Source organism: Asterias rubens, chromosome 1 (genome assembly GCF_902459465.1).
Source record: "Asterias rubens chromosome 1, eAstRub1.3, whole genome shotgun sequence".
In the NCBI taxonomy this organism is placed as follows: Eukaryota; Metazoa; Echinodermata; class Asteroidea; order Forcipulatida; family Asteriidae; genus Asterias; species Asterias rubens.
In genome coordinates, this window is record NC_047062.1 from 18,356,340 (window position 1) to 18,485,592 (window position 129,253).

General features: G+C 37.8%; 5 protein-coding genes and 1 long non-coding RNA gene across 8 annotated transcripts in view; 1 reads left to right on the forward strand and 5 right to left on the reverse strand.

Moving 5' to 3' along the window:
- LOC117292626 (calmodulin) overlaps positions 1 to 6,428 on the reverse strand; it is a 7,049-nt gene extending 621 nt beyond the window's left edge. Inside the window, exons 1-5 of the mRNA XM_033774753.1 lie at positions 6,295 to 6,428; positions 4,620 to 4,650; positions 4,078 to 4,221; positions 1,726 to 1,852; positions 1,156 to 1,271 (exon numbers count right to left, since the gene is read on the reverse strand). Of these exons, the coding sequence (XP_033630644.1) occupies positions 1,156 to 1,271; positions 1,726 to 1,852; positions 4,078 to 4,221; positions 4,620 to 4,650; positions 6,295 to 6,297 (421 nt within the window). The 5' untranslated portion in view covers positions 6,298 to 6,428. The remainder of the gene's footprint in view (positions 1 to 1,155; positions 1,272 to 1,725; positions 1,853 to 4,077; positions 4,222 to 4,619; positions 4,651 to 6,294) is intronic.
- A 3,273-nt stretch (positions 6,429 to 9,701) lies between these two features.
- Positions 9,702 to 22,430, forward strand: LOC117292617. Its single transcript, XM_033774741.1, has 9 exons — positions 9,702 to 9,813; positions 11,119 to 11,221; positions 12,675 to 12,870; positions 14,295 to 14,398; positions 15,677 to 15,844; positions 16,999 to 17,121; positions 17,833 to 17,970; positions 19,441 to 19,570; positions 21,396 to 22,430. Exons 1-8 carry the CDS (start codon positions 9,728 to 9,730, stop codon positions 19,567 to 19,569), a joined length of 1,047 nt encoding a protein of 348 aa, XP_033630632.1. The 5' UTR covers positions 9,702 to 9,727; the 3' UTR covers position 19,570; positions 21,396 to 22,430.
- A 16,613-nt stretch (positions 22,431 to 39,043) lies between these two features.
- LOC117298912 lies at positions 39,044 to 42,281 on the reverse strand. Its single transcript, XR_004520015.1, has 3 exons — positions 42,242 to 42,281; positions 40,591 to 40,686; positions 39,044 to 39,079 (listed from the first exon to the last, which is right to left on the reverse strand). It is a non-coding gene; the product is annotated as an uncharacterized LOC117298912 (long non-coding RNA).
- Positions 42,282 to 44,298: 2,017 nt separating this feature from the next.
- On the reverse strand, positions 44,299 to 60,429 carry LOC117295637 (probable tubulin polyglutamylase ttll-15). 2 transcript variants are annotated; one of them, XM_033778355.1, is made up of 14 exons: positions 60,241 to 60,429; positions 58,178 to 58,244; positions 57,429 to 57,683; positions 55,497 to 55,652; positions 54,527 to 54,646; positions 53,993 to 54,068; positions 53,185 to 53,423; positions 51,794 to 51,872; positions 51,171 to 51,279; positions 50,557 to 50,623; positions 49,566 to 49,693; positions 48,955 to 49,051; positions 47,791 to 47,904; positions 44,299 to 47,119 (listed from the first exon to the last, which is right to left on the reverse strand). In XM_033778355.1, exons 3-14 carry the CDS (start codon positions 57,681 to 57,683, stop codon positions 47,000 to 47,002), a joined length of 1,560 nt encoding a protein of 519 aa, XP_033634246.1. In that variant the 5' UTR covers positions 58,178 to 58,244; positions 60,241 to 60,429; the 3' UTR covers positions 44,299 to 46,999. The 2 variants fall into 2 exon arrangements, with proteins under 2 accessions (XP_033634246.1, XP_033634238.1); XM_033778347.1 differs by lacking the exon at positions 58,178 to 58,244.
- Positions 60,430 to 65,724: 5,295 nt separating this feature from the next.
- Positions 65,725 to 68,994, reverse strand: LOC117301391 (heparan sulfate glucosamine 3-O-sulfotransferase 6-like). Its single transcript, XM_033785347.1, has 2 exons — positions 68,558 to 68,994; positions 65,725 to 67,942 (listed from the first exon to the last, which is right to left on the reverse strand). The coding sequence occupies exon 2, from the start codon at positions 67,754 to 67,756 to the stop codon at positions 66,641 to 66,643; it is 1,116 nt and encodes a 371-aa protein (XP_033641238.1). The 5' UTR covers positions 67,757 to 67,942; positions 68,558 to 68,994; the 3' UTR covers positions 65,725 to 66,640.
- A 5,616-nt stretch (positions 68,995 to 74,610) lies between these two features.
- LOC117287625 (inositol-trisphosphate 3-kinase B-like) lies at positions 74,611 to 107,316 on the reverse strand. Of its 2 annotated transcripts, none has more exons than XM_033768213.1 (8): positions 107,224 to 107,316; positions 94,586 to 94,685; positions 89,954 to 90,094; positions 89,112 to 89,184; positions 83,584 to 83,638; positions 80,062 to 80,211; positions 78,951 to 79,124; positions 74,611 to 78,432 (listed from the first exon to the last, which is right to left on the reverse strand). In XM_033768213.1, the coding sequence occupies exons 2-8, from the start codon at positions 94,656 to 94,658 to the stop codon at positions 77,983 to 77,985; spliced, it is 1,116 nt and encodes a 371-aa protein (XP_033624104.1). In that variant the 5' UTR covers positions 94,659 to 94,685; positions 107,224 to 107,316; the 3' UTR covers positions 74,611 to 77,982. The 2 variants fall into 2 exon arrangements, with proteins under 2 accessions (XP_033624104.1, XP_033624102.1); XM_033768211.1 differs by lacking the exon at positions 107,224 to 107,316 and adding an exon at positions 100,133 to 101,837.
- Between the last annotated feature and the right edge of the window lie 21,937 nt (positions 107,317 to 129,253).

A 129,253-nucleotide genomic window follows, 5' to 3' on the forward strand; every position in this document is an offset into this window, starting at 1 on the left:
AGGAAGTAACGAAAAATAACAAAAGTGAACTAATTATTGTTTACAGTCATCTTTCAGCACAGTTTTCAACAATAGGGCAGGGGCTATTAGATTACTTGGTTAATTACTGCAGTTTACAACTGCTAAATGTTAGTGGTAAACTGACGCTGAGTTTCATATCCCAATCTCGTTTACTATATAAGTCTTAATCAACATGCATTGCCTTTCTTGAATATTTGACAGTTTACAAGCAGTAAACGTTTGGATCTTTTTGGTGGTAGCTGACACTCAGTTTCAATCACATCGTCGTTTATACCGGTGAAGTTTTCTACCCAACGCATTACTAGTCCGGTTGGGTATTTTTTTTATCAGCTTACAAGCGGAAAACTTGATGACATTTTCGGTGGTAAACCGATCGGTGCTCAGTTAGTGACACGTGTTTCGGTCGTAGACTGGATGTGGACCAAGAACCACAAGGGATGACAGGTAGAGAGAGCAGCACTTGACCGCCCTGGTGCATATCTTAACTTGTGAACCAGCCGTCGATTTCACAAAACTCTTCCTAACTTAAGACTTATCTAAGGAAGAGTCCCTACCCTGCACTGTAGCATACAAGCCTTGAGATTAATCCTAAGTTAGGACGAGGTACTCGTCCTAACTAACTCCTTGTGAAATCGACCCCCCCCCCTTAAGTTAGGAAGAGTTTTTGTGAAATCGACGGCTGGGTCTTAATGACAGAAACTGAGGCAAATAAACTGCCAATGTGCCAAACTGACATGAGGTTGACCATTGTTTGGATGTGAACCAGGGTAAACAGTGCAACGGAAGTATACCACTACATCACCTTGTCTTCACATTAGGCTCACCTAAGATGGGGTGTGAACCGGGGTTCACTTGGGCGATAAGCTCAAAAGCTACCACTAATGCTTCGACCTGATCAACATATCAGTTCTGGTCTCAGACGGGATGTGAACCCAAAGTCCATAAATGTTAAAAGAAAGTATACTGTGTTAAAACCATGGTATAAACCGGGACCACATCTCATACCAACTTGATCACACACTCTTATTTTAATATAAATACATAAAATGAACCAACAAGCAAATAGATCCCTTCCCCAACCTGTTGAAGAAGGGCCTCACACTCGGCACTCCTCAGACTTATTATTTAATCTACCTTCATAGTTGACCTGGCCGTCTCCATCGATGTCTGCTTCTCGGATCATCTCATCAACCTCTTCATCTGTCAGCTTCTCACCAAGATTGGTCATCACGTGACGGAGCTCAGCAGCACTGACAAATGCAAGACGCGACCAGAGAGGACATTATTCCTTATCAAATCTACTTTCTTATCGTGCTATTTCTGGAACATATTGATCAAATCAAATGTCTTAAATGAAATTTACATCCTTTGATAATTTTCTTCGATTTTTTTCTTGTCATCTCGTCAGTTTCAACAAAATATGTTGGTAAGGGACAAAACATGAAGAAAACAGATTTAACAAATACAAAAGGGATTGTTGTTATTATAATTATTAAACCTTTAGTTTGTCTTTTACACAAAGTATATGGGCCTCAAATCGTAGATTGTTTCAAGGAGATTTGTCTAATTTTCACCCATCAGTAATGTTATGCCTGGTGATTCATTACTATTGCACAAGAGACATGAAGCCCCTACAAGAGAAACACCCCAGTTAAAACCAGAAACAACAATCGCGATTAAAATATATAATTATTTATGTTTTACCTAATATAACCGTTTCCATCCTTGTCAAAGACTCTGAAGGCTTCCCTGATCTCCTCCTCACTGTCTGTGTCTTTCATCTTACGCGCCATCATCGTCAAGAACTCAGGGAAGTCTATTGTTCCATTTCCTGTAGACAAAACAAACGCACAAAGGTCAAATTACAAAGAAACTAACCGATACATACATCCCTGTGTTTTCATTTAATGTTGCGTGGTTTAAATATAGATATCAGTATTATTCTTCACTTTTCAAATGTAAAGATTCGTGTATCAAACAGTTTGCAATGTCTTCAAAACTTGTTTTGTAAAGAAACAATGTTGATGCACTGTAAATATGGGCTATTAAGAAGTACTCGCTGTTAATCATATTAAGGACTAGAGTTGATACATTTTTATCGGCGTGTGTGTTGTCTTTTTGATATTAAACTTTCTTTATCGCTGGCTTTGTTCAGATAGTCCCTCAAGGCTCACCTAATGAAGACGGCATAAACAGCTCCCTCCATTGATGTAACACTGCGCCACTGCGCCTCCAAGATGGATACGCGACACATTATAAATACCAATCTTTATTTTGGTTTAGTAAAACGTAAAAAACTCAAAGGCAAGTGTAAATTTCTGAAGGTTTTCTCATGATGACTGCATTCCACCAGGGCCCAATATCATAGAGCTGCTAATCACTAAAATTTGCTTAGCATGAAATTTCTTCAAAACAGGATTACTAACCAAATTTCCATTTCTTGCATATCGCGTATAACTGGTGTTCAGCCATTGTTTGCTTATCCTGAAAACCATATGGAAATTTATTTGGTAGTCCTGTTTTTATCAGGGCAACAATTTCATGCTCAGCAAATTTCTGTGCTTAGCAGCTCTATGAAATTGGGCCCTGTATACATGCTTACACCAAGCAAGCCTCGAAATCAAGATTCTCCGGTTTCCAACTATCTTGTACCGTGTCCAAGTGTTACCGGAAATAAACAAGTTCTAATAATAGCATCCAAATCCTCCATATTGACATAAATTTAATCAATTTTTTGGCGGGAATAATAATTATATTGCGCCCTCTTAAAGGGAGAGTCCATCGGTATGAAGAGAGAGAGTAAGATAATTTCATCTAAACCGGTAGTTACATCTTCGTGAGATCTACAGGAATTTGTATGTTGTTTTCTCAGGGATTATGTGCATATTAATTATCGGGCTTTATTTCAAAGTAAAGTGGGTCTTCAATGCATATACCCTCCCCAATTTCAACAGCAAAAAGGGATATTTAAACCAGTATACGCAGTACCGTTATGAATGTCCTAATCAGTGAGCTTTCACAAAATACACATCTCTCATTTGTTTCCCCTCTCCAAACAATTACCAATTCTGTAATTTAATATCCGGATTACTCATTTCATTTTTTATTGCCTCATAATCCAAATTGCAGATGCCACCAGAAATGAGCAACCGGAGAAGCAATGTGCTTCGCCTGATTGAACACATTATCATTCTGACTGCGATTGAGCACACAATGTTATTACCGAAGCACGCTGGATGCCAGTTACTATGTTCTCCCTTATGATAATGCGCTCCAAATTCCAATTAAGATTGACCAAAATGGCGTGAATTGTGAGAAGGGACTATTTTGCGCATTTTGTTATAATTATTAAAGGCATGATGGTTGTTTTTTCAAGTAGCAAACCGGGAGGGGCTAATTATCTTAATGAATGATTTTTAAAGGATAAACTATTATGCTTTTTGTTTTTGTAACAATTAGAATATGACTTATGTTAAATCAAGTGAAGGGTGAACACAAGTAAAGGGCTGAATAATATGATAGTAATGAGATTTGACTAAAATTAAATCATCTTTGAATTAAAAAAATCTTCGAAATTAATATAACATGGTTGATGACTTGACTTGAATCCATATGTAATTATTGTCACTGCATAGTTGCTTGATCACAAAATGTTCTGATTCAATTTTACATAGATAACTTTCAGAGAGTTGTGTTTTTTCAAGCTGTCTAAATTGAGATTTTGTGATTTGTTTTTAAATTTAGTTAAAGCCATCAGGTCATTGTATTCCATTCAAAAGCCCATTGGTTTGATTGCAAGTTTTTTTTTTAAAGATTATAGTTTCTGGCTTGAATGACGTTAGTTAACCGTACCATCAGCATCCGGCCTCATTGGTTTCTTCTGATAAATTTCCTATAAGTAGAATTTCCTGCTGAGCATTTTTACGAAGCTGGACACTCATGCAAAAACATGAGTCTGCTTTTTTTGCAAATTCAATCATAAATCTTGCTTAGAATGTTTGTTTCACTAGCATCATCAAGGACCATTATTAGCAAAGACCATTATTTTAATCGTACCATCAGCATCGACCTCATTGATCATGTCCTGCAGCTCAGCCTCGGTGGGATTCTGACCCAGTGATCTCATGACTGTTCCAAGCTCCTTGGTGGTGATGGTGCCGTCGCCATCCTTGTCGAATAGCGAGAACGCTTCCTTGAACTCTGCAAGCAAACCCAAACCCAAACGTGATTGTTGAGCTAACCTTTAAAACTGCTTGGCCCGATTTTTGCCGGAATTATTTTGTTCTGTTATAATTAACTACCACTTTATCATTGGAGGATTTCCTCGTGCAATACCTTATAAATGAAAGCTCATTCAATTTGTAAATCTATAAAGTACAGCTAAGTAAAATTTTTATCAAATTTCTGGGGTCATATCGGCCCAAATTTGGCCTAGCATCTTTAAAGGAAAGTGAGTCCCTTTTTGCGCATGGAAAATTGTCTGGGATAGCAAAGAACTGTGACGGAGCCTTTCCTTATTTTTTTTTAGTCAAGCCAACCATAATAATTATAGCACAAATGTTTAGTTTGCATTAATTTTCATTCCACGTATGACTTACCAGCTATTTGCTCTTCTGTTAACTGATCTGCCTGTATGGAAAGAAAACAAGTCCATATTATTTATAAACTCATCACACCAGGGCTCGGTTTTATACAGATACTTAAGCACACAAATTATTTATTAAAATAACATGAATGTAATTTGATATGATTTTATATCATGCACAATAACCATTTTGCATGATTGGTGTCTTGCTCAAAAATTGTATAGAGTATATTCATTAAAGAATATAACTTTGTTAAGAGAAACAAGAGATACTGTCGAAATTGCTCAATGAAATTGCTGCCTCCCCCCACCCCCCCCCCCCCCCCCCCAAGATTTGGTATACAAATTATGATGACCCCTCCCCACAGATGTAACGGATTTGAGGAAAGTGAGCACTACGAATGGGGCTGGTGGCATGTAAAATGTTGGTTAGAAGCTTTACATCTTTTACAATTTAACACCCTGGAAGTTCAGTGGGTTTTGCTGGGCCCAAGTGGCGCAAAAAATTCCACTTTATTCAATTGTTTGTGTGGATGACACCATTGATAAATTACGGTCGAGATATAATAACGTCGCCAATAAAATGCGTCGCCAAAGTCTGCCTAAAAATACGCTAAAGGCGCTTTAAAAGAGAAATTTCAAAACCAAAATGCCAAAAGCATTTTTTTTTAGAACGTATAAATTCAAAGACCTGCGTAACCGTTTATACGGAAAGAGGGTTCAAATTGGATTGATAATATTGAATTAAAATTCAATCCAATCAATTAAAAGAGCATCGCACCACCAGGCAATTAACACCATTGTGTAGCATACAGAGTAAACAAATTATTGTTTAATGGTGACACCCCCCCCCCCCCCACACCTGATTGATTATACACACGTACATGGCGTGCCCTATTCATTAGTAAGTCCTAAATTGGGTTATATTATTTTCACATTAATACATACAGTAGGCCTATCACAAAATTATGCAAATTATTTACATGCAAAGATTAATGCAGTATATCTGAGTCACATTACAAAACAGTACAGATAAAGGCAAGACCGGGGTCGCTTTGGGGTGATCTGAGGGTAGTTTTCGACAATTGTACGGTTTTTTTTCTTCTTCTTCATGTTTTAATGGTTTTAGGGCGTGGTTGCACAATCATGACGAGTTGCTAAATTTGAAGTTTCACGTTTCAACGAAATAAAAGCCATATTAACGGGGATTAATGATTATTTGAATAAAACAAAGGCCTACTGAAAGGGAAAAAACCTTCTATATTTTTTCCTAGTAAGGTTACACTCTAACTTCATCCGAGTTAAAACGTGAAACATCACACCCCATTCCTTACAAAAAAAATTATATAAATCAGTAGTATGCGTTCATAAAACATTGAACATGAATTCTGCAACGAATGTGTCTCGGATTCTGTGAACACGGAGAAACTAAATCCCTCACACACACCCACTCTCCCAACACGTGATTTTAATGTTCTGAACTTGAACACGGAACACATACGGCCACCTGATGTAAAAACTGTACGCCATTTAAAGCCTGCATCTCAACCTTCGCTTTGAAGCTGATTATAAAGGCCTACACGCCGCGCTCCGGTTGTCTCCCGAATGGAAAACTACCCTTTCACAAACTAGAACTGGGCAACATTTTAAAGATATTTTGGTCGAAAGAATTGGAGCAGTGAACTTACCATTTCGGAGTGGGGGTCAGAAGACTCGTGTTAACGCAATGTTGGTGTGGATGTGGTAGTGCGCAATGGAATATGGAGGCGAGTCCGCTGTAATGGGATACACTGTACTAACACGCGCCGCTAGGCGAATCGAATCGACCCGCGGTCCTTACATTCCGACAACCCTGCGTCATACCCTCGTTTGTCATAAATCGATTTGTTGTTTTTTATGATAAAAAATATATCAAAATATAAAACCGGGGTTATCCATTTTCGATAATGAATGGGTGGTAAACCTATTTGTTTTTGATCACCCCTTGGTTGTGTTTGATTACCCAGTAGTGACAACAAACATCGTCATGAATTCCAATAGTTCATCCTGACTTGGCGCTAAAAAAGTTGGCCCCGTTGGTTAGCGTATGGATTCCATGGTTCAAGTTCAATGGGTCATGCGGTGTGTCTATATTACACCCTGGTGTCGCAATGCAGTCTAGACCAGGCTAGTAAGCAGCGCAGTGGTATCCCGGCGTACCTTGCGATCCGCATTCTTACCCTGCTGTTGGGAAGTGTGACCTGATCGAGGATGTCAAACAAAATGGACAAAATGTCTGGAAAAAAATTTCCTGAGGTCGTCTGCTAACAGGAAACAAGCACAATGGTTTTGTGAAGTGAACAACAGCAAAAACTTACTTTTGTGATATTCCGTCAATTGACCGTCCAAAGTGTGACGTAATCCACAGCATCGACTGAGTCCGAAGGCTATAGAGTGATCCTCAAGATGTCACCGTCGCCCCAAGTAAAAAAAAAAAAACTGCAGCAGCAGCCTCAAGATAACACATCAACAACACTGTATTAGCAACAGCAACAACTACACCTTAACATTACCCCCCGAAAACGAAGAAACAAACAAACCAACAACCCAACCAACAAACAGACATCCCAACAAACGCTCCTAAACAAACTGACAGATAAACCAGCAAACGCAAGTTAAAGCGCAACATGAAAGGATAGGCCCCCTATGAAACGTAATTATCAAACTTGACGTTTGAAAAATGGCATGGTGAACAAAACTTACGAATGGTCTCACCAATCTTTAGTTTACCTTTACCAAAAAGTTGACGGTCATTACCGGGACGGCATCAATTACATTTCTGAGAAGAAAAGCCACATAGGCCTACCGTTTGAAATAAACTACTAGTATCCAAAGACTTTGTAAGGCAAAGGATACCTTTGATTTTGGAACTCAATTCTTTTGAAATAAATGTAGATATATACAAAAAACCCAGCATGTGAACATTTCATTTAATTTCTCTTTAATTACGCCAAAAACCGGAGCGAATAATCTCCTCAGACAGGAAGAATAATTGAAATACACAACCTGAGAAGCGTTACTGGGAGTAACGCTCCTCAAAAAACTATTATCTTTTTACAACTTCGAAGTGCAATGTTTCTCAAACTTAATTCATTCATTCATTCAGTCGATGCGGAGAGCATCGGATGATGGCCCTCCAAACACGTTGGTCCTCCATTGCTGAACGTAGCTCTTCCCGACGCAGTCCAGAGTCCCGGCACAAGGTGTCCACATAGGTGGTTTGCGGTCTACCTCGGGAACAGTGACCTTGAGTAGGGGCCCAAAGCACAAGCTTGCTCGCTGCCAGCTCATCATGTCTGAGATAGTGACCTGCTAGTCTCAGCCTTCTTGCCCTAATCTTGCCCAAACTTAAAGGCACCTGGAAATAGATTTTTCTTTCTTTCAAACATTAGAGTATATGTTCCTGAACAATAAAATTATTTTTTGAGTAATTGTTTTTGACGATTTATATGTTTAACAAATTAAATAAAGTTGTGTGGGGGTGACTCCGCCTACCCCTTTTGTGACGTCAATCGAGGAAGACTTTGCCTCGATCGAACATCGAACAAAGTACATTCAAGTCCTGGACGTGAGTTTGTACGTTTGAAAAAGTTTTTTTTCTTACATTTTTCCGGCAATGTCAACCAGGTGTATTGCTGCTGGATGCAGCAAAACAACTAAAGATGGTGTCAGTTTGCCAAGTTGTCCGGTCCGACGTCTTTTCCAGCGCTGTGCGGCAAACACTTCGAGCCGTCGTGCTTCGAGAATCCGGAATACACTACACATTTTGACATGAAGAGAAAAGTTTTTTTCTAAAACATGACGCCATCCCAATAATTTGTCCAGCTCGTGGGGAAGTCGAAGAAGGTACCTGAAAGACGTAACGAACTTAAAGGAGCATTTGCCCTTTGTGGGCATGTTTTTAGCTTGCGCCAAGCGTCACTATGCTGTGTTGGCACTGCATGCGATTCATCGCGCCTCGATTGACGTCACGAACAGCGCCCTCTCGGGTCGGGCTTTTTTCCAATTTGTAAATAACATGGAAACTAATTTATGTAAACCTTAGTTAGTTGTTTATTCATATTCCACTCATCAAAACACATATTTTAGTGACAAAAGCTTTATTTTGACAAAATACCACTTCCAGGTGACTTTAATGTTGTACAGTATCGAAAGCTTCTGCTGCATGCTTATAACCAAAAGTTAAAGACACTGGACACTATTGGTAGTTGTCAAAGACCAGTCTTCTTACTTGGTGTATCTCAAAATATGCATAAAATAACAAACTTGTGAACATTTGAGCTCATTCGATCATCGAAGTTGCGAGATAATAACAAAAGAAAAAAACACCCTTGTTACACGAAGTTGTGTGCTTTCAGGCGCTTGATTTCGAGACCTCAAATTCTAAATCTGAGGTCTCAAAATCAGATTCGTGGAAAATACATTACTTCAGAGGGAGCCGTTTTTCACAATGTTTTATATACTATCAACCTCTCCCCATTACTCATTACCAAGAAAGGTTTTGGCTAATAATTATTTTGAGATTACCAATAGTGTCCACTGCCTTTAAGGACACAAGTGTCCGAAGACATGGACCCGAACCAGCACTTTGATGGTTTGCAAAAAATCCGGGCGGCCTTCTCAGCAAAAAGTAGGCCTACAATTTACAAATTGTATCCAATAAAGCCAAAATCACACCCCCCCCCCCCCACTCAATACAAAGTTTAAAGTAGCCTACATGATATTCTAGAGGCACTTGGCAGGTGTATCAATCCAGTGTTGTTCTATACTCATGGCTGCCTATATAGATAGAAAGTTGTGATCAAAGTTTGCATCCAAAAGAAAATATTAAAGTTGAGTTGCAGATGGCAAAATGGTGCAGTTTTATAATAGGAAGTTTACTTATTGCACCACACTAGCACTGCATGTGACGACCCACACCGCACCGCATAGGTCTACCATTACCAGTGCATTGCATTACCTCCCCCCCCCCCGACTTTTCAGGTTATAGCGCCCTCCATTGTCATGTCTTGTTCAGCATGACCCTTGACCTTCGTTATCAAGAATATCTGTCATGTGTGTTTACCTGTAGTCAAAAAAACAATGCCTCATAAAACCTCATTACAAACACTTTGGAAGACCAAATTAAGACATCCATTCAATCATATCGTCGTGGGGAAACTATTTAGGTGAGTTGCAAGAGAATTTTTATGTAATACAACAAGAGCAATATGATTATATGAGTGACTGTAGTAGTGTAAAGTTAGCCACATTATTTGTGACATTAAACTAGGACGGAGTACATTAAATCGGTCCAATCCACAACACAAGGATAAGGAGTGGATTGGGCCGATTTATGGAGCTACTGTTTCTGTAAAGTCAGACTGTAATTTACATGTTCGTTTCTGTTTGCCATCTGCAACTTCAAACTTGCACTGTTGCAGTGCAAGTGCTGCAACAACCAGTCATGCCAGTTGGCAGTTGTAAAGTCACTGAAGAAGTGCATGTACAACTTGCACTGGAAAAGTTTCCGTATGGCGCCACCACTTTTTCATTCGATATGAAATAATATAGTATCTAATTTACCTCAATGAGATATCCCTTTTTGTAAAAAATGGTGAAAAAGTGGTGGCGGTGGCGCCATACGGAAAGTTATCCCTTACACTTTTTGACATCTCAGTCACTACTGCAAGTTAAAACAGGGCAAATGTTGATGTTTTTTCTACTGTTACGTTATTTTTTCCTCTCTCTTTTCTCTTGATATGCGATAACCCATCTTCGACTTCGTTGGGTAAGAAAAAATGTAGTGTAATTTTAGGAAAAACTTTACGACCTCGCCACCAATTTTACGTTATTTTTCTCTTTTTTATTCTGAATGTATATATGCAGTAACCCTTCTTCTCAGGTAAGAAATTCAGTGGTTTTGGAGTTAATTAAGGGCGGATAAATTGGTGGCGACGTGTGGAAAATTATCCTAATTTTAATATTTAGCTAATTTTTAGGGCGGTTAAATTGGTGGTGAGGTGCGAAAAACTATCCCATCTGTACGTACATTGGTGGCTGAGGTGAGGAGACTAAGGAGAGAGATTGGCTGCTGCTATGAATGATTGATAGATTGGCATTTTAAACCCCTTTTGGGAGCTGTAGCCTTTAGGCCTATTATTACTTTTTAGTAAACATATTTCCTTTTTTGTTTGTGGTTGGGAAAATCTACTTTAAAAAAACACACAAAAACACATCAGGATGAGAGAGTGGGTTCCGAATGGACCTTTTCCATGGTGTGGCTATCTTGATGATTCCCTTCACACAAATCAAAGTAACCTAAAAGCTGTAAGGGCATACAGTCTAGTTCCTTTTTGTTTGATGAATATGAGTATTCGTTACTGCTGTTGGGTACAGGGAACAGGACTATGATGGTGACAGTGTGATAAAAAACATTGGATGACTCAAATGTGTTCATCTTAATTTAAACTGATTTTTTTTTTCCTTTTCAGATTACCCAATGATTACATCGTTGTTGGATGCGAGGATGGCATCATCAGAATGTATGACATTCCATCATCACAGGGACTGAATACAGAGTTGGATGAACCAGAGGTAAGAAGTAAGAAGACTTGAACAGCTCTCTTTGAATTTTGGTAATTCGCTCCAGTCTTCAACCAAGCATAGAGAGTGGCTTTCTCCTGCGAGGAACAATAACCTTAGGAATTCCGACTCTTTTTCTAGCCCCATTCCCTACCTCACCAGTATTTTGAACATGTAACACATTTGAAGCAGGCCTCAAATTTTGACAACCGTTTTTTGTTCCAGGTTTATTCATGTAGAATAAACAAGTAATAATAATAATTTCTTATCTACATTGTAGGGCCAGTCTGCTACAAATGTAATACCCACTGTTCCTTTTGGGTTCATGCAATACAGAAGGGGAAACGGATACACTTTCTCTCGTTTTTGGGAATCTAAAGAGAGGCTTGTATTGACACTTTTTTATATTAATCACAACTTACAAACAAGAAAAATTAATTGGGAGGCACATCTCAGTTGACCAGGCTTTCCAGGGTCCCAGCGGAGTCTGCACTGAGGACCCTGCTAGTACCCAAGGCAGGAAGCGAGCACCTTGTCCCATTCAGCTCTAAAAACCAGAATATAAGTGTTTGTTTGAGGTGTTAGTTTGAGGTGTTAGTTTGAGGTGTTTGTTTGTCTGGTTGGGTGTTTTGTTTTTTGCGTTTCGTTTATCCGTCTCGTTTTGATGTTATTGTTATTACTATACGCTTTGTTTTATAATTTAAATGATCTTATTACCTTCCTTTGTTTTGTAAAAGGCATCCCAGCTTACAAGCTTTGCTTTAATGGGCCATGCCTCCATACAGTTTTCAGTCTTGTAACATCCTATTGTTTGTATTTGTATATTGTGTTTGTATGGAAAAAAATGTTGATTGATTGATTGATTGATTGATTGATTGAACACTCAGCAGGCATTCACTAGCTGTAGTCAAGATGTATATTGATGACTGACTGCAACTGTGGACAGGACATATCAACACCGAGAATAATAGATGTTGAAGACACTGGACAGTATTGATAATTGTCAAAAACCTGTCTTCTCACTTGGTGTATCTCAACATGTGCATAAAATAACAAACCTGTAAAAATTTGAGCTCAATTGGTTGTCGAAGGTGCGAGATATAATAAAAAAGAAAAAGCATCCTTGTCACACGAAGTTATGTGCTTTTAGATGGTTGATTTCGAGACAAATTCTAAATCTGAGGTCTCGAAATCAAATTCGTGGAAAATCATTTCTGTCTCGAAAACTACGTTACTTCAAGAGGGAGCCGTTTCTCGCTATACTACCAACCTCTCCCTATTACTGTCACCAAGTAAGGTTTTATGCTAATCATTATTTTGAGTAATTACCAATAGTGTCCACTGCCTTTCAACCGAGAATATTAACTAATTTAATTACACATCCCTGTAAAATTAAGAAATTAAGATAGAGCTAACTGTCTTAGAGTGTAATGTTTGATTACCTTGTTGATTCCTTTTCGAACAGCCAAGGCAATGTCTGGAGACCAAAGGAGGTCCAGTCCAGTCTTTAGTTCTTGCAGACATCACTCATTTCAGTACAGCTGACCTAATAGCTGGAGACTCCCGAGGGACTATGACTATCTTCTGTAATGGTCAGATTCTTAGCAGACAGAGTATCTCCGAGCTCAGCCTCAACTTTCTACAGGTGGACACAGATGCAGGTGAGTTTCAAAATGGAAAGATAACCACTTCCTGACAGTAACAAATCTTTGCTGGTATCTGGGTGATATTGGGTTTTTTTCCCAGAACTTTTTGGAACTACCAAAAGCTTTTTTGGGGAAAAAAACATTCCCCAAAAACATTACCGGGTTGTCCTTGATTTTGTTTTAGTAACAAGGAAGCGGGACAAGTTAGCTAGCTGTTTGCTCTAGTCCACATTACATATTCAATTGGATCGTTTTCAGCACTGAACTAGCCAGCTGGATCATTTAAAAAGAATTTTAACAGGCCCTCACGTTATTGACCAATGTTTATAGTGAACAGGCTGAGGCCCAGCAGTTGTATTAGAGCACTAGACTCAAGCTATGTTGTTCTTTGTGGTGGCACTTGTGTCCTGGGGCAAGATTTTTTAGGATAATTGCCTTTTATTTCATGTGAAACAAAAAGGTGCAGGTCCCATGCACTAGGATTGGGGTTGTATGTTAAAGAACCCAGAACATATGATGAAGTTTTACTTCCTGCTTTACAAACCTGCTTACATGTATGTAGAGTTGCACCCATAGATCAATCCATTTAGCTTCGCCCTTAGTGTGTCCATCAATTGGCAAATGCAAATGTGCACCAACAAATCTGACAGTAAAATTTCATTTTGGGGGAAAAAGGAAAATAGAGTTGAATTGGAATTAAACCTGTGACTCCTCGAATACCATGCCGGTTCTCTATCAACTGAGTCTACGTCCACGCTTTACTTTCATGTAAAATGCAATAAGGATGTTGTTTCAAAAAAAAGAGTACAAACAATAGTAGAACAAAAAAGAGGGCTTGTGTGTTTGTATCATGTGAAGGGTGAAGGGCAGGGTGGAAAAAACGATGTAACTGCAGTTTTGTTCAAGAGTGAAGCAGGGCTCGCTTTCACGAAGGGTTAAGATTGATCTTAAAGGAACACGTTGCATTGGATCGGACGAGTTGGTCTATAAAAAGTGTTTGAAACTGTTTGTTATGAAATGCATACATGGTTAGAAAGATGTTAATAAAGTAGAATCTAATAGCATCACTCAAAATTGCACAGTTTTCCTTTTACGTCGCGAGCTAACACGGTCGGCCATTTATGGGAGTACAAAATTTGACTCCTATAAATGGCCGACCGTGTTAGTCGACGAGGTAAAAGAAAAACCACAAATTTCGAGGCATATTTGTGTGGATCATTCTATTCTACTTTTAAATCATCTTTCTAACCATGAATTTTATAACAAACGGTTACAAACACTTCTTTTCAAAGACCAACTCGACCCGTCCAAGGCAATGTGTTCCTTAACACTTTGTGAAATCGAACCCAGGAGCAAGCCTTCAGATTGTCTGTTAAGTTTATAAAGTTCTTTGTGTGAAATCTTTTGTGACTTGTTTGTTCTCGGTTTATTTTTGCCAGCTGGTAATCCGAGCCTACTAGCTGGAGATACTGGTGGTGTCATAAATGCCTTACTACCATACAGTCATCTGTGGAAACTTCAACTCAACCCAGTCTCACAATCTGTAAGTACATAGATGGATGTTGTGTCTCAAGTCAAAGTCAAGAGGGTTAGTGGGTGCATTACATTGTGTCGTGGCTAAATGCTAGAGTATGAAATCCAAGTTCTGGGTTCAAATCCTGGAGCCAATTTCTTAGCGCTGCTTATTAACAGTAAGCAAATTTTTGTGGCAACTATAGCAGATAAATTTTGATATAACATAAGCATATTTCACAGGGTAGTAAGAAAAATTTGTTGTCCAGTTTTCGCACTCACAATTAATCTGCATTGTTACGTATGCACCGGAAGGTTAGTGCTCATGCCTTTTCATGTGCTTACAGTTAGCAGATCTTTAAAATGGAAACTCACGCAGTAAGCACAAATATTTAGGCAGCTCTTTGACAGCTGGCCCAGAATGTGACAGTAGTGTCCTTGTGAGCAAGACACTTTACTATAATTGCTTTTAATCACCCAGGAGGTAATGGGTATCTGCTGGGTTATAGAATCTTTGTGTCAAATGGTTTAGCAACTTCTGTGCCCATTTTGCTGCCAGTGCTGCCTAATCCCAAGGAGTTGAGATGGTTTTGAGAATGTGTAAGAGCCAATGAACTTGGGTGTAGTAAAATAGTGTAAGGCACTTGGAAACAATGTTTTAAAGCCAATGGACACTTTCAGTAAACAGTATTTTCCAAATGCCCACACTTCGTTTATCACAACTTATATATAAAATAACAAACCTGTGAAAATTTAGGCTCAATTGGTCATCGGAGTCGGGAGAAAATAACGGGAAAACCCACTGATAATTGTTTAAATGTTTTCTCAAAAAGTAAAGCATTTCATGGAATAATATTTCAAGAGAAGTCTTTACCTTCTGTAAACCCTGTAAGTTATTTGTAAATCTGTGAACCTTTTTTTTTCCTGTTCCGAAAGTGTACAATGGCTTTCAAGTGCCTCATAAATGCATGTTATTATTATTATTATTATTATTATTTTGTTATTATTAGACTCCAGTTAAGTTGCCAGGCTATGTAGTTAAAATGAGGCCTAAAGTCTTATAATCTTTAAGTGAGAATTCACCTCATTCTCAAAAAGTATGTTATTTCAGAGGGAGCCATTTTTCACACTGTTTAATACTATCAACAGCTCTCCGTTGCTCATATTACCAAGTTAGTTGTTATGCTAACAATGATTTTGAGTAACTACCAATAGTGTCCAGTGCCTTTGAACGAACATCCACAGTCAGATGTTTCACCATCCTTTTACGTCTGTGGTGTCTGACCCTTGTCTGAATTGTTCCAAACAGGTAGACAGCGGTCCCTCAGGGGTCAAGTCTCTACTAGCAACCCTCCTGGTTGGTTCTTCAGGGCAGATGAGTAATTACATCTTAGCATCAGACGACAGATGTAACCTCCACTTCATACAGCAAGGTCTTATCGTACTCACGCTGAAAACACCAGCAGTCGTAACAGCCGTGAGTTGGTTTTGATTCTTCATTGTGATTGTTAGGCTGTGTATGAGTCTGCAACTATGCCCGTTGGCTGCAACAATGAGCGAGTTCGAGTGCTCTCCAAGGTTAACTAAAAGTGGACTTTTTTTCACTCAAACCTAGAATGGTCCACCCTTGGTTGACTACTGTGGTCGATCATTTGGAACCATGGAATCATTTGGAACCATGGTTTCATCCGTGGTCCCGATAGCCTGTTTCATGCTAACAAGTGTAAAGCGCAGAAGGGAATTTTATCGAAAAGACAAAATGGAAGTGTTGATTACCGTACTGATGGTTGACCAAACTTCCAAAGGAGTCACAAATACGTTGTCAGTGGTTAGTCACGAGCCAACTGATGTCTGCACTTGAAACTTGCTCTTTGTCATGCAGAATAGGATTTTTGGATGATTATAGCCGTAGCCATTGCAAATGGTGTTTGAAGCTTTGCATGGTGTTGAGAATAAGAGTAAATATAAGTATGAATAGTAAACTTACAACCATGAGTAAAATCTCTTTTGAAGGAGTGGTGACTCTGAAAAGAGCCGGTCTGGTCTCAGTTTGGTCTCAGCTGGTTTGGTCTCTGAGACCAAACCATCTCTTTTCAGAGCCACCACTCCTTCAAGAAATTTTACTAATGGTTGTACCCGCAAGTTTATGATTCATATTTATATTCATAGTTACTCTCATAGCCATAGCCTTGGCCATACCCCAGCCTTTTATCTTCTGCCATAACACTACCCTAGAGACATTTGTCAGATGACTTCACTGTGTTTTGCACAACATGCTGGAGTACAATACGCCTACACCGCTGACCACGCACAAATGCTACTCTTACTGCGCAACACTACAATAAGGAATAGTACAAGTGCGTAGCTCTCCAGCTTGGCAGATATCCGGCAGTGCTATATAGAAATGTGACATCAGTGAGAAGGGTCTATGCAGGGCTCAAACCACCCCCTAGAAATGCAAGGCTTACCCCCTTATGATCTTTTCAAGTTAAATGGTATACTGTCACCTTAAATCTTATGCCTAACTCTAAATGCAAGGCATTTGATTGTGTATAAATTTAAGGCTGTTGTGTTATGCTAAACAAAAGTTATTCTAAATGCAAGGCATACACCCATTTTTTTTTTAAACAGATGTGTTGTGGCAATTTCCTCTCCAAAGATGAGCTACAGACCACTGAGGTATTTCAAGGGTCGACCAGCCAGGTAGCCCTAGGTGGTAAAGATGGCTCCATCTTCATCATGAATAACTTTCAGGTCAGTTCTAAACTGTGTCCTCAGATTTTGAAACTGTTCAGGGACGGTTCAAACCATGTGGTGTTCTGTTGGTGAGTAATCTGGTGCACTGGACTTGAGTTGCGATGTCCTGATCTATAGAGTGTGGATTGAAGTCCAAATCTTAACAACAGTGTCCTTAAGCAAGACACTTAAACTTTTGATGTTTGGTCCTTCAAATCAGACGTAAAGCAATCGGTCCCTTACTCCCTTGTGTTTTGTAAGTACGCTGAGTCAGTAAGAAAAGGGAGTTGCCCTGGTGTTTGATGGCATATTTGACCACAGAGTGTGCCAAAGCAAATTTTAAAAAGATTCTCACAGCAGGGGGAGGGAGGAGGCTTTATTTTTGTATGTTGTCACTGACGCCTAAGCCAATTTGTTGCTGCCAAGCTTAAGGACAATGTGATAACATGCTGAAATTTGTGTTTCTACTTTCTCTCAACTCTAAGCCTGGTTTGTTATTCCATGTATGTGTATGATCACACATATTAATAACACTGTCTGCGACTATTTTGTCAGCTCTACCAATGTACTTTAGACAAGAACAACTATATCTTCAAAGCCTGGTGATTTAATCTTTGCCAATGTTCTGTACAGTTATTTTGCCCAAACTACATGTATAACCACAATTTCAATTATGCTTAGATTTCCGTTTGAGTGATAACAATGTTTCTCCATATGTCATTATCGCAGATACACAAGGCTGAATTCGCAAATATGCAGCTTCCCATCATGCACCTTGCCTCCATAGCAACAGGACATAGTGATGAGTTAGATTCACTGCTTAGTACTGGGCATAGTAACTACGTCACGCTGTATCACAACAGGAAGGTAGGTTTACATTCCCCAAAGTAAAAAGACATTCTAAGGGTGTGTTCGATTAGCTTCCCTGGGTTGACCCTGCGGTGCTCACTCAGGTGAGCCCCTGACAAGAGCTAATCGAACGATCACACTCGCCCTCTTGCGGTAATGGCATGCACCTCGGGTCACCCCCAAGTGACCCTCCCCACAAGCAGTGCACTGGGGGCTGACCCAGGTGAGCCCCTGGAATGATGTCAAAGCTATTGGAACGCACCGGGGGCAGACCGTGGTTGACCCAGGGAAGCTAAACAAACACACCCTTAATAACTAAAGTCTTTTTTCGTTCTAACCAGCCTCTTACGTGTACTTATCATAAATCAATTGCAAGGTAACAAACACTTTGGGTTTTTTTCTGTGAGATTTGCCGAAATATTGGGCCCCAATCTCCCATTGAAGCCAGCAGCTTCCCTATTCGAGGGTACCCAGGCAGATCCTGTAGTGAAGTTGTGATGACTTGGGCAATGAAGATGTCTCAGTGGTCTCTCTCCATGCTTTTCACCTCTGTGGATCCCACCTCGAACATGTGGATTGGGTTTTTCAGTCCCTACCTGACTGCTTGGGTTTTATCTCCCTCGTCACAACTGAAACTTCTACATTGTTTTCTCTACAAAAAGTTGGTGTGATGTTTACGTTAGGATACCCTGCCGACAATTTAATTCAGACTCAGAGTTTGACTGAATCATCGAGCGTGTGGGTCAGATTTTCGGCCGTGACACAAGGCACTGAACCATAATTACTTCTCCTCACCCAGGTGTATAAAATGGGAACCTTAGAGGGATTAGGCAACCTTAAAGGCAGTGGACACTATTGGTAATTACTCAAAATAATTATTAGCATAAAACCTTTCTTAGTGACGAGTAATGGGGAGAGGTTGATGGTATAAAACATTGTGAGAAACAGCTCCCTCTGGAGTGCCATAGTTTTCGAGAAAGAAGTAATTTTCCACGAATTTGATTTTGAGACCTCAAGTTTAGAACTTGAGGTCTCGAAATCAACCATCTAAACGCACACAACTTCGTGTGACAAGGGTGTTTTTTTCTTTCATTATTATCTCGCAAGTTCGGTGACCAATTGAGCTCAAATTTTCACAGGTTTGTTATTTTATGCATATGTTGAGATACACCAACTGTGAAGGCTAGTCTATGACAATTACCAATAGTGTCCACTGCCTTTAAGAAGCTTGAGTTTGTATGCCCCCAAGGAGTTGAGAAATAGATAATAATGTAAAATACTAAGGTATGTGTGCTATAGACATGATAGACTCTGTAAGTCTCGGGCGTATTTGAACATAGGGACCAATTTGTACGTAACTTTGTTTCATGGAAGAAATGTAGGTATGAAAATTGGTCCCCAAAATGTTCCAGTAAGCGCAACAGTCATATAAGTCCTTGAAATGTTGAGCTGTTTGTTTATTTATTTCGATGTCCTTTGTTTCTACAGCTTGTCAATCGATACCAAGCATCAGATTGGATCAACTCCCTGGCAGTGGCGGATCTGGACAAGAACGGAGAGCAGGAGATTTTAATCGGCTGTCGAGATGGATGGCTGCATGCCCTCAGACCTTTATGAGGTGGGGACACAATTTATCTGGACTCTTTTAAGGACTGTTACGAACAGTTATAACCATTCATTGGTTTTATGTGATGCTGTGTAGACCTGGAATTTCACCTTCGAGAGGGCAAGGCCACTTTTCCAGTTTGAAAAGAGGACACTTTCACTGGAATGTCTACAGGGAAGCTCTTGGAGGGGCACCTAGGCCACGACCAGGGGCCACAGAGGTCATGGCCTCCATGTAACTCCAGGCCTGACATTGACCTCTTGTTGAGCAGGGGCCACAGAGGTCATGGCCTCCATGTAACTCCAGGCCTGACATTGACCTCTTGTTGACCAGGGGCCACAGAGGTCATGGCCTCCATGTAACTCCAGGCCTGACATTGACCTCTTGTTGAGCAGGTTTAACTGTATGGTGTGGTGTGGATCCAGAGAGTGGTTTGCCGTGGGGGAATAAGAGTGATTGGACTGGGAGGCTGGAGGCCACTAACCCAGTCGGCATTTCTGTAACGAGGTAATTGGTTCATGTTGATGGGAATAATGACCCCTTTCTCGACAAATAGTGGTCCATGGTGGGTCTCTACTTGTTCAACATTACAGAGGTAAATGACAACAAAGGGTATCTTCAATAAATTGCTTCTTGCAACATGTGTGGTAAATTCCAACTTGGTTAGCATCTCCAAAAGGACAATGTGGGCTATTCATTGTTATGTATTTATATGAATCAAGTTTTGCTCTTACATGCACAACCTTGTATTTTTATCAACGTACACAATACATTATACACTTTTTCAAGCAAAAATTGCCAAGTACAATGTACACAAGGCTATGTAGCCTTGTGACTTTTTCAGGCAAAAATTGCTAAGTAGCCTTGTGACTTTTTCAAGCAAAATTGCTAAGTACATACATGTAAGGCTACAAGCCTTGTTACTTTTTTCAAGCAAAAATTGCTAAGTACAGAAGGCTATTTATTTTCAAGCAAAAATTTTCAAGCAAAAAGTACACAAGGCTATGGCCTTGTGACTCTTTCAAGCAAAAATTGCTAAGTGTACAAGGCCTTGTGACTTTTTCAACCAAAAATTGCTAAGTACACAAGGCTATAGCACGCCATTTGAATGTGACATGAATATGATCTAAACATTAAATTACTCGTAACCAAAAACAAACTGGTATCCTTCTAGAGAGATTTAGTTTGACGCGGTGCTTGGTTACCAGTTACTCGTCCCTTCTGTATGTTCTTTGCGTATTTTATTTGGAATTGAGGGACACAGTTTTTGAAATGGTGTCTATGTAGTTGTACTACCTTATTTAGACACATTTGTTATGCTACTCTCACACTTGGGCGAATATTCTTGCGAATATGGATATTTGAAATTTGCGGTGAATTCGCCCAAAATTTGCAAATTGATAGTGAATATTTTCACGTTCGCCCTCGGTCACCCCTTGACCTGTCCGTACCAATATGTTACAAATTTTTACGAATGCTTAACAATGCTAGCCAATGATTGCCAATGCCGTACAATAGCTTACGAAAGTTGCCAATGCTTACGCACGCTTTACCAACGTTACTAAGGGCTACCAATGCTTACGAAAATCTACGGCGAATGACTGTCTTGGCAACATTCGCTGAAATTAAAAAGCGCTTCCCAATGCTGTTTCACACTGTTGCGAATAATACTAGAGTGAATGTGCTTACGAATGAAAATATTTGACAATCGCTCATACTTTGCAACATTCGCCGTGTCTTCGTAAGCGTTCGTAAAAAATTCAGAGCGGTTAACCGTCACGCCCCATCTCCTTACGAAGATCGGTCAATTTACAAACCGTTTTTTTTTTTATTTCAGCGAATGTTGCGAAGACGGTCATTCGCCTCATCATTCGTGGGCATTGGTAAGCCATTGTTAACGTCTGTAAAGCATGCGTAAGCGTTGGCAACATTCGTAAAGGCACCTGTAAGGCGTTTGAACCTTGGCGGGTCCCCTTTCTTACAAATGTGGTGTTGGTGTTTGTCAAACGAACAAGTGGCCAGAGCGAGATTCGCCCCGGTATTTATAGCAATCGCGTCCGCGTAATCCATTGTTCGGAAATTAGTCAGAAAATGGCAAGACATTGGCCACGATGGTAAGACATTCGTAACATTCCTAAGTGCATTATTAACGTTTGTAAGCCCTTTCGTAAGCATTCGCAAAGCATTCGTAACATTCGTTAGCAATCGCTTCATTTGTTTGAAATTGTAGGTAAGCTCAGTCGCGACATGCGCAACGTTCGTTGCCTATTTGTAAGGCATTGGCTAGCATTGTCAAGCGTTGGTAAGCATTCATCATATATTGTTAAGGAGAGGTCGAGGGGTGACCAAGATGAAAATATTCACCATCCAAAAGTAATTAATTGTTTGGCAAGTTCACTGCAAATGTAAACATTTTTATTCGCAAGAATTTATTCATAATCGCAAGGACATTCACCACATTTTGATTGAGTGATCTTCGAAAAGAGGTGGAGAATGACTAGTGAACGTTCCGAAATTGTTACCAACGCTTACGAAACACGGCGAATGTTGAGAAGTTTGAGCGATTGTCAAATAATTCCATTCGTAAGCCCATTCTCTAGCATATTTTCCCTAGTGTGAGAGTAGCATTAAGACGCAGTTTTCTTTTAAAGTATGACAGAAATAGCTAAAAGCTTGTGATTTTTAGTTTAATTTGCCACCTTTTCTTATATTTAGGTATCTGTCTTTATATTATATGTAAATCAACTAATTAAGAATAACAATTAGTATTCACTAGATATTATTTCTTAAATTAGCCCAAAACACCTAATATTATTGCTTTGAACATCCAACTGTGCTTTTATGTATTCTATGTGTAATGTTTAAAATTATGAACAATTAAAACAAAATTATAAACATGTACATCGTATGTTTGCTTTGAAAGTTATATTTTTATTGATGTTCGTATCTTTGTTTGGCAGCTGACAAGTTGGAAGACAATTTGTTACTTCAAATAATTACACAGAAACCAAAATAATGTTCTTGTGATTTTTTTTGAGCGAAAAGTTCACAAGGCTATTATTGCCTTGTGATTTTTTTTGAAGAAAAAGTTCACTCAACGGAAAGTTCACATAGCCTTATGATTTCTTTTCAAGCGGAAATTTTACAAGGCTAGTGAAATTTCGCTCAGAAAAAAAAGTCTATGGCCTTGTAAACTTTTCACTCTAAAATATTCATAAGGCTATATAAAGCCTTATGAACTTTTCGCTCGAAAAACGTCACGCCTTGTGATGTTTTTCGAACGAGAACCTTTCGCTCGATAAAAAAATACACCCGCTCGAAAAAATAGCCCTGTAAACTTTTCGGTCGAAAAAAATCATAAGGCTATATTTGGTAAAAATGCTGGACTTTACCCCTTATAGTTTTTGAAGTTTTACCCCAACTTTCAGGTAAAAATAAAAAATAACACTAACTCCCTAATTATTGCTTCAAATATTATTATTGGCTTCTGTAAAAAGGCTTCAGAAAAGCCTACTGCATCATGAAGAGCAGAACATCGCACCTTAAAAACAAAATTAGGAAAAGTTGAGTTAAGTGCTGGCCTCACCCCCTATGATTGTTCAAATTTCGGCCAATAAAAGGATGTTCGTACTACGTCACGCGCATGCATATCGAGCAAGGCATGCTGGGGAAAAATGGCGCGGCAAGATCGATCACCCCTGGGAACGAGGTTTATGCACCCCTTTACTCCGATCCCCGCGGCCATTTTCTTTCTGAGCGCAGACATCGTGTGTTCAGCTCCACGTGTGTGGTGAAAAAGCAGATTTTCTGCAACATTTTACATCGAAAACCGACATCAAAATTCAACAACATCCACGATGATAACTGCACGGATGTTCATAGAATCTTCTTAATCAGGTAAGTGATTCATGTGTTGATGCAAAAGAGGAAATTTGAGGGGGTTTCTAAAGATTGTCTTGGCAATACAGTCAAATTGCTGTCAGCTAATGATATAACCTCAACACAAATCGAAGAAACATAGATTGTGTTAAAATTGATTAAACCACTGAATTCTCGCTCAATACAAGTGAGGAAAATATTGTTAGGGACGGATATTTTTGTTGAAACATTGACCCACATCGATTTTGATGATGAATTCTAACACTTTGCACTACACGTTTTTTGTTTCTCCAATTCCTTCAATGCAAGTGTTTAGAGTAAATTCACAGGGCGCACATATTTTTCTATGAATTGTTTTCTTGTGTGTTGGGAATTAGATTTGACGACATGAAGTACTGTACATGTCATGTATATGTCATATGTGGAGACAATTTAAAGGCCTGTCCTGATGAAGTAAAATTTCCCAATGCCTTATACTTTCTCATTATGTATGAACACTAATTTACATCCATACTTATTTATATAATATAATTTTGTTCTTTTTCAGTGTTCTTGGAATCTGAATGTTTCCCTTTCATCAGAAGTGTATGCTGCCTCTCCCTGCATCTCAGCAGTCTTTCCAGTCACAACAGCAGTCACTGAGGTACAAGCCTCAACCGTTCTGTAAGGCAACCAAAATGTATATTTCTATTACTAGCTGTAGGGCCATAATAATTTATACCAACACATTTGCCCAAATTTCCCTCATACTTTTTTTCTTCTCCTAAGACCCACATTATTTATGACTTCTTCTTTTTTGTGGGGCCTCCGAAGAATCCGTTAAATTTCTATTAAAAACTTTCATTTAGGTGAGCCCTTCTTCTCGATGATATGTTCATACTTTCCCTCAAGAGCCAAACATCATGCCTGTATTACAGGCTAAGCATCGTCAATTCGATACTAAGCAACCCTTGAGGTCATTACCTAATATTGTGAATGAGCATTTTTGGAGTTTTGCAACTGATTCTAGTTCACCAAAAGGAACGATTACACTGTATTTCTGTACTTGCAAACATGGAATTACTGTTCACGAATAGTATGTAACTCTACCCCCCGCCCCAAGGATGTTGAAAAAAAAATTAGCTTTATAATTTTGAATACATCCTATTAAATAGGTGTACTTGGTAGTTACTCCAAAAAGTAATTACCATGAAAACGATAGAGCACTGGTCATGTTGATGTAAAAACAATGTTGTTGGAAAAACATCCTTTAAAGTAAAATGTAGTTTTAGGGAAAGTGGTAATTTTTTGTTCACCCCTCAAAAAATTAAATCTGAAAAAGGCTTCAGGCAATGCATCTGAAAGCACACAATTTTGTGCATGGAAGGTAGATTTCCTTTCATATTTTGTTTTCAACTTTGATGACCATTTGAACCACAACTTTCACTGGTTTGTTATTTATGCATTTATTGAGGCACACCAAGTGACTGGTGTTTGATAATTACCAAAAGTATCCCCAATCTTTATTATTTTCTAAAAGTTACTTTTAATTACTTCATCAACACCTAGAAGGGGAATAGGGGATCATCAAAGCCGTTCATAGACCCAATAATTGTCCAAATATTAGGATTCATCAGAAAATAATAAGCAAACCAGACTAGATTGTTTATTTGAATTTTCAAGACTTTATTTGAACAAACTCATGTTTTCCAAAGAAAGAAAACAATAACATCAGTTAGTGCATCCACACTGTTAGACATTAACCCCCACCCACCCCTACCTCAAGAACTTGATAATGACTAAGTTATATGTTATGTTTCTGGAATGTTTTAATTAAAACAATTTTTGTTTTTGGGGTGCTTTGGCACTCCTATTGCTTCCTTACTATTCATTTTGATAGTTGCTTAAATTGATGGTTAGAAATGTGCCAGTTGATGTGAAATTACTTAAACCTCATTGAAATTATTTCAAAATGTTTTTTTTTTTTTTTTATGCACTTGTCAAGTGCCACAATTCAAAAATTGTATTTGTAAAATCAAATACAGCTTTCAATTCATACTTGTATTTATTAAAAGTATTGAAAATGTGTATAGTTTCAAAATTCAACTTAAACCCCCAAACCAGTTAAGAATTTATCCGAGAAGAAACATCAGCTGGCAAATGACAACCATAGCTAAGAAATATAAATGATCAACCAAGGAAGAACTGTAACCTGTTTTTTCCAAAAGGAGTCCACATGGCTAACAAAAAAACTAGTCTCATGAAAACATAAATTAACTATTTGGTCTCCACAAACTTGTAAAATAATTGTTTGTGCTTTTTCAGAATATTTACAGAATCAAAGCGTTTTTTGGTTTCTTTTCAAAGAAATCTAATTAAATTTGACTCCTTTATGGTCTACAGGTTGCATTTCTTACTTATAAAGAAGGTACAACATTGGTATTCATATACACACATGTACTGCATATAGAGTGCACAAATTTGGACACAAAAAATATCATCTAAACTTTGCAGCGTTTCAAAACAAATTTTCCATCAAGTGGACATTTGTATGAATGTTTACTTGCATGCTTACCAAAATTTAAGCTAATGCATGTTCGCTAAATTCCCGCATTAAACTTATAAGTTAAATTCACAATAGCGTAACTACCAATGTTGTATCTTCTGTAAAGGCCGCATCTTATAGCTTGTTCTGTGACTTTATAATCTCAATCTTTGAAAGTTTTTGAAGTCAAAAATGGCTAAGTCCACAAAGGGACACAGAGAGTCAAAAATTAACTAAGTCCAAAAAAAGACAAACATTGACTATGAGTTTCTGCTCAAAAAATTACTAAGTACAAACAATGGCTAGTGTTTTTGGTCAAAAAATGACTAAGTCCACAAAAGGACACAGAAAGTCAATAATTACAAAGTGTTTTTGTCAAAAAATGACTAAGTCCAAAAATAGACTAAGTACAAACATTGACTATGAGTTTCTGCTCAAAAAATTACTAAGTACAAACAATGGCTAGTGTTTTTGGTCAAAAAAATGACTAAGTCCACAAAAGGACACAGAAAGTCCAAAAAAAGACTAAGTACAAACATTGACTATGAGTTTCTGCTCAAAAAATTACTAAGTACAAACAATGGCTAGTGTTTTTGGTCAAAAAATGACTAAGTCCACAATGGGACTCCATTTTATTGTTATTTAAAGTCACAACAAGCTATAAGACGATACCTTTAATAAGGGGCTGCATTCCATTTTGATGTACCTAGCAATATAATCTTATTTGAATTTGACGCCTTGTATAAGTGTCATATGCAAATTTCTCGTTGATTACATTGTTGGTGTACATTACTATGGGATACAGTCTCTTCTGCACCCCTATAGGGGGTGTACTTGGTTGATCATGATTTTAATAATAGGGGGGGTAGGGCCAAACTTTTTACGCAGTTAATTTCGAACCGTACAACGGCACGAGAAATATTTTTGGCTGACTTAGTCTATATAAAAAAGGCAATTTTTAAGGGATTTTTTTGATTTTTTTAAGCACCACTGAACTGTAGAAGCAGCAGAGTTGCGCAAACATGTGTGCCAGTTGGTGTGGCCAACTACTATCTAGAAAGTGAAGCGACTTAATGATCTAAGTATTAATGGAAGGAAAGCATTTTATTAAGTTAAATCATGTTAATGTTTCATTGATAGTCTGTTTTACCAAAGTCCTGCCTTACATGATTGACAAACTAAAAAGATTGTTTTTTTTTTTAAAGTCCGAAGCCAAAAACAAACTAAAGATTTTTTTTCAAAGTCCAAAACATAAGTCGAAAGGATTCTGTTGCCCGTTAAAATGTTTGATGAATCTGTATCAAGTGTACCATCGGACGTCTCCCCCTGTTCGGGCAAACCCGTCGCTAAGTTCTTGGAGTCAAGTTTCAAGTTTGAATTTTGGTTGAAGTGTAAAAGGACGTTTCCACTCCGTCACCGATTGAGTCCTGTACCATCAGAATAACGAAGACTTCAACCCAGATGATGATGCGCTGATCAGAGAAACAAGATTCCAACATGGCGGCTGAACTTGAACAATTTTGTTAATTTTTGTGACGAGCACAAACAAAACCAGAACTAAAATACGCATGTTCTTTTCAATATTAACAGCATACTCAGGAATGTATTGGTTTCACTTGCATTAGAAGTACATGTACTACACTTATTAATTTTGTTTCAAATCAATCATAAATTTTGGATTTGTTAAAACATCGCAACATTTTAAGTAAAATTTCAAAGTCAAAAGTGAGGTTGTACAAAAACATCAGACTTGCATCTTCATTGCATTGAGTATCATAACAGGAGATATTGTAGATGACATTGGGTTTATGGAGGATAACTAGACTGAGAAAAAAAAAACTCTTAAAAAAAACCTAACCTATCTCTAAACAAATTCTAAACTCTTAAGTACAACAAAGTTTCAAATCCTACGGAACTACAAATTGAAAATCTAGGATCAACAACTACTCCTACTGATTAACTTCATGTAAATCTGCAAACCAACCACTGCATGCTAATGATTTCGTACCAATTATAAATTACAATTTTTTGCATAAAAATGAGTCTGACGTCGATGTCGGAAAATTAAGGTTTTATCAGTGACGATAAAATCACTTATAATTTGGTGTATTTTCCATCTAGAAAGACACCTGTGATTCTGCAAACGGTGCATGACTAAAGTAACAAAGCGACGTCTTATTTAGAATACCTATTCCTGCCGTTTCCTTTTTGCATAATATTCATAACAAAATCAATCTAACAAGCAAATTGAGAAATAACTAATAGTTTTGAAGTTATATATTTAATAATTCTACACTAATAATGGACTAGTGTGTATGCTCCCTTTTCCTTAAACTATTTAGCCATGTGACAAATTACTATGTTTGTTCTGAGGTTATTTAACTGAATAAGTCTACACTAATACTGCTAATACGCTAATAAACACCTAGTTTGATTTATTGTACACTTTGCTGTTGTACATGTTGAAACAATCTCATGTTTACCATAAAATAATTAAAATAGTTGATGGACATCGCACAAAATTTGTTTTGTTTCAAAGAGATCTTAACAAACACAAAATAAATTTGTTATACTGACAAAAACTAGTAGCTTGCATTTGTTCCCAACAATTCTACGGGTTTAATATCATAAACTTGCCAACTCTTTTTAGAGTGTCTTTGTCACTTTAACAGCCTGAATAACTAAGACATCAGATGATGATGTGCTGATCAGAAAACAAGATTCCAACATTGCGCCTGAACTTTACAAATTTTGGAGTTTTTGTAAAAAAACGCCTGAGTGTCATGTTCAGCTGGAAAAGGGTTAACTAGTTGTAAAAACTATTCTCAATTATCAATAATTAATACCCTAAATGATTGAAAACACCTACTGCAGCTAAATTACTACGTTTATGAAAAATGTATTAAAAAAGCAATGTCTATTGGTCAACATAATTTGTAAATCATTTCCTCAACTGATTGCCGTTAACATATCTACTGTAGAATCTGTCATAGAGCTGACCACTCAAAACCTACAATGAACAACCTAGTTAATTGGTCACTGAAATAGACCAATAGTTAACGTCAAAGACTGAATAACTAACATCAACCAGTTCAACAAGGGTTTTAACCAACTCGGAAATCTTAACACTATTCTAACTTACAAAGGAGTGTAAGTAAAACCTACTGTGGCTGAGAACTAAACCGGTCACAATAACATAATGCACAACAGCATCTTTCTAAGCGACAATATTTCTTCTACAATAAAGCACCCTGTTTACTTCCTACACAATCCCAATGTCATCTTTGATATCTCCTTTTGATACAGTCAAAACTTCTTAACGCAAGTGAAACCAATGTAAAAGCCTGAGTACCTGATTGAAATGTGCATAGCCATGTTCAGAATCTTGTTTCTCCGACCCTCGCACCAACATCTGGGTAGAAGTCTCCGTCATCCATCAAGTTCAGAGGCTCCCTCAGATCAGAAGAGGATGTCCCGTGTAGAAAAGTTGCTCAAAAAGTAGACCCGTTTACACAGGAACAGTATAGAGAGACGGGTACCAACTTAGGATAACAAAATGATCAGGTAAAAAAAGTGAAAAAAAGTGCAATGGTCCTCAGTCCTTGACACTTTTTGTACAGGCCCCCAAAGACTTCAACAGGCAACCAAATTCTTTTTTTTCTTAGGTTTCGTGTTTTTGTCGGAGATCGAGAAGTTGAAATAGTTTGTCAATCATGTAAGGCAGGACACCGGTAAGACAGACTACCAGCGCCACATTAACAAGATTTTACTTTATAAAATGCTTACCCAACCATTAAGTCTTGGATCATTAGGTCGCCACACAATCCAGATAGTAGTAGGCCACACCAACCAGCACACACGTTTGCACAACTCTGCTGCTTCTACAGTTCAGTGGTGCTTTCTATAGCATTTAATGAATGGTAACCAAATAATTTAAGACACAATTTTTAAAATTATAAAAACAGCCAAGTACAACATTTACTATCCTTGAGTGAGTTGAAATGAAAGTTGTCTCTTTGTCTCTAAAATAAGATGGTTTTTTTTTCATCGGCTGATGCCAAAAAAAAACTCAGTGAAATTTAGAACGGTTAATTATTACTGTCACAGCAATGCAAAGAAGAAAAAACAACATTTTCATATTAAGTTTGTGACAGTTTCGTAAAAGATATTGTACTTTTAATCAATTTCATTTTGAGTTTGGACAGGTGTGCATCACACTTATCCAAACATGTCAAGCCTAAGATGAATAAGTTTGGTTAAATTGATGATGTACTTGTATGTCATGAGGATTGGTCCCAACAATACAACTTTAGATGTGTTTCGCTTGCATTAATTGTCTTGGGTGCAAGTTGTACTTGGCTTCACAATCATCAAAGTATCAATATAGAACCAAAGGCACTCCCACAATTTGAGTCACAAGCAAATGTTTAAGAAATTTTTGTTTTCCTAAACCGATTTAAGATATTCCAACTCTGGGAAAATTTTAGAAAAGAAGAGTTTTTAAAGCAAGCAAAGTTTTAAAAGTAGTATGGAAAAAAACTTTTGCCAAGAGAGTTTTGAAAAAAAGTTTTACAAATTCATTCAAACATACATCTATATGAAAAATGTATGCATTTTGTACCAAGTAATGTGAACTCGTTTCGTGGGAATGTCTCGTTAAAATGTATTAAAGACACTAGACACTATGGTAATTGTCAAAGACTACACAGTTGGTGTATCTCAACATGTGCATAAAATAACAAACCTGTGAAAATTTGAGCTCAATCAATCATCAAAGTTGCGAGATATAAATAAAAGGAAAAAACACCCCTGTCGCACCATGGTCACAGAGTGTTGTGTGCTTTTAGAAGCTTGATTTTGAGACCTCAAATCCTAAATCTGAGGTATCAAAATCAAATACCTGGAAAATTACTTCATTCTCGAAAACTACGTCACTTCAGAGGGAGCTGTTTCTCAAAATGTTTTATACTATCAACCTCTCCCAATAACTCGTTACCAAGAAAGGTTTTATGATAATAATTATTTTGAGTAATTACCAATAGTGTCCACTGCCTTTATTTAAGAAAATTAATTAAAATACACAAATATCATGCAGTTGTGACCCAAACTACCAAAAAGGACAAACCTTTTCACAATGTCCCATTTCCTGTCCCAAAAATAACGTTTAAAGCCAAAATTAAGAATAGCTTTGACAACAATTTATTTGCTTGTGTGGCCAACACAAAGAATGATGAGCGAAATGTTTTCATGTAATGATTTGTCTTCTTCTTTTTGTCAAGTTGGATCACAGATGCAGTTAAAATGCACAATCATGAAGTCTATGAACAATTCACAACGCATGATTCAAGATTTATCATTGTGTTTTTCAACAAATACCCAAGGTGGGAAGGGGGGCAGATGTAAAATGACAGGTTCCCATTTCTGACATACAGCCGCAAAGGTTTACAGTAACCTTACCTCACAGAGGAAGGGTCAGAGGTCACATGGCAGGTGGATTAATTTAGGGTGCGTTCGTTAAGCTTCCCTGGGTCGATCCCGGTCTGCCCCGGTACGTTCGAATAGCTTTGACGGGGCTCACCCTGGTCAGTCCCCAGTGCCCTGCTTATGGAATGGGTCACTTGGGGGCGACCCGAGGTGCATGCCGTCACCACGAGAGGACGTGTGTGTTGGTTTGATTAGCTCTTGTTAGGGGCTCACCCGAGTGAACACTGCGGGGTCGACCCAGGGAAGCTAATCGAATGCACCCAATATACCAGTCATTTTCCCAGGTAGGAAGGGGCAAAGGTCATTTGTGTACATATGAACCTCAACATTGTAGTTTGCTGTGACCCACTCCTTAGCAGAAAGGGATAAAAGTCACGTATGATGGTAGTGGTATAACAGTAAGCCACTAAACTAAAACTTTACTAAGTTTGTTGTGACCCAATCCCTAGCAGAAAGGGATAAAAGTCACGTATGATGGTAGTGGTATGACAGTAAGCCACTAAACTAAAACTTTACTAAGTTTGTTGTGACCCAATCCCTAGCAGAAAGGGATAAAACGCCATATGATGGTAGTGGTATAACAGTAAGCCACTAAACTAAAACTTTACTAAGTTTGCTGTGACCCAATCCCTAGCAGAAAGGGATGGAAGGCATGCACCATGGTAGTACACTGCTAGCGAAAACATTGATAGGCTCCTAGGGCAAGGGCACCAAGGCATTTTCTTCTTGGTAAAGGGCACCCTAGGAGGAAATTGCAAATTTGTACTGGAGCATTTCAAGGCAATGACCTGAGGACACGGAGGCAATCAGTCCTGGGTTCCTAGTTTGCTATGACACAAACCCCTAGCAGAAAGGGGCAGCTCGGTCACTTAAACAGGGCAAGTGCACCAAGGCGTTTTCTCCTTGGTAAAGGGCACCTCTATGGAATATATGCAAGAACATTTCAAGGGGCACCCAGGCAATGACAAGGGGCAACGTTGCCTCTGTAATGCATCAGGCGTGTCGTAACAACAGTATCGAGGATGACATTTGTGCAATGACCAACTCTCAGGAAAAAGAGAATTTAAGTCTTGTCATGACCCATAAGTTACAAAGTATGCCATGATCCTAACTTGAAACTAGCTATACAGCATGAGTTAACACAAACTAATGTAAGCAACACTGACAGTTTAAAAACACCTTTATCACAGTCCGGCCATTTTGTCTGGTTCCCGTGTATTGATCAAAACCCGCTCGAAACTCTCAAAGTTTGAAAAAAGGAACCAGACTAAATTTTTATGTCAAGCCTCATTTTGTTTCTTGAGACAATCCTGATGGCACTGTGAGTAATAAAGAATCCTGATCTTATTTAAGTACCCATACTGGGATGGATGCTCGGCCTCCTCATCAGTAAGACGTCTCTCTGGCATCAGGTGGTCGTCGTCGTTGTCGTCGACGTCGGTGGTGATTTCATCTCCTTGTTCCAGTGAGCTCTTGCCTTGAGTTCCTTTAAGTGTCAACCGATCCGAAGATGTTGATTCTCTTCAGGAGTACTCAATCTCTTGATGCCTGTCAATAAAAACAAACAATCAAAACAAAAAATTAAAAATAACTTTTACATACAAAAAATGAACCTGTGACCCTAACCATCCTGGGGCCGATTTCACAAAGAGTTAGAAAGATGAAATAAAACAGTGAAAGTTTCAGCAAAATACATGTAGGCATACTGGTTCTACTTGCTGAGAAAACAGAAAGAAGCAAACCCTGTCACAGTAGCGATGAATCCATGCAAGTAAAGATTTCGATAAAACAAATTACAATTTTTTTTTTCCCAAACATTTGATTTAAAAAAAAATTGCCAGGGGTTTCCTTACGGGTGGCGAACCCATTGTCACTGATTTTTGCTCCTCTGTTTTCACAGTAAAATATAAAACCTCTGAAATAAAACAAACCGATTTGTATATCAAAATATTTGGAGGGGGTTAACGTTATTTTTCAAAATTTACCAAATGTCAACTTTTAATTTGAAGTGGCGCAATTTTCAATCAAACAGTTACAAAATTGGCCAGGGGTGGGGAACCCTTTGTCGCTGAATTTTTGCTCTTCTGTTTTCAGAGTTAAAAATATAAAACCAAATATTTGGGGGTTTGTTTTTCAAAACTTACCAAATGATAAATCACCTAGTATGAAGTGGCGCATTTTTTAATTTATAAAGACAGTTAAAAAATCGGCCTCCTCATCAGTAAGACATCTCTCTGGCATCAGGTGGTCGTCGTCGTTGTCGTCAACGTCGGTGGTGATTTCATCTCCTTGTTCCAGTGAGCTCTTGCCTTGAGTTCCTTTAAGTGTAGACCGATCCGAAGATGTTGATTTTCTTCAGGAGTACTCAATCTCTTGATGCCTGTAAATAAATAAATAAATAAAATAAAATAAAAGAACCTTTGAACCTAACCATCCTGGGGTCGATTTTACAAAAGTTAGGACTGGTCCTAACTTAGGACCAGTCCCAGGAGACTTAAAAACTTAAGGCTAGTCCTAAGTTAGACGAGTAACTTGTCCTAACTTGAGATAAGACTAGTCTTAACTCTTTGTAAAAACCACCGCAGATCCTTCAAGATCCAATTGCATGTTTTGTTTGTTTCTGTTTTGCCGATTGCTGCACTTGTAACCATATTGTGCTTTACACACATGTAATGTAAACAGTGAACTTCTGCTTGTACTAATCCGCCTATAGCAATGAAATCCGTCATTCAGTGACGCTCGTGGCTCTTCAACAATTTTACCCCTGATCACTAGGCCATTTATTTCATAAATGTTTGTTGTCACGTACTCGCAATGAATAACTCGCAACAGTTGAACTGTGTTCAACCCCTTCGCTAACTAAACAGGGCTGTGTCACCGAAATTCCCTTTGCATTTGCAGGAAGTATGAACCAGGCTTTAGTAGTGATTGACTTACTTGCATGATGGGCAGAAATTGAAGACGGTTTGTCCTTCATCAGACGATCGTGTTTGTCTGGTGTGGAAATGAAGTCCATCGTGACCGCACTTGGCACATGCCCTGTCAATCTGAAACCAGACCAGATACAAAAATGAAATTAAGTAGTGATGAAAAATTACCAAGCATTGAAAAACAAATTTGTGATTTCACTCCTAAAAGGTAGGGCCATAAGTTTGTTTTTTTTGTCAATGATTAATGGACAAAATATAGAAAGATTAAATAAAACTGTGAAAGTTTCAACAAAATAGGTCTACTGGTTTTACTTGCTGAGAAAACAGAAAGAAGCAAACCCTGTCACAGTAGCGACGAATCCATTCGAGGTAAAGATTTCGATACATCAACAAATTATGCAAGTTTTTTTTCTCCAAACAATTGATTTCAAAAAAATTGGCCAGGGGTTTCCTTACGGGTGGCGAACCCATTGTCACTGATTTTTGCTCCTCTGTTTTCACAGTAAAATATAAAACCTCTGAAATAAAACAAACCTATTTGTATATCAAAATATTTGGAGGGGGTTAACGTTATTTTTCAAAGTTTACTAAATGTCAACTTTTAATTTGAAGTGGCGCAATTTTCAATCAAACAGTTAAAAAATTGGCCAGGGGTGGGGAACCCTTTGTCACTGAATTTTTGCTCTTCTGTTTTCAGAGTTAAAAATATACAACCAAATATTTGGGGGTTTGTTTTTCAAAACTTACCAAATGAATCACCTAGTATGAAGTGGCGCATTTTTCAATTTATAAAGACAGTTAAAAAATCGGCCTCCTCATCAGTAAGACATCTCTCTGGCATCAGGTGGTCGTCGTCGTTGTCGTCGACGTCGGTGGTGATTTCATCTCCTTGTTCCAGTGAGCTCTTGCCTTGAGTTCCTTTAAGTGTAGACCGATCCGAAGATGTTGATTTTCTTCAGGAGTACTCAATCTCTTGATGCCTGTAAATAAATAAATAAATAAAAAAAAATAAAAGAACCTTTGAACCTAACCATCCTGGGGTCGATTTCACAAAAGTTAGGACTGGTCCTAACTTAGGACCAGTCCCAGGAGACTTAAAAACTTAAGGCTAGTCCTAAGTTAGACGAGTAACTTGTCCTAACTTGAGATAAGACTAGTCTTAACTCTTTGTAAAATCCACCGCAGATCCTTCAAGATCCAATTGCATGTTTTGTTTGTTTCTGTTTTGCCGATTGCTGCACTTGTAACCATATTGTGCTTTACACACATGTCATGTAAACAGTGAACTTCTGCTTGTACTAATCCGCCTATAGCAATGATATCCGTCATTCAGTGACGCTCGTGGCTCTTCAACAATTTTACCCCTGATCACTAGGCCATTTATTTCATAAATGTTTGTTGTCACGTACTCGCAATGAATAACTCGCAACAGTTGAACTGTGTTCAACCCCTTCGCTAACTAAACAGGGCTGTGTCACCGAAATTCCCTTTGCATTTGCAGGAAGTATGAACCAGGCTTTAGTAGTGATTGACTTACTTGCATGATGGGCAGAAATTGAAGACGGTTTGTCCTTCATCAGACGATCGTGTTTGTCTGGTGTGGAAATGAAGTCCATCGTGACCGCACTTGGCACATGCCCTGTCAATCTGAAACCAGACCAGATACAAAAATGAAATTAAGTAGTGATGAAAAATTACCAAGCATTGAAAAACAAATTTTGTGATTTCACTCCTAAAAGGTAGGGCCATAAGTTTGTTTTTTTTTGTCAATGATTAATGGACAAAATATAGAAAGATTAAATAAAACTGTGAAAGTTTCAACAAAATAGGTCTACTGGTTTTACTTGCTGAGAAAACAGAAAGAAGCAAACCCTGTCACAGTAGCGACGAATCCATTCGAGGTAAAGATTTCGATACATCAACAAATTATGCAAGTTTTTTTTCTCCAAACAATTGATTTCAAAAAAATTGGCCAGGGGTTTCCTTACGGGTGGCGAACCCATTGTCACTGATTTTTGCTCCTCTGTTTTCACAGTAAAATATAAAACCTCTGAAATAAAACAAACCTATTTGTATATCAAAATATTTGGAGGGGGTTAACGTTATTTTTCAAAGTTTACTAAATGTCAACTTTTAATTTGAAGTGGCGCAATTTTCAATCAAACAGTTAAAAAATTGGCCAGGGGTGGGGAACCCTTTGTCACTGAATTTTTGCTCTTCTGTTTTCAGAGTTAAAAATATACAACCAAATATTTGGGGGTTTGTTTTTCAAAACTTACCAAATGAATCACCTAGTATGAAGTGGCGCATTTTCAATTTATAAAGACAGTTAAAAAATCGGCCTCCTCATCAGTAAGACATCTCTCTGGCATCAGGTGGTCGTCGTCGTTGTCGTCGACGTCGGTGGTGATTTCATCTCCTTGTTCCAGTGAGCTCTTGCCTTGAGTTCCTTTAAGTGTAGACCGATCCGAAGATGTTGATTTTCTTCAGGAGTACTCAATCTCTTGATGCCTGTAAATAAATAAATAAATAAAAAAAAATAAAAGAACCTTTGAACCTAACCATCCTGGGGTCGATTTCACAAAAGTTAGGACTGGTCCTAACTTAGGACCAGTCCCAGGAGACTTAAAAACTTAAGGCTAGTCCTAAGTTAGACGAGTAACTTGTCCTAACTTGAGATAAGACTAGTCTTAACTCTTTGTAAAATCCACCGCAGATCCTTCAAGATCCAATTGCATGTTTTGTTTGTTTCTGTTTTGCCGATTGCTGCACTTGTAACCATATTGTGCTTTACACACATGTCATGTAAACAGTGAACTTCTGCTTGTACTAATCCGCCTATAGCAATGATATCCGTCATTCAGTGACGCTCGTGGCTCTTCAACAATTTTACCCCTGATCACTAGGCCATTTATTTCATAAATGTTTGTTGTCACGTACTCGCAATGAATAACTCGCAACAGTTGAACTGTGTTCAACCCCTTCGCTAACTAAACAGGGCTGTGTCACCGAAATTCCCTTTGCATTTGCAGGAAGTATGAACCAGGCTTTAGTAGTGATTGACTTACTTGCATGATGGGCAGAAATTGAAGACGGTTTGTCCTTCATCAGACGATCGTGTTTGTCTGGTGTGGAAATGAAGTCCATCGTGACCGCACTTGGCACATGCCCTGTCAATCTGAAACCAGACCAGATACAAAAATGAAATTAAGTAGTGATGAAAAATTACCAAGCATTGAAAAACAAATTTGTGATTTCACTCCTAAAAGGTAGGGCCATAAGTTTGTTTTTTTTGTCAATGATTAATGGACAAAATATAGAAAGATTAAATAAAACTGTGAAAGTTTCAACAAAATAGGTCTACTGGTTTTACTTGCTGAGAAAACAGAAAGAAGCAAACCCTGTCACAGTAGCGACGAATCCATTCGAGGTAAAGATTTCGATACATCAACAAATTATGCAAGTTTTTTTTCTCCAAACAATTTATTTCAAAAAAATTGGCCAGGGGTTTCCTTACGGGTGGCGAACCCATTGTCACTGATTTTTGCTCCTCTGTTTTCACAGTAAAATATAAAACCTCTGAAATAAAACAAACCTATTTGTATATCAAAATATTTGGAGGGGGTTAACGTTATTTTTCAAAGTTTACTAAATGTCAACTTTTAATTTGAAGTGGCGCAATTTTCAATCAAACAGTTAAAAAATTGGCCAGGGGTGGGGAACCCTTTGTCACTGAATTTTTGCTCTTCTGTTTTCAGAGTTAAAAATATACAACCAAATATTTGGGGGTTTGTTTTTCAAAACTTACCAAATGAATCACCTAGTATGAAGTGGCGCATTTTTCAATTTATAAAGACAGTTAAAAAATCGGCCTCCTAATCAGTAAGACATCTCTCTGGCATCAGGTGGTCGTCGTCGTTGTCGTCGACGTCGGTGGTGATTTCATCTCCTTGTTCCAGTGAGCTCTTGCCTTGAGTTCCTTTAAGTGTAGACCGATCCGAAGATGTTGATTTTCTTCAGGAGTACTCAATCTCTTGATGCCTGTAAATAAATAAATAAAATAAAATAAAAGAACCTTTGAACCTAACCATCCTAGGGTCGATTTCACAAAAGTTAGGACTGGTCCTAACTTAGGACCAGTCCCAGGAGACTTAAAAACTTAAGGCTAGTCCTAAGTTAGACGAGTAACTTGTCCTAACTTGAGATAAGACTAGTCTTAACTCTTTGTAAAACCCACCGCAGATCCTTCAAGATCCAATTGCATGTTTTGTTTGTTTCTGTTTTGCCGATTGCTGCACTTGTAACCATATTGTGCTTTACACACATGTCATGTAAACAGTGAACTTCTGCTTGTACTAATCCGCCTATAGCAATGAAATCCGTCATTCAGTGACGCTCGTGGCTCTTCAACAATTTTACCCCTGATCACTAGGCCATTTATTTCATAAATGTTTGTTATCACGTACTCGCAATGAATAACTCGCAACAGTTGAACTGTGTTCAACCCCTTCGCTAACTAAACAGGGCTGTGTCACTGAAATTCACTTTGCATTTGCAGGAAGTATGAACCAGGCTTTAGTAGTGATTGATTTACTTGCATGATGGGCAGAAATTGAAGACGGTTTGTCCTTCATCAGACGATCGTGTTTGTCTGGTGTGGAAATGAAGTCCATCGTGACCGCACTTGGCACATGCCCTGTCAATCTGAAACCAGACCAGATACAAAAATGAAATTAAGTAGTGATGAAAAATAACCAAGCATTGAAAAAACAAATTTGTTTTTTCACGCCTAAAAGGTAGGGCCGTAAGTTTGTTTTTTGTCAATGATTAATGGACAAAATATAGAAAGATTAAATAAAACTGTGAAAGTTTCAGCAAACTAGGTCTACTGGTTTTACTTGCTGAGAAAACAGAAAGAAGCAAACCCTGTCACAGTAGCGATGAATCCATTCGAGGTAAAGATTTCGATACATCAACAAATTATGCAAGTTTTTTTTCTCCAAACAATTGATTTCAAAAAAATTGGCCAGGGGTTTCCTTATGGGTGGCGAACCCATTGTCTCTGATTTTTGCTCCTGTTTTCACAGGTAAAATATAAAACCTCTGAAATAAAACAAACCTATTTGTATATCAAAATATTTGGAGGGGCTGAAGTTATTTTTCAAAATTTACCAAATGTCAACTTTTAATTTGAAGTGGCGCAACTTTCAATCAAAAATCGGCCAGGGGTTTCCTTATGGGTGGCGAACCCTTTGTCACTGAATTTTTGCTCTTCTGTTTTCAGATTTAAAAATATAAAACCAAATATTTGGGGGCTTGTTTTTCAAAACTTACCAAATGATAAATCACCTAATATGAAGTGGCAAATTTATCAATTTAACACAGTTAAAAAATTGGCCAGAGGTTTCCCTGCGGGTGGCGAACCCATATCAATGAAGTTTGCTCTTCTTAAGAGTTAAATATAAAACCTCTGAAAGAAAACTATTCCTTACCAAATATTACCAAATTTAAAAAAAATGCTTTTAAAATGAAGTTGCACATTTTTCAATTAAACACAATTTTTTGTTATTTTAATTGTCGGACTTTGATCGTCTTATGCTGTTAAATTATTTGTCAACATCCCCCACCACCTGCGCATTCAAAAGTTAAATAAATGCCCTGCAAATATGACATTTTGATCATTTAAATACCTCAATTATCTAACAGGTTGTTAAGGTCTGTCAAAAATGCTAACATCAGGAACTCAAAATCTTCTACCTTGATTTATTTTAAAGGCATGGGCTGTCAAAATTGTGTATGATATCTTGCTAGGTACCTCTTAGTTTATTACAATGTATAAATAAACAAAAAAGCGTTCACTTATGAAAATATCAGGGTCCGAATTTCAGACTTACAAATGGTCCACATAATAAAGAAGATGCCATATAAAATAAATCACCTAATAAATTTCATCAAATTTGATATACCAAGTCCAATTTTAAAAATGGCCGGAGGTTTCCCTGTGGGGGGTGAACCCTTTTCACAGATTTTAATTGTACACCTTTTTTTGTTCATTCAGAGTTAAATATAAATAATGAAACCTCTGAAGTAAAAAATAGTTATAGTATACACAATTAAACAACAATAAAGTACGAACATTTCTGTATGTAAACATCAAGATATAAACCTAAACAATTTGGACATTTCCTAAGATAAAACTCCAGTGTTTCACTCACCAGTGGTCCTAGGTCTTTCTGGCCGACGACCTCGTGATGACCTTCAACATTCTTGAGAGAGTTGAGACGCATGATAGACCACACTATGTAATGCAGCTGTAATGAGAAGGAAGACAAAAAGTGACTTTTCATTCATTCAAAATAATGCTGTCTGTGCTAGTGGTAGTGATATATGTGGTCACTGCTGAGTGATACAAAGAAAAAAAAATTCACTGATAATATTAATAAACACAACTTTACACAAGTGTTACATTTTGTTGAAAATCTGTGAATGATAGGAATGTTATTTTAACTTTAAAATTTTTTTTAAAACGTGTGTTGGTCGATTTTGAAATCATGAGTGCTCGGCACCAGCAGGTTGCACAGCACAGACCATGCCTCATCATAATGTAAGATTTGAAAATCTGAAACATTCATTTCCAAAAAAGACAAGTCAGACAGTCAATGGGGATACCTTTCCGTATGGCGCCATCACTTTTTCACTCATTTTTACAAAGGGACATCTCATTGAGGTAAATTAGATACCATATTATTTCATATCGAATCAAAAAGTGGTTGTGCCAAGGGTATTTCTTTTAGGTTGTTTTACCGCAACTAAAAAAGATTTTCATTTTAGTACAATTTAATAGAATACAGGGCCACTCCAATAAATATATCTGTTGGGCGCTATCGGTCAATCTGCGCGATCAACCGATCACGCTGCGCTACTGATAGATCCCGCTGTGCTATTGAAATATCTATTGGTCGCACAACAATCGGTCGATTGCGCAACATTCGGCAACGAACATATGCGAACAACCGATCGTGCGGGAATGGCACTGCGCTCTTGAGGTCGGTCGATCGTGCAGACCCATTCCTGCATGATCAGCCTTTCCTCACGATCGGCTGATCACGGAAAAAATACTCATAGCGCGACCGGTCAATCGCGCAAAGATGTTCATTGCGCGATCGACCAATCGACCAATTGATCTTTCAATTACGCAGCGCAATCGAAAGATCACGCAAATTGACTGATCGCGGCCAACATATCCACGCATCCAAGGCTTCGTGGATGCGATCAGGGTTAGGGTCAGCTGAGTGTGGCCCTGTATATATTCTATAGTTAATAAAACAAAATGATAAATTATAATAACATGACCAAACAGCGGATGAGCCACCAGGATGCAATCATTACAAAGGATGATATAAAAGGCAATCATTAAGGAAAAGTTTCTGTATGGCGCCACCACTTTTTCATTCGATATGAAATAATATACTATATAGTATCTAATTTACCTCAATGAGATATCCCTTTTTCTAAAAAAGAGTGAAAAAGTGGTGGCGCCATACGGAAAGTTATCCATCATTAATCCTACAGACAGGCCTAGACTAGACTCGAGTAGTACATAGGTAGGCCGATATATTGTTAATTACAAAATTAATATTGAATTTTTGAAATTAATTGTCTACTATTTTATTTATAAATACTTTTTTTTATAAAAAAAAAAATATTCTGAGTGTTGCGATCATGCATCAGGGTCCTCCCCCACCGCCTCCTTGGCCCACGTCCCGACCCCGCCTACCCCTTTTATATAAATAACGCACAAACAAGTGAAGAGGTCAATCACACAAGCTCCGGTTTCCAGAAGAAATATATTTATCCCAAACTTACTTTTTGCATTTACTTTGTGAGGACATGTCTTGCATTTCATAACTACCGTTCCTTTTTCAGGAAACGGTAAAATGGAGCCAAATTGCGTGCAAAATTCTCTCGAAGAAGCAAATGACTCCTCTCCGTCCATGTTTTAGAGAAATTCTGTTCCAGCATGCGTTTCTGAATGGAAAGAAGCACGTGATTTATCAAGGTTGACTTCATCCATACGTTCAGCATTAAATTTGGTTTAGGGTATCTGACTAGGTATTAAAATAGGAATCACGCCCTCTGTCGGAGGATTGTAGAGTCTCGACTCGGGATCCCGCGCAAAGTTAATACACCTTTCTTAATTCTGGTTAAAAATACCAAGCGCAACAGCATAAACAATGAAATTCAACAAACATTATCCCCCATACGAACCACACCACATCACTATCTGAGAGAGAAATCCATTTCCACTACTAAATACAAATCGCTTTAAATTAATTGCTTAAAATAATCCCTAAAACATTACAAAAGTTGTCACTCACAAAGGTGCCAAAAAACAAAGAAATAATAATACTATTATGATTTTGTTTAACCATGATAATGCTGGGGGAAAAAATTGGTTTTGCCCCTCGCTACTTTTATGTTAAAATTGTCTTTTCATGAGTGTCCTCAAATTAATTTTGTTGTGTTTAACCACAGGGGTAAGTTTACATAATAATTAAAAAAAACAGGAGGGGCGTAAAGTTAGATAATAAGTTCAATGTAAAAAGTACATCGATGGCATCATGAGTGGAGGACCTCCGTGATGGCGTTTAATGAGCGTTAAAGGCAGTGGACACTATTGGAAATTACTCAAAATAATTATTAGCAAAAACCCTTACTTGGTAACGAGTAATAGGGAGAGGTTGCTAGTATAAAACATTGTCAGAAACGGCTCCCTCTGAAGTGATGTAGTTTTCGAGAAAGAAGTAATTTTCCACGAATTTGATTTCGATACCTCGGATTTAGAATTCGAGGTCTCGAAATCAACCATCTAAACGCCTACAACTTCGTGTGACAAGGGTGTTTTTTCTTTCATTATTATCTCGCAACTTCGACGACCGATTGAGCTCAAACTTTGACAGGTTTGTTATTTTATGCATATTGTTGAGATACAGCAAGTGACTCGACTGGTCTTTGACAATAATTACCAATACTTAGTGACATGTCCAGTGTCAGCCAAGTCATGAACCCAAAGCTACAATTGTATTACCTTTCTCCAGACATAAACAATTTCACGAAAAATCTGCACTAACCATGTGTTTTTGTGCAGTTTAAGTAGTGTAAAAATCATCTCAAAACACCAGCGGGCACTGTGGCGACATGGTGTACTGGATACATGTAGTTCCATTCTGCATGCAATCCAGAGCTGGGACACCGGTTCAAATCCTACCCGTACCAGGTGGACATGACTTTTACTGCTTGCACCAGTAATGGATTGGGGTCCGTCATGTTTATCCCCAATTAGGTGTGGATGATTTACTGTGTGGGAGAGTAAAGGAGGGACCGGGACGGCAAGTCCCTGAAGGGTTCTAATGGGTGATCACCACGCTGGTTTCGGCCAGACTTCGAGTCTGAAATTTGACAAGTTCACAAGGCAGTAGATTTTTTAAGCAAAATTCGACAAGATCACATGGCTATAATATAAGCCTTGTAGACTTTTCAAGCAAAATTTGACAAGTTCATCAGGTTTAGCCTTACAGACTTTTTCAAGCAAAATTTGACAATATCACAAGGTTATATATAGCCTTGAAAACTTTTTCAAGCAAAATTTGACAAGTTCACAAGGCTATATTTTAGCCTTATAGATTTTTTTCAAGCAAAATTTGACAAGTTCATCAGGTTTAGCCTTGAAGACTTTTTCAAGCAAAATTTGACAAGTTCCCAAGGCTATATTTTAGCCTTATAGATTTTTTCAAGCAAGATTTGACAAGTTCACAAAGCTATAAGCCTTTTTAGCCTTGTGACTTTTTCAAGCAAAAATTGCTAGTGAATTTTTCAAGCAAAAATTGCTAGTGACTTTTTAAAGCAAAAATTGCTAGTGACTTTTTCAAGCAAAAATTGCTAAGTGTAAGACTTGTGACTTTTTCAAGCAGAAATTGCTAAGTACCCAAGGCTATATAGCAGAAATTGCTAAGTAAAAATTGCTAAGCAAAAATTGCTTTGTGACTTTTCAAGCATAAATCGCTAAGTACACGAGGCTAAGCTAGTACACAAGGAGCCTTGTCGCTTTTCCAAGCAAAAATTGCTCAGTACACAAGGCTAAAGACTATAAATTTGAGCAAATTTTTGACAAAAATGTAAGGCTCATAATTTATTCAAATTCGAGAATACAGCCTCAAGCTAAACCACTTTTACCACATTGACAAGTTATCTCTAACATACATGTAATTTGTGCACACAGATTGAGAAAACCTTGTTTGTAACACACTTCTAGTCTCACTATTGTTATATTTCTGCTTAAAAAATTAATAATAACTAATACTGATAACATTATTGTTGATAATCATGAATAATTTCAGTTATATCTCGTTGGCAATGATTCTGTCTTCCTGAGACAACATTTCCAACGCTCCATTAAACATTTGAGGACTTATGGGTAGAGCTATACAATCAATAAAACATGTTAAAATCAGAAATACATGAATTTAAAAAACTTCCTACTCTTCATTTACATTTGCCAAAACCATTCCATCATAAAATGTATTGTACAATTGTGCACCTAACTGGGATTTATGTGCAGAACATTTACTAATAATTGATAACAATTGAACATATATTGCGCCACTTACATAAAAATGTTCAAAAATACATGACATTAAGAATGCACAGAATGAAAGAAAAGGATACAGAATCATGACTGATCACCAGGCAGTGCCCAAATCACAGTATGGGGATATGCCTGTCCCTATAACAGGATAAGTAATTGTTAAATTAATCAGCCTTTTTGGATCCCTTATCATTGCATCTTTTCAGCAGCACATATATATCTCTGACCGTACTACATGTACGTTAAAAAACAAAGTCTAAACAAAAAACCTCAAAGCATTTACAACATAATATATAAAAAAAACATTGCAGGCTGGCAGACTAAAACTATCATTCAAAACCATCAGAATGATTTTTAAAATGACTAAAAAATAGGATTTTCATAAAAAAATTATCCTACTCTGCAATACTGTTTCTTTTCCTTCCATTTTACAATGAAAAAGTTCCAAAAGGACAGACCCTTCCTATGTTATGTCAATTACACATCATGCGTACATACTAACACTATCGTTGTGCAAAATGAGGGAACACCCTGCCTTGTTGTTGTATATGCCGATGGTAGCGTGACGCAAATGCTGTTATACGTCTATCGTGTGGACAAGTCTTTGGCGTTTGTCAACCAACAGTGTCTGTATGCACGCATGAATGTAGTTGGCATAAATTTCATGGAATTGGCTAATTACCTACCATCCTATAAAACCCATAGTACTTCAATAAAAAGACCTTCAAAAATTTTCAACAATTTCACAGTCATACAAAATAATAACACAGGGGTAGGTTTTCCAATTTGTTCAGAGAACGTTCGACTTTAAAAATATGGTAAAATGTTGATATTTAGATAATATGCACCAATTTTGAAAGACAAATGTTGACTTTGGGGGAGGAAGGAACAAGGTCTTCAAAAGTAGTACTCTCTGTACGATCGGGAAATTGTTGAAACTTTTGACTGCCCTAAGCATGTCACCAAACCATGAAAACTAGAGGAATTTAACAATCTCTATTCCAACCAAGTACTAACAATGGACATTTAGTCTGTGGTTCTTTAAATTCATTAAAATAGGGTTAAAAAAGTGGCTCGCCTGAAAGCTACGTTTTAAAAAAGTTCTGTAATAAAGCAATTATCTCCAATTCATAAGGCTTCCCCCGAGAGTACTAATAGGGTCAACAGAGGTCTTAAACTTGATTTGTAATTGCTTCAAGCCATAAGCAATGACATGATCAAAATATTAAAATGTCACCAAATAAGAGTTGGAATCCAATGTAAATTTTTGACTCATTTACTATAAATATTTCAGTGTGTTTTGTAATCGTCCTGCATAAATAATGACTGCATTTTCATTTGAAAAGTGAAGGGAATTTGTATACTTTAAAAGAGCTCTTCTCATTTAAAAAAATTGTATTTAAAAGTTGCTCAGATATCTGTGCACATTCTTGGTTTAAAACGCTTTCTTTCTACAAGTGTCTGTGGAACGTACTCATTGGTTATTTGCAATAAAAAGTGTACTAATAACAAGCGGCACACACAAACAGAACACACAGAATATTGTAGATCTAAAAAGGATCTCTTTAGATCCTGACCCAATTTCAAGCAGGCAGGCTTAATACTTCCTCCTTGTTTCCCTTAGGAAAAGGCACCTATGTGGGAAGTTTCAATATCTACTGGAACATTTCATGTGGCACAAAGGCAATTAGCAAAGTATCAGACAAGATTCAGGTTCTCTGGAAACCTGTAGAATAAACTTTCTTTATAGAAAAACCAGTACTATTAATACAAAAGTTTAAAAACTTATCTGATTGTCTTCAGCTGCAATGCCTTCTGGTTTCACATGCTCTCCCGTTGTTGTGAATCTCTATACACAACTCGGCCTCTGTTTTATATGCATCAGAAGATGCATCTATTTTACGGCACCAGTAGAGGTCCCTGTGTTGCGTGCACCTGTAGATGTCGCTATGTTATGTGCACCAGTAGATTTCTCTGTGTTACGTACACCAGTAGATGTCCTCACGGCATCTCGCTCTGAACCATTCTCTCAGAACCCGATCGTTTGGGGTCAGCGATGAATCTTTGGTGGTATCGTAATGTAACGCTTCGTCCTGTGACTGAGGTCAAAACAGCAAAAAAGGAGGCTAGTATTTCATCCTGTACAACAAAATATCACTAACAAACTTAGCCTGGACATCTGATGTCACACTTCAAGGCTCATGAATTACGCCAGAGATCTGCTATGGAGCATGTCAATCCCTGTCCGTAATAACCTTTGACCTCCCATTAATTTCTCGCTGACATTGTACCAAGTGTGAGAATGACATCATTTAATTTTTTGCTCTGCAAAACTCAACAATGAATGTGCAGGGAAATATTGTAAGCAATAAATATAAACAGCCTAACATGAATATTTGGTTAGGGAGTAGACCCCTTGCAAATGAGCACAAGCTAAAACAGTGCCCTCAATGATGTCAAAGGAAGACCCGTCATTGACAGAGAGTTTTGTGTGGTGCGTGCCCTTATGTAGGCTTCCATTGTTTGACCCCAGTGATGGCAAGCCTATTATAGTGTTTATGGTTGTTAATAACCTAGTCCATGAGATACAGATTCATTATTGAGGATTGCTGCCATCTTGCTTTTCCATCCATTCGACCCAATGTAACCAAACCGAGGCTGGAAGAAAAAGACAGTCTGGTTCCTTTGTGATAAGAGAATTAGGAATGCCATTGTCAGAGCTGTATGCAAGGTACCAGACACAGATCCAAAGCATGATGATTGGACTTACCATGGGTTCGGGGTAGACTCTTCTAGTACTTTGGCGATGAATATGCTCATAGTACGACTCTTTCAACATTGCAATCTGATCTGGAACTAGGCACTTGAAACAAAGCTGGCATTCCTAAAAAGAAAAATAATAAAAAGACAGCAACATGAATCACAAAAACGTGTTTTCTTAGCATTTAAGACGTATGCTTGAAAAATTCGGAGAGATATTCAATGAAAACAATAGGTTATGAAAAACCCACAAGGGCAAAGCATTGAACTTGAAGGTGCAGCCTTAAGTTTGAACGAACCACAAACAGTTTTACATTTTCAGTCAATATGGGGCATAAACTAATGCTTTACTCTTAAATATGATCAAATCATAAGGGGTAAGCCTTGCATTGTAAGTACATTTTTTGCACAATACTTCACTTTACGCTACAACTCTTTATTTGAACAAATCACTAGGTAAGCTTTGCATGTACATGTAGTCAGTTTGCGCACAATATTTCTGTACACTTCAACCTTAAATTTGAATAAAAATTCACTAGAGGGCAATCGTTGCATTTTTAGTTATTTCTTATTTTGTTTGGGGTGGGGGGCGGCAGAGCATTGGACATAAATCTATAGTCTGAAAATGTGAACAAATTAAAAGGGGTAATATAAAAAACAAAGTGTACAGATACAGGATGTCTATCAATCAAGAGTTTAAACAGAATCTCATTCTAGTTTCCTAAGCATTAAAGGCAGTGGACACTATTGGTAATTACTCAAAATAATTATTAGCATAAAACCTTTCTTGGTGACGAGTAATGGGGAGAGGTTGATGGTATACAAAATTGTGAGGAACGACTCCCTCTGAAGTGCCATAGTTTTCCACGAATTTGATTTCGAGACCTCAGATTTAGAACTTGAGGTCTCGAAATCAACCATCTAAACGCACACAACTTCGTGTTACAAGGGGTTTTTTCTTTCATTATTATCTCGCAAGTTCGATGACCGATTGAGCTCAAATTTTCACAGGTTTGTTATTTTATGCATATGTTGAGAAACACCAACTGTGAAGGCTAGTCTTTGACAATTACCAATAGTGTCCACTGCCTTTATGAAAATTATCTTGAACAGCGTGTAAGATTTCATGAAAGTTTTCAATGTTTATCTGTACACATCAAGTTTCGATACTTACACTTGAGACACATGTTATGCACTGTGAGCTGCCACAGACGTCTGATTTAACCAGAATATCCTTCTCACTCACTTCCATTGTTCTGGCATCCTCTGGACTGGACAAGAAACAAAAAGAGAATAGTTTTGTTTTTTTCTTCAAATCTTGACAATAAGAACTGTACCCTGTCACACTGACACATCTACGGCCTACTCCAGTCAAAACAACTTGAAAAACAAGACTAGGAAAAATATCATGCCTCCTACCAAGTTAAGTAATTAACCAAGTATAAACTTACATTACATTTTGGGTGTTTGTCCAAAATGAATAATTGTAGGCTTCTGATTGGTCGAGAGGGGGATCCTGTGTCCATGTTTAATCATGTGATCACAGTGTCGAGAGTGTTTAAATAGGCCTTATGAGATTGAGTCCAAAGAGGGCGCAATCAGACGAGTGCGCAGAGCACGTAAATTTTATGGCCAAATTTAGGTTGGTAAATGACATAATTGGCTAGAGCATTGGCTATATTTTAAAACTTAACAGCACAAGTTTGAAACTTGCATACAATAGTTTAAATATTTAGAATGTAAATTTGAAATTTGCACGAGGAAGTAACCCATTTCAATACTTACCCTTTTTTTAGGCTGCGTGGAACATTTCTTGCTACACCAGCTACACTCAAGATGTTAAAGATGACGTGTTCGTATAAAAACTTGTTTGGCATGAAGTGATTGGAAGAAAGATTAGGCGACATGTTGACCTATGGAGAGAAATATTTGAACCGTGAAAATAATAATCTCATAATTTATGTTACTGTTATTGGCCTTGGTCTAGGGCTATTGTCTGAACGACTGAACCCAGGTTCATACTATGCAAAGCGAATTTTGGTGTCACAGGGTTGTTTTTGCAGCGAATGTTTCGCAGGAGTAGAACACAAGTCAACTGACGCATATTATTTGTTGCGAATTTGTGACGTCAAAATTTGTACCACATTTACATTCGCAAGAAGTGTGAACCGACTTAATTCCAATCAAAAATGTCTTTGAGTATTGTCACTAGCGTCTGCGGTACTTAACTTAGCTGGCGTTTGGTCTCTGATCACCGTTACGGGAGAAAGCTGCTTAAATTAACCACCATGAACAGCCAGAACCGAAGGGAATAATTTCTCAAAATAGTTCATACTTTAAATGTTTGCAGTACTTCTGCTCTAGTAAGTTTATACGGTCATGTATTTTTTGGGTACTTTATACCAATCTTTGACCCTACCGCGATGTTAAATACTATGACCACTCAGACCTTATACATTCTAAGTCTTAATTCATTTAAAAACAATATTGTATGCCTTCAAAGCAAATATAGAGCCTTGTCACACGAGGCAACTTTTACAGGCAACTTGGAAACAACCAACAACTTAACAGTGCATGCCACAGGACCACTTCGGTAGCACACAATTAAGTTTCCAAACAATGTCTTCAACACCTTAAAAAATGTGAAAAATGTGAATATTCAAATGTGAATGCCTTTTCTTCTTGGATATTGCCTGGAACTGGTTGCCTGTAAATTGCCATGTGTGACATTGGCCTAAGACTAAACATTAAATGAAACGCAGTGAACATTAATTACCTCCATTAGATACAGATTGAGGAACTCATCCAAAACAAAATCAAACCGCATCAACTCAAAAAATACACTGAAAAGAAAATACGAAGCGAAATGAAACAAACGTTAATTCATAATACAAGTAAATCTTCAATATTCATTTTGCACACAGATGTGCATTAAGCACTGTATAGTAAGTACTTTCCAGTACAGTAAACAAATTCAAATTCTTATATTATCATTTATTCCTGGTTATGGATCAGAGCATAACCTTAATCATATTAGCTTACAAGCCTGAGGGTGCTTGCTATGTGAACCAAATAAGGTTAATCCCAACTCTTTCACAACAAGTGTTTTCAATTCTTTTACATGCACTATCCTTCTTAGAACACAGGACCTATGGTTTGATGTCCCATAAAAAAAGGACATTATGGTAAAGTATCTTGCTCAAAGACACAAGTGCCAAAAATGGGACTCACAAATACACGCTCTGCTGATCAGAAACCAGAGCTTGAATCCAGTGCCCTTGACTGCTCCGCCAAAGCATGCCACACAAAACAACAACATATAATCCTACTTATTTACCAACACTTACATGCAATTTATTTCAGGCAGTTTATAAACCCTTAATCACTTACTTTTTATGTTGATATTTGTTGAGAGCTTTTAAAAGCTGTGGATGTTTGTTAAGAAACACACTTCGAATTGCACTATAGACTTGTGAGTTGATTTTGGATGAATCCATTCCTGAGAATATAAACACAAAATTCAATCAAATAGATTAACTCACTTCACTAAAAAGTAACTTGGGGTATATATTTTTATTTCCACACAGATGTTGCAAGATTTGAAATGTTAAATTGTAACCAGCTCTCAAAAAACCGAGTCGCTTATCCCACAGCCCACTTTCAAAGAACAGGGCTGTTTAGTGTTGGGAGGGTTAACAAAAAAAGTTGATTTTTGTTTTGTTTTTGTGATATGCGTTTTCTTGATTCTCAAGGGTCCAAATTTGTATATTTCTCACAAAAAAAGTTTTTTATCGATAAAGATGAATAAATCAGGGTGTTTTTTTTTGCACCCGTTTGTTCCATTTGTGTACATTTGTGTACTTGGTTTCTTAGAGACAGTCCCAATTCAGCATTCATTTTAATGAAGTGCTATACAAGAACTGCGTATTATTATTCTTGTTATTATCTATAACCGAACAACACTTTGTCGTTATGGGTGCCTCTTCCTCCATGAAAATGCAATCAATTCTCACCTTTTGATCTTATGTAGGAATTCAGTGATTCTTTGAAGGAGAAATGTTGCTGATTGAACAACTTTTCAAAAGATGGCATCTGTAGAAAATATTGAAAGAAATGTCTTGAGTTTAGAAAATATTCTACATCATCAGGCTTTATTCCTCCCATGTTGGATGAAGCCCTAGGCTCCTCCAGCAACCTTAATAACAATAATAGACCGTTTTTTATATAGCGCTCTTCACGCCCGAGGGGTGTCTCAAAGTGCTTCCAACATTATTACCCCTGGTCACTGGGCCTTAAATCATTCCTCATCCCATCTCAGCTCCCTGGGGAGTATACAGCTAAACCAATCACAAGAACCATCTCTGCCCTCACAGGTACCCATTTACCCCTGGGTGGAGAGAAGCAATTGTAGTTAAGTGTCTTGCTCAGGGACACAAGTGTCACGACCAGGATTCGAACCCACACTCTGCTGAACAGAAGCACCAGAGCTTGAGTTCGGTGCTCTTATCCACTCGGCCACGACACCCCACCTTGTTCCGTGGGGTGATTGATCTCACCACACCGATTTTTGGCATGGTTGGCTGCAAATCGCACCACGACAGCTTGTAAACAACTACATGGTGCTATGTAAATTTATACGTCTTATATTTCGCATATTTTGTAAAAAACAAGAAAGGAGTGCTTTAAGACGCTGTCGGGTATGACAAAAGGCTAAACAACAAATGCGTATTACTGTCATAACATTATATTAGGCCAAATAAAAAAAAAAACATTGATCGTCCCCGCCGCATCTTTTTTTGGGGCCACATCCTTTTTTTTACTATTTGATATTTTTTTACTCCATCTTTTCAAAAGGACTGGCCTAGGAGTTTTTTGCTGAATCTGACGTGATGCTCTCAAACATGTGTAACCATCTGTTTCATAAAACAATAATAGTGTCTGCTACCAGCAAATCTTTTTACAAATCCGACCCTGTTAATACTAATAGTACATTTTGTTAACACAGGTCCTCATGCAACAAATAGGTATAAAATAAGTTTGCAATGGGTTCAAACTGAAGAATTGGTGGCCTGTTTGATTTGAAATACTAAGCGGCCATCTTGAAAAAAAAAATAGTAAATAGTAAATAGTAAGGCCCTCATCCTCCTCTTTTTTGAAAAATCCAGATGATCAACTGGTATCTTTTATTATTTGGCCTTACTATATTACCATAGAAAACAATTGGATAGCAGAAGAATAATAACACAAATTCTTCACTGGCAAAACATCAAAGAAACATGTAAAATAAAATCTCATTCCAGACAATTTCTTTTGGGAGCTTTGTCAAATTTGGAGGTAAATTGGAAGGCAATTTGGAAGGCTGATTGCGGGGATTGAGGGGTTAAAGGAATTTTTTAGTTTTTACCAGCCACATTGGTGTGTAGTCGTCCGTCACCACGTACTTATTTACATCGTTGAAATCCTCAGGAAGGTAATCTTTGCCGCAGAAGCGGACCAGTGTTTCATCATCAACGATGTACACACGTAGAGGATTAATGGACGTAACCACGGTATAGATCCCAATATCAAACTTGCGACCATCAATTAAAAATGGATTACGTACAAACTCCTGGATGAAACTGTTGGCTGCATTCAGGTCCAATTCTGCAAGGTTCAAAAAAAAAAAAAAATCTATGAGGCACTTTCAGTTTGGTAAAATGTTGAAGTACATACATCAGAAACATCAGCTACTGTGTAATGCCTTAGTAGATTGTTGTCTTTTGATTGGAGGATTCTTGGTCATATGGCATTTTATCTTCCAATTAAATGACAAAAACCCACTAGAGTGTTTTAAAACAGATTGGTGTATCGCATTCGTGCTATGGAGAGAGAATTTCACTCTGGGTGAGAGAGAAAAAGTACCTAGTTTGTTTGGAATATTCCTTCGTCCAACTTTTTAATGAAAATATCCTCACTGTTGCATAAACATTTACTTTTTGCACAATGTTCAATAAAATGTTTGTTTTTTCATGCTGTAAATGTATTTATTTCAATTATTAATCTAATCTCCAGATGAACGTTCCACTGGATTTTTTTTTGAGAAGGCTCCAGTCTGGAGCCTTCTAAAACAAAAACAAATATAAGAACATAGTCAACCGAAGGAAAAGAATATTCAGAATGAAAAAGCAATATTCCAAGATGTTCCCCTAGCATTTATTAAAACTTAAACTGACCTGCTACTGGTTTGACTTTGATGCCTCGATGTGCGTTACTTTTCTGCACCCAAAGTTTCTCCTTGTTCTCTGAAGCCTGACCAGTTACATGAAGAAAAACAGACGCAAAAGGAACATATATTATTGTAACTATTCAATTCATTAAATTCATCATATTCATTAAAGGCAGTGGACACGTTTGGTAATTACTCAAAATAATTATTAGCATAAAACCTTACTTGGTAACGAGTAATAGAGAGCTGTTGATAGTATAAAACATTGAGAGAAACGGCTCCCTCTGAAGTAACTTAGTTTTTGAGAAAGAAGTTATTTTCCACGAATTTGATTTCGAGACCTCAGATTTAGAATTTGAGGTCCCGAAATCAAGCATCTGAAAGCACACAACTTCGTGTAACAAGGGTGTTTTTTCTTGCTTTATTATCTTGCAAAGAACCGGTGGTCGACAAGGAGTTGTCAACTGCCAGTTCTTTTTAGAAACATGATGGGATAGAATGTTCTCTTCAAGAATGTGTGTCTACGCGGCAAAACACCCACCTCTGCTAAGAACTGATCCTTTTCTTGTGGCATTTTGTAGGCTCTTGGAACAAACTCTACGTTCGATGTGGCCAGCTGTACCTTCTGTGTGATAAAACCCATCCCTGGAAAATGGTTCAACTGCAGAAGAAAGGAAAAGAAGAAGTCATGTCAGAGTAGAGGTTGCATCCCACACAGCACTTTCAAAATCTGCATGATTTTAAGATTTGCTAACATAACAGAGTGTTAGAAAAGACCAAGGCCCAATTACCTAAAGCTGCTTTTAAAAGGAAAAAGAAATGCTAAGTAAAACAAAATAATGCTTACCAGAATAAGGTTACCAGCTAAAATACCATTTTACATAGTACAAAATGTAACTTGTATCCTACTAAGTTGTGATTAGCAGAAAAATGTACAGCAATATTAAGCATCTCTATGGAATTGAGCCCAGGAAATAGATGTTATCTTGTGGAAGTGGCGTGGCCGAGCGTTTAAGAGCATCGAATTCAAACCCTGGTGTTTCTGATCAGCAGAGTGTGGGTTCGAATCCTCAGTCGTGACACTTGTGTCCTTAAGCAAAACACTTAATCATTGCTAAGTCCTTCGGATGGGACGTAAAGCCGTTGGTCCCATGTGTTGTGTAACGCATGTAAAAGAACCCAGTACACTTATCGAAAAGAGAAGGGGTTCGCCCCGGTGTTCCTGGCTGTGGCTGCTATATGCGCCGTAGCACCTTGTAAACCCTTATAAGGTGCTAAATAACTGGGTCTCAGAATTCATCACTGTGATCATGGTGATAACCTATCTTTCTGGAAGTTTGTATAACCTCAGCGCCTTGAGTACCTTGTTTTGTAGATACATGCACTTCGATAAGACTTCGATATTATTATTATTAATAATATTATCTTTCCTTGTCTTCCATAACTAGGACCCGGAAACCCACAATATACAATGAATGGGTATAAATCAAGGCACCTAAGTTCTCTCTTACCTTTTGATGTTTCTCCATTCTTTCAATAGCCATTGATAACTCAGTAAACGGATAATCATGAGTCCATAACACATCCCATTCTGAGTCTGGTCCCCCTCGGCTGTAGCCAATACGCTCAAAGACTCTTATGATGTGGTCCAGGTAACCAGACTCAAGCTGTTACAATTAAGGAAGAAGCCATAGTGATTTCATGAGATAAATGAATTTAAAACTAGCATCATTGTAAAGTGGTGTTTGAAGCTTTGCATAGGGTGGAAAATGAGATAAGAATTAACAAGGTTGAGGTTACCGGCCAAAATAACATGTCACATGTACAAACTGTGACTGGTATCCTGCTTAGTTTTGCTTAAAGGGAAGGTACACATTTGGTAATTACTCAAAACAAATATTAACTTAAAAACTGACTTGGTAACAAGCATTGGAGAGCTGTTAATAGTATAAAACATTGTGGGAAACAACTCCCTCTGAAGTAACGTAGTTTTTGAGAAAGAGGTAACTTCTCACTAAAATAATAAAAGACTTCTAGCTAGAAGTCTTTTATTCTTATCTGAAAGCACACAATTTTGTCCAACAAGGGTGTTTTTTCGTTCATCATTTTCTTGCAACTTCGATCACCAATTGAGCCCAAATTTTCACAGGCTTGTTATTTTATGGTTATGATGGGATACACCAAGTGAGAAGACTGGTCTGTGACAATTACCAAACGTGTACCTTCCCTTTAAATCATAAAGTTGTTTAAAGCACAATTCTCTGAGTTTTGCTAGCGTTAAAGAATAGCAATGTCTTACAAGTAAGACAGTATTATTTTACACAGACAGTTACAGTAATGTCCACAGAATGACTGCAACACAAAGCAGCCTTAAAGGCAGTCTTCCACTCTGATTTTTTCTAGCTTTGATAAACCTCATCCTTGGTTCTTGTTTTAGTGATTTATTTATTTTAGTATTCTGACACCAAAGGGGTGGGGTTATGGCTGTGTGACATCACATTCACATTGGAATAATGGTTTAGATATTGTAAGAGGAATATTGGTGGCTCCGCTTCATGTAATGTGCTCTTAAAATCCATCTTGGCGCTCACATACTAATACTCCCAGCAACTGGGGCTTTTATTTAATTTTAAAACAATCTCAGCTCCCTTGGGAGTATACAGCCTCTGCTGCCAATTATGCAGCTGTAGCGCAGCTAAATTAACTACAGGAACCGTCTGGTCTGTGCCCTAACAGGTCCCCATTTACTCCTGAGTGAAGAGAGTTAATTATAGATGTACTGTAAGCGTCTTGCTCAAGGACACAAGTGTCGCGACCGTGATGCAAACACACAGCGAGATGACTTAGCCTCGGGAGCGTGTTTTCATACAGCTGCTTTTAAGCACAAAAAGTAGCTTTGAATCATAACAAAATTATGCTGTGACAGGGCAACTGGGCAATATCGTTGGGCTAGTTGGTGTGACATCTGCTCGAAAATGGCTAAGGTCATTGGTTTCGAATCACAGCCAAGTAATATGCCTGTGAATTTTTTTTACAGGACTCGGGAAAATACTTAGTTACGGTGCTCTACAAACATCGGTATCATGGTAAAACCAACTATAAACAAAAATATTGCAAATATTCCAATTTGTGATTTTAGAAGCAGCTCTATGAAATTGGGCTTACAATACAAGTGCTACACTCAATCTCGTTACCATGGGCAGCGCGCAGTATTGATACCTCTCAACAACCCTGGTAGCTGTGCCTGGTAGCTACTAAAAAACAGCGCAAGCCTCTTGTTTGAAAACTTTCTCGTTTTAAATCATAATTTTGTTATGCTTAGCTACTTTCATTATTATTTATTTATTTGATTTATTTAATTATTTGATATCCAACAGTGAATAACGGCAATTTACGTATCATTTGAAACAATTACCAAAACATAGCTTTAAAATAATACTGACCCTTTTGGCGTGGATCCAATACACCGGTTTGGAGGTATCACTCCCGCCAACTGCTTCTACCTTTGAGTGGAAGCCAGTCATGTGGGACTCCTGCATAGCACGTAACTGGTAGACATTCCAGACGGTAATCAGTATTCCTGCCAGTAGAGCGATGATGATAAGGAATAGGATACGCACCGGGAACTTGGCGTGAATCGGTAGGTACAAAGATGAATTGTTGCCCCCACGATGGGATCCAGACCAGTGCCCCTTCATCTGAAATGAATCAAGGTCAAAAGGTCATGAGATTAGTAAACAAATTCAAACCCATAAAGAAACCTACATGGACAGGGTGAGTAAAAATGAAGTTGACCGAGACTTACGATTTAAAAACAAATCAACTGACACTCAAAACCCCAGTGAAACACGTATGTTTAACAAGCATTCTTTCCTGCTCATCTGAATAAAAAAGGATGAAACAAATTGATCATTTCTAAGAGAAGTTATACCTGCTTCACACACTCGTGTTTGTAGCTGTCCAAGGGCCCATTTTTTTATTAGTATTCCGTGGGCAGCTTGCAAAATTAGTAACTTTATTAAAATAGACGTCACACCTCTTAGGCATGATCAATTTCTTTCATTCCCTCTTTTCTATTAAGCAGTGAGAGAGCTTGTAAAAAAAATATGCTGAACTTTTGAGCGTCGTTTGTTTCTGTGTTTTAAAAAACATCACCAATCCTCAAAACATCATCAACCTCTTTATGACTCACCCTGTACGTTGCAATAATTGTGTAGAGGCACGGGAAGGAGGCTGGCTCACTAATTGAAAAACATTCACTGAAATACAACCAGCACAATCAATAGGCTAAATGTCTGAAATATAATATGATCTCCTGCACTTAAATTGATTGTTAACATGTTTATTCTCCAATCAATAGCACAAAATACAAAATACCACAACCTAGTCACTTTATGTGAATGGTGAAGGGCAAAGGCCAACACAAGGATGTCTACATACAGTACAAGTTTACAGCATCCGTTTCAACAAGCCCTAAAAATAAAATAAAAATTCTCTGGGTCATTCCATGTCAAATCACCCAATGGGAAAAACTCTACCCTATTCAACTTTGCTCAAATCTGGTTTATGGGGTAATCTTGACTCAACAAGCTCAAACTTCAAATTTTAGCTCCATCCGATAAACGGTTTTCGCGCTATAGCATGGTCTTTCTCATTGATTTCAGTCAAAATGTGCTGACAGCCGATATTCAAACGACCATAAGTCGGGCAACCATTGGGTCAATTTGGTTGAAATTGGTGACTTTGGAAAGGAAAATGCATCTAAGCTATCATTGGTTGGTTGTCTGTAAGTCTTTTGTCTGCCTGACAAAGACTTACTTTGGATTGCAGGCTTGCTTCGTTCTTGGTGATGCGTGGATGCTTTGTTCATGAAAGGGCAAGGGCAAAGGTGTTTTCTTATCTAAGGGCCACCTCCATGAGGAAATTATCAATTTTTATTGAATGTAAGGTGTCATGGGGCACTACATGTAAGGCAATGACTACTCCTAGAACTATGCGGTTTGTTTTGCCAGCTCAGCGGAACGAACCTCATCTAGTTCTAGGAGGAATTCTTTCTAGGAGCAAGCAATGACATAGGGCAAATGGAAGGTGAAATAACAAACCTAGAATTATTGGGAATCATAAAGATAAAAAACCTTGGGTTTAAAATTCAAAGCTCACTGCTTAGTTAAGCAATAGATAGGGCAAACCAGAGCCAGTCCCTTTTCCAAAAAAAAATTGCAAAAAATGAGAAAAAAAGTTTTAAAGCCTTTCATAGTTCAGTTGCTTATTTTGATGGCTGCATGATGATAATAGGAATGGGCACAAAATGAAGATCAAAATTATAATTGTCGGAAGGAGACCCCAGCCAGCCTGTTCTGTATAATCACATACACAGGGCAGTGAGGTTGGCTCAGTGGACCCAAATGGAGCCTTGCATCCATGTAGTAGGCTGGATTTGTTCAGTCCCTGTATATCCAGCTGTCTGGGTTTTCCTCCCATGTCTAAAACTTAAAATTCTTCATTGTCTTAAAAAAAGAAATCAGATTCAGACACAATCACACACACTCGCCTGACGTCACACGGTCAGGTTGGTGAGTGGTGTCTTGCCTCACCTTCCACCTCTGGGATCCCTGTTCGAATCACACCACAGGCACTAGTAATGTCAAAATGTCATTCTTGTGGATTTGGTTTTCAAGCCCTACTCTTGACTGCATGGGTTTCCCTATTCCTAGAACTATGAGGTTCGTTCTGCTATCGTCTCCACGAACAGAGCTGGTGTAGAGGGTGAATCTCATAGTCATATAACACACGCAAATCGTTTTGCCCTTTAAAAAAATACCATTCCCAAAATATACAGTTTTCTTTTAAATCGACCCCCAGGACCCCATAGTTCTAGGTCAGGAGTAGGGTTCCGCTGGAATAATTCTCTTGGGTTTTCCTCCAACATCTCACACTCAAATTTCTTCATTGTCTTTTTTCTTCTCGTTTGGCTCTCTCGGTGGTCTCATCAGTAATAAAAGCATCGAGTTGAGATCAAAATCTAAATAATATTGTTACTCTACATAATCATAATGTAATGCAATGTAATGTGTAATTATTCGTAATTATCCACGCACCGAATTTGTCTATCTGTCATGATCAATTTGTTCAATCATTTGAAGGCTGCAGAACCACGGACTTGGTATATAAAACTGTAGTGATTAATTAATGGAAGAAAAGAAAAGCAGATTTTGAAAAAAAGACCAAGTGAAGTCTCAAAACTCATGAACTTACCCTTTTTTTAAATTAAAATCTTGGCAGCAACCCACGAAGACGCTGATCCGGACAGCTACCTCTATCCCTTCGTTCTCAAGGTCTTTACATTGTGCTTCGATCCAATAATCAATTATATCATACAAAACAATAATTTGTGTCGTATCTTCTTCTTCTTCTTCACACAAGATATGATAGGTCGAGGTCACATCACACACACCGCACACACACACACGCACACCAACACTCTCGCATCAACATCAATGGAGGGCGCTATTGATAAAATCAAAGAATGCAAAACAAAAAGTAAAGTGATTGTTTCTGACAGCTGTCAGCTGTCACTTGAGTGCCTATGGCCTTGTATACAGTATCACACTCGTCAGCGTATAATTGTCTTTATCTATCAATTTAATTATTCAGGCTATAAATATGTACAGAAAGAATTAACAGTAATACATTTCTTATATTTATTTAATAATGGCAATAAAAAAATGGGGGGAAAATGAGGACATTCAATTAATTTTGTTTCAAAATGGTGGACCGGATCACATTGCACTTGACAATGTACAGGCGCCTCTTTTATATCTACCTTTGTCTTTGTTTAAACTAAAATTGACAAAATGGGATATGTTAATCAAACACAAACCAATCAGGCCTGCTTTGACACGCGTTTATTGTTATACTTTTTTTTTTCTAAGGTGATGGTTCAAAAAAGTCTTACTGGCGATGTGCCGAATTGGCCGACTGTACTTTCCTAAGGCACTTCAATCGAGAACAGCTGCCTGCCTGCCCTTATCGCACATGTGAAGGACTTACTGTTTGTTGTTTTAATCATTGTTTCATAATGTCTACTATGGACGGGATAGCATCACCAACGTCAGAGTTGCACACCATGAAGTTGACAGTCGCTACGGGCGTCACTCAGGGTAACAGTTCAACATGAAGTTCGTCTGCTGTACGGGTCCGAGCATCAGTTGATACAGAAATCAGGTCAAAGTTCAGTCCTTTCTGGTTTGGGTTAAGGCAAAAGATTCTGTAGGTCAGCTACCAACCGAATACTATGTCCCCCATCCACCCCACCCGCGTTTTGGGCGGAGAATCAATGCTTGTATTGTGGTCGGGGTGTTCAAAGGCTCCCTACATCATGAATTTTCTCTCATCATGAATCTTTACCCAACAATTTCCTGAGCATTTTGGTTTTTCGCGTATGAAACAATGGGCTTAGTTTTTCCATATGGACAGATTTCCCGGGGACGGGCCTGAAACAACTCACTGAAGTGATGACATCTAACCATTCAGCTGTGCCTCAGCGCCTTAGAACAAACTCTTGATTTTGGCGATCTACAAAATGACATTTGATTTATTGATTGATTGATGGATTGATTGATCTTGTAAGTTATAGGTTTATGACATGACATCCTCAGATGATTTATCTCGGGATGGCGACATACTGAAGTAAGATATCGTGTCCGGATATAAAAAAATTATTCTGGAAGACGGCATAAATTTATGACTTTTTATATCGTCATCTCGCGATAACCATGGAGCAATATATTGCTCCATGTGATAACTCATCTCGGGATGTTGCCATTTCACGTTTTGGTGTCATCATCCTGGGGCTGCAAGCAGCCAGTATATCAAAGATTTCAACAAGTTGGATGACACTCCCATAACTTAGAAATAACGTGTTGCAATAATACGGCCGTGCTAACTTTCGTAAAGGAATAATAATCGAGTCAACATAATCGGGTCTATAGCCCAGTCATGTCAGTCTGATTTTCATTATAGCCCCGGCAGAGATTTGCAGTTCAGAAAATAATGAGGTTAAAATGTCATTGAAGAACGTACGCTCTCCGAATATTCAAAACTTCCCAACAAGTCCACACGGCACAAGTCTTGACAATAACCCATTGCTGTATCGGAAGACTTCAATGCTGAAATGCTTTGGTCAAGTTTAACTGTACTCATTGGGTGCAACCAACCCACGGCATGATGTCGTCCACGGGCCGGGTGAAGTAGTTCACAGTAGGACCTCATTGGAGATACCAGTGCTGTTTGTGGTCTGTGCACGCCCACAACTCCCCAGGTCGCATTTTTCCTTCTTCATGGTCGAGTTATAAATAATTGGAAGAGACATATTGCTTGGTATGCGTAGGCAAAATAATCACAGGGTGCCCTAATAGACCGAATACCCAATAGACCACAGTATAGTCCAATACAAGTTTTTGATACTATCGAGAGCGGGTTGTTTATTCGGAAATCGAAAGAAGAGAAGCTCTCTTGGGAAGCTTTCGATGAGACTGATTTATTAAAACTTTATACCGGTAGCTCGCTGCAGAAGTATTGCTGGAAAGGTTGGCATATCGAGAATAATAGTAGACTATCGTCTCGAATCAACCAAGATGAAGATTAACCAGGATGGATGTAAACCGATGGCTTTCCTCGCTCTTGTGGCGGTACTTGTCGGGGTTTGCACGGCCTGTAGTCCCCCTGAAGGATGGCAGTCAGAACCGGTCACGACTCGGGCGGGCGCACCCGATGTGGAAATTGCCTTTCTTGGTAACGTCACTCTCGTTAATCTTCCGCGTTTCAATCGTTTCTTCAGAGCGATGGTCTACAGTGCCGAGGTTTCTGTGGAGTGTGTCTACAAGAAGATACCCGGTTTGAACGTCTACGACGATGTGACTGTTCATGGCTTCGGCATGTCTCACGACTGCACGAACACTGAAGTTGCGCCGAACCAACAGTATATCTTTCTCGCCAAACCGTATGAGGATGGATACGCCATTGTTGAATCCAACGTTCAATTAGGAGCTGAGCCGGCCACCGAGGAGAACATTCAAGACATGCTGGATACTTATGGGTGTGACGAACCAAATGATCCGACCACACCCCCGCCAACGACTACCCGAGTTACAACCACTAGGATGCCGCCCACTACCGAAGCCCCTCCTACCGAATCCATTACCACAAAGCCAATACGCAACGACAATAATAACAGTGGAACCTTGGTGTCTTCAAGTTTCTTCGTCCTGCTATCTTCTGTTGTAATCGCGCTGAAAACATTGTAACGAATTTCAGAGTGATGTTATCCCCTTAACCATACCGCCCAACGACATCTTCTATCGAACATGACGTCACTACACACGGTATACTGCAAACGGTTGGGGGAATATTTAGTATGTTAATAGTGCTAGTGGTTTTTAATTGTTGTTTTCTTTAATAATTGTCTAAGGGGTCTTTGTGTTGCATTTTTAAATCATCGATCATTAGTTTACAATTTCATTCTGACGTATACAAATAAATGGACACTATTTTCTGGGCCTATATAGAGAGACTGAACATGCTCGCTTTGCGTAAACGCACCTGGCAAGAAAACAAACTAAAGTGCTGTGATTTTACCACCAAGTGAAACCAAAGATTACAGAGCGCCCTATAATCTTTGGTGAAACTGTCAAACGGATGAAACACATAGTAGTCATGGGTGGGGTCATGGGTGACAAAATAATGTTGTTAGCACATATACAACGGTCAGACGATAGAGTAGAGTAGGGCAAGATGGACAGAACCAGATAAAACCTTTTGGTTTCAACACCATGATGGGTACTTCCTGTGGGCAAGGCACGGCATGTAGCAAAGTTAGTTTGATATCGGATAATATTGATATTCACATTGTACAGCGAATATCAATGTTTTAGATAGTGAATATTGGATGTTCCCATAGGTTTGTAAAGTGAAATGTACTAAACTTTACATGCCAATAGGCATATATATTATAAACTAGGCCTACTATGAGCGTAACATCATATAAGGGATAGACCAGGGACCTCTCAAAAGTTCATTGTAATGACACTATATGCCTCATAACCAAACCGTCATGCCAGAGAGACTGGAAAACAAACAACTATTACAGGGAAGGGTGCACGTGAGACCATAGGAAATTTAGCTTATAATGAAAACTAAGACTGAACCATTCGATGAATAAATTGACAATGGCTGGTGGCACAACTTAGTATACGTGTGATCAAAGACTTATCCAACTTTTATTAAGCGGTTACGTTTACCCAAATCCTTAAAAACGAGCTTACAAACGAGCCGTGTATATAACATATTGGTATAAAAACGAAACATGTGGAAACGGATAAATAGAACAACAGGGGATACCGTTAAAATTATTAATACAAAGTATGTTGTATATAGGCCTACATGAAAGTTTGATTTTTAAAATATCATGCACTGTAAAAAAAAGCAGAAGAAAAAAAGTGCCTTTTATAATACAAAATCCTTGTTGAGATTTTGCTGAAAGCAGAGGTAGGAAGTACGTGCAGTAATAATCGAAGTCATTATGTCAATAATTAAGGTTCGCATATCCGGCCGGACAAAAAGGTCAAGTCTGGTTGTCGGATGTGAGTGCGCTAACTTTTCCTTGATTTGTTTTGAACCTGCCAAACAGGCCCACCGTTAACTTGAAGGTTAGTGGTCAGCATTCACGTGGACTCTCGATAAAAACGATAAAACGAATGAGTGAGACCTAGCCTACCTCTTAATATTATGTTTGAGGCCAGTCTTCAATATTAGCAGGTTTTTTTTTCCAGAAAACATACCCGCATGATCTTTCCTGAATTTAAGTGATATAAAAAAAAAATGATGAATGTTTATGAATAGCTCCTTCATGAGGTCAATAATATGTGGAATGTTCAAGTTCCTTTCAACGAGGCAATTTAAAGCCGAAAAGGAAGAAACTATTCCATCCTCAAAAGAATCAACATTACTCTCTTCATTGCACGGACGCAAACGTTCCTTGGGTAAATAGATCTTTAAGAGAAAGAGAAAACTGCACATAATACAAATTGTACAACATTGCATGTATTTGGCATCCACTACAACGTGGACATGTTGTAATTTTTAAATTAAAAGTAGATCTTTGTTACAGTCATAGGAGAATGATAAAACTGCACATACCAACAAATTGTACATCGCATGTATTTGGCGTCCACTAAAACGTGGACATTTTGTAATATGTGGCGACAACGTGCGGTGTATTATGACGCCGGTGTCAGATGCAATTGTGTCCGCCATGCAATACTGTCCGCTCCGGACACTTTTGCATATGCAATTATGTCCAGGGCTATGCAAAAACCATCCGGTGGACATGTGCATGGCTGTACATGGCTGTAAATGTATGTGCGCCCGTAAGCGAGCGTGCATACACTGCTGGACCTCTCTGTATTTTGCAGTATGAATATTCACGTATTTTATGATTGCAGCGAATACCCAACGGCCGAACATTTCCCATGTCATTCATGACATGCACCCATAGCTTGTAAAAAAATTGCGAACCTGTTCCGTCGACCAAAGGCGTTTAGTTTACTGCAAGGACGGTTTTGCACGGGGGCAGACACAACTGCATATGCAAATGTGTCCGGGCGGACACAATTGCATTATACAGCAGCGTACGGGCGGACACGATTGCATATGCAAAACCGTCCGGCGGACATTAGACATTATTGCATATGCAATAATGTCCTCCGGATAGTATTGCACAGAGGACATAATAGCATTCAAACCTGTCATGTACATGTAAATGACATGAATGCCGCATGACTTTCAATCCTCCGATCAAATTTACTGATTTGCTTTGGCGTTAGTTGATGTGGCCATATTAATACGTTTAAGTTTCCACAAAGCATGCAGTTCCAGAAGAATTGTAAACAAAATTAATCTGAGAGGCCGTTGTGGTACTCCCTGTATCGACAGTGCTTAAGGCAGGGTGTACTTTTTGTAACAAGTAAGTGAAAGAGCACTTGAAAGCTGTTGATATTATAAAACATTGTAATAGAAACTACCCCTTTTGAAGTAATGTGTGGTTTTAGAGAAATAGGTAACTTTCAACCTCATACTTGAATCTGAGAAAGGCTTTCAGTTCAGACTTTCATGAAAGGCAAAAAGGTATTTCTTCTCCATTTTATTTGTTCAACTTCAATAACCATTTGCGCTGTTATTGTAACATATGTTGGGATACACAAGTGAAAGTACTGGTCTTTTACAATTACCAAAAGTATACACCACCTTTAATTATATCACATATCATGTCAATTAACAAACTATTTGTGGATTTATTTATTAAACATAGACCATTACTTAGTACAGGTTTATCCAATTTACATCAGCTCAGGGCCCCATACCATAAAGCTGCTAAGCACAAAATGAAATTAAGTACAACAAAACGATGCTTACCAGAATAAGGATACCAGCCAGAAACTATATTGTGACATAATGTAAAATCTATATCTATTGTCCTGCTCATTTCTGCTAATATAGCAGAAAATTGTTACGCTTTATGATTGCCCAGTAACAATTTATCACGATACACAACTTTGAAACCCGCATTAAGTATCTCAAGAAATTAAACAAAATTTCCTTAATGATACATCAGTGTTATATTTAATAACTTTTTTAGATCTTCATTATGAGGTATATAAAAAGCTGAAAGTTTGTCTTGGATTACTTTGGTCATCTGTGGTTTAGGGCGCCCTCTGCTGTTTAAATCCATACAGGCGCCGAAGGGTTTTGCTAAACAGTTCATGCCAGTTTTTTTATCAATGAGGAAATTGTCTTCATGAAAGTATGAAGACAATCCCAGAAACTTCTCGACTTTGTTTAGAAGCCGGACAGGATGTTTGAGAATAGAGTCTCCGTCTACATCCAATATAAGCATACGCTGTTTCGGGAAATGTTGAACCCATTGTTTCATATGCTTAGCGTAGATCCCTTTGTCAATATAAAGAGAATCTTGTACAATTTCTCCTCTTTTGTCAAGTACTGTCTTCTGAAAAGTGCTCTTCCTTAGGTATTTAGTAGGATTACCTCTCGCATAATCATCCCATGCTTTTTGGACTGCAACTTTATCATTTGCTTGTTTAGGACTTAATATTGTGTTGTCTGTGCGGTTTAAGAGGTACTCGTCCCCCTTGGTTTGGAAGTATCCATTGAAGGCTCTTTTCACTGGCTCGCATAATAACGCAATAACTTTAACATCATGTAGATCCTTTGAGATTCTTTCCGCTGCACCTGGGTAGGTGAGATATTCAGATGACTTCTCTAGGGTGACTTGCCGTTCAGTGGCGTGAGGCATCCAGTTGAAGTACCATGCCAAATCTCTGTAGTAGTAAGTCGAGAAGAAGTTTGAGTCTTGCATTGGGGTCGCTACCCCTGGATGCACAGCTAAGAGGTTCCTGAGAACTGAAGATCCACAACCCTTGGCTCCAATGATGAGAGCCTGGGGGAAGTGCTTCCGACACTCGAGGTTGACTCGTTTGAGTTCCCCAACAGCCCATGAGTTATTGAGTGTGTAACAACTCAGCTCAACCGAACTCGGTTGCATGCCATGGAAGACGCTCACCTTTGGGCTGAACATGTTGTTAAAACTCACATTTCTCTTGAAGTTTCCGCCTAAGACGTCCTCTCTTAGACATAACAACAAGGTGAGGCTCATGAGAAACCCTGCAGTTGCCATGACAGCTCGTTTCGGCCTCATAATACCATGGGATGTTGCGCTCTGTGATGTTAAAATTCAGCCTTGGCGCTAAAAATAGAAAGTTTAATTCCAGCCTTATAGTGCAAGACTACTGCCTAAGTTGGACAGAGTTAGATATATTTCTTCCCAGTGTTAGTCTCTTCTCAGCTTGTAGCATCAATCCCTCCTTCACAGAGGTGTGTTTATCTGAAAGAAGCAATAGGCAAAGTGAAATTTAATTAAGTATGAAGACATCAAAAGTGTGGGATAAACTCCAACACAAATTGAAAATTTTAAGTCCTATATTGATCACATTTTAACTGTAATTCCAAACCGACGTCATCTGAGTGTGACATGAATTATAAATGATTATCCATGGATGCTGCATGCTTAAAACAGACATCCCCACATTTAAAAAAAAAAAAAACAATAGGCGGGATACACCATGCCACATATTGAGCACCAAATGGAAGTGCCTCACCAACCCTTCCCCGAAATCCTCTTAAGTAGGGAGGGTGGGTTTCATTTCATTTCCTTTCCTTTCTTCTGGTTGGATGAAGCCAAGCACTCCCAGAAAAACGAACTTAATCACTGCCTAACCAAGAACCCAAATGAGAGAAGACAGGGAAGAAACATCAAGTTTTAAATGCGTTAGATATATAGATAGATACTGTTATTCGATGTTGCAAATAGCGTATAATACAGAGCAATATGATCAAAATTATTGTAAATATAAAAAGAGATTGTGTACATCATGCCACTATCAAGTAACAAATGTGGTTACTAACCAATAATACAATTGTTGGATACAAGTGTGCTTACCTTTATACAGCTGTTTCTACAAGCACAATCACAAACCGCTAATAGCTCTCTGCAGTCATTTGGCACAAACTGTTCACCCTTCACGTATTGGGTGACAGCTATCTACAAGCAATGCAGCAAAGTTGGCTGGGGCTATGAAGTAAAGGAAGGAAATCACAACCACAAACAGCCTTCACTAGAGTGTCGTCTCTGATACCAGTGATCCTCTTTCCTGTGGTGTTTATACACTACACAGAACCTCCTTCCTCCATGACAGAGCTGACATGTAAATTTCCACTATATCCAACCGACATGTAAACACAAAAAATTATAAAGTGTTATGACAAAGGATGGAGTGGAATACATTATAAGCGAAGCGGTTACGTTCCGGAAGATAAACTGTTATCTATAGGATGTAATTTGGGGTCGGAGTGAGTATCAGAACAACAGATACAAACAGATCATCACTTCTTTTGTGCTTTAAAGGGATGGATACAGCATGGAATCCTACCTCCATGGATACAGTAACAACCATTAAAAAAAAGACTTGCGTCTAAAGATTAAAGTAGAGTCAAGAAAACCAGGTTGTCAATCAGCCAGTTTTTCTAAAGGGATGGTACAGTCATTGAGTCCACTTCCTTCTTCCTTGTTACAGTGATATCCCTTTTTCAAAATTATACTAATTAAATTTCTAAAAGCTCACATTTGATGTTTCAAGGAGATTTTGCTTTGACAAAACTCACGTCAGGGAAGAAAAGTGGGTGGCAAAGTATAGCAAAAAAGGGTTAACAAGACAACTTCTAAAACCTCAATGATAGATCCAGGTAAAGGCACTGGACACCTTTGGTAATCGTCAAAGACTAGTGTTCTCACTTGGTGTATCCAAACATAATGCATAAGTTGCAAGCAAATAATATCAACAGCTCTCCATTGCCCTTTACAAAGTAACTTGTTTATGGTCATTAACTTGTGGAGAACACCCTGCCTTTAAAGCAGGATAGTTGGAATAAACCAAATTGTCGTGCTGTTCATTTGTTTGCAGTGGTGTCACTTTGTTTGCATTACATGGAAAAATTCTCAAATTTAGCCAGAAAGTTGTTTACTGCATGATGGTTTTTCCATGTATTTCATCCGGAAAACGATTAAACCTTTCACAAAATTACATCACCTGGGACACATACATACTCACATGCATATTACTCTGGAGGGATTCGAACCCATAAACCCTGCCATTCTAGTGGGAATGTCTTATCATTAGACCACAACGTCTTCAAACGTGCTCTCAAAACCTACCTTTTTGCCTCTTCGTAAATGGTCGTCTTTATCTTTGTTCTGTCTTTTCCCTTTTCTTTCCTTCTCAGCGCCTTTTATCCTTTGGCAATTTGGCGCTTTATAAATACTGTTATTATTATTATTATTAAAACATACACAGTGACCAGAGGCCAGATTACTTCAAATATTGTTTGGAAATTGTTGGAATGGACAAAACAAGTCATAAGAGAATTTGTAAAAAGATTAACACGGATAGACCTTTTTCATGCTGCCTCCATCTTGGTCATGTTCCTCATAACAAATAACAATAATGAATGCTAATAATCATTTTGCAAATAGGAACCAGACTATTTGGTTCTTCCAGCCTCTGTTTGGTTACATTGATATCAATGGGAGAAGTTCAAGCTAATATAGTGTAAAGACCCCTTACATTGCCTGCCATAGCAGAGGTCAATATAATAACATGTACGAGCCACGCACAACCCTCAGCCAATGATAGGTCTTCATTGACCTCAGTGAGGGCGCTGTTTGGGGTCATGACATCACGTGCCAGGGTATATTGAAACATGTCACAATGCACAAACACACTTAGGCTACATGTGCCTATCCTGTCTGCCATTTTGGGAGTAAAATAAAAAAGTTGACTCCAAAAATGGCGGCCGTAGTACTGGTCAACACATAGTTTGCTTCAGTGCACTGTGTCATGCAAGGGGTCAATGGAAAAACCCTTTTAAAGCACAAGAACAAAAAGACATTTGACGCATTTGATCTATCTCTGAATTATCATGTAATCATTTCTACTCGCTATTATAACTCTACAAAGAATGGCAAGTGACAGTGTTTTCACCTGGTTTAAGACAATTAATACATCGTTGATGACTAAATCAGAGATTCCTGAAGTTAAATTACCTCAACTTCATAAACTAATAATACAATAGCAAAAGATTATCTCTACAGTTCCATGTATAATGAGGTACAGATAAAATGTCATTGATGAAAGTTAAATTTGTATCATACAAACTGGCATAAGAAAACCCCACAATTTTACAGCCTCTGTCCCTATACGGTTGCTCTTTTTTTACAATCTGTAGTTAAATTAAACCTGCTTGAAGTCATTTTGAAGTGCACTTAATGATTATGCCTCCCCATCCACCTTTTACGTCCAACTTGAAAGGGATGATGCAGCATCGGTAACAATGTAAATTTGGAAATATTCAACGAGACAAACTAGAAAGTACTTGATAGATTACTTGTTTTTAAAGGCACTGATGGGCACCCTTGGGAATTGTCAAAGACCATTATTCTTACTTGGTGTATCACAACATATGCATAATATAATCAATCTGTGGACATTTTGGATGAATAGGTCATCAAAGCTGCAAGAGAATAATGAAGAAAAAAACCTCGTTGCACAAATTTGTGTACTTTCAGATGCATAATAGAAGGTGTCAGGCCTGAGGTTTCCAACATTTGAGTGAATAAATTACCTTTCTCAAAAACTATGTTACTTAAGAGGGAGCCGTTTCTCACAATGTTGTAATACTATTAACACCAAGCAAATTTCTATGCTAACAATGGGGGACTTTTGAACACTAGATGGCAGCAGATGGTCCATTTCCATTGTTTACGTAGTTCTGAGCATGCGCACATCACTGAGAACAATGGATTTTACCTGGTAAGTCTGCTGCCACCAAGCGTACCAAAAGTCTCCCATTATTTTGAGTAGTTACCAATAGTGTCCAGTGCCTTTAAGTTTGTACATGGTCCAATCACCCTGAGAAAAATTTATTGTGCTAAACCCTTATCAATCTTTACGGGAAACATGACTATAAACAGAGCCATTTGCTAAACCATTACTGTCGTCTCAAAAGACCTGCGCACCCATTTCTGACAGAGTGTTTACACAGGAGAAAAACTTGAAGGTACCCTTTCTTAAAAATAATGATGCACCATCCCTTTGCGATACCTATGAACTCTGTATAAATACCAATGAAATGTGTTACTGATCGGTGTATGTACATTTAGAGAAGGGAAAGTCAGCTGGAACACCCAGAATAACACATTTATACAAACTTGAAAGTCATACAGTAAATTTGGTACAAGTACCAAACAATCAATTATTAATTTGTTTAGAGAGAATGAAAGGTTTGTGTTAACATAAAAAATGGCTGCCATATGGCAATATAAAAAGATTAAAACATACTGGAATTGTACTTAGATTTAGGTGCTTATAAGACAAACACAAATTGCAGTCTGCTGTAATGAAACTTTCATGATATACATACCTCTTGAAAGCTAAAGAGTTGTAATCTGTCTCAAATTATAATGCTACATCCCTCTTTAAGAAAGTAAAATCTTGTTGATGCCAGCAAAAAATGTTTCAATTGCAATTTGAATGTTGAACTGATGATTGAGAGTGGAATGAATAATAATTACAGCACCTATTACAGAAGTGTTATGGATTCTACATTTCACAGCTAATTTTGCACCAATTTTACACCGCTATCTTGTGTGTTTAGTGAGAGGATGCTCAGAGTTGAAGTACTAATGAAAGTTTGTTTGTTACCGTACTTGTGGGTCACTGCCCTGGGCCCAATTTCATAAAGCTGCTTGACAAATTTCTCGTCTAACCAAAAATTTAGTGGGGGCAAGTCACAACAATGTAAAACCTAATGTAATTTTGGCTGGTAACCTGTTTCTGTTCAGCAATACCTTTCTTTGCTTAGCAAGTTTTTGTGCTTACAGGCTTTATGCAATTTGGCCCTGCTATTTTAATACCCATGAAACTGTTCATATAGTTGAGTTAGAGGATTACATTATCTGTATTCCATTTCTTGTGCTTGAGGAGGTCATGAGTGTATCATAGATAGTTTTCAATAGATTCCATATTCACAGGCAACTTGGATTTTGGCTTTGAGTCACATCAAGCGTTTTTTTAATTTTCATGCAGCCAAGTGGTTCGCTGCCAAATCATTTGATGGAACTCCTATGAGCAGCATACTGGAATAAACGCATGGCAGGGCTTTCAAATAGTGACTATCCTTGCCCATAAAAATGGCCGACATTACATTGTGAGACATAAAGTGGGAATAACCTGGAACTCAAAAGAAAGTTTGTGTCCCTCATTTCTTGTACTTTCTTAAAATTGTGATAAAATTACTGTTGCTTGTCCACAAAGAAGAAACAATGGAACCTAGCTTCAAGTCTAATGTCTGAACACCTGCTTATGTAAATTTAAATGTACATATAAAAGTGACAGAAGAAAATTGACATGATACTTGTACTTGGGTAATATTCTGCACTCGTATGTGTTGACATGTAAATTCCAGAACATACTTGTTATCATAACAATTGTCACATCAACAACTCTCTCAGGCATGGTATTTTGTTTTGATCCGTGAAAAAAAAAATTAGGAACATTTTACCAAGTACAAGGCATTTTCCTGATTTTTATTTTTTTTGCAAGGGCAATCAAATCAGAAATAAGACTTAAGTGTGCAAGATATCATGCCTGGGGTGGATTTCACAAAGAGTTAGGACTAGTCCTAAGTTAGGACTAGTCCTAAGTTAGGACTAGTCCTAAGTTAGGACTAGTCCTAAGTTAGGACTAGTCCTACGAGATATACAATTTGCATGGATAGTCCTAAGTTAGGACGACTAACTGGTCCTAACTCGAGATAAGACTAGTCCTAACTCTTCGTGAAATCCACCCCTGAACTCTGGTACAAAAATTTGCATTTTCTTTTTACCAAGAACAGCAAAAGTCTGCAGTTTAAGAATAAAGTTCACTGAAATCAGCTACTCTCTAACGAAGAATTGAGTCCTCTCTTCTCTGAGAAAAAAACCCACAGGAATTTTAGGATTGACAATTTTTATCAATTCAACCAAAATTATGTAAAATGTTTGCAAGATACTCTCTATATTTTGAATAACCTTGCCAAGTGAAACACAGCGAATCAAGTGCTGGAAAAACTGATATAATTTATAATCCCCTTTTCAAAAAATAATTTGTACAGAACGTGAGTTTACATTTATGGAATATTAGAGCACGTGTGGAATCCATTTGAAACACAATTATTAAAGTATACATAATAAACATACCACATAATATTTTTAGTTTCCTGTACACAATATGAAGAAAATAGTAGCAAAATACTGATTTACCTGTGAGAAATGTTCATAATATCATATTTCCTAAACTGCATAGTAAAGATTCAACAACAAAAAGGTAGAACTCTTAATTCTTATTGGGCTCAATTAAGTGCATTTTGAAGCTGACTTTGTACAAACTGAGTTAATTCAACATCCTTCGTAGAAAACATCCGTTTATAAAACAACTTTGAATAATAATTGCCAAACTTTAAAAGTGTTCACTTTCTTTGAAGCAGTAAAAGACACAACGCTCACTGATAAGACAAAAATCATTAACTTTTCCCAAGCATGTTTAGCAAAAGGTTCTGAACACATTCATAATTTCTTTAGTTAACCTTCAGGAGTACACCACCCTTTAGAAATTATTAACAAGTGAAAATTAACAAGAAAGGAAAATGGCTTCAAATAACATATTCCCAAAGTGCAACACCAGGACTCAATTTCATAGCACTGCTGAGCGGCCGATTTTTTGCTTACTGTGCGATTTCTATTTCATAGCGCTGCTAACCGTAAGCACACGAAAAGGCATGCTAACCTTCCGGTGCTTACCGCACGAAAATTAATGACGACACAATGCAAATCCACGGTAAACACGCAATATGGCCGCCCAATTTTTCTGCTAACCTGTGAAATACGCAAAGGCTTAAGCAAATTTTCCTGCTACAGTAAGCACGCAAATTTGCTTACTGTTAAGCAGCGCTATGAAATTGGGCCCAGATCACAGGGTTTGCCAATGACCTTAACATGGCACAGTAGAGAGAAATTTCACCAGTCCATGTTTTTCTTTCCGCATGGGACTTGTAATTTGAACTGATATGAAGTGATTTTCATGTAGCAATAGGACTTCAGTTATAAACAAGCACAGAGGACTTGTTGGACAGAAAGCCGACTGGTTCTGAGGTGTTTAAACTAGCATTTGGCCAGTGGACCACTGTTAAATGAGAAAGCTGCATCCAAGTCAGTGAAGTAATTGAGAAGATGTTTTGCATTATTTTGGAATAATAACAGACAAATATGTAATAAATTTTTTTTAAAATACCCCAAAATTCGCATTTCAAAGTGTTGTGAAAATTAATTCAGGACACCCCGCTTTAGGAAATCCCTGAAATTTTTGTTCAACAATATGAACACTTTTTAGGTCAGTAACCCTTTGATGTTTCAGCACCCTTAACAATAAAATCATATCAACAATAGAATCGGAATGAGGAAAAGCAGTATTCATGATTACAAAACTAAAAATACACGATCCTAACTGACTTAACCTTAAATATATGCGCATAATAATTACAAACAAAGAATGTTTACAATAATATTCTTCATGCTCTCTTTAAATAAAAATATCTACAAAATGGTTTAAAATCTCCAGATGTTTTTTGAAGTGGCAATACCTATATTTTGGTAAGAGGCGGGGCGAGCTAGGAAGAACATTTAAGGGTTTCCCCTTCAAACCTGGCCGCCTACACCCACCAAAGAATTGAGTGTTATTCAAGCTTTCCAGATGTAGCAAACACAAAACCTAAAAATGATGCATGTTTGTGCTCAAGTAAGACCAAATCAATTCCAATACATTTAGGACATGTTAAAGGTAAAATACACAAGTGGCAAAAAAAAAGGGGGGGGGGGGGGGTCCCATGAAATTACAGTTTTTAATCCGAAAGATAAAACAGTTTTTAATCCGAAAGATAAAACTGTTATATTGTTGGTTTTCAAGCAAACTTTTCCAGTGAAAATGTAAGAAATAAATAAAACAAAAACAAATTTGGTTTGGTTTAGTTTTATGTTTAGGTCATCGGTTTTACTTTGACCTTTCAGGTAGAGTGGCAGTACATGTACATGTAGGTAAAATCTGATGGATTTGTGGATGTTGTGAATATTTTGGTACCAGCCACTTTTGGCCGCTATGGCCGCAAAAGGTGTGAGGCTACACCCTCAAATTGTGGGAAGGTCATAATAACTGTATAAAAGAAAGGAGAATAAAAATTAATAAAATAAAACAAATAAGTTCTAAAAACCTTACAAGGTGAGCCAAAATAACTGCCTAACATCCCCCACATATTCAGTACAAAGTGAACGAAGGAATAAAAACATCTAAAAAAAATGAATAAAACGACCAACATATAGTTAAGATCTTCTAAAAGGCTTCTCACATAATCAGCTACTGCAGAAACCATAAACTTTCATTGAAATTTCTAAAAAATTATATAATTACAAAAATATCATCTCTTGATCTGAGGAAAAAGGGGCAAAACCCATGAAAACACAAATCTTGAGGGTTTATTGGAGAAGTCTAAAAATAACACGAAGACTTGAAGCGGATAAATAATTTGTTTTTACATACACTTCAAGAAAATGCAAAGTGAAATTTGACATGGCCTAATGGCCCGAGCTGAAGGGTTCTCAACAGCTGAACAAATCTAAAATTTCAGGAAGCTAACCGAGTCTCATTTTGGGATTGATTACTTACAACTACAGGAGCCAAGTTACTCCTAGGGACTATTTGAAAACAATAATAATTAACAAGCTCAAAATTTGTCTGGTCTTTGTAGATTTTTAAAAATTCTTCGCTAACAGCTTGAAATAATTGAGTTGACCACAGGTTAACAAGGCAATATGTTTGCACGTTTTACCTGCAGTCAATTCCTGTGTTTCTACTCAGTCAGAACTAAAATTATTAAAAAGTAATAATTAGAATAATATTCAATGGTAAGTTTTTCTGTAAGGTTAAATAAAAATGTTGATGCTTGCAAACAGATGCTACACTGGATTCATAAAATGGACTTTGTACGACTGTGAAATTGCTGAAAGTGTTGATGCCCCTAAATCAACTGTTTTACAGATGTTCCCCTTTAAGTTAAATAGGAAAGGAAAACATATATTTCTTCAAAGATGCTGCATTTTGTGATTATGAAACAAGATTTTGTGCTCATCAAGGTTGACCAATGTTTCGATTTGTTAAGATTCTGTTAGTTGTATATAATTGCTTCTGCCATCTCTAAGACAAAAGAGGTTGTAATGACTGATTGAAACGATCGTTCAATTGTCATTGAGATACGCAACATGAACACTTCACAACGAAAAAGGCAAAATTGAATTACCCGTTGGAAACTGCTAAAAGGACTTGTAAATGCAAACAATTGTTATTTGCATGACGCAAACAATATTGTTATTTGCATGACAATTCGACCCCAGCAGATTCTTTCTCAAAGGCTAAAAATGAGAGAGACTTTGCTAGGGTCGAATCTTCAAGCAATTTTTGTTTCTTTCCCTGCAATGAAAAATCAAACAATCATAAGCCAAGCTACTTTGAGAGTATATTATTCCCTCCCCTTTTGCTGTTGTTGTTTTCAAGTGAGTTCCAAAAACAATCATGAAGTGTGGGAGTGTGACACTGACATATACATACCAGGTCAACATAACATACTTTCAAGCATGGAATTATGAAGTGACATGCAATTTCGCCTAGGCAAAAGGCACCTCTACGAGCATCAAGGCAACTATCACATTCATACAGGCACTTGCCACATGTACGTGCTTAAAAGCTTGCCATAACCGTAGTGAAATGATTTACCATCAGGAAAACATGTGTTAGTAAACTTGTTGGCTTGCATTAACGGATTAAAATGGCTAAGCACTTTAAACTTTGATGCAGCTTTTGCAAGGTTGGTGTGCATCCCACCATCAAGTCCATAGAAAGTCGGTGTATTCACTTGTTTTGATACTGGAATTGGATATAGAAGTAGAATCTAGTATTACGTCTCACTCAAGAAGCACTCAAACTGTAATTTTACAATATAAAATCTGTGCATTACATGTACACCTCACCAATGTGCAGCTTGAAAGACTATGGGTCATATAATGGACACCCACCTGAAAAAAAGTATTAGCATGTCTATAACCATGCTAGAAAATTGTCAGCTAGATCCAGAGAGAATCACTGAGCTTATTACAAAGATCTGCAATGACCAATGAAGCTGTTGCAGCAACTAGTGAAAGGTAAGACGAGAGCGGTGGTCGGCCGTCTGCTACGAGGGCGCTGCCGTGATGATGGGAGGTTGTGTGGAGGAGGAAGCAGGGAGTATGGAAGAGGAGACACTAAGTGATCCTGAGGAGGTGCTTACTGCAGTTTGATTGGTATCAGAAGTGGAATCATTGTTCAATGTAGTGGAATTGGTGTCAGAAGTGGGATCATTGTTCAATGCAGTCGAAACGGTGTCAGAAGCGGGATTATTTTTGACAGTAGGTTTCACAGAGTTAACCTCAGCAGGAAGCTCTCTGGGTTTCATGTTCGAAAATACATCAATCATCATATCCAGTCCAAACAGGTAGCCATCTTCATGGTTCCCTTCTACCCATGGGGTGCGGTGGTCATTCGTCTCCGATTCGGGAAGAGGAGTGGTCTTGCCGAAGTCAATCATCCACACACTTGCCTTTCCAGCTTTATCATGCACAAACAGAAGGGAGCTGCCAATGACCTGTGCAGGAAACAATTAAGGATAAATTTAATAATTTATATTATTTCATTTCGGTATGTATCTGTACTAAATAGAAAAATAACTGCAACTTTGCAAGTGGAGTATACAACTGAATAATTTCACATTCATGAGAAGAAATTATCTTGATTTTCTTCCCAATTCAATTACAAAATGATGCCTCAGTGTAAATATCTTGGGAGCTGGACCAATCTTTTCTAACATGTCTCAGTAGAACTTGTAAAACCAAATGTGGTACAGTAACAACAAGAAAATGTTGAGCTTTGTCTGAGGATGCATGCATTTCAATAGTCCAAACATGTTGGAGAGGAGTGGCACCTGGACCCATTTTCATAGAGCTGCTTAAGCACAAAAAGTAGCCAAGCATAACAAAAGTATGCCCATTATCGCTAAGCAGACAATTGTTTAGCCATATTTTCTGCATCTCTATGATATTGGGCCCTGTAGGCAAGTTGGCCTAGAGAGTAAGGGTTTTAACATAAAGAAACAAATGAATCTACCTCATGTAGTGCAAAGAACTCTGACGATTCCAGCGTTGCCCGGATGGCCTTCAAGCGGCGGATGTACTTAGCCTGGAGGACGGGGTCACCATCAATGAAGAAGTTGAAACTATCGCTGATCTGGTCTTTTGTACGTACCGTCTTGTAGTCCCGACTCGAATGTCCGTCACCCTTCTGTGAATACCAAAGATAATATCAGTCATGTCAATGGTAATACATTTTAAGAGATGTTCAAACTTGCATGGGGGATAAAATAAATACCCGAGTTCTGTGCCTGTGATTTTTTTTTAACAGACCTCTGGAAAGTACAGAGTATACAAAGCTAACACACATCGATGAAAGGGTTAAAACTAAAATTAACATTCCGTCATGGCCTCTGCTGTGTTTATACTGGGTGCGTTCGGTTAGCTTCCTCGGGTCGCCCCCGGTGTGCTCATCTGGGTGGCCTATTTGTTTTTTTCCAGGACGAACGCGGGTAGATAATTACCCATGTTCTTCGTGGGAAAAAAAACCCCGCATCTTTCTTGTGGTGACGTCAGTGCACCTCGGACCAGCCCCAAGCGACTTGATCCACAAGCGGGGCACTTGGGCTTCTTCCTGGGAAAACAAAAACGCATCCTTCTTGTGGTGACGTCAGTGCACCTCGGGCCAGCCCCAAGTGCCCCGCGTGGGGAAAAAAACAAATAGGCGACTTCCAGGATGAACGTGGGGTAATTATCTGCCCACGTTTGTCCTGGGGAAAAAAAAACGCACCCAGATGAGCACACCGGGGTCGACCCGAGGAAGATAATCGAATGCACCCACTGACAGCTACACTAAATCGTTGCAATGGAGATACAGTCACGCCTGATACTTCACAAAGGTAACGTAGGCGATTGCCTCCATGCCCACTGATAATTGCCTTGGTGCCCATGAATACTCTGGACAGTAGAAATTTACAATTTCCTCAAAGTATGCCATTTACCAAGGAGAAAATGCCTTGGTGCCCTTGCCCTTCGAAAACGAAGCATATAAGACTGTACAGTAGCCCGAGTTCTATCTCATAATCTACATTTAGGGGGGGGGGGGGTTGCGCATAGAAGGGGAACAGGAGGTTGGGGGGGGCGGTTACCTTGACGCCTTCAATCCTAAAGCCTAAGGTGGCGGAGGAGCTCATAAACTCCCTCCACTGCATGTAGCGTGGCTTGGTGATGGCTCCAAGTCTATTCTCTTCTGCTGTTGGTTCTTTGGGATCAATTTCAATCATCTTCTGGTACATGTCCTGGAGTCACAATAAAAGAAAATAAATCCACTTGATTTATAGGATACAGACAGTGTTGGTTCCTGCTGGAAGAGTTTCAACATTAAATAATTAATTTTTGAAGTTATTGTAGAACGAACCTCGGGGTATAATATCAGAGTGTCACAAAAGAGCACGCATAATGCTTTTCTATTATTTTTCCATGCCTTATCTTCCGTGCCTTATCAAGAAACTTAGTCAATAGTTTCTAAAATATTGAGAAAGTTTAATTCCAGAATGTTCCTGTTTGACATAAATAGCAGTTTCGGCCTGATAGGTGAAACGCCTACTGTAATCGGCAAGATATTTTATTTTATTTTATTATTATGATTATTAACGGCCCTATTCCAATAAGGTTTGTACATGATTTTGTTAAGATAAACCACGAGTTCATACCCTTTCACCAATGTTCACTAATTCAATACAGTTTCGCTTCTTTCAGTATTTCTTATTCTGATTTGTTACAAATTAACTTCAAAACATCTAGTCCACCCACAATGCCCCTTGAGGGACCCATAACTAACAACCAACATCCCTTAATTAGCCTTCCCAAAATTGTGTATTTTTAGTGACCTATTCCATCACAAAAAAAAACTGTAATTGCCCATAAAACAAAATATTTGTCCGTTCGGTTCTATTTCATTGTGCAATGAAAACACCCCAAGGGCTTTTGTGCTGAATGACGTAAATGACACAATGTCAATTAGTTCATAATTTCATATCTCACTTCCGTGTAATAGCTTGGACATCCTGCGTAGTAAGTGGCTGAATGCAGTCATATGTTACTCCTTTTTTTTTTTCTTTGAATCTGTTTCTCTGGAACTGTTATTGAAAACATTATTTCCCTAATGATTTAAATTTCAATGAGCTCCTGAATAATGGTCAAACTGAAAGGAAGCACATAAAAAAAAATAGCATACATTAAACTATAAACAACAAGGGACACTGACTGTGGTTGAACACAATTCTTTGTTCAGTTTAAATAAAACCTAAAAAAAAACATGTTTGACAACAAACAGCAGCAGTGGCGCCAGATTAAAACAAAAAATTAAATAAACTTTACTATTAGATATATCACTTTTGTTTATTTTATATTAAGTTATTATGAAATTGTTATCGTTCTTTGTTTTTGTTTGTATCTTAATTGATTGATTTATTCATTTGTTCTTTCCCCCACTTTTTTTTAGGGCACAAGAAATGAGTAGGAGTGACGGCTGGGTGCAATCAAATTACCAGACTCTCAATGTGTCGGACAACATGTACTGCAAGACTGATTGAGATGAACAGTAATGGTAGTGTGGAGAGTTTTCCTGTCTCCGAAAGATCAAGTGGTCTGATTGCATACAAGGTACAAAAACTTGAGTCCATGTAACATGAGGCAATTAACAAGCAGCCAGTTCCAGGCAATCTCCAAGACGAAAAGCCATTCACATTTCAACGTTCACCTATTTTTCTTGTGGATCGTAAGACAATGTTCGTTGCAGTTGTTGCCTCCAAGTTGCCTCGTGTGACAAGGCCCTAATACTCAGTACAGTGGGTAGTTGAACAGTTCTTGCTTTGCTTTCATATACATGTACAAAACCAACAGAGAAATCACTACAAGAAAAAACAAACACTGGAAAGTCAAAGAGAAGTCCTTGATTTATGTAGCGTTGACCTGATGACATCCGTGTGTGGGTGTATTAGGGTATTTATTTTATTTTATGTATTTATTTATTTTTTTTTGGGGGGGGGGGGAGGGGGAGGAGCAACAAATTCCCCTCTTTTTATCCCAAGCATTGCCACTGCTAACTGAAAGTAGCCCATAATACATGTAATATCACCAATCATAGGGACAGTTAGTTCTGTGCACATTAGTTCTGTAACACACACAACCCGGAAATTGTGAATGGTTTCAAACGATTTGTTAACTCGCTGGAAAATGTCTTGTTTTTTTTCCTTTTTCTTTTTTTAAGTATTTACAAATCCGAAGGACCCAAGTTATAATTGCAAAATATAGTAATGGCCTGATGTTTCGACACTAGCAGTGAAAGCCTCCGATAGTTTTTCAGAAAAAGACTCTGCTATGGTCGAAATGTCAGGCCGCTAACCATTTCCTTTCTTTTTTTATCATCTTCAAAATGCAACTGTATTGTGTTTACTATTTAGTTACCAATCTTAGACAAGATCATTTTAATTTCCTCTTTGTGGGATGGTTACTCTTATCTGTACATCTATCCATCTCATTTTGTGCGTCGCACGAAATAAAACCAAAACCTAAACATGAGATACATGTAGTGACAAGACATCTTGTTTATTTCCCTTCCTTAAAAAAAAAGCCTGGCTGAATCCTTGGAGGCGCCTAGAGAATCTACACACCCTCAGGCAGGTCTTGATTTAATTGCCATCATGGATGGATAAGAATGTATTCGAGGAGACAGTGATCCATAAATCAAGACATCTGATGAGCAGATAATTCTATAATAACTACATTTCACTACGTGCGTAAGCAATCGGCAAGGATGCAGCGGCAAAGTCTGTGACACTGCAATTTTGATCTTGTTTCGTTTTCTGTTTTCCACACGGAAGTTGTAGGAATTTAGTAGAAAAAAAGCTTTGTGGTAATAAATATTGTGGATATACTTTTTTTTTTAAATATGAGCATGCAATATTATTGTGGTTGTGCCCTTATGCTAGGGCTGCCAACATTTGCATTTTGCAATCAGGGAGATTTTATAAAACTGCATGCAACAGCAACTTTCAGGAATAAATTTCCATTATTTCTTTTTTAATTGATCAGATTCGGTTATTTCTGTTCACTACTGTATGTGTTCCAATTTCCCAGTGAAAAATGTTGGAAATCAGGAGAAAAAACCTCTACGGCAAAGTGTGATGTCATTAAATGAGTGTGGATTTTGACAAAAAATTGCACTTGCAAAGTATCAGACACAGTGGTATTTTACACACTTTTTAACCACTCGACTTGTATTTTATTTCCTACTTTCATAGAGACACTATCTTTTGTACAAAGATCACAGAACTAAATTTGACCTTGAAGCCCCTCTTTAAGTGAAATTAATTTGAATTATGCTTTCAGCTGACTCATTAGTTATTGGATTTGGGGTTGAACAAAGCAAATATTACTAGAGTGGGATTTGATCCAACGACCTCAATATGAGTGTGCCAGCGCTCTACTAACTTAGCTATCTAGCTATATGTTGGCGGTCTACATGTACCTATTTTGTCAATATCTTTCCTTACAGCATTTTACAAGGCATATGGACAAGATAGTACGGCACACATTCTTTAAGTTCCCTTTTAAATTTCCAGACTTGGATACAAGTCTGTATCACAGTTCTCCATGATGAAACTAACCTTACGAAGTTTGGGCTTCTCTCTCGCTTTCTTCAGTTCCTCCTCCAAGTATGTTCTGCAAGAAATTAATCAAAAGAAAATGAACTTTAAATACATGTGGGACCAGGAATGGACAGGTTTTAATTGCGCACAACTTCTCAGTGCAGGCTGAAGAACGACGCAAATGGAGACTCTGCTTGACAAATGCAATCACAATGTGACCCGACGACTGCAAAGCTACAGGACAGAAGGAAGGAAGGGATCAGGGGTTGATTTCACAAAAGATGTAGAATACTGGAGGCTACTCCTAAGTGAGGACAAGCAACTTGTCTCAACTCGAGATAAGTCTTAACTGTTTGTGAAATTCAACCCAGGTTAGTGTAATTATGCTGTTGGACTTTTGTCTTTGGTACACCTGGCCCCAGGCCAAGCATGCAAGGGTCGACTTTGCAGTGCCGAGTCCGTCAAAATCAGGATGAGATGAAGCGGGAAGAGTGGATTAATTTGACGTCTTAGAGCACAGCTCCAGAAATCATTCCCGATAGTTTCACTATCCTTCCCTGACCGATATAGACATTCTAAATTCATTTTAAACTACCTTGATCTAGTTACTCGAATTCAATAAAGTGTGCTCTGAAAGCAATATGGCTTATTATCATAATATTAATAATGCATCCTAAGACTTTCTTCAACTCCACAGGGATGATACCAAGCTCTTAATGCCGCTGGTTGAGCAGACAACTCAAGTACAAGGACAATCTCTTGCCTTATGAAACTCCCAGGACGGAAAAACAAAAGTGTGAGGGGGGGGAAAGGAGCTGTTTGGCTCAAGGAAACAAAAACCGTCTTCAGATTTCAAGAGTCTTTCTATTATTCCTCGTGTTAATGACGTCATTGCTTAATGCGCCTTGAAGCCAAATTGCCATGGCGTGCATCCTTCCTCGTAATTCATACAAAGACCTTGCAATTAGACATTTTGGAGTTGCTAATGCAGAACTTATCTCTTTTGTTAACATCCCCCAAGATCGATTGATAAGATTGAAGCAAGATCTTTGGTGCTTGCAATGTGTCTCATGCAGAGTTCTCCTCAGTTTTTTTTTTTTAAACTGTGGGGCATTCTCCACAAAATATTTTTAAGTACACCCAAAGCAAGATAAACTGAAACAAGGTCCTCTGAATATGTTCTACTTTCTTTTTACATTATCTTTGCTTTTACTGTGCAATCGAGTGCTTTCTAAAAAGTTTTATAATGACGATTTTGGGTAACTTGATATGAAAAAAAAAAATAGGAATAAAATGTTGCTAATAATTCGCATGTATCAGCAGACAATTTGTGTGTACCGTCCCGATATACAAGCTTGCGCATTGGGAGAACCATGCTATCTTTAATTTATTTTTTAAACTGACAGAGCTGCCAACATTTACATCTTTAAATCCAGGAGATTTTTGTTTACTTTTCGCCTTGTTGTCATCTATGTATTTGTTAGTAATACAGATGCCCGAACATACATTTAACATCTTCCCCCCCCCCCCCAAATAACAGAACAAATTAAAGACTTTGACTTCTAAATAACGTCTCCTTACAAGAAGCAGTTTACAAGGTGTACCAGCAGGAAGCCTAGACTCTGTGACCCCTAATAAACTTTCATGCTACAGGTTACACAACCATTAAGCATTGGGTTCATCTCAGTGTTGCACGCTCCTTAGTTGAACGATAAAGCATGGGAAATTGCAGGTACCTGCGGATAATACACTCAAGTTAAGATGATTGAAATGCCTACTTGAGTCCGTTGCCATCAGTAATTACTGTGATCAATGATTCGTTACGCTGTGATCGCGACGCCAATGTACAAATAAATCAAACGGGACATATAACCTTGTTGCATTAGATCGCTGGACGTGTCATTAGCAATTCCAATCAGACAGTGTTAACGAACTAGTGTCAGAGAAAGCACTCCCTCACTGATCATATACATTCACTGTTATAAAAGGATTGGTTTCGCGCGCCACATACACGCGCATGCCACAATCATGGATACACATTTTTCTTCCGTGTTCATTTTATGAACAACAGTTTGAAGACCATTGATGTAGCAGTTATATCAATGTTATTTGTATATATATCAATTTACAATTGCTGTGTCAATGATTTTTTTTTTTTCGTGCCCATTTTATGAAAAAAGTTTGAACCCATCGATGGATGTACCTGTAACAGTTATCTCAATATCATTTATATACATGTATCACTAAATAACTGCTGTGTCGATGATGAATATTGAGTTTGTCAAATACAAGATCTGCAAACTGTACTCAATATTTGTCTGCTCTCTATTTTCTGTGTGCAGCGTACTGTTTGAGCTGACCTGTAAAAGGTTCAGATGTCAACACACTTTCTAGGGTTAAAAACTAGAACATTATACCCAGCGTAGATGATTATTCAAAATGTATGGCTGCAATTACTCGCCCCTACATTCATCATTGTCATGCTTGATTGTTCTTATTGCCAGGCAATCATCATCATCGTTTGGTTGCCATGCAGTCCAATCTACTCTAGAATTCCTCCCTTATCTCCACCAACGGAAGAGACAATACTAGGAATAAATCAAATGCAAGGGAATTTACATAAAAAGCACTTAAGAGCAAGCGGCATTTGCAAGAGTACAATTACTCTTCCTCGCAACCCAGCAATGTCTTCACTGTCAGTATGCAATTACTTGAAGAGCTGACAGGGCTTGCCCTTTTCACACTAGCCTGGCATACATTGCCTAGTGGAAACAAGCATGGACTAGTAAGCAGCACTTGTCAATTTGCCCGTTGGATTATATAACAACTGTGTCACCCACTTGTTTTGAATATTTTTTTATCATTCATACATCAGAAAGATACATTTATGAAAGTACATGTTGAAAATTTGGGCTAGTAAAACTTCCTGGGAGCAGATAAAACGCCTAGTTTACTAGCCCAATGGGCTACTTTGCAAAAAAAAAGCTTAAGCACAAGGACAAGATGTTTCTTGCTTGTACGACAGAGTTGTAGGGCAGAGACAACCAAGGTTGAGATAACAAGACATATATCCCCACAGACCAAATAACCCAATTCCCTGATGACTGTGTCTTTAACAAAACAATCTCCAAAACAAAGTATACAACTGCGGAAATCAATCTCTCAGTTGACTCATTTTCTCCTTGAGACATTTTTCATCAGAAACAAACATTCATCTGAAGGACTTAAAAACGGAAGAAAGTTCTTACATCCCAAAATAATCACACCGCTTTTCCCTGATGACCGTGGCTGTTACAAAACAATCTCCTAAGTAACTAACTGCTGAAATTGATCAATCAGTTTCCTCCTTGAAATATCTTCATCAGAAACAAACGTTAAACTGGAGCTATGCATCGCGGACAAGCCAACTGACACTAACGAGAATGTGTCAAATGGACATAGCACCACTGAAAGTCATGAAATTCCAAACGAGGTCTGAAATGGTGTTTGCACCATAGGGCTGTAGAGGTTGGGCCATTTCATAGGAGGCAATTTACAGGCTAAGATCTCTAAGAACAAAAAGCTATCCACATTTGAATGTTTGCATTCACATATATTTTTCTTGTTGATCTGAAGACATTGTTCAATTTTTTGTTCATGTGTTACAAAAGTGGACCAGTAACATGCACTGCAGTTGCTTGCCTCCAAGTTGCCTGGAAAAGTTGCCTTGAGGTGTGACAAGGATCTTACCCCTGTGATGGTTGCCCACGATCAACCTTTTAAACAAAACTGCCTAGTGGACACAAGTCCTTAACAATGTATTTCAGAGGGAATATTAGTTGGTACTTTGTAACTGTCTGAGCTAAACAGCAAACAATTTTATTAGTTCAAAATTAGTTTACTTAGCGGCAGCGTTCATCGAAAATGTATTTCACATGGATTGTTGGTTGGTACTTTGTAACTTTCTTTGCTTAGCAAACTAATTTGTAAGTTCAAAATCAAGTTTGCTTCATGGCAACATTCATTGACACATACAGAACGGTCTCCTTGACGATGACTAGGGCAGTCTAGTCGGAATGTTGAGACCAATTAATGTTCGGTTGGTGTCTAGACGACTGGAACCAGCCACTCAATAGTAATTTCATCATCTCTGAGGTTCTCATCGAAGTGTCAGTGTGGAGATGATTCTATCAGGTATGTCAACAACGATTCGATCGTATCAAATACTGCCTATACGTCCTGCGAAATTAAAAGCTCTGCCCTCAGGTACAGACCTGTCATCCTTGGTAATTTAGCAACAGTAGTATGATCTTCATTTTGATCAAGTTAAAGATGTGGTGTTTTGCTTTTGCTTTATTGCTTCGGCATGGGGCAATGCAAAGAATAGAGGGAAATGGAAAAAGAGCCTTATATGTCGGCCAGCACGAAGAGGAACGGTAAAGTAACATAAAGATTCATTGCCAATTTATAGGCCGAATTTGCAGTTAAATTGCAATTTTAACAGGGTCGGTAACATTTATATAGAATTATAAAAATAAAGCCGTTAAAAAAGCCAAAGATCTACTTTTCCTTTAAATTTAAATCACATTTCAAAAGGTTTGTTTTATTTTAAAACATGTTTCTTTGACAGTCAGATGGTGGAATGAATGTACTAACATAAATACTCGGCAGTCCTAAACGCTAAAATGACACTTTGAAAAGTATTTTTCTTTGACTTGCTTAATAGGTTAGGTACGCACGTACATGTACCTTAGGTAAAGTACGCACAATCTTGTACAATGTGCATTGGCCAACAACTAAACTCAATGTGTGCATGATGAAAACAGGACATGAAAGATGTTTGTTTGTTTACAAAGGTATTTTAACGGCTGGCTGATGATCAGATCCAACTCAGGACGAAAAACAACGAGCCTGCTTAAGTCCTCCAGAAAAATAATCCCTGAATTACTACAGATTTAAGTTCCTAGTCATTTAAGGAGATGGAATTTAACAGAGAAATAGTCATCGTGGTCAAGCGGTTTAGAGCACTGAAATCACACTATGGTGTTTCCAATTAGCAAAGTGGTCGGTTTAAGCAAGAAGTTATAGCTTCGTCTTTCAGATGAGAAGAAAAATCGGCAGACTCTTGTGTTGTGTATTGCATGTAAAATGCCACAGTCACGGGAGTACAGGTTCACATCCCGGTTGGACACTTGAACAATAGACTTTACCATAATTGTTCTCGTCACCCAGGAGTGACTAGGCACCCAGGAGTGACTAGGTACCCGTGTGGGAGAGCAATGCCAGTGCAGCATACTCTTCAGGAGTTAAGATGGGTTTAGAAATGTTGAGGGCCAGATGATAATTCTGTGAGGCGTTATGAGGGGCCCACTTTGGCCTGAAAGGGTGCATAATAAATGCACATATTCATATCATTATTATTATTATTATTATTATTGAAACACGCATTCTCATGTAGTCCTTCGTTACATTTGTCTAGCCTTAAATAATGCAAAACAAAGTTAATGGCCTGACGCTTCGACCCTAGCAGAGTCTTTCCAGAAGGCTAAAATTTAACATGACTTCACCTGGTTCCGATTTTGCAGTCCATCACCGACGGGTTGTCAAAATCACCTAGAAGATCTTGCATTTGAACATATTCTGAAGGTAACAATTTGGGTTAAGGAAAGCCTGCTGTGTGGATCCCAAAGACAACACTTAGTTCAAATAAAAGGGTATTCCATTCTGCACATGACACCCATTGTTTCGATTCATTTGCAAATAGGGAACCAGTGCAAAAGAGGTATGAACTGCATGACCCACTTAAAAAAAAAAAAAGCAGGCCTGAATGCTGCGTTTTTGAAAAGGCAAGGGCACCAAGGCCATTTCTTCTCCTTGGTAAAGGGCACCCTGTCAGGAAGTTTTAAGTTTCTACTGGAGCATTTTAAGGACACCAAGGCAATGACTAGGGGCACGGAAGCAATCAGCTTTGTTGCCTCTGTGAAGTTTCAGACCTGAAGCTGTTAAAGTCCGTAATAATGGATTCACAATCCATAAAAGCAATTTTGAATTCCTAATAACAGGAACCAATTTCACAGAAAATGTTAATCTAAGCAAATGAACAGGATACCAGCCACAGATTATATATGTGTCATGGTATTTTGGCTGGTAACCTTATCCTGGTAAGCATACATGTAGTGTTTTTTTTACAAGTTTAGCTGCTTTTTGTGCTTTGGGCCCAGATTGGAAAAGTTTTGCTGATGTGCTCTTCGTAGCATGTATCTTAAACTAAAAATACATCTTTCTTTTAACAAACAACTATCTTCTGCTTGGGGGTTGGAGCTTCTAGAAAATCAGGCAAGATCGTAATTGCTTTATGAAAGCTTTACAGGAATCTTTGTGCATCAGCAAAAAAGTTGAAAAAGGATACTCTCGGAGTTCTTCTCGACGAGTCCTTTGTACTCAGGGATGTAAGGTCTTAGAATGTCGGCCATCAGCTTCCTCAGGGCCCATTGCTCTTTCTGCGTGTGCTTCTTCAAGATGGTACCAAATTCCCCTGCCTTGAAATTACCTGTAGTCATATAAGAACAAATTTACAATTATAATTACAATTATAATTGTTGTTAACACTGCCTTACATTTACCGACTTAGTAACAGAATAATGCAAAACAAAAAGAGAGATCTGTGTTTCCTATTACACTGAAACTTTCTTTTCAACAAATATTTTGATGGAAAGAGGGTAAGTTTAAACAAAGGATATTTTTAACCGGGCGATGTTCACAAAATTTATTGTCCGCACCATAAGATTATTTTTATATTTTTGTATTTATCTTTGGAATAAAAAAGATACAGCTTCTTTGTGATTTTCGAGGTTTGGTGGGGTAGTAGGAAACATTAATTTTTTGTTTTTTTTTGTTTTTTACGCATCAATACAACCGGTTCCCTGGAAACATCTCCTTCCTGCAGTAACCTACATGTTGACATCACTGGTAACATACCATGTACCAGTACAGTTATTGATTCATTGCAAAATCGAACGCACAAGGTTTTTAATGTAATTTTCAAACCCTATATAAACAAACTGTGCTCAGCCCTGGGAGGGGGGGGGGGAGTAAGAGAAAACTAATTAAACACAACTCGAGTTTGGACTCCATGGTTAAACAAATTACTAGTCCAGCAGTTGAGAATTCTAATTTGCAGGTACATTTATATTGAATATATTTTATATAAATATTTATACAAGACACTGTGTCCTAGATGTGATTGCTGATTGCTACATGTATGATGTCCTTGGGAAAATGTCTTAATGAGAACTGAGCTAAGAAACGCCTCGAAAAAAAAATCACAGAAAAAAAGGTCTGCACTGACCACTCATTATTAAAGAACACCAAATGCCTTATAATAAAGTCATTATAATAATGTTTAAATTGGTAAGTGTCACAGACCAGTCTTCTCACTTGATTTGTCTCATGATTAGCATACAAAAACTGTAAAGATTTGAGCTCAATTGGTCGTTGATGTTGCTTGATAATAATGGAAGAAGAAGAAAAAACCTTGTCCCACAAAGTTGTGTGCTTTCAGAAGCTTTAATTAAGTTGCGTTATACAGAAGAAAAAACCACCCCTGTCAAAGAAAGTTGTGTGCTTCTGACAACATTCGGGACCTCAAAATCTAATTCTAAGGTCTCGAAATCAAATTCGTGGAAAATTACTTATTACACGAAAACTACGTTACTTCAGAGGGAGCTGTTTCTCACAATGTTTTTTTTAAAAGCTGTTATGCTAAAAATTATTTTGAGTAATTACCACTAGTTTCCATGCCTTTAACTATAGACTCTTGTAGTCCAAAATGTTTCTATAATATCCAACTGCCAAAAGTGACTGATTCAGAAGGACTTGAACCGCAAGTGTTTATCTCAGGGTCAGGCATATATCAATCTTATCTAAAAGTCCAAACAATTTTGAGTGGAGTGACATACAAAGGAGAAGATATTGAAGAAATCAGGCCACATGCTAGCCAAACAGTCTATCAGTGATTTAAAAAGGGATAACACCATAAAACATGTTGTTGAGCATCAGAACCCCCCCCCCCCCCCAAATTGTCTGGAATAAAAAAAAAAGTTTAAACGATGTCCCCATAGATTTTGTACATGAAAGCAAAGTGAAAACATCCTCGGTCAGTCAAAAAACACGGTTCAATCAATATAAATCTCCCCCAAATGCACCCTTTTTTTCTAGGCATGAACAGCCCAAAGCTCTCAATTAAGTCTCTACTGATGGTTTCTCTGCCATTCCCAGCAACCAAAACTAAACAAATACAAATGTGAACTTCGAGCTCATCTGGTTGACTTTCAATGGAATACCACATCCCAGGCCATGAACATGACAAACTGCGGAGGTCAAATTGGAAAAATCTCGAAACAATGTTTGAATGAATTCTGTCTACACTTAGTACTGTAGACAGTGTATACTGTACGAATATACTGTACGAATATAATTGAACAAGATTTGTCAATGTACAAATAGAATGGTGGAGGGTGCCAGTGCATATCAGAATATAATGGTTTACTGAACAAGATTTGGTCAATGAACTTAAAAGAATGGTGGAGGGTGTCAGTGCAGGGCTTTTGTAAAAGAACAAAAAAACTTGCTGCAGGCTGGGTATACTTTTGGCTAGTATCCTCACTTCGTGTATCCAAACGTATACATGAAATAACAAACCTATGGGCTCCAGAATTGGCCGTTAAAGGAACACGTTGCCTTGGATCGGTCGAGTTGGTCTTTGAAAAACGTTTGTAAATGTTTGTTATAAAATGCAAATGGTTGGAAAGATGATTTAAAAGTAGAATACAATGATCCACACAAATTTGCCTCGAAAGTGCGTGGTTTTCCTTTTACTTTGCGAACTAACATGGTCGGCCATTTATGGGAGTCAAAAATCTGACTCCCATAAATGGCGACCGTGTTAGTCGACGAAGTAAAAGGAAAACCATGCAATTTCAAGTGATACTTGTGTGGATCATTACATTACTTTTAAAATATCTTTCTAATCATATGCATTTAATAACAAATGGCTACAAACGCTTTTCAAAGACCAACAGCGACCGATCCAAGGCAACGTGTTCCTTTTAAGTTGTAATGAAAGAGAATTTTTAAATTTTTTTTATTCATGCCTGAAGCCTTTCTCAGATTAATTTTTTTTTAGTGAAAATTTAACTTTTTCTCATTTAAAAACTAAACTACTTCAAACGCATTCGTTTCTAACAATGTTATATAAATTTCAACTGCTCTCCAGTGCTCTTTACCAAGCCTAAATGTTTATGGTCATTCATTTTTGGAGTAATTACCAAAGGTATACCCTCCCTTTAATGTCCGTCAAAATTACCAATTGTAACAAACGCGACATGTTCCATTAAAATACGTGTTTCGGTCATGGTGTTATTGTTTCTGAATCCAGCAGGAAAAGATCTCTCTTATGATAACCAGCACTTAAGGATACTCATAGCCTGAGACGCTCTCTCGCAGTCACACGCATTCTCGTGTTTGACTTGGTTAGGCATGACACTTACTAGACGAAGAACACGTACCAAGCTTTTTAATCTCATCTTTCTGAAGCAGGTCATGCATGCCTGTACAATCTGAAGGTTGTTCATGTAAAGAGTGGCTTTTGTAATTTTTTTAAAGGAATGCAAAGCTCCTTGTAGGGACAATCAATCTGTTTAAGGTGAAACAACATTCTTAAATAGTTGTTGCTTTGGTCTTCTTTAGCACTTCTCTTTGTTATTGTCTGTAACGTTTATAATGCTACACTGTGCTGCATAATAGCAGGATTGTACTTAAGCTCTGACATGTTCATGTGCAAAGTAAAGATGGACAATCGATCTGTTTTTAAGGTGAAACAACATTCTTAAATAGTTGTTACTTTGATCTTCTTTTAGCACGAGTAGTTTTTACTGTCTGTATTGTTTATAATGCTGTACTGTGCAGGATTGTAATCGAGCTCCGGTATGTTCATGTGCTAAGTAACGTCCCAAGCAAACTTCACCGCATATTGGGCCTTAACGTCCGACCTTAAAGGAACACGTTGCCTTGGATCAGTCGAGTTGGTCTTTGAAAAGCGTTTGTAACCATTTGTTATAAAATGCATATGGGTAGAAAGATGTTTTAAAAGTAGAATACAATGATCCACACACATTTGCCTCGAAATTGCGTGGTTTTCCTCTTACTTTGCGAACTAACACGGTCGGCCATTTATGGGAGTCAAAAATCTGACTCCCATAAATGGCCAACCGTGTTTGTCGACGAGGTAAAAGGAAAACCACGCAATTTCGAGTGGTACTTGTGTGGATCATTATATTCTACTTTTAAAATATTTTATGAAAAAACGGTTACAAACGCTTTTCAAAGACCAACTCGACAGATCCGGGGCACGTGTTCCTTTAACATTTTCAGTGTCTTGCCAGAATGGCCAGGTAGCTCGTGATTTCACTAGTCCACCAGCTTTTTCATTGAGTCCATATAATTCAATTGAAACAGAGATGAATTTCAATAACAATGAACTTAAAGCCAGCCAGACAACTTTCTCCAGAAGACGACCAGAGCATTCTGATCGAAACATCAAGTTGAAACCAACGGATCTTTTCAGAACCACCCCAACTCATTAGAGATAGTCATTACATGGTGTTATCGCAAACCTTTCCATAACTTGGAGAGAATTTTGACTGGTCTTCAGGTGTTTTAAAACTGGTATTTTGCCAGCAAACCAAGGGAGAAAGCTATACAAGTAAAAGTATGGTGCAAAGGCTGGTGTTGACCAAATCACTCACAAACAACGCAACAGAAATCCTCTCTGTTGCATTTAGGAAGGGTTTTCGTATCAATTACATTACATTTTGATGAATAAAGCTTGGTGGTGATTAGGTTTGCTTTTTGGACGAGAAGCTTGGCACCCAAACAATATTGACAAACAGGGAGACTGCCGACCTAGGGGGTCATTGCTTCGTATCCCGCTCTAGTAGATTTTTCTTTCTTCAAACCCCAAATTAAGCTTTAATATCCTTACCTTGGTGGCCGGCAAGCTGCACCCAGGGATACTTCTTCTTGAAAGACTGAACAAACGGAGACCAGTGCACCATGTTGCGAATCTTTCTCCATGAACTCGCCTGCGCAAGAAGAAATCAATAACAAAACAAATTAAGTTTAAAAAAATAATTTTCAAAATGTAGCTAATGATACGCAAGTTTCCATACAGTAAACAGGTTATATGGAATGGATATTTTCCCCATCAGCTACAACCTAAACTCAAACTTTGCTACAAACGAAAGTAAACAACAAACAAACAGTAAACGTTAGCAATAAACAAAAGTGAAACTTATGAAGTTCGTTGTGAATCACCATTACACACTGTAGACTCTGAAACAAACCATCTCTAAAACCTTACATGGTGGTTAGGTTGACGCTCAATATGGTAACAAAAACAATCACTCGCCATGGTCACCGCAGCATTATGCAATCCCGTCATCTTGAGGGGACCAAAATTGTAAAAAGGCAACTGAACCAATCTACAACTCTCAGAGAAATGAACCAAAAATCCCACGCAATATGCTTTAATAACTCCCTCAACTTTCTACCCCTCTCAAGAATACCAACTTCCCATGACGGACACTTGAGAGTTGAGCTTGGCAATTATTACATTAGAAGACCCTGCCTTCATGAAATCCACCTTTAACAAGCAATTAGAAGTAACAAATGCTTCCTTGAGATTACGTTGGTACTACGTCAACAACTCTCTGGCGTAACTAAAGAACGCATATTTTTAGCTTTAAGATGACAGGTCGTGATGACCTTCACTAATGGTTATTTACAGGAAGAACAAAAATATTAGTTACAAGTGAAAATATCCTGCCATGACCTCTATGCAAGGATGCTGTTGTGGGTAACTTCCCTGCTATTCTCCCTTTAGTAAAGGACACTTGGGCAGTACTGAAACAGCACAACCTGTATGGTCTATTAATACAGTGTAAATTTGCCAAAATCAAAAATAGGGCCTTATATCATGGCACTGTTTACCACAGAATTCTGTGTAGGGTTTGTCCTTAACTGTTTTAGTGACTGGTCGGCGGGACCATTTAGATGGTAATTTTTGCAAGTCCACCATCTTTCTCACTAGTCTGTCATTCAAATGAAATTAAGAAGCTTTGCAACAGCCTGCCAGTTTTGAATATTCTTTTGGTGTTTTTACTAACATTTGCCCAATACACAACTGTTAAGGTTGCCCTGTAAAGCTTGTATACACTCCCTTTAACACTAGCCCAGCCTACATGGATGTATGTTGCCCTGTAGGCTAATAAAAAAAACTGTGCAGTCTACATGTTAACAATGCTCACAATTATTCCTTTCCAGATGTGAATTATACATTATTAGAATGTCATAGGCCTACTAATTAATTTTATAGTGTGTGAATACACACCAGAAAAAACTGTGCAGTCTACATGTTAACAATGCTCACAATTATTCCTTTCCAGATGTGAATTATACATTATTAGAATTTCATAGGCCTACTAATTAATTTTGTAGTGTGTGAATACACACCAGAAAGATACATTAAATTGTTCAACAACTAAACATTTCGTTGTGGCAAGTGAAACGCACAGTTTGTTGAGCTACTTTACAAAAAAGCTCAAGAGTAAAGCCTGGCAATTTATTCATGTATGCACTAAGCCTGTTCAGCTTTCAACAAGTGTACATCCAAAGTACCTAGGGAAAACAATGCTCAGTGCATCCAGGCCTCACAAAATGATCCACTCCCTAAATTAACATACCCTGTATATCTTTACAAATTTATTCAACTTTTGTTTTGAAAGAAGAAAAACCACACCTGTATGGTTGTCTTGTTCGATGATCGCACAAAATCATTTCACAGGAAGACGTTGATTGAAATTGTTTACTTTTATACAATTGACTAAACGACGCCAGTTTATTTCCACCTGTGTTTTCCTGGCGAGGGTGGACTATCAGGGTGTTCCACCTACGCGTTGTCGGTGGCGTTGATTGTTAGTCAATAATTTCACTGTTCAAGTGCTTTCATTGGCTACAAAGAAGCCCGGTTGGCAGATGCAACATGACCTTGTGATTTCTACAGGTGAGAATTGTTTCGTATTCGTCGTTACAGGATTCCAAAAACAATTTCCGGGCTCACCCTTGTGTTCATTTTTTTCGGAACACCAATGGAGAGCCATTTTTTTGAAGATTATTGTTGAAATGGACACCAAGTCAAATCAGCAAAAATATTCTAAGAATTTTTTACTTTTTTTTTTTAGGGGAGGGGGTGGGTGGCTATATTACCCATTATCTTAAAATTGTCTGTTATCTTTTGAGAAAAGTCACCCAAGACTCGGCCAGACCCTCAGCTTTGAGCTACAAAAGCCAATAATCCCAGACTTACAAGTACGTACCTCCCATGTCATTGAGAGCAAATGGAAACAACTCATATTCCTTGTACACAAGCCAAAAGGACAAATATCTGGTATTGAAGGTTACACAGTAATTCCAAGTAAAAGGGAGATTTTGAGCATGAATTACAGTACCTTTCTCTCTTTGTAAAGAGTGAACAAAGTGTAAACCATAATTAGTGCTGCACATTGCAAAGGGCATAGAAAAGTACTATAAAGAGATTGCATTTCACACCATGTGCTTTCTAGCAATGTGCTACAAAGAGGGTATTAAATTTTTTTGCCGAGCGTTAATATATTTCAAAAAGATAGATGCACATATTTGTTGCACATTATGCATGGTGGGAAGTGGCTGTATAATGTACGTCTTGTCCACTTGCAGATGCTCTGCATAAGATTTCACCACATTATTCAATTCCCAAAAGGAACTACGGTATAATGTATTCCAACTCTAATAGTGTACTTTATGCATGTAGCTGATGTAGCAGTGCGCCTTCGATCCAACAATCCAGAAATCTATTCTCAAAGATGAGACAATGGCTTGGTCTGCGACCGCACAGAGATAAAATGGCACATTATAAGCGCAACTTGCTGCTGGGAAACCACACTCAAAGCTCTGCTAACATTAACAATAAAAACAAAACTGGGTGAGCGTCCAAAACTAATTAAATTGCAATACACATTGCTGTGTTACCAGGCAATTGTCAATTTATTGCCGACATGGGGGGGGGGGGTTGATTTCATATCAATAAGTAAAGACCATAAAGACGGGAGATTCAATTTCAGATATTATGTGATTTTTATCTTGATAACCATGATCAGATCTTGTTTGGATGGAACAGAAGCATTTTACAGTTGGTAGAATCCTTGTATTTAATGTAACTTGCATATTTGATCTAAATAAAACCTGAAAAATTGTACTAAATAATGTGTGTGAAATTAAAGGTATTGGACTTGAACACACTGGGCCCAAACAGGAGAATCGCATGCTTCCAAGGGCACCATAAGCGCAGAATTCTGCAGTGAGCAGTACCATAAAAAAGGACCCTGATTAAATTCACCGAACCCTGATATAATCTTGAGTGCTCCATTTTGTGTGTGTTCATGCATTGCTCAGTGTACATGTACTTTTTGAAGGGAAGACAATGAAGAAATTCCTGTTGTAGAAGTGGGAGGAAAATCCCTAATAGGGAAAAACCCACTCAGCCAGGCACATTGCAGGATCTGAAAAACACAGTCCACATGAAAGGCTCCAGTCCAGGCTCGAACCACAAGGGTGAAAGGCAAGGAGAGAACTCACTGAGCCAACCTGACAGCCTGAGCCGATTTGACTCTTTAAAAAAAAGAAGTGTGACACCAGTTTTAAAATCTCTTTTCAGACAAACTGCAGTTGCCATAACCATGGATTTTGATAAATTTGAGTAAAAAAACAAACAATACCACACACAGGGCTTGGTGCAACATTTTAACTGGAGCAGATTTTTTTTGTTTGCGAGTCCAATTTAAAATGCTGAACATTTTGTTTACAAGGGGTTCTTTCAAGTAGCCATTATCATATATCTGTGCCTTGAAAGTAAATGAATGTGTGCTTCGAAGTACACTACTTTGTATAGGGAAACAAATAAATATAAATAAATTTATTTGTTGGGTGCATTCAAAACACTTCCGGAAATCTTTTCCTACAGTAAAAGGAAAGCCACGCAATTTTGAGGCAAACTTGTGTGGATCAATGTATTCTTCTTTTAAAACGCTTTTTATAGACCAACTCGTCCAATCCAAGGCAACATGTTCTATTAATGTTGCATCAGTGCTAAATGTATACACGTAAAAGTCGTTAACTGCAATTTCATATTCTTAATGATTATACAGACAATCAAGCCCACAAACAGATGTTTTTTATAGAAACTGAATGTTTCTTTTTGCCATGAACAATTACTTTAGAGACCACCCTCTCAATCAATAAAGTCCATCAAAACCATGAGCTCCGAACTACATAATGCAAAACCAGCTTATAGGAAATCCATACAAAAGTTCACTGTGTAGCCCATGGAGCTATAAATACATTCTACATCTAGTCCTAGGCTAGATGTTTGGTCCACTTAATGTTTATTGTCTTAGAAATGTAGGAATGGGTTACCACGATGGTGTAAAGGGTATGGACCATGGAGAATTTTAGGGTAAAACCAAAGCAATGAGGTCAAACTCAAGGTCACCATAGTTCTGACATATCATTGATATCAATGCATGTACAAATGTATACACAATTTCCTGGTTGCCACATTATCAACCACACCACACTTAACACTGACAATACTGTATTCATGTGTGTACAATAACAAGCACAACCTCGATTGACGTCATAACATGAGGTGACATGAGGGTACATTGTGATTGTGAAACAAACTGTAGGTTGATACACCAAAATTGAATCCTATTCATCAAGTTTACAGATTGCTTAGTTACATTATAGGAAACCAATCTACGTGTATAGTGGATGAAAACAGACAATACAAATGGAAAAAAACCTTACGTGTACATTTTAACATTATGTACACGTGTACATGTAGCATTCAATGTATTCGGTAACAGCTTTGTTTTCCTATGTATTGTCTGTTACTACATGTACTTCATGGTTGTTTGCTACCACACATTAATTATTTTTCTTGCCAAGCTACAGTGAATAGGTCTACATACTACATGTTTGATATTGTACATATCCAAAGCTCTACATCTCCATGCTCTATGGAGGAACAAAGCGTGTGTTTTTTTATATACGTTTACAAAACTAGCCGTAAGCGCATGTTGGCTTAACCCGAGCAAACGTACAACATTTACAGTAAAACAAAAATTAAACTTGAATAGACCAAACTAACAATTTGGCATATTTCTCCATATAAGTACAGGCATTAGCAGAGCACCTGGAATATCTGTTTGTACCAAACCATCAAGTGTCATTCACAAATCAACCATCCAGTGTATTGTTGTTTTGTAAATCAAGATAAAAAAACGCACTTCAAACTCAAGATAAACCAAAACTATACCATGACACATGTATCATAGAAGATGACAATGAAATGGTATAAGCAATAACGAAAAAAGAGAACCTGAAAGTTTCCTCCGCCCCTTTATTTACAAGTAAAACTGAACCCTCTTTTTACCTTAGTGGGAGGGTGTTTCTCTGGGCGACATTTGTCACACAAGCAGACACGGGAACACTCGTCCTCCAGCGGGGAATCGCTATCATCATCCACTATCTCCATGGCAACCATCTCTCCATTTTTACTCTCTTGCATCTTGATGGGGATCAAGATCTAACTGAGTGTTATGCAAGGTTTTTATTTTTAAATGTTTGTCAGTAAAATCCTTTTTCACTTTCGCTTGACTCTTGACATCAGCATCAAGCTGGCTATCACACCAAACGAGTGAATTCATTCAGCTCCTCTGAAGTCAATTAACGTATTGACACTTCAACATTGCTACTGCCAATGCAAATATTGTTTAATCTCCAAGATTAACAATTTCTCTCAAAATTGAAGTCAAACACAGTGGTCCAGTTGGTATGATGATGATATCAAATCACTTTACATTCCAATAAAAGCAGCCGCAGAAACTCATTCCATTACTCGTCAATGCTTTTAAAAAATCTGACAACGCTTTTATTGTAAATGCAAACATTTACAGTCAGCGTTAGTTATGTCCACTCCTAATTGTAATGATTCACAACTCGAAGGGTGTATCCTCGCACTGCACAGAGAGAGAGTTTGTCCGCATGATTATCTGCCCGTGATGTTTACACTGTTACAAGATACCGTCCGTGACCGTAGCATCGGATCAGCTTCTGAGCACGAAACCCAAGTTTGTTGCTCAATAGATCTTTCCAACTGGTCTGATCATCACAACGACCAAAACCCCACAATCAATAACTTTCTCCCAGAGCAATGCTCGCACTGAGCACAGTTTAACTTTGTCCGAGCCAATGAACACACATGGGGTCACACAACAACACACACTCAACAGCCACAACAAAAGCTCAGTTTATGTGTGACAGTGTGGATAATGATGAATGAGACTCAGTGGGATGCAGACGCTGAGCACAACACACCAGGGGGTGTTGTGCATCCTTGATAAATGCAATGTTGCATTCACATCAAAAGCATTGTAGCCTTGAGTTGTAGGAGACCATTGAGGACAGACTCCTTAAAAGATGATGACAAACACTAGGATCGTTAATGTTTCACATGCAGCAGACTTTTATCAATATATTTCGCCCCTCTTCAGTCCATTCTACTTCATGTAAAGTATTGTAGTCCAAGTAACTTGGCATTAATTTGTAGTATAAACCAAGTTGTACTGAAAAGCTGCAGTGCCAGTCAGCCATAGACCCTACCAGTTTGTAGGGTTTGTTGAACACGTTAAGAGTAAAGACACTCAAGCGATATGAACCTCAAACGAGAGGAGTATGTCATCATATCCAACTAGATATACTGGTACATGCCGAAGTAAACAAAAATGGTGACTGTAAACTGGCAGTTCATAAACCATATAGCAGATTATCTGAACTGTGAATGTTGATTACATGAAGTTTATCTCAGTATTTCTTTGCAGTGTACTGACGATCAAGTTGTCCAATGATTTCTATACGGCCAGCTGAGGCACACTCTGACGGATCACCGAGCGGTGATTTCTATGTGAACCCATATATCAACCACGACTCTAGCTGTCTATGTTTGTAGTCTTGGCGTGCTGCTGATCTGTGTACTAAGGAGTCGTACCCCGTGGACAGTGTTTAACTTCCCCTCCACTCAGATCAACGCCTACACTTCCCCTTTTCATTCACCAGGTATTAAAATACACAACAGCTTCCATGCGTGTACGACTACAATGTCAATGCCAAACAAACTCAACACACACACAAAAACACACAACTTTACTATTCTAGTTCTGAGAGCTTTTCATATCAATATAAGGGCTGTACCATTTTACAACAGGGCAGAGTACGCTTGTAGGAAAATCATGCTTGGATATTTATGTGTACAATTCTATATACTGACCTACAAATACATATATGTAGCATGAAAATGATACTGTAAAAATATGACCACTCGTACAGAGCAACTAATGTATAAAAATAATTATTATTAATTAATTAATTATTATTTATTTTTTACTTATCAGCTCATTAAAATTCACAGGTCCTAAGTCAGTGAACTACCCTCAAGTCAGTGAACTACCCTCAAGTCGTAACATAATTTCATTCTTGCATGATGACACATTGTGTTAGGATACAATTATACAAAAAAATGACCACGGTAATAAAATGTCCAGAAGGAATTAAAACTCTCAATGCTATGCACGTTGCATTGTACAACAGCATCAACAATTATTCACAATGACAACTATAAATACTTTTTCACAAATCAAATTAAATATTTTCTTCGTACATGTACATGTGTAATGCTTGAAGCTAAAAGAAAGGTTGAGTTGGTTTACTGCGACAGGAAAAAGTATCGACAGGTACTTAGTCCTGGCTGCACATCAGGGGCTGCTTGCTGAGGTTGGCAAGTTTGGTAGTAGGGGGGATTAATACAATAGGGTGATGTGTAATCAATCCCTTTAGACTGTTAACTTCAGGGTTCAAGGTTTGTTTGAGCATAGATTAAATATTCACCACATTATACAACCAATGAACGCACAGATGGTGGGGAGGGGTTGAGGGTTATCAAGACTACCGCAATTTCAAATGGGATAGACATGTACCCAACTTCTCTTAATGAGTCAAAGGATTGGAACCCAATCAGGAAACCATTTTGCACTGTGCATGGAATTAGTGCATTTTCCTTCAAACACATTGAATAAGTATGAAACCAAGAAATCACCATGTGTGTGTAAGGCCTTGGACCAAAGTGTCACCTTGATTTGTCCATTAAGACAAATGAAATAAATCTGCTCGATTTTAAATGTCATGAAGCCTGTTCAAATGGAAACTGTAAAATGTATGTTTAAAAACCTTGTCAGAAATATTTGTTTTTATTTCCTCTGTGGTTTTTGTTGGATTTCCCCAAAAGTTCTAGCTCTGTAAGTTATATTTTGATTCAAGAGATGCCTCTATCCAAAGGCCTTCTATACATCATGCATGCAGCCACTGAAACATCTATCCTGGCATTGACTATTACATTAGAGAAAGCTTTTAGGTTAGGTTTGCAAGTGTTGGGTAAAGTTGAGGACATTTTTTAATGGACATTTGAGAGTTTCATACAAACAATTGAAGGGTGTTGTAATGTGGCTGCATTTCGGGTGTTTCAAACCGTCCAACCTAAAATCCTACATTACAGAGGTCTCCAGAAAAGTTTGCTACACAAAGTAAGAAGTGTGTGCATTCAAATGCATGTAACAAAAGTTGCAGTCAAAACTTCAGTCTGATTTTTTACATGTTTTAGAAAATATTGAATTGAATTGAAAACTCTGCACCATGCAGCTGAGGCAAAAAAAATATACATTCACGAACAAAAGTAACATTAAACAACGCTATACAAATCCCTTTCTGTGCACAAAGGAAGTGTTATTTGGACAAAAGCCATGAAGCCTTGCCGAAAAGGATGCAGGTCTGCGGTTCGACATACTTGATTGGTATTATAGAGTATGACGTCAATCGCTGGCAGAAGGTCAAATAGAATTGTTCTCCAGCTATAATATTTATAAATAAGCAGTGGGTGTTTGTACAGTAGGAAGTACATAATACGTTTATATACAGTGTTCAAATAGACCTCATAAACACAAGTGGACTAAAATACAGGGTTGGGCAAGCAAGTGCCTGGGATATTTAAATGTCACCAGGCTATTATACCATTAACTACATAGTGTGGAAATCTACAGTCATAAATGCTTGGTCTATATAATGCAGACCTGGATATAACCCACAACACCCACTGCAGGCACCCACAGCAATTGCCCTATGCTTTTGCTGCAGTTCCCTTTGCAAAGTTGAATACAAGTTTAAAAAAATTAAAGTATAGAAGTGCCCCTTGCTAGAGGAAAATTTCTGTGCCCCTTCAAAAACGAGTATCAAGGCCTGTTAATGCAACTAAATTTAGTGACTTTGGCTACAGCTATGACCATTGGCTGCAGCGAAAGTACTAAACAACAGGACTTTACTGCAATCCAGCCACAGCCACTACATGTGTATGTACCATGGCCTTCCTAAACAGAAGTCTAAACACAGTCAATCAATTCATGGTGTTCTAAAAAAACATTAATATCAACAAGCACTAGTGCTCAAACCCTATTATGAATTCTCTACCTCACCATATACCCCATGCAATCTTCGCTCTACAAACCAACTTCTTTTTAACTTTCCCTAAAACAAACACTTCCAACGGCGTTCATGCTTTTTCTGTATCCGCACCCACTCTCTGGAACTCTCTTCTTTTACAGATCCGAGCTACAACGTATCTGGACATTTTCAAAACATTGCTAAAAATCCACCTTTTCAAAATTTCTTATGATCGACTTTGAACTGTTTATTTTTTACCATCACATGGTAAACACCGGCATCACATAATGTATGTTATATTGTACAATGTACATCCCCTAAAAAGGACGGGCAGGAAGGAAAGAAAGTTTAACATCTGACCTAAAAGTAGATCAATAAAAGTTCATGTATCATAATATTCTTGTTCAAGACTAGAAATGATCGTTTCCTCGTGTATGATTTCTATTTGCCTTTACTGACACATCGATGTCCTCTCAAAGATGAAATTCCAGGTCTGAAACACTACTAATAATAAAGTGAACTTTACTGACACTTCAAGACTCAACCCTAGCAACCATAGCCGAGTCCTGAAAAGATTAAACGGTACCAGTTTTCTAAACTGTTTATGGGCAGGGTCAGTAAAAATTTCCTCTATTTATAACATGTTTGTTTTGGTTACGACACACTGGCTTGACCTTAAAATAACTTTTTGTGGAAGTTCAAGTTGTGACCAAAAATTACGTTCGGGAAGTCAGCTTTGCTGCAGACCATGTTTAAAGGATTATTATTTGCAATTTCTAAAAACTGATAAGTGGTTTACAGCTTAAAATATATCTCTGGCATTGAACAAAAATACATGGCACTGTAGGGCTTAGTTACTGTACGTGTCAGATCACAGGTTCCTCCATGGTCAGGTACAATCTGTAAAGTTGTAGGACTACAGACTGTACAAAGGTACAGGTAACCTGTTAAAAGACACTTTCAAACCGACTAATTTCAGCTCTACAGCACCCTCACACTACAGAGGAAATCAAACGCCAGGAAATTCCTAGGAATTTGAACCCCAACCCCAACAACCCCAAAACCCATACATCTAGAGTGAAAAGTTAAACCAAATTCTTGCTGGCTTCATTTGAGTAATTATTTTATATTTTCTGCTACAGAGAAGTGCCTTTTTTGCAGTAGCGAAAAACACTGCCAAAATAAAATATTTCTATCCAAATAATGTGGGAAACAGTTGTTTTTATAATGTACTACCAGGGGATCTAATATTTTCAATTAAGAGTTTTAGAACAAACCATTCTGAATACCAGATACATGTTAAACACAAAAGAAACAAATGTTCAACTGCCAAACAGACGTAAATAATAACAATAGTTAGGCCTATAGCATTATCAGCACGGCTTCATTTAAAAAAATTACCTTTTGTGTTACAGCACACCAAAGATACTTATTTCACAACAACACGGAACCTACACATGTAACTGAGCCCTCTGTCAATAGAGGGCGACATTTAAACATCTGGAACTGACTCAATAATTCCAAAGTAACAGGGGAACAGTTTCTGGGTGTTTGATTGTGATAATGGCGTTTCCTTGAAGGTTATACCCTGCAGAAATAAACTGCTCTCAGTGGCAGGCAGCATGTCATTAATCAAGAGGTTATTGTTGTTGGTCCATACAGAGATGTTACACCGCTGGTAACAATCATTGTTAAGATAGTTGACCCACAGAAAAAAACTGTGTACATGTAGTTTACAAATTGTTTTTGCCACATACAACATGTACTAGTGTACCTTGGGCTACTCCTATGTAGAACAATGAGGTTTCATTCCGCTATTGTCTCCCATCATTCCGCTAGTCTCCCGTAACAGGAGACGATAGCGGAACAAAACCTCCATAGTTCTAGGAGTACGTTGGGTCCTTTAATAAACCCAATAGACCAACATCATTTACCATTTTTGAGATACGGTGGACACTGTAGGAGTGCACTATCTGTTTGGTTTGGGTGTATACAGACAAATTAATAGTGTCAAAGCATTTTGTCTGCCCTCAAAAAGGCTTATTGCCATGGTGACCAGTGGTTTTGCTGTAGCGCCCTCTGCAAGGGTTCAACACAAATTTACATTTCCTAATAGAAGTGCCCCTTAGAATGTACCAGATGAAAATTGCTGTCCTCTTCAACGTCTGCACTGCACCTATGCAGGCATGTCCAGATAAAAAAAAAAACCTCAATACAACCCAGGTCAAAATTGCAGTTGAACCCAGTTAACTGGGGTCAACTGGTTCAACTGGATAGTTCCATATTAACCAACTGGTTTGGACTAGGTTTCACTATGTTCAACTAGGTTTAAATTATAAACCAGTTGGTGTCTGTCACAGAGTTATATATAAGAACTAGAGGGCGCACTGGCCTATATACGCACTCCGGCAGCGCGCAGGCGGCCATTTTCTAAGTTAACAAAACTGACATCTCACAGCGTGTGTTTGAGCGGCCATTTTGTAAGTTGAACAAACAGCATCGCGTGAGCGTTCAATAAAAAAAACTCAAACGTGTATTTCATATTCAACGCGCATGCAGAATGACGCGCTTGTCATCTTGCGGTCCCGTGGCGTTTGTGCACGAAGCATCACTCCTGCGCCCTCTAGTTCTTATATATAACTTTATGGTGTCTGTACATTTTCCATACTAAACCAACTGGTTTTAACTGTATTTTACTAGTTTATCAACTGGTTTTTAACTAGTTCCAGTTAAACACAGTTTAACTTGGTTCAACTAGAAATTTTACCTGGGAATGCTAACATCGATTCTCAGATTAGGATAGCGCAAGAACTTGTACAATTCCAGTTGTTTGCACCATGTGCACATACCCATACAAACTATCAGTAACCAGCAAATATTGAATTTGGTTTTAAAATGATAACCATGGGGGAAGGAAATACGGGATAACCAATCACAATTTATTTACAGTATCCTAAACTGAACATGCTTCATACATACTTGCAGTGACGGAAGCCCTGACTAGGATCCTTCAAACTTCAGTTGTAATCCTTTTGCAGACAGACAAGAGCAGGACAACTGGTGTATGCCTACACAAAATCCGGGTTGTACACCATACACAACCTCAACCAAGGAAAGCGTCAGCCCGTTACCAAACAGCTAACTATTGACAAACAAATGTCATTGTCAATAGATTTGAGGGCTCGGCTCCCACCCACCTCTGCCTGTGTGCACTGTCCATTGAACCGTGAACACACATAGAATCCCGACTTACTGTGAGTCAACCCAAATTAAAGGCCTATATACAAGAACTGTTTTATTTGTCCACTCTCCCCTCCCATACTCACACACCCTCACCCTGCCCCCTTTCAAGGACTGGTCGATAAGAAAACATTGCCTCCATTCACACTGTGATGACTCCTATAGCAGAGAGGCTTCCTCCTGTGGCTTTGTATTCTTTCTTTACATGTAAAGACCAACAACCTTGCCCCCCTCAAGCCTGTTTTTATTGTTTAACTCCACTTTCTAAATAAAGCCTCAAGTGTGTTTTGTTTAATCAATCTTCTTTTAAAATGTGAAATAATCTTTAGGCTGCAAATAATGTCTGCACAAATCCCTCTTCCAAATCCCCTAGAAATCCTCTTCATGAAGTTGTCTGGCTGCGGAGGATTGAGGGCAGCCGAGCCAAACTGTGCTTATTATCTCTGAGCTGGGCATACTAATCTTATCCAACCAAACATTTTAATGTCAGGTTGCTAGAGTGGAGCCTATTTGAGGATTCCTGAGGTCACTTGCTTTGTCAAGACCAGGATAAGAACCCACACCCTGGTGATCAGAAACACCAAAGCTTGAGTTTGGTGAGCACTCTCATTTAACTACGACAAGCCTTTATATTAACTGTGTACATTCCAAAATATATTAAGGACAATAATGATTATTTTATAAATATAGTGAGTGTTATCTAAAATGCAAGACATTTACAATGTGTACACTATGAATGTTTTCTTGTAAAACGTCTCATTACCAATGATGTCTGTTTAAACAACAAGTCCTCATGCTTAAATGAATGGATGCGATAGCCTACTGTGTAAAATTTCAGGCCTTTTCATGGATGAGTCAGACAAATTTGATGGATCTAAGGGTTTTGAAGATCATTATATTATTCCTGGTAACGAAACCAAGGATGACTCATAGCTTGCAAGTATAGAAACATTGGGGTCATGAGGTTTAACCCCTGCCCTAGCCTAGCCCTAATCTTATATTAGCGGTAAGTTTTCTGGGTTCTTTTTTGCATGGGCAGTTCCACTGGGTCGGACGTACATTTCGGACACTTTAACAGAGTGTATTATTACAGTGGTATAAATAAAAGGAATTTTTATTCTGGATAGAGGTAAAAGGCAGTCACTAAAGTTATTTTATCTAAAAATTATTCATCCATGTCTTTGGATATAGACGCCATTCGCCCAAAACACCATGGTGTCGGACATACTCAGAGAAACGCCTTTTTATGGAAACCAATATTTGTAGTTTAAACTCTGTGATGTGTTTGAACTTTAATGCATTTGTTTCTTATTTATGGATTCATCAGACCTCTGTCATTACACTTTACCATAAGACATTTGGTTTTTAAATTTGAATTTTAAGGAACGGCATTTAATATATTGGTGTCGGACGTACATTTCACAGTGTCGGACGTACTTGTCCGAAATTGCATTCAAAAATAGGTAACAATCAGTTCAACTTTTCACTTTTGTTATAAAATAATGATTTAATCTACCAATTTGGTGTTGTAATATCAGATTAAATCATTATTTGTTGAAAAAAGTGGTTTAATTGTCAAATTATACAACGTTTTGAGATCAATAGAAACAATGTGCATGTGTAATGCAACTTGTACATGATGTACATGCGTATCCTTATGCATTGCTGTGGCAACCAAAACTGGCAAAACACCCAAGTTTCAAAATGTTGCCTAACAATGAAAGATATTAGTCTGCAAAATAACATTTGGTCCAAATATATTGTAGATTGGACTTGTGTTTAAAAAAAATTAAAGTTTAAAGTTCTTGGTGGGTAACTGTTGCCAAGGTCAAAGGTCACCAAGAATTTTGGTGTTAAATCTTTTGATATTTTCTCTCAAGAACCAACTTTAGAGCATTGTCAACAGTTTACTAAATGAATTTAAGCGCTCTATCCTTGCTTGGGGGTAACCACATGTACCTGAATTTAACAAATATACTGCAAAAACCAAGCTTTTCTTATATTAATTATAAGTACCAGTGGGTTTTGGAAATGGAAATTAAAGTTTTCTGCGGATTAAAATTATTGTGTTTTTAGCAGCCAGTAGAAAAAAAGGGGAATGAAATACACTTGTTTTGAGGCAAGATTTTAGTGATTTGGGTGAGAGTTACCCTAGGTACCAATTTATAGCTTTGTATGATATTTTAAAGGCATTCAAAAAGGCTTTCACATAATTATTTTGGAGGTGTCGGACGTACTGGTGTCGGACGTACGAACAAAATGCACGTCCGACACCAGGATTTTCTACGATTAAGAAGATCTTTTTAAAGAAATAATTCCATGTTTAGATAGAGGGCATCAATTGTGCTTTGTAGTGTTAATTTGAAAATTTTCTGCCCACGGTTGAAAAAGGGAGATTAAAATATTCACTATTTTGGTGTTGGACGTACATCGGAAAAGTAAGTTTCCTAAAATATTGAATATCATAAAATTTTGAAAGATTTTTTTTTTTTTTTTCCCATCATTGTGTTGTTACCATAGCAAACTTCAAACAGGTGCAAAACCAAAACAAACACTATTTAACCACAGTAAAAATTTTGATTAATTTGGCAAAACATTATTTTTGAGCAAATTTCACTATTTTAAAAGTATTTTTTCAGTCGAAAATAGCACTTTAGCCGCTGAATATTTTCAGTAACAAATTATATTTTATTAAAATTCATACAATTAGCTACAAAATGATGCCTCATTTGCCACATTAGTGCCATTTTGAAATTTTGGCACTGAGGTTTACATTTCTATGGAACTGCCCACTACCAATCACACAGGACGATGTATGGCCCAATGTCCCATTGATAAAAACAAAGCAATTATGGTAAAATATTCTGCTCAAAGACATGAGTGCCACGACCGGGACTCGAACCCACACTCTGCTGATCAGAAACACCAGAGCACCAAAAACATACATCTATCATCACTGTCATCAATCCTCTAAAACCTCAGAGACTCAGCAGCCACAACATGCAACAAAAAACACAGGCATAACTTGTCACTGAAGACAAAATACAATTTAAGAAACAGACAACTGTGTCACCAACAACTGTGGTATTAAATTCACTTGCCTTCCGTACTTGTTGTAGAGTTGCATCCACTTTGAACCAAAACCCGTACTGTGTCCCAGATGATGGTGTGTAAACATTTGGTGTATTTACAATTACATCACACACATGTTTGGTAACCTGTCTATTTATTTTTACAACACAACTTGGTGGTGTGTGATACAAAAATACAATAGCGCCCTCTCTTGGCTTGAATGTAGTTATTCTAGTCTTCAGACCAGTCAGTCAAGGAAACTCCACAGTAAATTGGACTGTGCATTTCTTTATCACGTTCTGGTGTATAGATTTTTATGCTGGCAAATCAATATCATCCACTCTTACATTGTTCATGACTTAATTAAAACAATCCATATTATGTTTGCAAGCCAAGCAGTTTGAGGAGACAAGAGCATGCAAAATACAATAGCAAAGCAGATGCAATCTAAAACTACTTCCGAGACACGAGAGAGAAGGAAACAAATGCTCTTTAGTGAAACTCAATATGAGAAATTCAACTCTACTTGAAGGAAGCACTAATTACCAGATTATTTAAAGAGAAAACCTCAAAGTTTAAAAATTGTTCATGCTGTTTTCCTTTGTGCAATGGTACCTTTTCCAATCAAACTGCTTACAATGACATTGTGCTGTTGCCCTTTTAAGAGCCTTGCAGAGTCTATCATCAACCTATGACAGCCTAAGCAGCACTGCAACCTTTGACCTTAATAACATTGTCTCTTGAGATGTTTACCCATGTTAAAAATAACAATTGGACACAAAATTAATACAGATCAAATCTGTATGACAAGCATAGTCGATCAAAATTTGAACCATTCACAATTTGTAGCCTTTCTTTAGAAACAGAGATGTTTACTTCAAGTCTGAAATCAATTGTACTTTTAAAATAATGATGTCATTTTTTTAATGGGTGCAGAAAAAGGCAGGGAATTTCATGCAGCTATGACACAACGATAAATTGAACTGACTCAAGTTATATGTAGCCTACTACTGCTCATTGTGTTGAAATCCTGCATCTTTACAACGAAGCATTCACATAAACCTTAACACAGAGCTAACCAACATTTGCATCTTGCAATCAGCGAGATTATGAACAACAATCAGGGATATTAGAATTACAATCAACACAATAAGGAAAAAGTTTCCATAATCAGGGAGATTTCAAATTGGTTCTTCCGAACATGGATAGATTGGTTGATCTTCAGGGAACCTTCCGCAGGATAAGGGCGGATTGGCAGCTCTGCTTACAGACTTAAGCCCGTTTCATACTCCCTGCGAACAAAAATGCGAAGCAAATTTGACATCACAATTCTGTTTTCACAGCGAAGTATGAACTGGGCTTAAACAGTTTCTGTTAGCGTGGTCTCCAATTTCTCTTATAAAATCTCCTATGTTACTCTGCACTAATCTGTCTGTAGATGAGATAGGAACACCTGACCCTGTGAGAAGCATGTGTTGTGTGGGCGTAAATATACCAGCCAGTCCTTCTGAATCCTTCACTTTGGCCTTTTTTTTTCAACCATCATTATCAATGTCATTATCATAAACACGTAGTTGTTCACGAATTTCCCATTGACATTTGACAACAGCGGTCAACCTTTTTTTTTTTTTTTTCAATCATAAAATATCTATACGCTAATTGCATTTGAATGGCTGGTTGACTTCTAATGCAATTTGATAGTCAGTGGATATTTTGACCAATTGCAAAAAGGAAATTCAATAAATTATTGCAATAATACTAACCAAAAAACAAAAGAATAAACGATTGCATTATATAAGGGGAAAGGCTGGCCATATGGTGCATGTTATGTGAGTAAAATGCTTTTTAGAATTGAATTCATATTGTAAGGTCTCACCATGTAAGAATTTTTAAGTAGCAATGTTTTATAATTAAAAAAATGGACCAAAATGCAGCATTATGTTTGTTTGTTTGTTAGTCTTTTTGTTTGGTGTTAGTTTGTTTGGTTGATTGATTTTTCTTGTTTGTTTTTAAAATTCTTTATGACACAAGAATGATAGGAAACAGCCACCATGTTTAACTCTACTCTTCCAAGATATTGTTAATGTTCTTTATTTTACAAATGTTCTTTTTTCTCAGCAAATTTTAGATTCTGGTCAAGACCAAAATCTAAAATTATTATCGTTTTATCAATTTTAGCGTATCAAAACATATTTCACATGGTTGTAAAATAAATAATGATACAGTAAAAATGTTGAGCTACAGGCCATGTGGTCTTTGACATTTTCCCACAAATTTGAGCCATGAAAGCTCAGTTGTACATAGTTGCATGATATATTGGGGTGCTTGCAACTGATCTACCTAACCAGAAAGCAACGGACAATATTGGTAATTACTCAAAATAATTAGTTAGTATAAAACCTTACTTGGTGATGAGTAATGGGTAGAGGTAGACAGTATAAAACATTGTGAGAAACGGCTCCCTCTGAAGTGACATAGTTTTCGAGAACAAAGTACTTTCCACAAAATTGATTTTGAGACCTCAGATTTGGAATTTGAGGTCTTGAAATCAACCATCTAAACGCACACAACTTCGTGTGACAAGCTTGTTTTTTCTTTCATTACTACATGTACCTCGCTCGCAACTTTGGCGACCAATTGGGCTCAAATTTTCACAGGTTTGTTATTTTATGCATGTTGAGAAACACCAAGTGAGAAGACTGGTATTTGACAATATTACCAACAGTGTCCAGTGTCTTTAAATAATAATAATAAATAATATGTATGAATTTATTGTGCACATTTTTCCAGAACAAGTAAAAAAAGAAAAATATTTAGCGTCCGGGTTTCTCAAAAAAAGGAAGGAGGGGCTTTTTATTTTCTATTTCAAGATGGCCGCCTTTCTTTTTAAAATGTCAAATATCCATCGTTTTTCTACTGCTCAAACACACAATAAAGAATACATTAATGAAACATTTTGGTCAAGCATTCAGACAAGACATTCAGATTGTTTTAGCTGAGATCGTTTAAAATAACCCTTTTTTCATATTTATTGAAAAAAAAAATCATTAGAAAAAAAGGGGGGGAAAATGTGCATAAAAAAATAAAATAAAAATAAAATAAAAAAGGAGGCGGCCTCTAATCGTTGCGGTACCTGCCAATAAAATGTAGGATTCATACTGCCTCTACTAGCCATCGGGCAATCTCGGTGAACTAGTTAGCAAGACATCTGCTATAGATTGGCAAACACCATGGGTTTGAATCCCACCCGAGTTAGTAATAAATAAGCCTGTGATTTTTTTCACAGAACTAACTCACCTGAGTATACAGTGCTAACACACATCAATGTTAGGGTAAAACCAAATAATATTCTTTATCCCCGATGCATTAAAACATACCACCACCTTATGAATTGTACCAAGCACGACTGTTTTCTATTGTTATGGAACAAATGCAATCATATCCCTGAAATTTTCCAAGTGTCCTCTTCAGTCTTAATATGGTAATTTCATGTGACCCATAATTGCTTGCATCGAGCCATACTATGATTCTGAAGAACTAAAAACCTTGAATGTTAAAGGAACACATTGCCTTGGATCGGACGAGTTGGTCTATAAAAAGCGTTTTGTAACCATTTGTTATAAAATGCATATGGTTGGAAAGATGTTTGAAAAGTAGAACACAATGATGCACACATATTTGCCTCGAAATTGCGTGGTTTTCCTTTAACTTTGCGAACTAACACGGTCGGCCATTTATGGGAGTCAAAAATTTGACTCCCATAAATGGCCGACCGTGTTTGTCAACGAGGTAAGAGGAAAACCACGCAATTTCGAATGATACTTGTGTGGATCAATATATTCTACTTTTAAAATATCTTTCTAATCAAATGCATTTTACAACAAACGGTTATAAACGCTTTTCAAAGACCAACTTGACCGATCCAAGGCAATGTGTTCCTTTAATGGCCCAATACATGTACCAGAAGTGTGCCCACTCTTCAATGATGAGAATTTTCATGTTTGGAGAAATCTTTTGAGATAATCAAAAAAATTGTGACAATAACAAGGTCAGTCAACAGTGTACATGTATTGTGAATTCAGCGGGAGCCATGTCTGGAATGGAGGACTTAACCTACCAGCAAGATTATTTTGAAGGCAGTCTTCAGTGTCTTGTCCTAACACTTTAAGACCCAAATCCTTCTATAAATCCCTTGCACAACACGCAATAGACCCCTTGCGCATTGCACTTACTGTCTGCCATCTTGAGAGTCAAAATTTACTCAAAGGAATTGACTCCTAAAATGAAGAAAATGGTAGATCTGCGAATGGGTAAAACACAGCTAATAATTCTTTCTCCCCTGATGCAAATTGTTAGAATATTTGGAAACAGAGCTCGAAATTTAACACTACATTGAAGTCCCCAGTCATTTTAGCCTTGGGCCAGTAAAATCATGATTGGACTAGCCCAGGCGTACTGTGTTTTTGAATGGACTAATTACAGTAATACCTCATTGTGAAGTTTATTTGTGAATAATGTTGACAATGAATCTGATAATATCTTTAAATTCTTTAGAGTAGGCCCCCTATCAAAGTCCATAGTACATAAAATGACCAATCAGAAAGTATTCTCTACTGTACATGTAATTGCTTGTTTAACTCACATCGTATCTGGCCTCGTAAAAAAAGGGGGGCAAAAAATTTACTACAAGCTCTGCATACTTGTAGATTTTCCTCCCAAATTCAAGCGCATGTAAGAGCTGTATAATGCACAAAATATCTTAAATATTATTATCTTCCTCAGAGCTTTGATTAATGCAAAGTGACAATCATGTCAGAACATTATTCTGGGAAAAAAAAAAACTAAAAACGGCTACCTCTTCAAAATATTGATGCCAACACACTTTGTACTCACATGAAACAATCAGATCATTACAAAAGGTGGTGTAAACTCTTCTCTCAATTAAATAGACCGATGTATCGCGACAGGAGACACAAACAGAACACGTCTGCCGAGAGATGTACAATGCGCTTGCACAGACTATCAACCTTTAACTTAATTATTCCGGGTCTGAACAGAAGATTATATTTAATCATTTCAAATCTAATCACTTTTGTAAACTTTGACCCATGTATTTCTCGATGGTACTACCCACCTCTCTGCACAACTATCGGGGAAGAAGATACTGTTTACAACTATATCAACATGTACATGCCTTCAGCATTGAAATATCAATTTACATATCAGCTGTAAAGCAGAGTAGATTCATAAAATATAATTCATGTCATAAAAATAAAATTATTGTATTCAGATCACAAAGCATTTTTTTGTATTAAAATAGATAAAAACACAAATGAATACCCTCTCCTTTAAGTATACAACAAGAAATGTAATCAAATGATACAATTTACAAAAAAAACACACCTTATTCTCAGAAAAATCACAAGCCAGAAGAAACCCTAAAGGAAAACACAAGTAAACGGGTGTTAGACAAAAGATGGCTCCTAGGAGGAAGAGAAAAGTGAAATTAAAAAACACTTTGATCGAAGGGCTATGTCACTCTGAATTGGTTACCCCATATGGTTGCCAGTCTAGAATACAGTGCTTTTTTCGCTTGTGGCAGAGCGCGGCTATTTCTGGCCATGACAAGGGTAGAAGTTTTACAAAGTTGGGAACAAACTCTTGAAAATACCCAAATAACTGCTGTCAGAAAAGAATTTTGTAATTCTGCCCACGATTCACAAATTTGGGAACAAACTTTTGGAAATACCCAAATAATACAATGAATCCATTGTGATGATTGAGCAATTTTCTTTTTTAGTGTTGGAAATACAACAGCATTGGCATGCGGTTCATAGGGATGCTCTCAGTGACACAATTTGACCTCAGGATTGTATGATGTCATTCTTCGTAAACACAGGACTTGTATTATTATTATTGTACCATGACTGTACATGTAGGCCTGCTATAGGTGTGACCATTATGTGAAATCACTTGGTTGTTTACAAAAAAAAGCCTCAAGGCCATAGCCGATGCGCATAATAATTGCACTGTAAAGCAAATTGTGCAGATATCAAGTTATCAGGTATTTTTGCATATAATTTGAACTATGTGTAGTGTGTGATATATATTAGAAAAACTTACTGAAAATCAAGTCAACAAAGCTGTTTTGCATTGACAAATCTAATCATCACGGTTCAGGTTCACTGTGTATAGTGTGCATTTATATACACATGAAGTGCCTAACAAAAACACGAGTGTCAAAGAAATTTCTAAATTTATGGATTAAGTAATTGTTTCACTGTTTTTCTACTACATACAACAGCACAATATTATCGCCAATAACAGGTTGACTAGAAATCATTTAGAAACGGTAAGTTATAAATGTTGAGGGAAAACCCCCAATTAGGGAAAATCCCTAACAAGGAAAACCCACGCAATCAGGAAGGGACTAAAAACCCAACCAATATGCAAGGCTCTGGTCTGAGGTGGGATTCAAACTAGGGTTCACAGAGGTTGAAAGGCAGGGGAAAAAAACACCGAAAAACTGGATTTATTTCAGTGAACGCCCCAAGACAAATTTTGCATTCAGTGAAACGTACGAAACAACGAGCAATCCAATCCAACATGATTGACCATTTTCCCATGTTAAAATTAATTTTCTGTTTTTGTCAAATAATTTCATCATTCCAGGATGTACACATGATACACCAAAACTATTGGTCTAATTGTCGTGAGTTATATTTATTGCAGTCACTGCAATATTATCAGTCACGCATTGTACAGATTATCGTCGGTGCATTATTCAAGGGCAAACCTTTTATAGTGTTTTTGCTCGGACTACACGAAGGAAGCTTTCAGCGTCATCCCGAACGGAGGAAATTGAAAAATTACATTAAGTGTGTTTGTTTTCTAATACATGTACCTTTACACGTACACTCACTGACTTTATGTTTTACACATGAAGGGTATAAACAAAGCGTTTCTTATACGATGTGGTTTTTACGGAGTGGGTCTTTGTCGGCTTTTAACATCACCTTGAGATACAGGTAATTGTACACGCTTGTGGTCATGATTGTTGTTGAAGGGAGAAGATGCAGCATGACCAGCACCTACAACATGGCTCTTAAGGCCTCAAAATAATCTACAGCACTCACAGCGTTTGCTGTGGTGCCCCATGCTTTTTGCTGTGGTGCCCCTTGCAAAGTTCCAATACAAATTTAAATTTTCAATATAGAAATGCCCTTTTACAAGAGAGAAATTGTTGGGCCCCTTCAAGAACGAAATTCAAAGCCTGGGTATTTTTCTCGCAAAGTAAAATGCTGTGTCCGTATTTGTGGCTACAGCTGAGGCTATGGCTGTTACTAAAGGTGTTGCTAAGGGCATTCTATGCTTGTATGTATGTAGCATGGTGAGCCAGCTGCAGAAGCAGCTGCCACTTTGGGCACGGCCTGACAACTAAAACTAGGCAGGAAAGAAAACAGGCTGCTATTTATGTCTGCATGGTATCCATGGGAAACACTTTGAACAAGTCAGCATGATAGCTAGAAGTATTCATAACCTAGTGTTCAAGTGTAGAGAGGTTTTTAAAGCACTTTCACACTACTGTATTCCCATGGGGCAATTATCACTTAACACTTTGCGTCAAAACCAATCAGAATCAAGGATTCAAATTTGCTTGAAGATAATGTCTTTTATCAATACTTGGAGCTAAGTTGGTAAAATTTAAGACATTCACCCAAAATACCAAATCTTGTTCACCTTTAAATCCCACAATATGATGCTACCCAAAAGCAAATCCCAAACCAATAATTTGTGACTACCGGTACCACTTGCACTGCTGCAAAGTCGAACCAACTTCAAAGTTCAACAAATTTGCACAAAGGTTGAGGCGCAGAACCGCCAGTTGTTAAGGCCATAATATTTACACACCCCTTCCCACCTCCATAGTGAACAATCTACAAAAACATTCTTTACTAAAAAGTAATGGGTTTGACAATTTAAGGTAATGAGCACTGGGCATCAATTTCACTCGATGCACTGTGGTTCATCCCCAAGGCACTTAATCCAATTGCTTTCTGGGAGATTGAGTTTGTTTTAAGAGCTCTGCAAGAGTACACAAACATAGTACCATGGCAACATGTACGTAGTATGTTTTACAACCGGATAAAGCAAACGCACATTGTTAAATGGTGTTTGAATAGTAGACCACATGGAGTCGCAGATTAGTTGATGGTCTGTTGACTCATTTATAGTTAAAGTTTGAGTAACTGACCATTCTCTAAAGAACAAAATCTCCTGGCAAGTATGTACATGTAGATACACACATGGTGTTACTGCAAACATTGACCATTCTATGTTTTTATTTTGTAAGGCCATTGGCCCATTATGACCATTTCTATTCCCATGTGATGACTCATTAACAGTTTGAATCTATTTGCTAATCAATAATTGGTTTCAATCAAATCTATTGACAGTCTAGGTGTACCCACCACTCCCCAGCCCCAAAAGGAAAGCTCATCATCTGATAAACATTCATTCCAATCAATACTCCATGGTAAAGGCACCTTTGGTAATTGTCAAAAACCAGTAATTCTCACTTGGTGTATCCCAGATATGCATAAAATAACAAATCTGTAAAAATTTTAACACTCAATTGATCATCGAAGTTGCAAGAGATTAAAATAGATGATAAAACACCCTTATTGCTGTGCTTTCATCAGATAAAACGCTTCAGGCTTAAAGTCTTTTTTATTATTGATTGAGAAATTACCTCTACATGTATCTCAAAAACTACGTTACTTCAGAGGGAGCAGTTTCTCACAATGTTTTATACTATCAACAGCTCTCAACTGCTCGTTACAAAGTAAATTTTCATGCCAAGAATTTTTCGAGTAGTTAGTAGTGTCCAGTGCCTTTAACCTAAGAGTGTCTTTCAAACAAGTCAAAATGGTTGATGTATCACTGTCATACATGTAGGCCTACAAGGCCTACACTTAAAAAAATCTCAGTTGGACACCGTTTATCCGATACGTGTAATCTGGACTGACATTTTCACACAACATTTCAACACAGTGTCAATCCATTGAGTGCTCAAGCCGTGTCAAAACTAACCCCATGCCTTGCTCAGGAGGTGGGTTGAGAGCTCTCGATCCGTGTCAAAAATACCAACACAGGTTGTGAAAGCCATAGTGTGAACACTCCTGGTTCATTTTCGGTCCGTGTCGAGTGTGTGTTGTGCCATCCGTGTGATGGTTATCAAACTTCGATCAGAGTACGGTTCTGGCACCAGTGTGAAACGATTTTAACACAACACATGGATACAAGTTACACATGTAACCTGCAAATTGATTTCGTGCTGAGCTAGTGTGAAGGAAGTGCAGGTTTAAACCATGTTGATACAAACACGGAGTGTTGGCTTGTATCGACTGACACGAATCAGAAGTTGATATAGCGTGAAACAAACCTTTAAAAGATTCAAAGCCTAAGCAATTTTTCCAAAAGACAGACTGGTAAAATGTTGCATTGGTAGTGCCATAAAAATCCCAAATAATTTTTTTTATTTTTATATAGAATTTACATGTAGGCCCTACTACAATCTCTGGATTTACAAGTTTACTGGCACTTGAAAGCATTTTGAGAGAAAAAAACTCATATTATTTTAAAAAGAATTTACTACAAAATAATATCTCTGGATTTACAAGTATTACTGGCTCTTGAAAGCATTTTGAGAAACCCATGTTATTAGATTTACCTGGTGGACATTCTATGGAGTAAACATTGAAAACACAGTCTTCCATGCAAGATAAAGAGTGACGGGTGATGCAACAGGAATTGTAAAACCAATACTATTTGTGGGAAGCTTTTCCAGAGGAATGGGGTCACCATTGTTGAACCCCAAGTCAACATGTTCAACATGTACAGCCCTGATATCAATTTGTGTATTGCCCTTTGATAACTCCATAGATGAATGATTAACCAAATCAGGTGAATACAGTGTAAACACAAATGTAATTCACATGATACGAATGCATGAAAATGTTATCTTCACATGTTAAATGTACACCCTTTTTAAATGTACTGACATTACTGTATTCCGCAGACCATTTTTCTACTGTCTAGGGAGTCTCAGGGCTCGGAATTAACACTGGACCACAGGCCTGGGCCAGTGATGTCATTGTCAGGCCAGTAAACCATGACAGGAAAGATCTGACAGTCTTGTATTTTTCATTTAAATAACAATGCCTCGTTGTGTCAATAAGAAAACAATAGACCGATCCATTAAGCCCCGCCCCATTACGTATTGACCAATCACAACCAATTGCGCAACCAAAAGTCTGACAAATAAGGGTCGTGCGTATGCTTTGCGCGCGCGGCAGAGTTGCGCAGAATGGCATTGGAGAGGGGCACGTGTTCTTGCTCACACGTGCGCCGTGGGCGAAGCCTGATGGATCGGTCTTTTCTCTGAAAATAAATGACTTTCAATTCTGTAATAATACAAATGACATAAATTGTCCTCTTCATCACAAGTGTTTGCTCAAATAAAAGCAGTTTACACATTGTGTAGAAAGTTTGTGAAATACATTCTGGTCCGGTAAAAATGGTGAAAAAAATTTTGTTGTAAATAACATCCATTTAACAATTGATTTCTTACTACGGAAATAAATTAACCTTCTTGTTCACATTCAACCCAGAAAAAGTGGGTGGAGAGGCAGAGTGTTCTTGTCTCGTAAGCAAAATCTTAAATGTCAAGGTCCATATTCAACAGCCACCATGTCGCAAGGGGGTTATACCGATGCTATTGTCTTGTTTTCTAAAGGGGGTAGGCCTACACGGTGATGACCTTGCGGTCTGCATCCAGCAGCCCCACAGAGACAATCCAGAGTTGGCATCCTCATGCTACTTCTTTTGTGAAGCAAGTGGCCAGGGACCCCATTTCATGGCTCTGCTTACCGTAAAAACAAAATCGGCGCTTACAGAAGCAGGAAATTCTGTGCTTACCGCAAGCGTATTTCACGGGTTAGCAGCGAATTTTTGCTTCTGCCCGTGCGTACTGCATGTTACTAGGCATTCTATGCTACAAGGCTAGTGCAGAAATTCGGCGCTTGCACATAAGCGGGGAATCGTGATCGTAAGCACAGAATTTGGCGGTAAGCAGAGCCATGAAATTGGGCCCTGTTATGTTTGTGGACTGTTAGGGGCCGGTTTGGGAGATAATCTCCTTCTTGGACATGTTGCAAGGTTGAAGCAAGCTACATGTGTAGTACTTCAGAAGGAGACCAAAGGTCTTTGGAGAGAGTTTTGATCAAACAATGTTTTCAATTTTTTGTTGACAACTGAGAAAATCAAAGATAAATTTCATCCTCTGCAAAATAACCCAACTTGTACCCAAGAAATTAATCACATAATGATTACTATTTACGGCCGGAAATCGTGTGAATTTCCGTGGCGCGGTAGAAAGTGAATGACTACAAGGGTTACATGTAAGGCTGTTCAACTTGTAATGCAGTAACTCAATGAGGGGACAGGTCTTTAGAGAACAAGATTTGTTACCAAGACTACTAATAGCAGCTTGTTTGTTGAATCAGCGTTGGGTTTGTGGTTAATGAAGATTGACTGACCATGGACTGACTAAGTCTCAGCAGGCGATACAGTTCAAGTGTTTTTAGTTTTGTGTAAAGGCAGCCAATTATTTAGTGCCACGGTAATGAATTAAATCACAGTGTATAGAAGGCAGAGTGTAAAAAATTGCTGCTTTACTGAAATTTGCAGGCCTATTATGAGAACTTCTTTGATGGAGTTTTCCATAGGCTGCAATCTGATTGATGTACACTGGACTGACGGCCTAAGGCCAGTGATTTTAGTTCCAGGCCAGTAAACCTACATGTATTAATTGTTATTAAGTCACTTATAAAAATGTCCTGTGTGTAGCGTAATGCGCGTAAACCAAACCCCAACAAACATATTGTTAAAAAAAAATGTTGTACCGGAAACACAGCTCTGCACATCCATTGTAAAAATAATGAGCGCTTTGAGATGTCAAGTGGGTGTTGTAATTAAGGCTTTTTTTAAGATCCAGTGTTGTAACCAAGCAATTTTTTCTCAAGTGACATCAAGTCACAGGTCATCTTTGCTCAAGTCAAGTCACAAGTCATTTTGCTTACGACAAGAGCACTTGAAAACATCTTAGATTGTTTGTACTGGCGTCATCACCAAAGACTTGATTAACATGTAGCCACATTTATTTCAAACAATAATTGCATTGATTTAAAATCAAATTGATTCAAGTCTGACTTGAGTCTGACTAGAGTCCAAGTCACTGACTCGAGTCAACAATACTGATAAGAACTACTTCAAATTACAGGTAAGAAGTTCAGCAAATACACTATCATCAGTTTTATGACCAATAATTCCAAATCAGTTTGCAATAAAAAGCAAAGGCACACTCATTCTCTTTTGAATGTTACTTTAAAAACTTTTGAAGTTTCATATAAAAGAGGACTTTTAGCCTAATGATACATGGGATTGGTGTCATAAATTAGGTAAATGCTACATGTGTTTCTACCTCCATAATCTGACAATGGATACCTGTGTACTATAAAACCATAATATCAATAAAGCACAGATTCACACAAAGTGTGTACAGAGATTTCTACCTTCATGGTAAGATTCATGCATTCGATCGCCAATCCCATACGTGTGTATTTTGGAGTGTTTCTATTTATAAACAAAGTCAATTAGCCTTGTTTAAAACAAGGCCATTGCATCGTACTCATTATCTCAAAGTGAAAGGAAACATGGCTATAATGATCCATTACCGCTAAGTTCAATCACCCCTACAATGTGTGTGTTTCTAATCCAACCCTTAACCTACAGGGCTTGAAATTAACACTGGACTGCTGGCTCGAGGCCAGTGATTTTAATATCAGGCCAGTAAACTTATGACTGAAAAATGTCTGATTTTAGAAGAAAAACAATTAAATTTCTCATCTCTGATATCGCAAGATTGACAAAGCTCGTACATGTACATAATGCTCACTAAATTAATATCAATTTCACCACAGATTTTTTCAACATGAATCTCTTTTTCTGTTTGCTCCTATCCTTGACAAGTAGTTCTCAAAAATCTACTTTTCAATTTTAAAATCAACCCAAAATTTATTTGCGAGAGGGGGAAACAAATCATCAAGCAAGCAAAAAAATATCCATCTTGGAACGGCGGAGGTTTATCGAGACTTCAGAATGAGAGAGGAAGTCCATACATCCTTTCTTATGTTGTTGCACGTGTGCAAGAAGCGTGCTAGTCAAGGATGGCGGAGATGGTGCTCCGTCAGTGTCGTCATACCAGGTGTTAACAACGCTTTGTGCTCACAAAAGGGCATTCAATCATCACTCGACATAAAAAAATGACTTACTTTTGCCATTAACCGACAACAAAGGACTATAATTGGATTGGTCTAGATTTTTATTCGAGAGCCTAAAAATAGGAAATTAAACGTAGACATGCCAGAATTGGTAAATAGTATCGTCAGACTCTACGTAAATGCTCTTAGGATGTAGTGTTACTGGTTTTTGTTTTGAAACTATAATGATTATTATTGCCTACTACAAACAAGTTTTATACAGGAGACATTGCGCATAATTTACTTAATATTTCCTTGACATACTTGTTTTCCTGTGACCACAATTTCTTGGGACTTTTTCATTTAATTTCAGCTACTCTGGTTGTGGAAGCCAAGAACTCTCAGAAAAGCAAACTCAATCACCATACTAGCCAAGAACCCCATGGAGAGAAGAGATTCATTCCATAGATAACCCACACAGTCGGGTGGGGACTGAAAACCCATTCTACATACAGTGTACATGTAATGCCGCCCCGGCAAGATTTGAACCAGGGTCCCAGAGGTGGAAGGTGAGCAAAGATTCAACCTGACCACATAACAATACAGACAGATTGCAAAATGTCAACAGACATTTCAAACGAAACCAAGAAAATACATATTCTCCTAAAGACCAGTAGAGTATGCTGTCCGAAACATCAAGGCCACACCGGCTCTTTTCAGAGCCATACACTCCCACAAAAGAGATTTACAACTAATTGTACCCGTAAGTTGACTATTTTTTATAGTTTCTTCCTAAAATCCACAACATGCAAAGCTGCAAACAATACTTACAAGAAAAAAAAGTTTAACGCAAGCTCTTGAACAGCGGGCCTATATTATTTCTTCTGTGTACTATCAGGTGTAACGTTACATGTACAATGTACTTTAAAAAATATCATCCTGCATTATGTTTTTTTCCACACAAAGCTTGAATTAATCATCTGTCTGGAAATGCCCACCTGAACCTGGAAGTAGATCAGCGCAAAGGCTTCCTAAGTTCCTACTACACGTAGGAACATGTAGGTTACATTTTATTAAACTCTTTCATGCGCTGTGACATTGTTAAATTCCTTCAGAAAAATAATTGTAAAACAAAAATGAAGATTGTACGACCACAGTTTCAGAATGGGAAAGAGGACTGTTTAGGAAACTTTTGTGACCTCTATAAATTGTTGTTTGTATTTACGTATGGGTTTTTTTTTAGGGGAGGGGGGGTTGCCATCTGCACAAAACAAATTTGTAAGCAATAAAGGGTTAGGTTTCCTTATGATAAACTAATCACTAAAATAAATAGTGCATGAAAAGGTTAAATAAATCAAGAAGAATATTGTAATTGTGAATACTTGTTTACTTCATTATCCAAATGGACATTTTTAGTAATTTTTAATTGGGTTCTAAAATAGAGTGGGCTCTGGACTCTTTTTTAAGTGCAGTCAATGCCTAAATGTTGTAATTTAGTGGAAGGTCTCATTGTTATTAGTACAATAACAATAACAAAAATACGTAAATTTTGTTATTTAGTGATTGGATTCTGAGTAATAGAGTGGATATTGGACTCTTGTATAGTACAATCAAATTATTAAATGTTTCTCTAGCTAACTAAAACACATTACTGAAAGTGCAAGCAGCAATACATGTCATGTAGATGTTAGGCATGATATTTGGTTCGTGGAAAAAAGCATTTTATCGAGTACAAGGGTTGACATGATACATTACTATTAATTCTCTTTTGAAAGAGCCAGTTTGGTATAATCTGCGCGTATACTCTGCACTTTTCATGAAGACAAGCAGAGTAAACTATTCGAATCGTGAGATGAAACCCGCTCTTTTCAGAGCCAACACTCACCCATCAAGCATTTGAAAGCACACAACTTCGTGTGACAAGGGTATTCTCGCAACTTCGTCGACCAATTGAGCTCAAATTTACACAGGTTTGTTATTTTATGCATAAATGTTGAGATACACCAAGTGAAACGACTGGTCTTTGACTAAGACTAGTCTTTGACTTGCCAATAGTGTCCAGTGTCTTTAAAGCCATTGGACACTTAAGGAACAGAAAAAACAAAATAAAAGTTCACAGATTTACAAATAACTTACAGGGTTTATAGAAGGTAATGGTGAAAGACAACTCTTGAAATATTATTCCATGAAATGCTTTACTTTTTGAGAAAACATTTTACAATTATCAATTCTCGATATCAAGAATTACAAATTTATTTTAAACATTATATGTCATGACACGGCGAAACGTGCGGAAACAAGGGTGGGTTTTCCCGTTATTTTCTTCCGACTCCGATGACCGTCCAATTGAGCCTAAATTTCACAGGTTTGTTATTTTATATAATATTTATTATAATTTGTGGTACAGGAAGTGTGGGCCTTTGGACAATACTGTTTACCGAAAGTGTCAAATTGCTTTAAAGTGGGAAGAATGTACTTTCAAGAAGAATCTACTTTCATTGTACACAATTAATTTATTCCTAATTGGAATTAATTCATTGTTTCTTGCGATGACGCCATACGTGTACATGTAACAACACAATAAAAGCAGCAAATTTTCAAGGCAAGATGTGCATAATGCAATGCCCTCAATTTCAATGACTTCATAGTCCTAACAATTTCCTTGAATTTTGCAATTTGTCTGGACAGACCGGCAGCCTCAGGGACATTTCAGGGTTCTTTCTAAACATGAGGGATGAGTTTTGATGAATATAACAACTCCTGAAACAGGCTTGCAGACATATATTACTACTACTATACTACTACCGGTATATTCAAGACCTGAAACCTCCCGGATATTTTTATTTTATTTTAAAGGAGGCGAACAGACTCTGTACATTGTCAGAAATACAAAGCTACCTGGGTTTGGACACAATGGACTATAGATAAGTTGCAATAAACGCCATCTTTACGGGCAAATTGCATTTTGGCTTGCAACCTCTGCGTAAAGCGCTCAGTTCATTTAGTTACCACGCTGTTTACTGAGCAATCAGGCAACGAGTTTCGCAAGGCTGGGTATTCTAAATTGCCCCTAAAGATTGCAAATTTACGTCATGTGGGAACTACATGTATCTATTTCTTTCTCTCTTTACTGACTGTTTCACGTCCTCAAAACCCAAAAAAGGCTCAAGGACATTTTAACGAAAATCCTTCCAAATCACATAAGTCTAGTGGGACTAAAAAGAGAATGAATAACGAAGTTTATTCAAATATCTATTTGTAACATGGTCGATCAACTTATTGAATGAGTCTGTTGAAAATACTCAACAAATAAATCAATAAATATAAATGCACATGGTTGCCTTCAACTATATTTCATCAATAACAAACTGCTCTAATTTTTGTTTGTTTTTATTTATAACTTTAAGCTCTTTGGTCATGAATCATCAACCAAGACTAAAATAAACCAGCATACACACTGCTTGGGTTGGTATGGTTCTACATTTTATACAATGTCGTACATCAAATACCCATGGCACCAAAAGCAGGAAGTAGGTAATAGATACAAAGGTTTCTGATGCAGGTTGGATAAAACCTGCAATTAGGCCATATTGATGGCACCACTCAGAAATGAATTCAACCATCTCCACTTCAAAGTGTTCAGTAAAAAAGAAGAAATCCAGATACAGGCCTGTATGCTTCTTTTTAGAAAGGGCAATGGCACAAAGGCTTTTTCTCCTTGGTGAAGGACATCCATGAGGAAATTGTAATTTTCTAAAGGAACATTTTAAGGGCACTATAAGGGAATGACCAGGGGGCATGAAGGCAATTGCCGTCGTGCTTCTGTGGATTATCAAGCCTGACAGTACAAATGGAAGCAATCCAGATATCATGGAGTCAGTACTGAAACATTGTCTGATACATACATTGACTTGACTCTTGCTTTTGTTGAATCTAGCATAAAAGCACACTGAACAAAAACACTGTATCTCAACCGCATTTGGGTTTTACACGTATCATGCACATCCGCAATATAACAGCAGGATGTACATACTGTACACTTGTGCAGAGTTGTGTGCAAAGGTTATTTTTCCAAGAAACATTATAGTTCCACTAACACAACTGCGGCATAAAGATTTATAAAGAATTGCGAACAGTATTTCCATGTGTATTTAATTTTCAATGAAAATGTTAAACATTTTTCTGAAAGTGTTCAGTACAAAACATACACGAACAGTTTTGCATACAAAGACAATGAACAAAACGCAGGATGCAGTTATTTAGTGTACATGCACATGGCCAATGAGCGTGAGTAAGTAATGGTGTTATCCAGACAATAATTCATTTTCAGTTTTCAATTACAATGTGTAGCTACCACTGATCATTGCTCGATTTGTTCCTAGGACACCTTAACTGAAAACTTGAACAGATGTATAAAAATAGCCTTTTAAAATTGAAATCTGAATTGTCAAGGTCGAATAGGCTGAAGATTGGACCTGGCACCTTAAATGATATTTGGTCCTTGGGAAAAAAAAGTAGGAATACTTAATGAGCACGAGTGCGGACTACTGGTGGCAATGAGACTTTTCAGGCTAATACTTACAAATTTTCTCATTTTTCATAAAGATAAACAAACCAGAAATTAGACGAGGAAGTAGGAAGAAAATCATGCCTGCTTGAGACAATCTCATGTACATTCATATTTCATGTAAATAGGCCGCTGCTCATAGTGGGGTGTCTTATCAGTGTACAACATGTAAATTAGTATTTAATCTCAACACGTTTCAGATTGCTTTTAAAAAAGAAAGTGACACAGCAGCACGACCACATCTTTCATACTTTATGCAAACATAAATTTAAGCTGGATTGACGTCACACTGCCTTCATCAATCAGCATATATTCTAACCCTTCAGAGACATTTCAAGTCTGTATTAATCGTAATCATAATCATAACCATACAACTAGACAATATGCTCATATTGTTGATTTTTTTTAACCTAATTTTTCCTTGTAAAAGTGTTGCATAAAATAACATGAAACAGAAACTTTAATTTTTTTATTTTTAGAAACACAGATATCATGGAAAACATTTGCAAAATGTTAGTTCAGGACATAAGCTTTAAAACTATGAGCTTTTTGGCTGAGGGGGAAGTAGATCAGATCTTGCAGCTCAATTGGGGACGCTATGGACATGAACCAAGCCGTTTCCTGGTCGCTATGGTCTTTAAAAAGCTAATATTGATATTGTCTTTTAAACAATTCCACGTTTACCTGTTATTTCTTGTTGATGTTTGGGAGGATTACCCTATGGCCCAAATCCCGCATGTCTGAAATGTATGCATTTTGGATAGGAACTTAACCTTGTCCAGAATTTCTTCATAATGCTCTTAGTCAC

Bases quoted from the DNA above. Each gene is read 5' to 3' on its own strand.
- LOC117292617 (XM_033774741.1), top strand. From the start codon at position 9,728: ATGCCTCATAAAACCTCATTACAAACACTTTGGAAGACCAAATTAAGA. The intron at 12,871-14,294 runs GTGAGTTTCAAA...TATTTTTGCCAG, and splicing joins ACAGGTGGACACAGATGCAG to CTGGTAATCCGAGCCTACTA. The intron at 14,399-15,676 runs GTAAGTACATAG...TGTTCCAAACAG, and splicing joins TCAACCCAGTCTCACAATCT to GTAGACAGCGGTCCCTCAGG.
- LOC117301391 (XM_033785347.1), bottom strand. From the start codon at position 67,756: ATGAGGCCGAAACGAGCTGTCATGGCAACTGCAGGGTTTCTCATGAGC.
- LOC117287625 (XM_033768211.1), bottom strand. From the start codon at position 100,267: ATGCAAGAGAGTAAAAATGGAGAGATGGTTGCCATGGAGATAGTGGAT. The intron at 89,185-89,953 runs GTATCCTTTTTC...TGTTACCTTCAG, and splicing joins CGTCGAGAAGAACTCCGAGA to AATATGTTCAAATGCAAGAT. The intron at 79,125-80,061 runs GTAACCGCCCCC...TGGTATTCACAG, and splicing joins TTAGGATTGAAGGCGTCAAG to AAGGGTGACGGACATTCGAG.
- LOC117295637 (XM_033778347.1), bottom strand. From the start codon at position 57,683: ATGAAGGGGCACTGGTCTGGATCCCATCGTGGGGGCAACAATTCATCT. The intron at 50,624-51,170 runs GTAAGTGATTAA...TTTTCTTTTCAG, and splicing joins AACAAATATCAACATAAAAA to TGTATTTTTTGAGTTGATGC. The intron at 49,052-49,565 runs GTAAGTATTGAA...TTTCTTGTCCAG, and splicing joins CCACGCAGCCTAAAAAAAGG to TCCAGAGGATGCCAGAACAA.